This window comes from Falco peregrinus, chromosome 6 (assembly GCF_023634155.1).
Source record: "Falco peregrinus isolate bFalPer1 chromosome 6, bFalPer1.pri, whole genome shotgun sequence".
Taxonomy (NCBI): domain Eukaryota; kingdom Metazoa; phylum Chordata; class Aves; order Falconiformes; family Falconidae; genus Falco; species Falco peregrinus.
Genome location: NC_073726.1, coordinates 49,425,562 through 49,569,740, shown reverse-complemented (window position 1 = coordinate 49,569,740; position 144,179 = coordinate 49,425,562). Strand labels below are relative to the sequence as shown.

Below are 144,179 nucleotides of genomic sequence, written 5' to 3'. Positions count from 1 at the left end.
TCATACAGCACACAGATTGAGCCATCCTCTCCAATACGGTAAGACACTTCATACGGGTCAACCCATAGAGTGAGTTCGCTCGGAAGAAGCTGGAACAGTTCCTGACTGCTCAATCCAATACGCTGTGCTGCCTGTCCAATGAGAGGATCCATTTTATGGTTGATCCGGATACATCGGTAACCTGATCCCTTGCACGGCTTTTCTGGGAACCAGTGGTGTTTATAATGTTCTATAAAACAAAGAAAAAAGATTATCCTCCTTAATTCTGTATTCAAAAAGATGCGCAGTGATCATTGTTCTCTTGCAAATTTCACACCTCAACAATGTTCAAAAGCTTATTACTTTAGCATCCAGTGACCTGAAAAGCCATTAGAGCCTTTATTTTTGCTGACTGCTTGCCGAAGTGCAGTGCCCCTTAGGAACTACTTGCATACAAAGTTACTGTTCAGTGCCACCATATACAGTGAACAGTGTTCGCCACCTGAAAGGAGTGAAACACAACTTCCTGCCACTCACAGAAACGAATATAAAAATACAGAACCGATTATATACATAGCAGAAAAACTCAAGGGTCTCATAACTCCACGAAGCAAAAAAGCAAAAAAAAAAACCCACACCTTTCCAGCACTCTCTTGAGATCACCCCCCCATGCTTAGCTCCTCACACTCTTGAGAGCACACAAAAATAACTAGGGAAGGAGCCGGGCTGTGTTTACACGCAGACTCAAGGCGTATTTCCCCACTGCTCTTCCCAGCCCGATTTCCAGGGCGGAATACAGGCAACTTCACTTACCTTTGGAGTTTTATCCCCCCCCAAAACCCGACCGTTCCGAGGCTACGTGTAGCCACCATCAAGCGCACTGGGACTACAGGGTCGGGGTTAAAAAACCCGCAGGGCAGCGAAGAAACGCTCGGCATTTGATCCTAACTGGGGCTGTCGGGTGGCCATGAGATGCTTCCAGAAGAAAGGGGAACCGAGACTCATCGTCCGTCGCTGAATTTTACTTGACACAAAAAGCAACTTCGGGGGGTTTTCCCCTTCTGGAAACCGGGCGGTCTGAGCCCTTGGAGCGGAGCCCGATGTCGGGCTGCTCCGAAACCTTTATTTGGGGAGCCGGGGGGGCTGCCTGCGCGACGCCCGAGCCCCTTTTGTTCACAGCCCTCTCCAGCCGCCCCCGCCCCGGGCCGGCTCGGCGCGGAGAGTCCCCGGCGGGGCCAGCCCCGGCCGCGGAGCCCCGCTCGCCCCCCGCACCTGCCCTGCGGAGGGGCCGCTCGGCTCCCCTCCTCCCATTCCGCCGCCCCGGCCACGGAGCTGCCGCGGTCGGAGGTGCCGCCCACATCCCGCCGACCCGGGCTGGCGGCCCCGCGGCCGAGGGGCAGCGCGGCTCCCCGGCCGGAGCGGGGGAGCGGCTCCCGCCGCGCCCGCACCGCCCTCACCTGCCAGCAGCTCCTGCAGGCTCTGGCTGAAGGTCTGCAGCTGCCGCTCGTTCATCAGCCCCTTGGTCCGCAAGAACTTGGAGATGAAGGCCACGGCCGCGGCGATCTCGCGCATCATGCTGGCCCGGGTGTACAGGGCGGGATGCATGGAGGCGGCGGCGGGCGGTAGCCAGCTCCCCGGGGCGGCCGGCGCTGGGACGGGACGGGGCGCGGGGCGAGCGGAGCGGGACGGGGCGCGGGGGCGGCGCGTCTCTAACTAGGAGAGGAGCGGGCGGCGGAGCCCAGATCACATCCCGGGGGCGGCAGCCTCCGCCTCCTCTTCCTGCGGCAGGGGGGCGGCGGCAGCAGCAGCGGCGGCCGCGGCAGCGCACACCGCATTTCCTGCTGCGAGGGGCGAAGGGAGCTGCCCGCTGACGGCCGCCTCTTATAGCCCCGGCGGGCGGAACTGGCGTCAGGGCGCAGGGGGCGCGCCGCCGCCAATCGAGCGATCGCACCATGATGACGGCGGGCGGAGGGGCGGGGCCGGGAAACGGGGGGGGTGACGTAATCGATTGTAAACAAATAGAGCCGGGGCGCGCGGCGGGGTGTGGGGGCGCGCGCCGGGCTCGGGGCTGCGCGCCGCGCAAGTGCTTCCGCGCGAGTCGGCCCGCGCTGCGGGGACAGGGGGGTCCCGGCCCGCCCCGCCCCAGGAGCTGGGCGGGAGGCGGCGGCGCGGAGCAGAGCAGGGGGACGCCGGTGCGGTGCGGTGCATCCCCGCGCAGGTCCCGCCTGAAGGACCCCGGCGCGGGCAGGGTGAGGCCGCGCTGGGCGGCGGCACGGCCGGCTGCCCGCCCGCCTGCGCGGAGCCCGTAAACGGCGCGGCTGCCGTGCTCCGCGGCCGTGTGGGCACGGCGGCGCGCTGTCGCTGGGGGGGCGGGCGGCAGCCGTGTGCTGTATCTGGGGAGAGCAGAGCCACGTCAGCGGCGGGGGCGGGGGGACGGCAGAGGCCGCCCGAGCCGGGGGGGGCCGGGGGAGCTGCGCTCCTCGCTGGGCACGGCGGCTGTGAGCGGGGCGTGCTCGGGCATGTCTCCCCGCGCAAGGCCACGCAGGGCTGCGAGAGGTCCCTGTGGCCAGCAGAGGTGACGTGGCTTTTCCCTCTGTCTCTTCTCTCGGAGCCCCGGGGTGCCCTAGCGGGAGCGCTCCCGCACCCGGCGCCCCGGGGGTCCTGAGGGTGGCTCTGTCGTCACGTGTGTCTGCCGTGGCCTTGAGGCATCGGGGTCTCCGGGCAGGGGCCCCCCACACGAAGGGACAGCCCTGTCCCCGTGCAGCTGGGGCCACCAAGCCCCCGGGCACCCACCAAGGACGGGCAGGTCGGCGGGGGCAGTGCGTGCTCGCTCCGTGCGGGCACCCCAGAAATACGACTTGTAGCCCCCCCGTGCACCTCGCGCACGCTGCCCCTGGGGCTGTACAGTTCTCCCAGCTTTTGTATCGCTTGCCTTGAAATAGGAAAAATCCAAAGCGGACAGAAGGACTGATGTGTATTACTCTGTGAGCGATGGCCAAGCAGAGTGTAAAGCCTAAAGCCTCCCAATGCCATATATCTCCCTTTATGGGAAACCAAAGGGGAGATGAAAGAAGCAGCAGAAGGCCTTTTTTGTTTTCCCCTCTTTTTTCTTTTCTTTTTTTTTTTTTTTTAGGAAAAAAAAAAAAACCACCCAAGTGTAGCTGCTTGGATAGAAAACTCATTCTTCTCCTAGGGTATATGCCCTGCCCCTTATGCAAAGCTGCAAATGAAATACAGCCTGGTATTTACGTGTACAGTTCTTCCAGTCAAAGATCAGAAATTGGACCATTAAAGGCACAATAATAACACGCAATTAAATCCTAAGATTTTTTTTCTCAGTAAAAATAATTCAGTAATGGAAGATACAAAAATACACGCGTGAAATAATTTGAATAAGAAATGAAAGTACACCATTTTTGCTTGTCTGGTAGAGATGTAGCTGGATAGTGCATTTGGTCTTTTCTCTGCACTCTGGATCTACTGTCTTAGACTCTCAGCCTCAAGAGACACTCAGATTGACTCTATACACAAGGGAGATCTGCAAACCACCTTCAACAGATAATCCTGAGAGCTCACACTCACAGCTTTGCTGCAAAATGAAAATGTTGGTGTGGGGTTTAGAGCACCCCCCCCACAAACCTCTGAGTATTACGTTAGTGATCATGAGCTGTCCCCTCTGTCCTGTGAGGCAGGAGGAGCTGCCAACTTGGCCCCTCCTCTGTGTTGCTCCATAGGTGCCGGCCTTTCTTCTCCCAGCATATGTGAGGTCTATCCAGAGCTGCCATTTCTGCTTTGTTCATGGGGTGGGATTTGCTGTTCTTCTTCAAACCTTGAAGCAGCAGCTGCTTCTCTTCTTTGCAACAAGAAAAATACCGCTTCTCTAGTGCAAAATCGATGTTGTTCTCAAGAGTATTGCAATTACACCGAAATAACTACTGGAAATACTTCAATAAAAGGGAGTATAATGTTTGCCACCTTTGCTTGGACCTGAGCTTTATCTGGCCCGGTTTCTCATCTCTCCTGCTTAGTGCCAGCCAGAATCAAATACTCAGAAGGAGTTTTAGGAACTGCCAAGTAGATAGGTCGTGTTACATAGTAGCACCCAAAAGCATGAGGTTTAAAAAGCTTTCTTCGGCTTGCTACAGCAGTAGCTGTTATGGACAGCAAGGCTGTTCAGATCTGAATCACCCCCTTTGAACTGTACTGAAGAACATGAAACGTAACAGCATGCACCTCATGCATGCTCTGTGAGAGGGGAAGAAATTTAAAAGTTATTTTTATCTTTTTTGTTAAAAAAAAGCTTCCTAGACCATGGAAGCGTTTCCCTCAAATCTCTTGCAAAGTCAATAAAGTCAGAGCACTTTAGAAACTGAGAAATGGTGATAGTACTTATTGCTTACAAACAGTTACAGCATGTATGAAGAGGGTCTTTATGGAAAGGGTAAATGGCTGTGCGTACAGTTCCAGTCTACTAGTGACTGAATGAACTACCTCAGTGTTTCTTACTGTGCAGCCAGCAAGCAGTTCAAGTGTAGCTTTGAGGCCAAGGCTCTGTGAGATGCCTGCCAGCAGGACCTCATCCCTACCTGTGGGAGGGAACAAGTAGCTGCTGATGCAGAGAACTGTCTTGTTTTCCCAGTCTAGGCAAGTCTGTCTCCGTCTCAGTGCTATGGTGGGAAAGCAAAGGAGCTGCTACCATTTGCTGCCTGTGAAATGCTCCCAAAGATCCTCATCTTTAAAGTATGCAGGCTCTTAGCGATGATGAAGGCTTTGGCATACAGCTCACAGGATCAGGGAAAGTCAGCTTTCCTTGATAGGACTTCAGTGGACAACATCAGAGAAACTGAACGTACCTTGGCCTGTTGCTGGTTTGCACCTTAGGGTCCTGCCAGTATGCCAGCATATTTCACTGATCTGCTGTTTTGCTCTGAACTTCCTCACCACTTGTACATTTTGGCATATGTGAAGTGGCTCTTACTTTCTCTGGCCGGTCCCAACTGTTTACTCCAGCCTCTGCACCTCCAGACACAGAGGAGGCAGTTTGCCCAGTCAATAGCGCAAGATACTCACTGATACCTTAATGGCAGGGTGCTGAGGAAAATAAATGTAAACATTTAACAACTGCCTTTTTTCAGCCCATCTGATACTTTAAAAAGAAGCAGAGGCCCTAGGGAGAGAAAATAAAGAAAAAGAGTATGTGATCATGTAATGAAAGGCTGGATCATAATGAATATGCACAGAAGGGTTGAATTAAGGTTGTACTGGCAACCCAACTTCTGATATTTCCTAACTTTTAAGCAATACAATGCAACCTTTACAACATTTCTTTCATGTTGTTTTGGCAGGAACTGTTTCTCGCCATTGGTCTGGAGAGAGCACTTTGTGAGTTCTGTCATAATGGAAATAAGTAATAGAAATACAACTATTTTTATCTGTGCCACACACACACACATAGACACCCTGCAACTATTGCAACATGCTCTTTTCCCAGCTTTTTCTGAAGGAAGCTACTGAGTGTTCTTTATGGTAACTAGGAAAATTCAAGAGTTCAAAGGAGAAGAATTAGAATTTTTTGTTGCTTTTTTAAAAAAAATGTTCTGGTCTTAAAAGTCTGAATTAGTATATATTTGTTTAGGAAAATAAATATATACAGTGCGGTTTTATTTTTTTTCCTGTTTGGGACACTATTCCTAACAGAATAAGGAAATGCAAGAAAGTGTGAAAGTGTTATTTTACACAGTACCTTGTTAAAGCCTTTGAGTATAGAAAAGCATTAGATCTGTTCTTTTCCTGTTTCTCTGTCAGTTCTAGCTATGGTTTTCTACTGTTTGCTGTTGACCTAATAAAGAAGTAACAGTTGAGAAATAATTGGTATTTGTTTCCAAAAAGCTGTGTATGTGCCTTAGATTGGCATAAGCTTTCTCTCGCCTGTTAACTGAAGAGTATGTTTTTGATCCATAAAATACATCAGCAATCCGTTCTATGTATAGAGATTATTTTTAGTGTAGGTTGATGTTATTGAAGTGCCACATTATTTCTGTGATTTAGCAAGCATTTGAAAGTGTATAGCAGTAGGTTACTACCTTTTCTTGTTGCTTTTGCAGAGGAAAGCATACCATGGGATACATAAAACATTTATTAATGTTTTAGCTCTCTTCAGTCCTTGCTCCAAAGACATGGTTGCAGCTGTAGTGACATTAATTTGCTATTCCAGGAGACAGTTGTAACCCTGGCTGGCCCTGCATGTCCATGCTGTTCCCCACAGGACCCCATGGGGTCTGGTTGTGAGTTCCCACCAGGTTCTGTGAAGTTTTCAAGCAGACATGCCTCAAGCTACAGCACTGATACTGGAATCCTTCTCAGAAAGACTTTGGCCAGGCGAGTTGGATTAAGATGGGGACAGCAGTGGCTGCCCCCCCCCCCCCTTGCTGCAGGGTGAGTGCCCCTAGGTGCCTGCCAAGGGTTATGTTGGGCCTAAGTTCTTTTTCCCTGAAGCCTTGAGGGCAGGCTGTCATTCATATTGTGTTGCCACAAGAAATTTTTGGACTCAAGCTCAGGCTCAGCGATGTCTTACAGATCTAGCCCACTTGCAATGTGGCATGGTGCAGTGGGGCAGGACTCAGGGCTCTCCGGCTCTGATCGTAAGCCTTCCTCTCAACACAGCATTACGACATTGAAAGTAACCACAGCAATGAGTCTTTTATCCTGAAAAAGTGTGGGGGTGAAGAAGTCAGTCGCCTATTCTTCCGAAATGGAGAAGCCTTGCTTTTGAAGGCGTAAGATAGGCTGGTATGAGTCACAGAAAGGGCAAAAGTCCAATTTGTGACCACACTGGGAGCCCCCTTCTCTCTTGAGCATGCTCACGTGCACACACATGCACACAAACACAAGTGCATGCACTACTGTACCTGTAGATTGGTGTATCAGGCAATTAATCCCTCAAACCATTTCTCACGCAAGTACGGTCCTGTTTAAGTAAGCAGGCCAAGTCCCATAAGCCAGTCCCGTTCTGCAGTCCAGTAACTGTCTAACATCTCTGCCAGTGCAAGAAGTTTGAGAGGGGATGGAAAGACTCAGAGGGGCAAGAGGAAGCCGTCAGTGTTGGTTATACCTACCGCATGTTCTGCAAAAGTAATGTCAGGAAAACCAACTCATGACATCCTAAAATGACAAAATACCGCTGTACTTACTCCATACAGAAAAAAGCTTGCTCTGTAGAGGGCTGAGTTTGATTTCAAAGGGACCACTCACAGAGAAGATACTTCTTGTGGCATAAGCCTCAGGTGCCAGAAACCAGAATCTGGCCAGGACAGATTCAACAGAAGGCTTTTCCTCTGGTATTGCTTTGATTTCAGCAAACAACATGTGACAGCATGCACACGGAGCAGATAAAAGGCAAATTCAGAAAATATTATTCTTGTTTTGTGATAAAGATGAATATTTTTTTCCAAGTGGGATAGTGGCAGGTGTGGCAGCACATGGGGCACTTGTTTTTAACAAAGCAATCATAGTTTGGATCCAGTAACAACAAAAATTTAAGAAGACAATAGAAGCAGATAAATTGCAAGCTTGTCAGTAGAGAGCTCCTCACAAAACAGGGTTATACATAGCCATTATTACACATCCATTTTTTCATTTCTATGCACTTATGAATAAAACAGGAGAGACTAATATAGATGAGATAAACAATCAGATATTGTAGTCCTGCATGGGAAAGTTATTAACAACAATATTAAAGTGAAAGGAGCTTTTAAGTGTAAAGAATGATTTAACCGTTTGCTGTCATGCTCTGCAATCAAATGATGTCCCCTCAGATTCCAAATTTTTACCACTCCTGTGTTTTTTCATAGTGCAGCTGGGATGGAAGGGGTGAAAAAGAGGTTTATAGTTCTCTGCTTTCCAGAGTTTTCTGGCCTGCAGTATAGCTTTAGGAAGGTCTGAAATAATTTCAGAACTCCATTGTCCATAGTGGCTATATGTGGGCTCTTGCTCTGACCGGTGACTGCCAGAACAGCCTGTGTCAGTCGGCACAGGGCTGTTGGTCTCCCTGTGGTCAGGCATAGGGAGAACCAACATAGGTAACCTGCTGGAAGAAGAATATCCCAAAACCCACTTAGGCATTTCAGGGATTCTTTGTGGTGCTGAAGTGGCTTAAAGAACATTTAGTCCCGTGTTTAATGCTGTGTTAAATGGTGTTCTTGAAGGGTTGATTTCTGGTTTTGAAGGCAGTGGTTCCCAAAGCAAGGTCATCGCCCTCAGCAGGGGTCATAGCAATGACAAGTAGTGTCCTGAGCTCAGCCAGGAGTGGGTTTCTTCTGGTGTTTGTGCTAGTAGCTGAGGAGGCATGAAATCGGCAGCAGGGAAACAAGATTACAGCTAGAACAAGCTTACCAGATACTGCATTAAGTACAGCAAAAATCATTACATGTGGCCTTCTGCATAATGTTTATGCACAGAATAGGCATCTAAACATCTGATCCATCTAAACACATCTGGGCATATTTTTCACAACATATTGCCAGGGCGGAACTCCATGCAGTGGAGAATCCACTGGCCTAACTGTATTAACCAAAACCCAGGAATTTTAATAATATGTTTAAAAGAGTATTTCCTGTCCGTTAGAATTAAAACTGTGGCTGTCTGCAGATTTTAGGTGATCATTTCATCAAAATAATCAAAAGTTTTAGGAAACCAATATGTTGGTCTGGCAAGTATTCATTTTTCCTTAAATATCTACGGCTTATGTACTTTGATTTATGATGTAGAGAAAAAAAAAACAAACCCACATTCATTTACTTTCTAGTTATGTAAACATTTCTCAAGCAGCTTTATTTAGGCTTGTGATTTGGAAACTAGATGCACTTTCTAAATGGATGGCTCCTTTGGACCAGTTACTGAGTACTAGCTACAAACCTTCAGCAAATCTGCCTGTCTCAAAAAAACTTGGGAACAGCAAAACATGGAGACATTGTAACGGTAACGCTGGAGCTTTTAGGCTAGGCCTGCACAGACTACAAAGGCCATTGCCCACTATTCACTTAATAAGACAGAAGAAACAGTAAAACAGTGACTATAATATGAGCTAGACATGCACACCTGCCTCACAAACTCATCCCTCTGCCGAAGCTGGACATTATGGTTTTGGTTGTAAATCAGGTGCTCCTGCACGTGTTTAATTCAGTGCAGGGTCTGCCTTTGGAGGACAAATGATTTCAGATAAGCAGCTTTTTTATTCTTTCATTGTGGTGTGTCTTATCTAAATCCTGCATATCAATGCAATGAATAGTCTGGTGTAAAAACAGGTACTTAAAAGCATTTCTTTTCTCTTTTTTCTTCTTTTTTTCTTTCTTCTTTTTTTCTTTTTTCTTTTTTCTTTTTTTTTTCCCGTTTTTCTTAGCCAACACTTACCACAACTTACTCTCTTTCCCATTGTCATTCGTAGTCATGGCACTGCTGCTGTTACAGCTTTTCTATTTCCTTGCAATGGTATTAACTCTAGGCATTTTAATCAGTCTTTAACAGAAATTTATCCTGTGAATTCTCAGGACGAAATTAATATAATCAGTTCTCTAGGACAGATTTGGCAGGCTGAAGGAACATCACATTGAGAGTCTGTATATTACCTTCCTTTAAGTACTGATAGGTTTTCTGGATATAATCAGGTGGAAAAAAAATAATTAAAAATCACAGATACACAGTTCTTACTTGTTCTTGGAGCTGTACATATATTGCTGTTCAACTATGTTTATGTGTGAACACTTCAAATATGCTTGTGTAAAAATGTAGTCATCCCTTTAACAGGATTGTATTGCATGTTGCATGCCTAAAATTAATCTTTTTGGCCAGTCCCCATGCAACTCGAACTCTTTCCCCAGAAGCGATGAACAAACCTGAGCACTCAGTTACTTACTTTCCTAAATTCACTCATGTGAGCAATCTCCCTGACTTTGATAAGATTATCCATATAATGGCAAATGAACAGGATCATGATTTTAGGGCACATAACCCAAGACTGCATCTCAGAGCTCCCACTGCATGCTTTTTCTCCTTTCTGCAAGATGTGCCATAAACTGAGGAATCTGCTTTGTCCTATATTGCCTATAAATTGCCAATTCCTACAAAAGAAAGAAAAAAAAAAAAGAAAGGAAAAAGGAGTTCCTGGTTTATAATGGTACTATTTTTACAGAACACAAGAACTGTCTGACTGTTAATACAAGTATCTTACATGAGCATGCTTGATAACACTGGGAAAGGAGGGAGAGGGGCCTGAATACAAGCAGAGGCAATAGTCGACTTTTATCTCACCAAAAAAGAAAGGTTTTATTTCCTCTATTGTTTTTAAAGAACATCAGAAAAGACTAACTAAAACAGGAACAAAAATCTGGTGAGCAGAAACATGCACCTCTTATAAAATTAGGCCATTAGTTCTGATTTAGATTAACCAGATGTCTCAAACAGGCCTGTGATGAAAAACAAGGCGAGCACAGCTATGTAATTAAAAAATTATAAAAAAAAAACAAACCCCCAAACAAAAAAAACCCCAACAACACAGAAAACCCACAAAAACAAAAACAAAAGAAAGAGGTGCATAGCACTTATGAATCTAAAAAAGCACAGCCTTGTGATCTAAGTCTTTTTGCCTTCTGCTTCCAACAACTTCCAACAGTGACCATTTGCCCCTCCCCACGTTTGTCTCTGATGCGTTTCCAGAGCCAGAGGAACAAAACGCTGCCCGATCCCCTCAAAGACAATGGAGAAGAGATGTGCCTGGCTGTGTGGGAGGAGCCGCTCGATTCTGCCATGTAGCACAGAGTACACATGCTTCGAACCGCATTAAGTGTTCCTGGGAGCAGGGAACAGAGTGTTCCAGCAGAATCTAACACACAGGCAAAGATAGAAAGCCATTTTCTTCACAACTACGCAATGCATTAATACAAGATCCTGAGCTTGCAGAGGATGAACCTACTGTTTCAGAACTTTTTCTTTCCTTGTCTTTTTTCATGTTAATTCACTTTTAAATTATTTAAGAGGACTGTTTTTTTCAAACATGATTTTTTAAAAAAATTCACTGCTTCGTGAAAGCCTGCTTATAAAAAATTACATAAGAGATGCAGCAGCCGCATAAAGCATCCCTTAAAGATCTGAATAAAATATCTTTGCAGCAATATTTTCTTCACCTTGGGTTTTTGTGCCACATAACTCAGCTAGTAGTCAGTGGAGAGGAAAAAAGTAGAAAGTAGTATGAGATAACAGGGGAGAAGGGAGAGCTAAAAGCATGTGCATCTGCACTGTGGAACGAGAACATGGTGCTGTGCTCCACCACAAGCAGGTGGAGCCCCACCAGCTGCCTCAGCCCCACTGTAAAGCCATATCATTGCAGCCAGCTCAGGCCCTAAAACTGCACTGCTTCATACTGAGAAACCAACGTGTGCAAGGCCAAGGCAGGGAACGTCTACAGCACATTCCTTTCCTCCGTGTAGACATGCCTTCATTGTTTCCACTCAGTTTTGTTACCCTGGAGCTGCAGGGTATTTCCTGCAGAGTCATCTTCCCCCACCAGCTCAGAGCTTCGGTCTCATCTGCCAGGCAGCATGGTTTCATTAGAGCCGTGCCAGAGCCGGTGCTGCCAGCACCCAAACACTTCTGTTTCACATAAAATAAAACCGAAAACCCAACAACAACAAACTTTGCCAATTCCTCCTGCCCCCCCCCACCCACCCATCCCCCCCCCAGTCCAGATCTGCTCAAAGCTACCTCCAAGTGTGAGTGCATGTGGGTACCCATTGGGGTTTCTACATTGATAACACAGTATAAAGGAATTACTGGGGATGTCCAGGAGTGATCATAAGAGAGCTCCTTCAGTTGCTCAGTCCTAGAGGAAATGATCTGGCCATCAGTTATGCAATATCCTACTTTGTATCAACGGCAAATTCACTGTATAAGGATGGCTTAGTAATAGCTGGTATTTCCTGAAGACTGGTCGTCTCTTTTGTTCTTAAGGAGTAAGAACTTTCGTACAGTAAGAAATAGTGGTTGAAACCTGGACTTCTTATGTAGGTTTTGAATTGCTGCACTACTGCAGTGATTTCAACACAAAACAGTCGTAGAATGATGAACCACATTTTACTTCTCTGCTTTGTTGATTTAACTGCAGTATTTCAGCCAATGGCCAAAAGTATAACAAAGATGAACTTCAGTTGCTCGAGATTTGAAAAGAAGAGTAATTACAATTCTGGGACAAACAGAGCAGCTGTGAGGGCTCAATAGCTCAAGGTGCATTGATGATGTGAAGAATCCCACTTTCGTGAGGTACAAATATATTTTGCGTTTTGCCAGATCACAGTGCAGTTGATAACTGTGGATCTCATTTCATTTTCAATCCAATAATCTCAAATAACTTTGGCCCTGTGTTTGTAAATGCCAGAAACTTGCTCTGCCTTCCCCACTGCAACTATAAAGCAGCTACATTGACCACAGAAATGCTTATGTCATCGTTGGAGGTTTTAGAACAAAGACAATAGCAGTTTTACTATTCCTGATAAAGGTAAACACCCTCCTTTGTGAAGACAGACAAAAAAGATTACCTGTAGTAAATAAAGGTATGGATGGTCACATAAAAATGCAATAGTGTTGCTCATTAACTCCAAAGATTGGAGACCAAGCATATGTTTAATGGAGGGTGGAGGAGAATTTTACATGCGCTCATTTCTGAAGCAAATGAAACAAAGGCAGTGGAATATTTTTGTTTTATAACTTCCATGAGTCATTTCCAACTATTTTTATAGTTATCATTACTAACTTCTTCATTGATTATATATCAATTGCACTAACTCCTTGAAAAGAGGGTGACCAGCTTGCTTATCTGTACCTCCCTGTTCTGGAAGTGTAAGGTGAACACTAATGACAGCTGCTTGCTGGTGCGTACACTTCCCAAGTTCAACAGGCTTTCTTCTGATGTCAGAAGAGTTTTGCCATGCATGTCTGTGGAAAGAGGGTAAGATTTTACATTTTTCACTGTGCTGAATGATTTAGAAACCCTTCCTTTAAAATTCACCAAGCCAGTTTTCTTTTCCTTCTCCTGGCTTTTGGCCTATTGCCTGACATTCACATGTTGTTTTTCTCAGTTTTAACTGACAAAGCATTAAAATGCTGGGAAATAGATAAGGTCCTTCTTGCCAATAGCAGAGTATGAGATCAGTCATTGCGGAAAGGCAGAGTCCAGAGGATGCCTGTTAGGGACAGTGTCTCCTTGGTAGCCCTTTAACAGGTAGCTTTAAGTCCTAGGATTGCAGGACTTTGGTTACCCCATGCACATGTCAAATGGGTTTAAAAGCTATCAAAATTATTGGAATACTGAAGGGCCAGTTCAGAGGGAGTTAGGCATAAACATTATTGTAGAAGCAGTTATATTTATTTCTAGGATGGTTGTATGAACTGTTTTGCCCTTGCAAATCAAGCAACACAAACAGTAATGAATATAATTCCTTTGCTAATTTGAATTATTTTAATCCCTCTATGAATACTAAAAGAACTAAAACATATTTTAAAATTGATGCCAGAATGGTTAATGTTTTGAATGGCATATTTAATTAAAAACCCAAGAAATGATAAATTAAAAAAACCTGGTAGATTACCACATGGATTACAGCACTGATAAAACACAGTTCAACAGACACTTTCCTCAACAAGTCATTCACAATTTAGATGCAAATAGAGAATTAAATTCTAAATAAGTTTGAAAACATTTTCATTTAACAGATTTTGAAGCTTTACTATTAAATTGGGACCATTTTATTAACACCAAATAAAGTCCTACTTCATAAGAGTATGGAATACAAACTGCAAGTAGTGAAGAACTTAAAATTTATTTAGATGTGTCATTTGTACATCCCAGAGCTAATAAAAGATGGGCACTTGGTTTTACCTCCACTTAGCAAAGCCTTTTATGAAAAGAAAAAGGAAAAGGAAAAGGAAAAAGGAAAAAGGAAAAAGGAAAAGGAAAAGGAAAAGGAAAAGGAAAAGGAAAAAGGAAAAGGAAAAAGGAAAAGGAAAAAGGAAACGGAAAAAGGAAAAGAAAAGGAAAAAGGAAAAGAAAAGGAAAAAGGAAAAGGAAAAAGGAAAAGGAAAAAGGAAAAGGAAAAGGAAAAAGGAAAAGGAAAAGGAAAAAGGAAAAGGAAAAAGGAAAAGGAAAAGGGAAAAGGAAAAGGAAAAGGAAAAAGGAAAAAGAAAAGGAAAAAGGAAAAGGAAAAGGAAAAGGAAAAAGGAAAAGGAAAAGGAAAAAGGAAAAGAAAAAGGCAAGGGCAGGGCAGGGAAAGGGAAGGGAAAGGGAAGGGAAAGGGAAGGGAAAGGGAAGGGAAAGGGAAGGGAAAGGGAAGGGAAAGGGAAGTTCTTTCCTCTTCTCAGAGTTGTACAGGCTCTCCCATACCCCTTCTGCTTGTCCCAGCCATAACTGCCTCCCTGAAGACAAGGGGACATTGGGCTAATGGCCAACGCTCGCTCATGCCACCACCTCTGGGAGAGCTGTGGAGGGCTTGGATAACACAAGATGCATCCACAGGCATGCACAGAAGGAAAAGACAGGACAGGAGAGTCTTTTTGTTCCTGTGTGGTTCCTGTTTAACCTCTGATTAACTAACACTCCTGTAGCATATTAATGCATTTCCTCACCCTGAATTGCAACACATGGCCCTGTCCACAGAGCCACAGTAGCTGTGCCTCTGTGCTGTGGCCCAAGAGAAGCGAGTCTACAGAGTGAAACTTTTGGTGCTGAGGACCCAAAACTCACAATATACAGCTTCTGGAGCTTGGTCCTGTGGGCTATATGTGACCACCTCTATCCTGGTCTGATGGGCTGTACGTGCATTAGTGGATGGAGCACTACAGGTGTGTGGACCTTCACATGCATCAGGCTACTTAAGTGTTGTGGGCATTGCTACAATGGTAGGAGTGAACTCCAAGTGTAGGGCATGCCGTGGAGAGCCCCAGGACTGACAGGACAGATGGATGTTGGTCACCTCAGAATATTTTTGCTGCCTGCTTGTGAAAGCTACACCAGGCAGAGCGCTGGTGCAACGGAGGATCTGGGCTCTTAGCAGCCATCAAGTCCATCTTGCAGCTGACAATGTGACTGTCTAAATATATCCATGATTAGGGCTACCCTGCATAGATTAAAGTCACAGCTCTGTATCTCCCATCTGAGGCACAACAGTTGGCCTGATGACAGCACAGACATGAACTTTGTGACCTGTTTTTCCAAACTGTTTTTTAGAGCACGCTTTAAATATACTGGGTCACTGTCTGTAACAGTGGATCACAACAAATGCAATCCCTTCTCCAAGGATGGCTTCCTTAAACTCCACAAATTGCACCATGGTGGAGCAGACTACATGATTAGGAGGTCATATCTTTAATGTTTCAAATGCCTATAAGTGTGCCACCTTGAATTTTTAACAAAAAAAAACAACAAAAAACCAACCCCGCCCCCCACCCCACTAAAATGAGTGTATAAAGCATCAGTAAAAGCTTTAAGCAAAAGCAAAAAGTTCAAATTCAAGTATTTCATTTTATCACCACTATAGCAATGATGCATAAGATACCCTGTTTTCTTATAATGCTACCTCTTCTTATAAAGAGGTCTCTGTTATCTGTCTTACACATTTCAGGGGACAGAAACTGATCCTGTGGTCCTGAACAAGCCGCTCTAATTTCTTGTCTGTCCAGAGCTGAATTTAAGGCATTGCTGCCTCGACAAACAGGAGTTCCTTTGCTCTTCCTCAGAAATCCCCAATATAATTATAGAAGATTCAATTCTTCCTGCATTTTTCCCTAGGCAATGACCTGCTTTGCTGGTATGGCAAAATCAACCCCGATTTTATCATCCAGCGGATGACAAAGTTGCCTTATCTTTTTCAAATAAATACAACTGGGAATTGCAAAAAGAAAAAAAAAAAGACCTTATTCCTTTAATTGTTCACTATTTTAGTATGAAGAAGTTACACACAGGGGAGCCTTGAAACTTCTTTCATGTTCATACCCTTTAATTCAATTACGGCCCTAAGCTAAAGCAAAGAGCTGGAGTCAGATACTATTGCTGCTGATAATGTAACTGCCAAAAAAATTAATGGCATATAAACAATTCAAGTAGCTGTTTTGTTATGAGATTCTCCTTCTGAAGCAGGTTAGTTTGCCTAGTAGATGACAAAATTATGGATGAATTCCTGACTCACTTTCTTCAGTCTTTGATTTAAAGTAGGCCACTGGATTTATGCACTTGAGGTGCAAAGAAATATTTATATTTTCTAAATGGCCTTCTGTGATCTGAAGACATCAATGGCATATATTTTCTTTGTATTGACTGGGTTTGGAGCCTAGGGGGAAAACAAAAGTGCAAATAATGGATTGATTTAGATGGAATTTGTGATTATAATCTAAAGATTTCAGACACATTTTGAGGATGTGTGAGAGGTCATGTAAAGACCCAACCACATGTGGGGTTTTCGTATAGTAAAAGTATTTGCTGCAAAATGTGTGACTTTAAAGAAAATGGATTTTAGGCTCAAAATCATTATTGTAGTCAAAGGGAAGGATTATCAGCCTGATACTGAGCACTAAAGAATGAGTAACAAAAAACAGTCAATAGGAAAGCAGAAAAATATTTAAATGAATTAAAAAATAAATGTGCAGTCATGATGAATACTATTACAGTGAGACATATTCATGTAGTACCAAATAAAGAACTCAGAAATACATATTCTGACCCAGAGAAGAAAAAAAAAGAAAATATGTAAAATGAAAAAATACTCAGAAAAATGTCTAAAAAATCCTGTCTCCTGAAACCCATGAAAATACCTAAATCTGCTGAAAATATGTGAAAAGGTGGATTCCATGATAAAGCAAAGATACTGAAATAAATTACAGTGTGTATTTGAGGAGCTGCATTTTTCTTAGGCATGTTGATTAATTAAATAATGACAAAAAAATGAAGCATGAACAATATTTGCTGTACATATTTGGGATGACTGGACTGAAAAAGGCATCAAATTCTGAACTCCTAACAGGAGAAGTCAGCTGTCAATCAAGTATCTACATACAGATCCTCTCTCACCACAGGGATGTAAAAAAGACAATAGCTTTGTCTGCTCTCACTTTCAGCTTTCAAATACTGCTTTTGATCAAACTGATCAGAAAGTTCTCAGTGAGGAACTCTGAATGCACTTGAAAGTGATGAAACATTGGCAAACTGGTTTGCTTGTCATCTTCTCCCAGAAGCTCTTGAGTCACAGAGTATCTGAAAATAAGGGTGAGGTGGGAGGGAGGAAACTTCTCCCCATGTAATACATGCAAATGCCCAACATCCAAACTGCGTAAGATCTTCTTAGGAAACTGGTGTGGGTCCTATAGCTTATATTATGAGAAATAATTCATCTCTAGTGAAAAAGCTGGTTCCTGGACTTCACTGCACCTCCTCAGGATGTCCACGCTGCCTGACCTCATTAATCTTGTTTTTCATGGTCACTGTACTGTGCAGTTATTCCATTAACATATTGTAGTACTGCCTGAGGCTGCTTTAATGTATGCTCTATTCTATATTTTCCTAATTTATTTAGGCATTTGTAGCGCATTGACCACTGTAGGGTCTCTCTGTCTATAGGCAAATGAGGAGAGCATATGGCGTGAAACTGTGAGCTGTTGACTGTGCTCCTGGGAAGACCTGTAAAAGGGCACAGATAATCTGGCACGGCAGTTCTACACATCAGCTCAATAAAAAAAAATATATTCAAAAATTGCAACAATTTTCCATATAGAGAACACTTTATATACATTTATGCCTATACATACTGTGCACTGAAGGAAGGGAAGGGAGAATGAGCCTACAGCCTGTAATAGGTGTTTAAACCCCTTGTCCAATTTGGAATTCAACTCAGAGTAGATGTTGCAGAGCTCAGAAGCAGACCACGTTATAAGACAGTGCAGGGAACAACACGCAGTTCACTCACTGTACATTCTATTTGCTGTCATTTTTAGAGGGAACAATAGAACTGGTCAGATTCAGCAAACAAAGTAAAAAACTGTGACAAGGCTGTAATAGAAATGGGCCTTCCTTCCATGAGATCATCCTTTCTGCATTTCACATATACACATACATTTCCTTGCTTGGAAATAAAGGTCATAATACTTCTATCCTCTTCGCTCACTGAGAGTATACATGGCTTCTCTCTTTAGGAACACAAAAAAGAACAATATGCCAACTGGCAGATACTAAAAAGCATGAGAATGGTTTGGTTTTGGTTTTTTAATTACTCCTAGGTTTAATATATGTTGGTGCAAGTTGTGAATCAAGTATCAATTATTTTGTTTTGCAAGAATACATAAGTATCATCTACTATTGAAAAACATTTTAAAATGTTTAAATGAATGTTTAAATGTTTAAATGTTTAAATGTTTAAATGAAAAACATTATTAAATTGCTTCACAACCAATCCTTATTAGCATTTTATTTTTATTATTAACTGTATTTAGTTGAACAGAAGTGGAGAGAAAGTCTGATATGTAAATGTTTCAGGTTTTTATCATCATTTTTAAATTGTATGCCATGTTTAATGGATAGTCATCAAATGGTATCTGTAGTACATTATGATATGTATTCCTTGTGTAAAGAAAAATATCATGGATTTCTGATGATATTTATTCAGAAATGGTTGGTGACTTTGGGTGCCAAATTTGAGACCCTTTAACAGATGTACCCATAGTTACTGTGAATACAGTTCACACACTAAAGATCTAGCAGAATAGTAACAGTGAGAAACTAATTCACTCAAAATCTAGGGAATTTAAAGATCAGGCAGTCCGCCTTTGGTTTAAGTGTTAAAACATCCACTCATCCCCAAAGTAAGCTGAGACAGCACTGCTCAAAATAATGAAAAGCCAGTCCAACAATGAACTAAGTGCTTGTCACCCCTCTGTCTCTCATTACATGTGCAGTTGCTGTCAGCACAGAGAAGACACGTTTTTAGGTGAGGGAGCAGTTACCAGCTCACAGCCCTGCCTTGACCATTCATCCCTCCATAATGGCAAGGAATAAGACAACTGGGAGAACAGAGCTGAGACCTGCTGGAATGGTAGGAATACCCTGAAAGGCTCAAAAACTAGTTCAAATTATTTCGTGGCAAAGAAATAGCCTTTGAAATAGTTTGAATTACAAAAAGTGAAAGTTTACTGTTAAAACATTTATTGTTTCTGGGCCACAGGGGGCATCTGAACAGGGAGGGGAGAGCTGGAGCTGGATGGAAGAGGGAGTTTCTTACTGGCGTGTTGCCTGTGCAGCATCTCAGGCAGCACGGAGAGCAGATATTTACTGGGGAAGGGGAGCCCTTACATGTTCAGGACCTATTCAGTTACCATCTGATCAGCCTGGTCCTGGATGCAGGTAGGCTGCGACGGGAAGGTGACCCCATGGAAATATGAGAGGAGGGAAGCAGAAATATTTATGTTCCTCCCCAGATCCATTTTCATCTACAGTATCACATATAACTTTATCTTTCCATGTGATCCTGACTTCAGTTCTAGGTGGAGCTTCTGGAGGTGAGGAAATACTGAGAAAGTGTTGGAAGTCAGAAAGTGGTGTTTACACCTTGCATGTCCTGAGAGAACTGAGTTCATCTTCTCATAAAACCTGGAAGAAGAGTCCACAAGCAGATATGTGCACACCACAGTATTTTGTGGCCCCTACACCACAGGGTCATATGGAGATAGTTTTGCTGGAGAACTGACCCTTCCCACTGATTCAGGTCAAGAAAGCAACCGTCCTCTTGGGGAGAAAGTCCAGATTCCAGAAATAATGCAAAAAAATAAGCTCTTGCCATTATACTGTACTGAGAAAAGAAGTTTAAAAACTACTGAACATTATAGCTCCTCTAACATGATCGACCAGATCTCCAAAGCAAATTAGCCAGCACATCATCCTATTTGCAGTCCCAGCCTAAGAAAGATTTTGGATCATCAGAGAACCTAAATACAGCCAGTTGTCCTGCCAGTAGGAACATATCAGCCTTAAATCCCTGATTTTAACCATACCAGTGCATTCTTGGAACAGGAAAATATATTTACTCAGAAACTGATTGTCCAGAAGTGTCATGAATACCAGCTGATCCAAGCCTGGATAACTTCTGGGTGCTTCTGATGAGGGGACACACCATGAATAAAATTATGTCTTATTTCAGCAAGACCTTTTGCCTCCGAACAGCTAAAAGCACATTATCAGGGCAAGAGGTGACAACTTCAGCTCCAGATAGGATGGATTCTATAAAGAAACCAGCTCCGGGATGAAACACGGGAAAACCTGTATAACTGCATACTTTGCACAAAGTAAATGAACAATTTATAACTCATTCACATAATGCAGTTGCTCACAGTAGGAAGCAGACAGCACCACCATATTCACTGAAGCTTTAGGAAGACACGATTTTCACTCTGCTTACAAAAAAAGGCTGCTATCAAAGGCCTAAAGGAAACTGTAGGTGTTAGCTAGCCTAACCGTTGTGGATTTGGCTGCCAGTTTTGTATCATATTGAGATTGTGCATGCTTGTATGCACATCTAAATGTCAGCTCCTTACATGCCTTGCAATCAGCTGGGTCATGTTAACGAGATCTTCCTAAGTGTGTCTTCAGGTGTCCTCCCAGCTAAACCAGGTTTAATCAGTCTTTCCTCAGCCTCATTCTCAGTAACAAATTACACCAGTACTTTCCTCTTACCCTCAGTGCTGTTAGAGCTCTGACTTGATGAACTGAGATAAAATGCATATGCACATGTTTACATGCAAAACAATACCGGTTCTTGCTTTATGAATGTCAGAGTGTTTGTCGTTGGAAATTGGTTTGAGTTGCTTGTTTCCAGTCTGGGCTTTGTGGAGGTGGCTCAGTGTGTTTTGGGGTGAGTGAGTGATACTGCGTGCAAGAAATATATGCCCAAAATAATTGAAACATTTGCAGACATGAGCATGCCTGCCCAAAATGTAAGAACTTAGAACAAATTCTCTGTTTGCATGGACTTTTTTTTTTTTTTTCCTTATCTTTCACCTGAAGTTAAGTGGTACCAAAGTAAAAGAGCTGTTTGCACAGTGCAACTTCATTCAGAAGTAAAGCATTTGACTAGTTCCATGATGTAATTATTTTGCAGGGTATTTAAGCTACTGAATGATTATACTAGAATTCAGACATTCTTACACTATTTTCCAAAATGAATTTCTTATTATTTTCTCTCTTACATTCAGTACATAAAGAAAATAATTTCTGACCTACATAGATGGCATACGAGAACGCTCTCCCCCGTGTTTTCCAAAGTTTAATTCAACAATCAAAAATGACAACAGCCTAGATAAGCACAAATGTTAGCCAGCTGCACACTAGCACAGACATGTTTCACGGAGGAGGTGGTAACAGCTCGCACTTTTTACAGATACAAGGCTGGTGTAGAGTCATGTTTGCTTTCCATTAGATATGTTCTTAATAAATGTGCATTGCCTCATTGGAAACAAAATAAAACAACTGCTGCTAACCTGAAGACAAACTTCAAGACACCCTTCAGTTTTCTAGATCATAGTTTGTTATCTTGAAATAACACATGCGTTCTCATAAGCAGAGGTAAATTTTCTAAATACTAACAGATTTCCTAGTGCTCAAATGCTTCTGTTACAAAGCATGTCCTCTAAGACAGAATGAATATTTCAAGTCAAATGTAGTGATTTTCCGTCAACGAGATTGAAAATTTTCCCTTAGAGCCCAAGCACAGGGAAAGCATGGAAAGCCAAAAACTAAGGACTGCTCTTTGGGGAGGGGTGGCTGGCTTCCAAGGGTACAAAGTACATGTCAGAGCAGCTGCAAATGCTTGAACTGGGATTCAAGCACACAACCGCAGCCCTCATGGTGATTAAGCAGTAAGTTAACTCTCTGTAGAAAGATCTGTTATTTACAACATGCAGTGCTCAGCACTCTATAACCAAGGAGGGAAGCACCAACTTGGCTTCTTTTCTCCAGTCTTAAATTTATCAGCAGCTTTCAGATCGTTCCCAACACACACTGCACTTGAAGCTCAGACACCTGGTTATACCAGCTTTCTTAAACATGCATTTTAAATGTATTCCTCCTCTGATTTTATACTTTCAAACCAGTTCAGCTATCACCTGATTGCAGTTTACACACAACCCTAATCAACATATTACAGCTTGGGAACTGCTGTGCCATGTCATTCCATTAAAAGGAAACGAGCTGTTCCTGTGATGCATTTGATTGCGTGTTCACATGACAAAGTTAAACCCTTTCAAAAAAGAAAGAAGAAAAAAAGCAAGTACTAAACACTTTTTGAACTGTGCAGCCATATGAGGTTAAGCATTTCCCATATCCTGCATAATGCTGCTTACATTATGCCTCTGGAAACCTGTCCCGGTATGCTTCTCACTGCCTGGAATCACAGGGTTGGTGGAGGCAGGATCTTGAAACCACTGGCACTGGCTTTCAATACACTCCTTATTTCCAAGTAAATATTCTGCAAGCGTGTGATTTTTTGGCACTACCCTAACTATTGTGGCATTGCCCTGAAGGACAGACTAACCCAGTTTAAAGTAAGTGTATTTAATGGTGCAGAGTTCTATAGCCTGTCTAGCAGGACTTTAGCCATGGCATTGTAAATTATTTCAAAACCAAGTTACAAACCAAAGTGAATTTTTTGATTGACTTTTTTTTAATAATAATTTGAAGGTTGTTTTGCAGATTTTTCTTTCTGCAAGGTGTACTGGTTTACCTAATTGTAAGCACATTTATGAAGGCATCAAGTTTAATTTTTGGCTTTTGAATCAGAAGATAAATTAGTGTTTTAAGAAAGATGTATATATTGAGCTTGCTCAAAATATATGCAGCCAAGAGGAAGACAAACTGACTGACTGACCCTCCATCCCTCCTACCCACAGACAGAAACCCATATACTATGGCCAGACCTAGTAAATGCTGATTCAGGGGGAGTTCATTTCAACTTCTTTAGTTTATGTCCAGCACATTTGTTGTATTTTATGTCAATGGCCATGCACTACTGACAGGAGATTCAAATTTTTAATGGAAAATACTTGGTTGTGTTGTTAATAAAGTGCCTGGCTGTTAATATATGTATCAATAATAAAACATGCTTTAAGTATGATCATTACTCTGTCAATGTTTTAACACAGTAAGAAAATTATCTTCAGGAAGAAAATAGTCCTGAAATTATTCAACATGGACACAAGTTACCCAGAGTTCTAAGATTGTTCAAAGGGTTTCATAATGAAACTAAAATCATGCTCAGTTTGGAGTTTCTTCCATGATCAACATTTGGACTGGGCATGCTCCAAGGTCTATATGCTTCTTTCAAAGATTCTGCACTGGATTTTAGCTATGCTCCTTGTGAGCTATTTCATAACCAAATGATGGGGAAAGTGTGGTCCTACAGTCTAAGCAAAATCTAGTGAACTTGAAAAATTATGAAACAAAAAATTCACCCAAGGTCAGTGTCCAAGTACAGAGTATTAAGACCTAGCATACTCTTTCTTGGTGGACCCAGATTCCCCTTCCTTCCTGTTCCTGGTGAAGGATAGATAGAAAGTAATTCTGGCAGCTAAGTTAGAGACATTAAATTATTGTTTGTCACAGTAATCTTTTTTCCATCCATTTTGTTCTGATGGTAATGTTGCTCTGATTGCCACAGTAATCCAGCATTTTTGTTCCACATTTGATGAGGGAACGATCAGGTAAGCCTGAATAACATGCAAATATGAGTTTGTATTTGCATACCACTGTCTTTTTTTGCCCATCAATGTTCTTTAAAACAGGAAAGGATTTTTCTTGGTTAGCACATTGGTCTACAGAAACACAAGAATGGAACAATATCACCATTATAGGGATTACATAAAGAGTTCAGAAAAATGTATGAAATTGTCCTGTTTTCCTGAGTATGCAAATATACAAACTAAATTTTGTTCTTCTTAACTGACTGGCATTCTATGTCTTCTTTGAATAGGACTTCTAAGGACTACTCAAAGCCATTACAAATGCAGAATGGACTAGGCCAGTAAATCAAGGGAAAATACAGTTTTTCTCCTTGCAGACTCACATTTGATCTAACTATATTGGTCTAAGTATGGCCCTGACAATTTAAAGTGTTTCTCTTGCTAGTTGTGCTTGAAGCCTTTGCCTCTGTCTACAAAAACAAAGTGGCAATTGTGCTATCAGAGCTCTGGTGTTTGAGAGACTCTCAAATCCTTGCTGATGGCTATGGAGACAATAAATAAGATAAGAATTTGTTTCCCCAGTATATCTGGATATTTAAGGGTGAACCAGTCCTCAGGAGACAGGTGTCTAGACCAGCGAAACAGCATTAAGTAGCCTACCATCTGACAAAGCGGATAGCATAAGCATGGCCCCACTCAGGTCAGTTAGACAAAGCTTTACAAATCCCAATTTTGCCCCATCAGCAAGATATTATGTCAGGAGACTGGCAGCAGAAAGGTGGTACATGAATGAAAAGTGGGTCAATCAAAGGTGAAGAGGCACAAGAGAAAGTGTTTAGCTGGTATTGCTTCTTGAAGATAAGATTATCTGAAGTCTTGCATTTTCAGTTGTAAGATGCATCTTACTATTTGGTTCAAATATTTACTAGACCCCATCAAATAATCAAGCGAGATTTATTATTGTTGTTTCCAAAGCTGATTAAGGAGAACAGATATTGCTTGTTAATCTTTTCCTGTTATACATTTAGAATATATGCTCCTGCATCTCTTTTCAGGGCACAGATGCTAAAACCACAGGACATCATTTTAATCCTCAGGTACAGTCACAGCTATGGATCCAACTGGTTTTAGTCCAGGTAAAGTAAAGCCAACTGCAATATGCCTACTTGCAAAACCATAATTGGGGTAACCATCATCTAAGCAAATAATGTTTTAGCTGACGCATACACAAAATAAATCTCTCTCCTTTAGATATTAAGTTTATAGTCTCTTATTGCTTTACATGGTGGGAGGTAAGGGCAGTTCAGGAGTTTATCCAGTTTTTGGTAGCAGGGCACAAAATGCAGAGCTTATTTCACTTGAATGCAGCCAGCCTTTGACCCTGGCTAGCAGGGAAACAGCTATTGCCAGAGTTGCAGATGACTCTCTCACTTTAGCTGTGAACCTTGTAGAGGAAAAATTAATAAATAAAAAGCTCCTGAATTAGATAGAACTTTTCAGCCCCCAAGCTGCAGTAAGACTCAAGTGTGCTGAAGCAGCCAGCTTTATCTAGCGATAGTGAGCAACTCGTAAGATAGCAAATGAAGAATGCAAGCATATTTAAAGCATCTGCTTCAGGTTGGAAAGGAAACCTAAAGTACATACTTCTCTAGTTCAAGACTTTGAAGGAAATATTTATGGCTCATGGCTGCAAATAGGTAGCACATTTAAAAGTATTTCTTAAAATAACAAGGAGGAAGCGGTTGTTAAATTGATTGTTCATTAATTAACAGGGCCCTGGAAATAAATGTATTTGCCAAACAAATAATTAAAAAATATAAGCTAAACCATTTTTGGAATACAAATTATATCTTGTTTAAAATTAGCTGATTAAAGAGATGACAAGGTGTGTTAGAGCATCCCAGCTACAACAGTACAGAATTCATGGGGAAGAAAAATCTTTACTGCGCTGAGCACTGGAGGATGCACAACAACCAGCAGCACGTGTGAGCACTCTTCATTTACTTTCTGCTCCCACAGGTGTTCACGGAGTATTGTTCCTACATCAGCTGGCAGAAAGGGCTGAAAGCTCCCTAACCACTGCTGTGAGCATGCATTTATGCATAAACACAAGCCACACACACGTGCACACCAGGCAGGTGCATGCCTGCCTGTGCACACAGCAGTGTTTGCACTGGTTTGGTTTATCATCACTAACTGGCTTGTGATAGCATAGGGTGATATGGATACAGTACCTCAGGTACCCAAGCAAGGGCTCCTTCCTGTGCAGTCTTTCAGGCAGCAGAGCCATCCAGCTGCCACTTCAAGGGCAGCAGCCCTTGCCCTGTGCAAACACCCGGGTATGAACATCACATAACTTGGGCATTAGTTACGGCATGTTGCAGGCTATCCTGTGTTCATGCAAATAGCATAAAAGTGCACAAATATATAAATACCCTGTCAGCTCGTCTCAATTGAAAGTATCCCAACAGGAAGATGTATTTACCATGGGAGAGGAAGGGCTGCAGGGGCAGCTGCCAAGCTTCATGCAGCCTCCTGAGGCAGTGCTACCTGCCATTGCCCAATCATCCCTGCTGAGCAGACCTATGGAAAGGCTGGTCCTCAAGCTGCCCATGCCCTCCAGCTCCAAACTAGCCCTGAGTCCACTGGGGTAGAGTTATGGGCCACACACAGGGCATTGCCTCAAGAAAATCCCACAGGGCCAGATCAGAGAAGGGGATGTTTCGACTCAGTTTTCCCCATGTTGTTCATTGTGCAGAGGCAGCATCGTGTGCTTGCTCCATGCAATCATCACCTGCACATAGAACAGTTTTTTCCTGGTTTCTGCTCAGTCCTATCAGCATTGCTCTATGTCCTTTCCAACTTGGGCCATTTAATCTTCCATGGACATTTCTACAGCAAAAAAGAAACTTGGATTTCTTATAGGGCTGATGAAGTCCCCCAGCTTTACTTCTTTCTCTGGTGTAAACCAACCATCCCTATAGACGCTGGAGCAAACAGCACATACTCGAGATATACGATGCAACCTTTTATTGATGCAGGGTGTCTGCTAGCTAAGATTTCTCCTGAAGAGGTACAAGCCAGGTACATAAATTAGATTTAAAAAGGCAATTTAGTAAAGCAACAAGCCATTGGAACCCTTTCACTAACCTCCATGACTCAGTCTAAACAGGCTGATAAAGTGATTTGTCCTGCAGGAAAGTCATGTTTAAATACACTACCAGTATCACACTTCCAGCCCCAGAGCAGCCAGTCCAATGGCTTTTCTCATCCCAAGAGGCACCACCCATCCAGACAAGGAACAATACAAGTTTCTTCACACTTGCAGACTTGACAGTAAGTAGGCTGACACTACACAGCAGGCAGATAAAAATGAATCAAAAGAATGCCTTTTACAGCTGCTCTAGGTGATGGGGGGGCGGGGGTGGGGGTGTGGGGGTGTGGGGGGTGGGAGGGGAGGAAGAGAGGAAAGGTAACTGGACTCAGTCCTGTGTTTCCATGAGGGTGAGCCTTTTGTCTTTACACTTCACAGCTCACTGGGAGACGATTCCTCTTAAATTTAGAAGGGCATCATCTAACAGATTTTAATCAGTAATGGAGTCATTTAATCATTAGTACCAATACCACAGCTGGGAGATCTATGGCCAAAGGGGCAATGTTTTAGCCATATGTCTGATTTTCATAAGATGCAGAGATACTGCCTATTTTATCTCTTCTGTTAAAAAAAAAACCAAAAAAACAAACCAAACAAAAAACCCCAACAAAACAAACAAAACCCCCCCCCCCACACACAAAAAAAGCAAAGAAAAATCTTTATCTTCAGAAACAAAGCTAAAAAGATTTAAAGTTGTTCCAGCACTGATTTTATATAGTTTTTAAATATTCCCATGTTTTATTCAGGATCAGTAGAGAGACATATTTCATATAACTTTTCTGGTTATATCACTTCAAAGCAGGATCAGTGAAGAATGATTGCATGCTCAACAGCACCAAAATCATGTCGTTTCAGCAGAACATTAATTAATTTTTTGACCCTTCAGTCTCTCTGACCCAGTTCTGAGAAGCTTATTGCTGTTGTCAGGTCAGAACTTGTTTCAAAGAGCCAAGTGTTAACTTTCCGCTTACATATTATGCTGGCAGGAGTCTGTCTGCTTGCATAGGATATGTCTTTGTCCTTGACCTGCATTATTTCTATCGTTCCTAGTGCAGAAACAAAGAATTAGCCTTCTAACACAATTTAGAGATGACATTGATCCGTGGGATAAAAATCCACAGCTGATTAGTTCTGCCTTCTTTAGGAGTTAATGAGAAAATAAACCTCCCCTTTAATGAGATGGGCAACATAAAAATTATTTTCTGGGAAATAGATAAGATGCCCTATTGCAAAAATGATACGTGAAAGTAAAGTACCCAAAACCCCACAGAAATTATAAGGCTCAATAAATAGGATTGATAATCGGAGGCCCCTGGAATTCTCCTGCATGCTGGGTTAAGCTTGTTTTCCCTCCTATAACAGACCTACACCCAAGCCCATTTTGTTAGAGAATGATAAAACAGCACTGAGGATGGTCAAGAAAACCACTCAATCTTGTGGTGTGTTGTGGTAATTTAACCTTTAGCCTGTGTGGAATATTATACAGGAAAACGACTTTTGTTTGTAGAGCTTACCTCTTAAATGGGAGCATCAATTGTAGATACGTGAAACTTATCTTGAATGGCAAGAGAGATAGAGATGTAGACACAGGTATGACAAGTACCTATATTTTTACAGAGCACAAATGCAGTTATATGTTACAAAGAGCACAACACCAACACAAACACACCCCCCATCCAAAAAAAAAACCCCACCAAAATTAAGAAGTTTAGTGCCATTTAAGTCATTGCATTCTGGAGGAAGCTTTCTGTGTTTTCAGAAACATCAAGCTCTTTTGAGAAATGCCTCAATTTGGAGCCCAGAAACTGAGGCACTTCTCAAGTTACAGATGTTATTGAAACACAGACCATGTGTAACTCCATGTATTGTATATGCTTTTTTCCCCCTCAAGCCAAATACATTTCTGTAGATGTGTTGTCATTAACTAAAATAATTACAATGTGATATGTGGATTGGGAAAGTAAATTGTTTCATACAAAACCGATTTCCTGTTAGAGATGTATTGGTCAAAGTTACAAATGCTATTAAGTAGTTGACGTCACCTGAATACATACATTGGTAAGGTATGGCAAAAATACATCATTGGTCAGTTTTACTTGTGCTTCTATGTTTTGTTTACCGATATAATTTTTCTGCATCTATTCAAATAAAACAGTGTTTTCTTTAGGAATTTGTACTTTCTTCAAACCTGGAAGTGGAGGAACGGGTTTCTTTTTTTTCTTTTCTTTTTTTTTTTTTTTTTTTTTTAACTTTTGGGGAGAATCTAAGAATGCAAAGAAAAAGTTGTTATTCTCTTCCAAAATAGCAATCTGTCCTGTCGGTACTTTGTTTTCAGCTTCCTTCAGCCCATTCTTCCTTGCACATACATTTTTTCATTAGGTTTAAGTGCAGATTCTGCTTAACCTGAGTTCACTGAGAAAGTTGTGCCAAGTCAGCTCTTTCAGTTTTCATGTCTTTGTCCAAAGAGATCAGCAGATCAGTTTGCTTGCATCTCCCCCCCAGGGATCTTACTCACAGCAGAGGCCTAAAGATCTAATTTCTGGGGGACATCCTTGCAAAGCCAGTTGCTGCCTGACACAGCTGTTACAGAACACAGAGGAAATCACACCATGAAAATAATACTGCCACCTCTGGGTATACAACATATATATCATTCACACAGTGTTACAGGGGTGATGGAATGGCACGTGGGGGTAATTTTAAAGTCCATCTAGACTGTAAAAGTGTGCCTTCGCTAGAACATAGGGCACGTCTGCATCTGTGAGCCTCGTGGCCGGATAGGATGGGAGAGGAAGCACTGACAACAGTAAAAGAGAAAATAATAGCCCTCTTTATAAAAAAGACTTTACACCCCATATGGCAGTGGATTATTACACTGCCATCGCTGGAGCCCCTCTCTGCTCTGTTTGTTCTGAAGTCATCTACGGAGAGCAGGGGAAAGGACTGGATTAGCTAAGAGTGGCATGCTCCATGTTGTCCTGGGAGCATTACTAATCTCGTAATAATATCAACTGCAAGGCAGCCCTCAGTGGTAAGAGGGTGTGGAGCTAAAACAAAGGGAAGAAGGATCACCAATACAAGACTGAGACAGCAAAACAAGAAATTAAACAGGATCAAGAAGCAGGAAAACCAGAGAAGGAGAGAAATATTAGAAGATGAGAAGGTAGAGAGGGTGAAAAAATAGGCACAAGAAAACAAACACAACTTTACACCAGAGTAGAGGGCTCATGACATGCCAAAGGGCCCCAGTTCTTTTGGCACCTTTTCAATGACAGTAGGACTAACTACTGCGTCACATCAGTGCTGAGCTGCAAATAGTCATCTCACACTGACTTGTAATCGCTGACACCTTAAATTCAGAATAGCACAGCAAGAGAGCACTAAGAGGTCTGCATATCCTACAGTGGCCATACGAGGACTTAATCACCTTCCTCTGGTGAATTTACGGAGCAGCTGCTCTATAAGGCCCTAGTGCTTAAGTATGAATAATGTGTTTTTAGGAATACTGCTCAGTATTGAGGAAGATTACCATGCATGTCCTTGGCCATGAACACCAAGAGATGAAACAGCTGTTCTGCTTGACCTCTATTGTAGAGAAGAGAGGATTTTGGAAAGAAAAATGTGATTCTTTGTATGTCCCATTTTATAGCCTACACAGTGCTTTTCCAGCTCGTGCAGCTGTGTTTGACTGTAGGAGAGACGAGTTTTCAGACTTTATTCTAGCACTTTTCACACCTAAGTAAATGCGATGTTGGCCTCCCTGGTGCAAATACACATCTAAAAAAGAAATTACCAAACATAGCTTTCTCTTCCTTTTTTTCCTCCTAAGTAACATTTAACAAAAGTGTTAGGCAGTATGTTGATATACACTTTTTCCCTGTTCTGGTTATCATCACTTATGATCCTGCAGAAGTAGGTATTTCTTTTGGCAATTTAGGGGAGGGTAAGTCTTACACGTAAAAACCAATCTGGAGAGAAAGGAACTTTTCCCCACATATTCACATTTACCCTGAAGGATGTCTGCACACCCTTAGGGCAGCAAGAAGCCAGCCTCAGGGCCTGGAGGTAATTCCTCTATATGTCAAGAAATAAGAAAGGTTTACCTAAATGTTTATGAGAACTGGATCACTGTTTAATTGCAAGACAGAAATAAGTTGAGGATTTTTCTCTCTATTTGTTTTACTGTGTGTTTTACTATGCTAACAAATACTGTGTAGGAAAACAAATTGGGAACTTTTTATTTTTGTGCATAGCAAAAGTCCTCCTGTAGCCTCCAGAAAAACAGGCAAACAGACAAAGGAAGTCCAGAATGTAGCATCCATCAAGAATATATCTTGCCGTGATTTGAGATTCGTAAGGATCAGTACCATCCCAAACTCAAAACCCAGAGATACCGTTCCCAAAATACTCTAACAACGCCAGTTGTTACTAGTTGATAAAGCATGGCCCTGAGAAACAAGGTCAGTTGGCCGTTTAGAACAGCAGAATAGAAAGCGTGTAGACCATTGGGAACACCATATCTGGAATTTCAATAAACCACAGATTTGGTTTTAGCCTGAGACATCTTAATTGAGCCTGATTTTTGGAAAATCTTGGTCCCTGAAAGCAAGTCCTTTTGAATGATTTGTAATGCAGCACTGAAAGTTAGTCACCCTTTCTGTAATCACTGTGTCTAAACTCTGTAATATCATAAAGACCTTCATATTTTAGTTGCAAAATAAGCACTGAATCAAGCTTTGCAGTCTCTTAGTCACAAGTTGTCTCCAATTTCCAAAAGAAATTGAAGGTAATGAAACTATTTGCAGGAGGACGAGTTGCAGGAAAAGGTTTTAAATTAAAAGAGTCAGTAACATCTTAACAATTTTTATGCTACTTTAAGCCAGGAAATTATTTCTGTGCTTGTCATACTTAGCTTCAATGCATATCTAACATAACATTAGTTTTCAAAAAGCTTTTAAAATATGGGTAAAATGAAAGAGTTAATAATCAACTATTATTAATAATTTTCCTAAATAATAAATATAAACATATTTTCACTTAAAAACCGGTATTTTCCAAACTGATCTCCAGCACAAGTTGACAAATACATGACAGAGAAAAGACTTTGGAAACTGGAAAAAGTTAATGTAGCTGCATTTTCTACCTATGGGTGTTGCTAAGGAGAGTCAAGTTTTCATACCCATTTGTGCATGAAGAAATTAAGGAGTTATATCCACAAACAGGCTTGCCTGTATCTTATGAATAAATACTGGCAATTGAATAGATTTATGCTCATGACTAACAATTTCTGGTTTGAGCTTCCTGAGCTATACCTGAAACACAACACAACGCTACCATAAACAGAATAAGAACTGTTTGCCCTAGAGAGTAGGTAAAATGAAGATGAGGTGCCAGGCACTGATCATATATTTTAACCTCAAAAGATATTTAGCACCTCAGACTTCACTTTAGCCAGAATATCAGAGCTAACACCTCTGCTCTAAATGAAGATGTCTTGGTCTTTCTAACATCTCCCCTTGACGGGTCATCCAAATTACTCTGCCCATAGTACCATGCTGTTTGCTGAAAAGGAAAAGTGATATTTTAATAACTTAGTTATCTACATGATGTGTCAGTTCCATGTAGCAACTTCCCTGAAAAATTTCCCTGACTAAGTATTAGTCAGAGCCAAACAAAACATTTTGTAAACAACTATGGTCCAAGCTAAAACCTTGTTCTATTGTCAACCATCTGGATGAAGTGAGGACCCTAATATTTTCTGTCCTTGCTTGCCTGCCTGCAAAAACCAAAGGGATAGTACAACATGTGGGCTGGCTTATGTCAGTGCAGCTGTGTATAAGAGTGTCATGGCAAATATCACCTACATCCTGTTGAAAACATGGTCACTTTACATTATGGATTGCATCTATGACTGGTGGTGTCTTGCCATAACTTCACTGATTTCAACACAGCTATGATGATCTATGCCACAGGAAATCTAATTTGTTAGATTGCATAGCCAAAATAGTGTTTCCTGTCCATTATCCACATATGTACACAGGCAAAATAAAGAAGGGGATGGGGAAGGGAAGGGAAGGGAAGGGAAGGGAAGGGAAGGGAAGGGAAGGGAAGGGAAGGGAAGGGAAGGGAAGGGAAAAAGAACATATGAAATTTCACATGATCTAATTTGGTTTCAATTTAGAAACACTTTTCTCCTTTTCGAGGTACATATGGAAGATATTTTCCCTGCCTCCGAGCCTTCTCCAAACATACAGGATCTGCGTCATACCCTCAAACTTGCATGGGTGACAGTCTTACCCTGATTGATTGTCCTAGGGTCACACTTGAAACAAAAACTGTAGAAGCATTTGTTCAGGCAATGACACAAATCCACATTCTTTTGTATCTTCCTGCCCTTTAAGTGTTCTCGTATCCTTCATCAGGAACCTTTATCTTTCACTTTACAAAGTCTGAGAAGCATTTTCCCCTTCTATTATGTTAGTTATCCTTTTTGCTCTACTATTACTCAGAAAATATATAAAAATAAAAATCACACTTCCCAAATAATATACAACAAAGAAAAATAACAGACTTCTCACTTAGTCATCAAATTATTTGCCTTCTTCAAACTGTCAACAACTTCTTGATGGAATTATTTGATGATTAATTTCTTCCTTGTGATCCCAGGGAATAATTTCCCTGCTGTCTTTCACCTTAAGATACAAAGCTCCCTTGTTTGTTTAGAAGGTCTGATTGGCTGGTTTGGTTTCAGATACTGTACCACTGAAATACACTTATAAGTAGATGATGTGATCAATTCATACAGCAAAGAAGCATGAAGTCCAGTGATTTAAAATACTCCACTTGAGGTCAACCAGGGCTTACAGAGTGTCACAGATGGTTTCAGTGTACACCCCTGACTTGAGCCTTGGTACAGATACTAACTTTCAGTAATTATGCCAAGGATCCAAGCTCAAAAATCCCTCCTTTTGCAAATATGGGTGTGTAACTTAATCCATTTCAGTGGAGCAATATCCTCATTTAATGAGTTTTTAAAGATCTGAATTTTGAAATGCTTTACATGCTTCATTTCAAGAACCATCCACTTGGATTAACTAATTAGCACTAAGTATTTGGTGATGACTAATCTTCACAGATTTTCACATACTGCCATTTGTCTGCAGTTGGCTAGTCTCAATAACATTCCAGATAAATCATTTCCCTATAAATATTTTTATGCCTGCTTATATCTAGCTCCTGTAGATCCGTCATTATGGGCACATTACAGATCTTTGCTTTGGACTGTAGAAGTCTATGTCTGCCCCAGACAGTTCTTCATGAGTACCAATCCAGAAATCTCCCTTGGGTACAACCAGACAACTATTTCCCTGAAAACTGTGTGAGAAAGACTCATTGGAGACTTGTTTTATGAAAGAAGAGGTGCACAAACCCCCTTAATAACAAATATATTTTTCTGTTATTTTCTACCCAACAAAACCCACACATTTCCTATAATAAGGGCAAAATGCAATCTAATTTTCCTAAGTACTACTTAGTTCCTTGTTGATTTTTTCAATAGGAATGAGGAGTACAGCAGCATACAGCAGCACACACCTAACAAAGACTGCTGTAGTGCTAGGATGTCTCTCCAGCTGCTGCTTTATTGAAGCCTCTCTTTACAAGGTCTATTGTCCATGCATCATACTTCTTGTTCCCTCTTCTTCACCAGCATCTTCACTACCACAGATGGCCACTGCTGGCTGTGAATTGAAATTTTCTTGTGCAATAGACCCTATAAGCTCTCCTTTAAACTGCTCAACCTCTATTCAGTTTGCAATATTTGAAGAAATACTGCTCTTCCTTTCAATTACTGTGCCTTCAGCATTATATCTGGTCATCCTTTTTCTCCTTTTTTCTCTTTGTTACCTCTTTAAAATCAGAAAACGGTGTCTCTGATCACTGCAGACATGTAATCAGGATAATCAAAGGTAATTCCCATAGGCTGCAAAGATAAATTTTAGAAAATCAGAGCATCTAAATGTACAAGTCTCGGGTTAGATAGCTTTAGACAGGTTTGGGTAGATGCTTCTAAGCATGTGTCTTCAAATGATATAAATACAGATCTCAACAGAGCCTTCAGGCCTCATGTTTTTAACAGTAGTTCAGAACCTGGTAAAAAACTATAATATATCCTTGTAATGTTAAGCATGGCAGTAGCTAAGCTTTTTAGATTGAAAACCAGAAAAAGTAATGCACATTCGAGGACAGCCGTTGTTACTTATTTGTTTCACAAGAACTTAGTGTGTTAAAGATACTACGTCTAGTCCACAGGTAGAGAAAGTGTGATCTGGCAGATGGACAACATTTGGCTTCAGAGGAAAACTGGTTTTTTTACAGATTTTTCTGAAACAAATCCCATTGCCTTATTAATGAGTACAACTAAATAACATTTTTGCCTTTTGCAGTTTTCTTAATTTAAATATCTGTTCTATTTTGAAAGGATATAAGCTACAGTTACTAATTTTCTAGATACCTAAGGAAAAATATTCAGAACAGATGTAACATTGACTTTTTGATTTAGTTTGAAATATAACTAATCCACTTTGTGAACTATCCATTCTTACAAAAAAAAAAAGAATAGTAATAAAAAATAGGGATAGCCTCCAAGTCATTCTTCATATGTGACCTATAAAATTCCATTAAATCAAAAGTCTGAAATGATGACATTTTGATTAATGCAGACACAAATAAGAGAAAACTTTTTAATTTGGGACTTCCATTTGCTAAATTCAGATATGAACAGAACAGAGCCCTGGAATGAGTACTCCAGCTGTGGTCCATGGATCCAATGCTAAACTGATTGCTTTGCAGCAGTTCAGCTGTAAGGCTTGCAGAGCTCTCTACTTGTATTGACCAGCCACAAGAATATTTGGATGATGCAACATCTCTGTGACAGCTTCTTTTTTCCACCCTAACCATCACAAGAAAAAGCAGTATGATGGAGATGTCATCTTCCTCCAGCAGACTCTAATGGTTAACCAATATCTTTGGGTCAGCAGATACACTTCTGTCTTTTCCCTCTAGTTTTAAGAGAAACAGCATGACTGTATGTCCACCTTCGGCAGTGGTTCTCGCAAAGCCCAGATAAGACTGAGTGGATACAAATGTGAATACACGCAAGCTTGGCCCTCCTGACTGGAGGTAACTGCTGACAAACCACTTTTTGCTGTCATCTGCATAAATTCCATGCTGAAAGAATCTGAGCCCAGAAGAATCTATTTCCCTGTCCTTGTTCTTCCCCATCATCTTGCAGTTCAAGATAAGCTAATGTATTTTCCTCAGAATTGCCAAAATAAAAGAGTAACATCTAAGCTAAGACCAATACTTTCAAATCAGAAAAAGACAACCTGAGAAGTCCAAGTGCAAAACCAAGAATATATTCACATACATTGCTTCAGTATCACGGCTACTTTGCCAACAACACTGTTTATTTAATAGAGACATTTTGACAGAATCTAGGATACCCTGTTATGGCTGAGATCTCATTGTGCTAGGTTTTGTATGTGCAGAGAAAAAGATAATTATTTTATTCAGATGTTGCAAATCCCATACTTACACATAATCCAGATATGAAATATAGTACAAGAAATGCTATATAAGAAGACAGATTTTGTGAAACTACTGCTTTCCAAGATACATGTTAGATTAATATGTTAGACTGTCATTTTAGTATACTGAAGATCATAAGACATGTTTTATGGTGCATTAAAATCTCATAATAACAATTTCAGAGAGTTAGCATAATATATTATCCAGAGTTAAATATTGCCTTGAATGATAAGGGCTAACATGCCATCAGGCTATAATAAACTACAGCTCTGAAATATCAATTTTCATTTATCAGTAAGGTCATTTACATAGCTAAAGCAAGAAGATAATGATGTATTTTTCACAATCTAGGAGAAAAAAAAAAAGAAAAAGAAAAAAGCATGTCTTTTTCAACATCCAGAAAATATGACAACATTCTGAGAAAGCTATTATTAAGTCATTTAACCTTTTGTACAAAATAAATTGTCATGGATTTAGTTATAAAACTGCAAGTAAATACATTCTGGTTTCTTATGTTGAATGTAAACAAATTTATTTAAACTCTAGGAGAAATATTGTATTCTGGCACAAATGTACTACTTTAACCAGGGTTTTGACAAATTGCATGTATTTATCTGATATTTCTGTAAGTGACACAGAAAAGCCATGCAACCTTGCAGCACTCTGCTACAACTTCATCCCAAAGGGGAATTCATCAGCAGGAGTTACTCAGAGCTGCACATTGCCCTTAATCCACGTACGAGATACTGTATTTTAAGGTCTTTAAGCTGATAAAAGGTATGCTCATACAGTTAATGGGGTGGAAAAGAGGGCAGCTGATATATAAGGGATGGTGAAAGGGGCACTAGATTAAAATGTACCTTTATCCTCAAATCTCACTTTAACCTCCTCCATCCTCGTGCATGGAGAGCCACTGGTCTCACCACTGTTGTGTCCACAACTCAGTAGAGCTTCAGGCTATCTTCACCTGATTTGATGGCTGAATTTTCAGTGTGCAGTAGCCATTCCTCCAAACGACACATGGCCAGGCAAGGCAGCAGGCCACCAGGAATGTGTCCAGGCTACCATGTGCATGTGTGCCATAGGCATCCCAGAGCTCCAGTCACCCTATATCCCATGCTGTCAATGTCTTTTTGTTTGGCAGTGAAGTTTTGGCATTTAACAGCTTTATGCAAATGCAATTCCTCCTTCCTCAGCACAGATACATGGTGAGGACATGGCAGCCTCTGGATGTGAGCCACAGCCCAGAACCAGAACATGGTTAGCACATTTGTGCTAATGTGTGCTGACTAATAAAGTGCTAAAGCCATTGCTATGGCTGAGGATAAGTCTGGTACGAGGAGGTTTAGCTTCACCTCCCACATGCTGAGAGAGACACAGACCACTAGTCCAGGAACATATATCATTATATTGCCAAGAAAATGTCAGAGACTCTCCACCTGGCTGTTCAGTGCTTATGTGGTCATAGGAGACAGTCAGTACAGAGGTGCTCATGAAAACTCTGCTATAGAAGATATGGAGAAACACCTCCTGGGCACAACGGGTCTGCACCCTTAGAGAAAGAGAGTGATGTGGCTTCCTATCCACCATAGCACTTGACCCACATCAAACCAGTGATTCTAAGCCACTTGTGCCTGGATATGAACTAGTGCAAACAGTCCTTTATCCACTGTCCAGGACTAAACTGTTATTTACACTATAACCATTAATCATAACAGCAGGCAGATCAGGTCTAAAGCTGCCATTTAAATGGGTTCCAGGTCTTAGTGCTTTCGAGTTTGCTGTAAAAATTCACCCATTTTGTTGATCTCTCTGAAGTGTGCACTTGAAAGAGAACATCATGCTATCATGTTCAGCTCCATGTATGAGGAATTCAATGTGTGTCACAGTCAGTGCTGATTTAGTAATGTAATTTTACAAGGCTCTCAACTCACAGGAAGCAGTCTACTGTGTGCACACAAAGTTCAGTCATGTAAATAAATAGGCCACTCGAGTCACAGTGGCAGCCCAGAATGCAGCAGAGCCTCTACCCTGAGTTTTGATAGCCTGCTAGCTTTAAGCTGGACTGCAAAGATAGGTATATTTCGCGCTAAGTCTAACTTAATTCTGCAGTCAAGGTGATCTCTTGCCAGCCACTGTTCTTTACCCATGACATTCATTGTTATCACCAAAGCTTCCTCTGCACTGAGGTTTCCTTGAAAATCCCCCTTTCAGTCATGAACAAGAGCAGTCCTCCTTTCCTTTTTCCTTCCTTCCCCTTCCCCTTCCTTTCCTTCCCTTTCCCTTTCCTTTCCCCTTCCTTTCCTTTCCTTTCCTTTCCTTTCCTTTCCTTTCCTTTCCTTTCCTTTCCTTTCCTTTCCTTTCCTTTCCTTTCCTTTCCTTTCCTTTCCTTTCCTTTCCTTTCCTTTCCTTTCCTTCTTCCTTTCCTTTCCTTTCCTTTCCTTTCCTTTCCTTTCCTTTCCTTTCCTTTCCTTTCTTTTCTTTTCTGGCACCTGTGATATAAAAGAAAGAGGAAGGGCAGATTTAACATTTCAAATAAAAGATAATGCCAGGGTTTTCTTATGCATTTTATCTCAAAGTGTAATTGCATGTGCCAGTCGCTGTTCACATGCCTCTGTGGAGGTGACAAACAGACCTGCCACAGTAGAGCAAGTTTAAATTAGTATTTAAAAGATATTTTCTTTCTGTACCTTTAAACCTTTAACCTTTTCTATTTTCCCCTTCCCTCAGTCCTCTCATACAGCTAACATTGCTGACATTGCTGGGGTTTTTTTGGTTTGGTTTTTTTTTTTTTATTTTTTTATTGCTGGCCCTATTAGCAATGTAGTAGAATGAAACAGTGATGGGGCCTGTATAGCATAAAAGGATGTTGTCAGGCTAGTGTCAGGTCAGATTGGACTTTGAGGGAAGAATTGAATGGTCTCCTTTCAAAATGATTGATGCCTTCTCCAGCTTTAGCTTAATAATTTTGTGCATCCTTATCAACAGCTTTGGGTCTGCTGCACTGAAATTTCTAGCACTGCTCCTGTCATCCCAGCTGAAGTGGATTGTCAAGATTTTTACTTGGCTTGGGCTAGTGCAGGGAACAGAGATTAAAACCCCTATAATCAGCTCCTGCAAATTCCCTTCAGTGTTGCCAGCCTACGGGTGAAATATGCTGGGAATGGGCAAAGGTAACATCACTACTCTGAATATAGCTCTGGGTAAAAATTAATATTGATGCTTTTAAAATATAAGAGTGAAATCTTCCTTTAGTTAAGTGATTGTCCCCATTTTCAATAATGCTAAGAATTACTAGGTGTGCAGTATGCTGAGGGAGAAAAGGGAAGAATAGACACTGAAGTGCAGAATTAGGAGCCAAATTTTTGCCAGCATGGTCAGGTTGGAGCTGCACCCCAGCTCTGGGGCAGCCCTTGATATGAGCACCAGAAAAGTGACATCACACTGCAGGTTTTGGTTCCACCACATTTATTTTCAGACTCGTTTGTCAATAACAAAAGAACAAAGTTCAAGCAAAATGCTAGGGTGTCATTTCTTACCAATAATGAACAAGACTAAAGACACCTCCTGCAGATTAATGACTGGTTGGAACCAGTTAATCACCTCAAGCCATTAACCCTAACTGTTATTAAGCTCTAGGATCTAAACCAAGTCCTCAATCATTGTGGCTGCTATTCACCCCTCCGATTCACAGACCCATCCCCCAGTCTCTCCCCTGACTCTCGCTCCAAAAAAAATCAGCTAAAAATTGCATGTGGGAATTTGTATTACATGTGTGCAGAGAGATAGAAGCCAGCTACACAGATAATGAACTGGTCCATTTCTCACCTATTTCAGAGCAATACTCGTTTCACATCACGTACATGTCAGCACAAGGTATTTGTGGGCATTGAAAACTTGACACATTAGTTAATCAGGGCTCACTGATCTTTCCACAGGGTAATTTAGTTTATAATGTAGCAGGAAACAAGAGGAAAAGAGCAGGGAGAAAGGAGCCAGGGGGAACGGTGGCAGAAAAGGAGGAAAAAAACCCCTTCAGGAGATAAATCTGACCATTCAGCACTCTGAAGAGGAACCTATTCATAAAGTTCATTCTTGATGTATTCTGATAGGCTTTTGTTTCAGCTTATTTTATAACCCTATTGTACAGTAGGCAGCCTGTTGTTTGCTTTAATCATCTGTTTCCATGACCTTCACCTTTATTGATTCAGGTTCTTTCTAAGTTTAATGCAGTCTTTGAGATTAAAGCCATTTTTCTCCAGGATGAGTTGGTTAACAGTAGATTTGCTTTAAGAAGTAGAAGTCATTTTGATTAGTAATTTTTTTTTTTTTTTATCACAGAAAGTATAGTTCAAGTAAATAAAACGTCTTTACAGAGATAAGCAATGGAAGGGGGATTCTAGGTCATAAAAAAAGTCAGCAATTTTTAACAGTATGGAAAAGTGAGTGAAATAAATAGAAGCCGCACTGCTTATAGTATATTTATGAGTGCTATCTAATACTGCAGATTTGAAGATTTAAGGTACACAGGATTTTTTTCTCCCCTCCCAGGTGTTATTTTAATCAGGCTTATAGTTTCAATAGGTAGAGAATCATACAATATGAAGTAATTTTCCCCAACAGATATAGTAATATAACTCTGTATTTCAAAAGTGTAGCAATTGAGATTATAAATCAAAGACAGAATTTACTGCAAGAATATAATAAGCTGAATCCTATTTTCCTCAGCAATTTATAGTTCTGATTTGATTACACAGCTTGTTTGCTTGGCTTTATTACTGCGTTAAACTCCCTCCTGCTTGGCAATACTTTGTTGTCTAATGTCTACCATCAACCTTCAGTCACATGTTTTGATAAGAAAAGCGACCAGCTGCTTCTTGCACACAGTGTATTAAACACTGCAGACTGCCTTTCCATAGTCACACATACATGGATTTGATTCTGCAACCCCGTTACCTCACTGGAAACCGTAATGAATTACCAGAGATAAACAGATTATACCAAACCCACTGCAGTAAACGGAAAATCATCTGTTGACCTCACGGAGCTTTGAACCATTCCTCCCCTGACAGCAGACATTCATTTCCTGTTCCCAGCCTCTGCCAGGGTAATAATAAATGTATTACCCTACTCAGCTCTAGCACTTGGTAGCAAAATGAAACAGAGAGAACATGCAGTACAAATTAATATGCCTAATTTTTTCTGTGGCCTACATAAAATCCAGAAGGAAAAAAATGTGTAGAAGTATCCTAATCTGAAAAAAGAATTGAAAAATAAACTTCAGATAAATCTTCACTAGCAATTTTTCTCAAATACATTCTTGCCGTTATTTTTCCATTATACAGCATAATTTCTGTTAAAAAAAGAGACTTTTGTGAATTAATTATACATTTACTTATAAATATTTGAACCACATATTGCTTTCTGTTAAAATGGTACAGATTTACGGGAACTGAAGCCAAAAAGCAGCTACAGAACCACCGCTTCCTGTTGATAACAAAACCTGAGCTCTACACCTCACAAATTAGCATCTGTTGTCTGGAGTTTCCTCTACAGTGCTTCAGCTGTGTCTTCACTAGCTATTGTTTTGTTTTCATCTCTGGTTGTTTTCTAAACTTCCTCTGAAATTGAACAATTGGGGAAAAAAAATATTGAATGTTACTATGGTAACAAAAAAAAAAAAAAAAAAAGAAAAGCACTTTACGCAGACTGATGACTCAGGGCCCAGCTTCTCAATGGAGACCAATGCACTGGCGCTTTGTCCACAAATAGAGCACTCTGGGGGCCTATTTAAAGGTGTTGAACTCAAGGAATATATTAATTATGTACCTTTTTTATTTAGAATAGAGTATTTTTCTCTACTGAGCAGCTATATTGCATTATGTGCGGCATTAATTAACACATGTATCTTTATATAATATATATCCTCCACAGAAATATTCTAAGATAACATTAAGGTCAAACCATTACATGCTCAATAATTAAAACCAAAACTAAAAAAAAAAACCAACTAAAAAAACCCAAAAAAAACCCCAACCCAAAAAAACCAAACAGAAAATCAATTACACCTATCTATAGGCTTTTTGACTCCCTCACACATAAAAATAAAAGACTCTTTAATTACTGACTCAAATGCCATTTCTTGTGCTCCACAGCAGAAGGGAACTTCCGGGTTAATGAGACCAATCCTCAGCTCTTTCAGGCAACCACACAGCAGATGTGAAAATACAAGACTCCTTAAAACAGCCATGACTTTTGCAATTATGCCTCCTGTCAAGAAGCTGTCCCAGAGCTTTAGTCCTGCGATGTCTCAAAACCATCCTCCCATTTTAATTCAAGTTTATTTGTTGCCAGATCATATCTATTCTTTTTCCAGAGCAAACCCTGTTCTTTAACTTAACTCCTCTCCCTCTTTGATATCTAAAATACCCTCACATACTCATACAGCACAATATTTTCCCTACCAGCTTTTATTCCATGAATCTAAACAGTTTTGTTTGCTGATCTTTATTTCTAAGGGGTACTGTCATTTATAGTCCTGTAGACTACAATCCTGTAGTCATCTTCAGTTGTCCCCATGTAATTTCATTCTCACTGAGCAGCAACGAACTCCAGATGTGGTTTTACCTGGACTTTGTTTGATGAGATTAATGCTTCTTTGCCATCATTTGGAATCAATCCTCTGATACATCATGGAAAACAGCATCATACGGTCCTTCTCTTAGGCTGTGTATCAGTTCATGTGTGTTTGAAAATACTACGCTAAACTATGCTGGAAAAGAATATTACAGTATTTCATCTTTTCATGGAAATTAGGACTAAGACAAACTTCTAAATTATCTGGGTTTCATCTCTTTCCTTTACTAGGCAGTATATTTCATCAAAATGTCTCTACCAACTCCAATGACTTTTGTGAAATCCAGTATTTATCAGTCATCAAAAGTCCTCATTTAACCTAAAGTAAGGAACACAGAAGAGAAGGTATTTCTTTATTTAAAGTGAAGGTCACATTGTGGAGCCCTTTGAAATACAAAACAACAAATCTAAGAAACAAATCAAAGGAAAATGTTTGATTCTAATTTTTAGATGTTTGTTTCACTATATATTCCCTATGTGATACACATGTCCATAAGCGATGGATGAGGCAATTATTTACAATCCCTCCAGTTCATAGGAAAATGCCTGATAAATATAGGGACTGAGGCAGAAGACAAAAGGAGGGTCTTCTGATGGTAACAACTTGGTAGAAGGGATGGGGGCAGATTTCTTAATCTTAATAGTTGAATTGTCTCCATCATCTTACTTGCGAAGAAGGCAAGCAAATAAAGCCTTGCGAATAATGATCTATAAACAGCTTACTTTAAAAGTAATTGACACCTTCAATTGCTGTGATACTTCAGACTCAGGGGGGGAAACCTGCAATACTTGCAGCATAGTGTTGAAAGCCCTTTTTCCTTGTTGACTGGCAAGGGAGAGATTCAAAAGTGGTTTATCCTAGCGTTGCATATAAATATATGTAAGTATTAAGCAGGAGCAGAAAACCAAACCAAAACAGTGGCTTTTAGAAACCAAGAGCAGATTTGATAATGTTTTCATCACAAAAGCAAATTCTTTAAATCAAATGCACATTTACATTCCTGTAAACACAGACACTTTGATATGGAGTTAATATGGAGTTAGTCTATGAATGTGATCAGCATTTTTGCTGATAAATTGCTCTTCCAGTGCTGCAATTTCATAGTTGCACAAAAGCTATAGGATAAAGTACAGTTGTTGACCACCGTTCAGTATAAAAACACAGATCAGTAGTTCAATGTCACCTTGAAATAACACAGGGCTATGTGGGATAATGGATCCTTGTATTTGCAGTTTAGAGTTCATCTAACTGTGAAACTAATGGCATTAACGAAAGCCAGGCAAAGCATCAGCAAGCAAGTTGTAAGCTTTCCTTGCCTCGGTTGGGGTCTATTTCACCCCTATTACCACGGACCGGGGCATAGAGTGCCAGATGTGTCACCACTGTGACGAGAGTTTCTGATGCTCAACAAAGGGCCAAAGATGAGACCAAACTCATTGTCTCTTCTTGTCTCAACTAGGATTTGGGTACAGGCATCTAGAGAGGAAACAAAAATTAATAATGGCAAAGCCTTTCTTGACTACAGGAAGTGAAAGGATTGGTCCAGAGTTCAAAAAATATGAACAACTACTGGACCTTTACAGCTCACCACTATGACATGATTAAACAAATACTATAATATTTTTTAAAAAATTGGTGTCCTGACTATAAAACACAACATTACAAATGAATGAGAAATGCAAATAGCAGTTCAAAGATGCAGAATAGAATCATAGAATTACAGAATGGTTTGGGCTGGAAGGGATCTTAAAGGTCACCTAGCTCCAACCCCCCTACTATGGGCAGGGACATCTTCCACCGGACCAGGTTGCTCAAAGCCACATCCAACCTGGCCTTGAACACTTCCAGGGATGGAGCATCCACAGCTTCTCTGGGCAACCTATTCCAGTGCCTCACCACACTCACAGTGAAGAATTTCTTCTTAATATCTAATCTAAATCTACCCTCTTTCAGATTAAAGCCATTCCCCTTTGGCCTATCACCACGTGCCCTTGTAAAAAGACCCTCTCCAGCTTTCCTGCAGGCCCCCTTTAGGTACTGAAAGGCTGCTATAATATGTTCCCAGAGCCTTCTCTTCTCCAGGCTGAAAAGCTCCAACTCTCTCAGCCTGTCCTAATAGGAGAGGTGCTCCAGCCCACTGATCATTTCTGTGGCCTTCACCTGCACTCACACAAACAGGTCCATGTCCTTCTTATGTTGGGGGCTCCAGAGCTGAACTCCAAGGTGGGGTCCCATGAGAGCAAAGTAGAGGCACAGAATCACCATCCTCGACATGCTGGTCATGCTTCTTTGATGCAGCCCAGGATACAGTTGGCTTTCTGGGCTGCAAGGGCACTTTTCTGGGCCATGTTGAGCTTCTTGTCCACCAACACCCCCAAGTCCTTCTCCTCAGGGCTGCTCTCAATCCATTTTCCACCTGGCCTGCATTTGTGCTTGGGACTGCTCAACCCACGTGCAGGACCTTGCACTTGGACTTGCTGAACTTCATGAGGTTCACACGGGCCCATCTCTCAAGCCTGTCAAGGTCCCTCTGAATGGTGGTAATAATACTAATACGAATAATACTAATTATAATAATACTAATGATGATGATAATACAGATTATGATAATAATAATAATAATGTGCGTCCAGTACCAGAACAAATGACACACTGACATAAAGAGATGTGAACAGAGCTGAATGCATTTAACCCCAGCAAAAGAGTTAACATATGAATACCACAGTAAGACTCAACTCACAACAGATGGTTGTAAAAGCCAAGGAGCCCCTGTGCCAGCCTCACCTGTGAAAGCCATTGCGACAACCAACAAAGAGATGATGACAACTTTATGAAGAATGAAGTCCACGTCCATGAGCACCAGCTTACAGCAGTTCCCCTGGGCAGTGCACGCTCCTGCCAGCAGATTGCTCTGAGCACAGAGCAGAGGTGTTGATACTCTGTACAGACACCCATCATGCTGACTAAACAATAAGGCCCTAAAGATGTACTTTAAAAGACACCTCAGTGACTTTGCCACATGTTTCTGAATTTTAGAGCTTTTAGAGCACCTAACTCTATTAGGCTTCTACTCCAGTCTACAAGTAAGAATTAAAAAAAGACCTATTGCAATGATTTGCGTTGACTTTAATGTGCTTTTAAGAAGAGATGACTTTCTAAGGCTGAGCTACAGTACTTTTTAAAAAATTCAAGTCCTTCAATTTGCCACCCAAAACCCACCTAAAACTGTGAAGAATTTCTGGTTATTTGGGTAATTGCTGTTTTGAATATGCAAAGTTATAAAATTATTCCAGTCTACCTAGGGAGACAATTAAAGGAAAGCTAATTTGATTGTTTTGGTTTTTGTCATCTGTTAATAAGCCTGGAACCAATTCATGTCACATACAGAATAGTCCTGGGGTTGCATCAATATTACCCTGAAATTTAATGCAGTCTTGGTTACATTTGCCATATACTTATTTGTATTACAGTATTTATCACAAGAATAGGATTTTAATGTCAAATCAGACCTGCTTAATCTGTGCCTAGCTTATCCATATGTCTGGCTATTTGAGAGATTTAAGTGGTAACTAATCTAAACAACATATGTACCACTGATTTACTCATCTAATTTTTTGTTAATTCAAGTGAAAAATGACCTTAGTAAGTGTGTCAGATGGAGCAGATCTGATTAGTATTCTGTAAAACCTGGAAATAAATTGTCTTAATTTAAATGCTGATCTAATTTCTTGGTTCTTCCTATTGTTTTATACTTACAGACTCCATCCAAGGTATCATAAAAGGAACATATAGAAAATCACAGCACAGAGAAAATCACAGCACAGAAAGCAGAAAAAGCCTGGGTTTGTATATGTGTGCATACACATAGATATTTTTTTTATTTTTTTCTCTTACTGGGAGATGCAAAAAGCACAAATTAAATTACATAAGTGATACAATTATGCAACTTTATAATTTGTTTATAATAATGCAGAAGGCTTTGCTGCACATGAAAAAAGAAACCCTAAGTCAATCACAGAAGTGTACTAAGCAAGAAAATGCTCTTGATCAGAGGAATGGCACACACTGAGACTGTTTCCTGCTGCAGCGTGTGCTGCTAAGCACTAATCTATTCCCATGGAGATGAAAAGTGAGGATGAAGGGCAAAGCCAATCCTGCCTAGATTTTGACCTATGGCTCTGGGGAGATTAGTCACTTTATACAGGAAAACCATCCAAACAATACTACTGTTCAGTTATCTTTTTTGTGTGTGTTTATATGTAAAACCTTCCCCCCCACCCCCCAGAATAAAATGGTCATTCATTGCTTTACTCCTGAAGTTTTCTCTCTTTCCCTGTTCCTATTCTTCGTACATACTTCAGTTTTCTGATCCGCAAGCTCATCCAGCCTAGGTATAAATCAGCTTTCTGAGGGTGATATGTCTGGTCTCCATGGGGAAGCATTCTTGTCTTCCAAAATTCAAAGAGTTTCTTGCTAGAAAGTGCAGTATTTGGAGTGTGTAGTTAAAATTATATTTAATCTGTTTACACCCACAGCATGAGACAGTTAACTTTTATTCTTACTGATCAGTTTTCTTATACTTACCCTGTGCTATGTCAATCCTATTGTTTAAGACCAAGGTGGGAACAGAGAGGAGGACTCAAGTGTTTGTGGTATCTTTCAGGTTATACAGATCTATATCTGACTTTTGTGATGCACAGACAGGCCTGTCCTTTCTACTGTTTCACATACAGTTCTCTCCCTCTCCATCCAGTCTTTCTTGACAAAAAAAACTGGCTCCAGCAACTGAGCTAGGGAGGAATATGGGAATGTTGCTTTAATAAAGCAGTGGACCTACTTAGATGTGATGAACCTCAGTTTACCCGGATGCAGAAACATACACTGGAGTGCTAGCCTTAAGTGCCACCCAAAACTCATCACTGCCAAGGTCCTTTATCAGCAGAGGTAGAACCAACCAAGCACTTCCTCTGCATCTTCTGGATTGTTACTGACTCTGGAAACATGGGTTAGCTGGATGTTTCAGTGCCCTGCAAATGTCATACAGGGCAGCTGCTCCAGTTCAGGCTTTCTGCAGCCTGTGCCCAAACCAGTGATGCTATTCATCATTCTGAAGGCTCATAGGAATGTTTTGGGGAGCTTGTAGCTACCTGGCAGAAAGTACCACACGACACAGCACAACCCTATTTCAAGTTGCCCACAGTCCTACCACTCAAATTATTGTGGCCTGACAAACATACAGGCTGCTGCTAAGGACAGGGGCAGAGAACAAATAGAAAGCTATTCCAGGCAAAGCCACAACAGATTAGAGTGAGCTATGGAAGAGTGTTTTGTAATGGCAATCCTTCATATTTTTAACCCTCATTTTTGAAAATGCCTTCTTCATTTTGCCTTAATCTTTCTGGAAAAAAATACGATAATATCTGTGAAATTCAGACAGATTTTGTTGGTTAACTAGAAGTGAAGGATGAGCCAAAATCAGGCATGAAATTGAAAACTGTTCTCTCAGTGATAAGGAAATAAGCTGTCAGAGGCCTTGGATGGAATACTTGACCTAGCAGCCTTTCCATCTCTAATTTCATTGATTAAAGTTATCATTAGCAATTTTCTTAATTATGCATAATATTTCTGGTTTTTTGCAATCCTTGCTTTGTCTCCATCAAGTTCCTGCAGATCAATATCATCTTTCCTTAGTTTATTGCTAGGTTTAAATATACGAGATTAAAGAGATAATTAACTTCATTGCATGTCTGTAGAGCACCAGCCTCCAAATTTGCCTTCAATCCACATGAAACTAACTAAATTTTTGTGATATCTCCAACTTCACCTCCACCAATTATTTCATTCAACAATACACCATTTGAAAAAACACATTAATATAAGTAACATTATTGGCAAATGCAGAGGATGAGTGAACTGACACTGCTAGATTTTTCTGACCTCAGTAGCCCAAAAGGATTTGACAGATGTACAGCTCATAAATGTCCTTTTTACAATTACTGGTCAGGGAAGACAAGGACTGAACAACCATGGCTATCAAGACCAGGGAAAACAGAGACCTCCAAGCCAACACTGACCTGAGCCCCTAGGCTCATGCACAATGGCCACTGATATTCAAAGTTATCATTCTTCCTACAGGCTACAAGCCTCAAACTGATGCAGCACTGCCTCAGTTGCAGGGGTCTCTCCAGCCTCTGCCTCTGTGGCATGGCTTCTTCAAAAGCTGCAAGGACAAGTAGGACAGAGGGCAGGAAGGAAGAGCAATTAAATTTACCTGAAAAATGGGTCCAAGCATTAAGAAGCAGTCTTTCTTGGAGAACAGATAAAATAAACAGCATTATTTTTCATAAATAAATAAATAAAATTAATACATTAACACACAGTGTGGGGAAGTTTGCTAAACCCAAGTTATAAATATCCATGGGCTTTGCAGACTTTTGCACCAAGACCATCCTTTCTTAGCATTTGTATTTGCCTAGATAAGGTAGGACTTCTTCTGTCCCACCTATTAAATTAAACTTAATTTTAGATATGTTTTAGAACCGAATGCATTTCAGTCCTCAAAATTCCCACAGTTGGTATGTAGCCGGGATCCCATGTGCCATGCTTGTTTTACCTAGAGCAGCTGGTCTGCTATATAGGGATATTTTCTCTAAGGTGGATGCTAGGGTTGAACCACATTGCCTTTATAATCAACCAAGGTATAAATTAAATCACTGTGTGGTCATCTCCGCATGAGATAAAATCCATTAACAGCCCTTTACCCACAGTTTAGATGACTGTGAACTGGCATGTGAAATCAATGCATGTATCCTGGCACAAAGATCATTCTTCTACCTACATTTCTCCATTCTGCCCACAGATTTACCTCTGCTTTCAGGTGGAATTCCATCTTATTATGTCTTACTTTTCATAGCACAACAATAAGCGTCAGTGTTAAGATATGAGAATTTTCCACGTACAAATCAAAAGCAACATTAATATCCCTAGGGAATTTCAGGGTCAATGCCATTTTGTCACCTTTGAGGCTAAAAATTTCCTTGGACTAGAGATTTTGGAAAATATAAATTTAGGACTAAATCTGAGATTGTGACCGCCGCATAGGCTGTAAATGATTTACAACGCAGGCTAAAATGTGGTCAGCATTTGGATTTGCATGATCTCCAAGGCCAGGCCATTCCATAGCAAACCATTTTTCTCTGCTCCCTTCCTTTCCCAAAGTCTTTATATTTGGGATTTGTAATCTCCTCAGCTGTCACAGAAATATGGTTTTTTTATGTAGGTGAGACTCGATCCATTAATTGCTTTGTAAGCTAGGACAAGAGCTGTACGGTGGCATCAGAGCCGACCTGAGAAGCTGGAAGACTCTTCTAAAGATCTGTTATGTTCACACTGGGCCGAGCCATCAGATGCATGGTGTCAGCCTTCTGCCAAACATTTTTACTCAGCTTTGGTGATTCCTTTGGAGAAGGTCATATTAATGAATGGATACAACAATGCCTTAAATGGATGTTTCCTGGACTTCTGTTCACTCTTACCTTGCTATGCTGTTCATCCCAATGTCATCAGCAGATAAACACAACTTCCTCACCTTCCCAAGACTTTGTCACATGTTGGCAAATAGGTATATACCTTCAGTGGGGAGGCTGAGATGATATTCAACCAACCTTTTATTTCAGTTCACTGACTAGCATCATTTCGGTTCTGCCCAGCTATTTTTCATCCAAAACCTGCAGTAACATGTTTGTCCTGCCATTTTCCCAATGTGGAGACATAGGTTTTAGCAAAATACCTTCCCCATATTCTTGGCAGCTAAGTCTACAACATGACATCATTTACTCCTGGATCATAAATAAAGACCATATTTTATCCTGTGACCACCTCTTTGATCCTATGACATACTCATATCCTATGACCTTCTCATTTTGATCTGAACATTTGGTTCATACTTTGAACAATATTACTAAACTGTAAAACACCACAATGAAGGGTGTGACTTTCCTTTTCATGGTATTGCTCCCCTCTGAATACTGCTACTGTACCTGCAGTGGAAAAGAATTATTTGTTCTTGGAGCACCTTAAGGTACAGTGTTAGTAAGCAAATAAGTGACATGAAATTTAATACAAATATTTGAAAGTGTTACTGGGTAAATATTTTGCTTTTAGAAGCCAGATTGCACCAGTTGTCAGGAATTTCAAATCACTTTCTAAGGTAGGATCTCCTAGCATCTCCAGTTCTTCACAGACCATCTGACATAGAAAAACTTGACACTGTACTGTTCCACCAGTACAGTAGGTTTAATTTGTAGGAGAAAAGCATATGTCTTCCCAGAAAAATCTAGATTTTGAAAAGTCTGTTTGCACAGTGGCATAACCTGGTAGAGCAGATGTGAAAATGAGAAAGATTTTGCTTAGTGAAGATTCCTTTCCCTCCTCTTTTTGCAAATGTAAGGCCTCTGGGCTACAGAACATATTAAGGACCTTAAACTGCAGAAAGGTAAAGGTCCTAAGGACCTTAAGACTGGGATCGCAGAAAACAACCTTTAGGGGATTCCCTTAACTTAGTACGGCAGTGTTTTCTGTTTGATCTGCAGTTCTTTGTACTTCCCCTACCCCCCATCCCCCGCCCCCCTTTATCTGTTGGTAATAATGAAGAGAAATATAGCTGATAATAATGAGAATGGATGCTGGTACTGTAATAAAGACAAAACTAGAAATGCTGCAAGAATGGCAGCTATAGCAAGGATTTTTTTAATGTAATTGCCATGCTATAATTGCCTATTCACCTTTTTTTAAACCTGATCTTAAAAAGTACTAAAAAATTCCATCCATTTCATCATAAAGCAGAAATTGGATATGAGAAAGTAAGTGAAAATGAAAAAGTAGCTTGCCACTCTTGAGTTAACCTCTCAAAGAAATAAATAGGTGTATTCTCAGGTTCAACAAAGAGGAAGATAATGGGAAAGGGGAAAGCATTCTTTTTCATTGTGCTTCTTGGCATCAAAGCTTAAGTTTCTTGTCAAAGAAGAATAAAGATAAAGACTACCTAAGGAGAAAAATGGTAATCTCCCAGCATACTCAATACTTCTAAAATAAGACCCTCCCTACAAGCCACTCTGCATTGGCACATCACTTTGCTCACAAATGGCCTGGGAGACATCAATTATGCAGAATTCTAACATGGTGGAGGTGAAGCATACAGTTCGCCTTGTCCTGGCTCACTGAATCCCAGATGAGGTTAATCCATGGCAAAGGACGTTTTTCTCCACTTTTCAGAGAAAAAAGCCCCAGTAACATTGTTATCACTAGCCTACTTTATAAGGCATCCCTGAAATCCATGATCTCTCACATTCATTTGTTTACTTGGACCAGAGCCACATCAGTTATCTGTATATAAACCTTTTTGTGGTTATTTGCCACTGAATCAAACACATTTATCAACATGGCTGATCAACTCCAGTTTCAAATGGTAATGTCTTTCTGAAAGTGTCAGTCATAGATACAGTTTAAGAGCCCAGCTTAATACTGCTCACCTCAGTAACCGTGGAAGTCAAACCCCATAGTTTAGTCTCATCTCAATTATTTACCCACTGAGTGGCCTTGGCAACTGATTAACTCCTTTTCTTATGGTGTCCAGCCTTGAAGGAAATAACAAACAGCCAAACTTCAAAGTAAACTGTTCAGCTCTGTAAAACAAGAAAAAAAATAAGCCAAGTATTAAATGCTACCATGCTCTACTGCAGTGTTGCTAAACCTCCTTCTCAATCTGTTGTGATACATGCTAAGCAATACTTACCTTCACTATCTACCATGTACTTGCTTAGTGATACTGCATCTTTGTTACCATTTATGACCATAACCTGTAGAGATGTTACTGAGAACAAACTTAATCACTTATTAATAGTAACAGAAAAAGGCAATTTAATTTTTGAGGTTTTATTTATGCTATTTTGGCATTTACTGAGTCTTAAATGCATGTCTTCATCTAAGTTTAACACTCCAATTTCTACATACAAACCACTGTGCAGTAGAAGAGGGAAGCTAGGACACTGCATCAGCTTGTTTGCTAAGAAGCAAAAATTTCCAAGGACTTCAATTGGGAAAAGAGCTATAAATGACAGCCATGAAAGACAGCTAGAGCAATAGCTCCCTGCCTCCTTCATTTCAGCAGCACTGGTGCAGCCGAGATTGAACTGCCCTTGGAGAAACCTGTGTGAGCATGTGCTGTAAAACTAAGATTATCAGGAGAAAAGCAGAAACTGAATGCACTCAGCACTAAAAGAAATTCAGAGACCACTTGTGAAATGGCTACTTCAGAGTGGCACGTGCTGGTCTCTGCTGAATTTAATGGAGCCGCCATACAAAAAGGCAGGCTGGGAAATCTGCCAAGTGAGGTTTAAAGAAGACTAAACTACTATTATGAAAGAAACTAAGAAAAGGACAATTATAAAGGGATCCAAATTTTACTTATAGTTAGTTTACAACTCGCATGTTGCAAGAAGATAGTTGCAAATTATCCTACAGAGGGAATAATCAAAGTCAGTAGGATTTTTTTCTCAGCTTTTCAAACTGAAAGTTTTATACATTAGGAAAGCATAATGTCAGATAAATCAGTGCTTTTATTTCTTTCATCAGCTATTTTTCTCTTGATGCTTTGTTCCTCAAGCACATGTAGCCTAATGTGGGCTTTTCCTGCGAGGATGCATCCCATGTGAACCGGTCAAATCTGTTATGGAAGAGACAATTCTCCACAAACCTCTCAAAATTTATCAATCTCTTCCCCTGAACACAGGAAAGCATAATTTAAATGGATTATGATCCAGAATTTAAATGGGTAAAAAAATAGAGACAGAGCCTCACTGATAGTGGATATTGAAGAAACTTAGATGTTTACAATGAGACATATGCTGAAGAGAGTGTCTGAATGAAAGAGGTGCCTGGGAGTGGGCTCAAGAGTAAGTGAAATTACTCTGTCTTTTCTAAACCAGGGAAAAAACCAAGATGAACAGCTGCCAAATCCAGGCTTTATTGGAGGCAAGGCTATTTACATCTGATTAATAAACACTTCATAGTTCACTAAGGAGCATTTGTCTACCTTTGGCTGCAGTCTATTGTCCTTCATCAATTGTTTTACATTTATTTTTGGATTTGGTTGAAGAAATTTCTAATTTCCTGTAATCTGGGAAAAAGCACATCTTGCAAAGGATCATAAGCTTGGTGGGAAGGACAGGATGCATTCTTTATTTTCTTTCTCCCTCCCTCTCACTGTGATCTCAGGTCACATCCGTAAGTGTCTAAGAGGATAATTGGCTTGGATACAGACTTCCCTGTATCCAAGCCTTCCAACCACTGGGCTGTTGGCCGCACTGTCTCCCAACAGCCAGGGTAACTGCTGTCACTTTTACATCCATATCATCTCACAAACGTCTCTACTTTTGTCACACTATTCTCCATGCTTTCGTAACCTTCCTCCTATTTCATTAGCAATTTCATACCTCCTGACCTGCCTTCCTTGTCAGTGTAGCCAACATGTTGCCTTGACCCTGCTTGGCTTCTTTTTCCAATCTACCCATGTGGCTCACATAGATCCACAATCTTTTCCTTGGGAATCAGCATAATGGAATCACTCCTATTGCATCACACGCAAATCTCTTTCTTTTAAATCTCCACAGAATTTATATTACCTCCTGCCATTCCTGTGTTGAGACCCTTAACTTGCTCATTCCTTTCATATGCCCTTCAGACCTTTCTTCCACAAATCCTGGTGGGACCAAGGTGTGCTTGAAATAAGACCCCAGTTCTGCGACCATGGCAGCTTCCCTGTCCATGTGTCACCAAGGTACACATTCCTTTAAACTCTCTCCTTATTCCTTCACCTCCATTCCTGTGCTATTTCATATTTATCTCATGAGATATTTAGTAGGTAAATTCATTAAAGAAAAGAAAGCATGAAAATAGTTCTTTGGTAGAATTCATCCAAAAATCCTGTAGAAGTTCCACAAGTGTGATAACATCTTCAGCACAAGGGTTGGTTCTTTTACATTATTATTACATACCACAAAATCCTCAGCCTCTTTCTACATATAAATCAACGGCATTTAAAACCATAAATTATAGGTATTAGAGGAAGGAAAAGATGCAGCCTAAGTAATGGTCTGAGATTCAGGGGGTTTCAAATCAGTTCAGGTTTTACCTGGATCTAAATCCCTCTATGTGCCTGGATAAGTTATTTCATGTGTCCATGGCTCTCTGTAGAATAACATAGTTTCCCTGGGACCACAGTTCTGCCATCTCTACCGTTAGCATTATAAACTCCTCAGGGCAGAGTCCCCCTCGCTACACATATAAATGATGCCTGCAGCAAAGAAACCCTGAACTCATCTGGGGTCCAAGGATTTAACATATTATAAACACTTCATTAAGAGTTTAGTATTAATATAGCAGTTACTGGTAATGCTGAAAAATGCTTTTCTTTTCTTTTTTTTTCCTCTCTCTCTCACAAAGACACAGGCACACACACACTGTTCACACAGGCTTTCTTTGGCTGCTATTGCCACCACACACTGACCTTTGAAATATGGAAATAAAAGTGCTCAGAAATAAAGCTGGCAGCAACAGCAGCCCAACTGTCATCATTTAGAATCTGAAACAAGTGGGGCCATAGTTTGCAAGCTGTCTTCATAATTACTTGAAGCAGTTGTCACTCTGGCTCTGGTTTGTTCATTACACCCCAAACAAACAGCTGATATTTGTTAAAGCACATAAGCCACTTTGTTGAGGCAGGGTTCTTTATTGTGAGGAACTCTGCAGCTGTAAGTCACATGCAGTTCATAGTATTTCCTGATTTCCTTTGCTTTATTTGCTTCCCTGCATTCCCTTTACAGCAATAGCTTTTTTTTACCAGAGAGAGAGATAGAGTAAAAGAAAAAAACAACAGTTATATATATATATACAAGAAGGTAAACATTAGCTAACATAAAGCTTGATAGGCTTAAGGTTTATGACCCAAATCTGTTTCCCATTAAACAAATACTTTTGCTGTGGTAAAGAATGCTTAGCAATAAGAAAGTCATGGATGGAATTTGAGACTGCTGCACTCCAGTGAAATGACTGCCACTCACAGTTCAGCGCCCTCCCTCTGCAGTAGCCCGAGGGGGAAGTAAATGGATGGCATTGATCTGAGCTGAGTCCAGAGCCTTCTGGGAAGGTCCTTTCTTTGCTTCCTTACATCCTGAAAACTGAGGCTCTGGCAAGCGTTCTGCAATATTCCATGTAAGACTGGTCAACTGGCTGATGGTTGTGGTCTTCTCTGATGAACCACTGGATGACTGAATGGGGAAAAGGTCCCCTTTCAGTCCACAGCTGGCAGGTTTCCATGACTGCTGGTGGAGATGAAGGAATGGAGAAAGTGTGCAGAAAGCAGAGTTGCTTTCACCTGGCCTGTACAAAGGGAAGAAAATCCTGTCCAACGAGGCTTTTTTCAAGCCTATTCTGGCAACATGAGTTTGAAAGAATAAAGATGATAAACGAGCTCAGTTGGCCAAAGAAGTTGACACAGTCTTCTGCAAGACCAAACTGTTACATAAGCTCTCAATATGTGAACAGAGATCTCAGCCTGATCAGCTGCACAGCAACAGTAACTGGGAGAAATAATTTCCTTTAAAGTAAAAACACAGGGAAAAAAAAACACAATGAAAGCATTTCAAATGTAGTGTATTTCATTTTGATAACATCCTTTATTACCTTTCCCATTACTTGCAGGGAATTTCTGTATGTGAAAAACTCTGGCAATCTTTCAGAATATATGGAAGATGTTATTGGTTTTCCTTTTTGGAGGGGAAGAATCAACTGAGGTGTTGTTGCTGCAACTCTTTAAAATATGCATAAAGTAAACAGCAAAGGTGAAAAAAGACTGGTAAAGGGAGAAAATGTGATTTATTTCTATCCTTTTGAGTTGTAGCTCCAAGCTCATTGCTGTGGAAACATAAGCCCAGCACATTGTCTTGCCTGACATCTGCACATCCAGAAAACTTGTACCAGTGCTGAGCTATTTGAGATAATGCTTTTATCTACGCAGCAACTGGCAAAAGATATGCTCCCAGACCACTAATCAATCTTCCCGTTAAACATGAGACAATGAGAAAGAAAGGAGGAAAGTGAGATGTAGTGCAGGGAGCTACCGGGCAGTCTCACAGGTGGTAATGGTAAGGTCATGTATTATTTAAGAACTCCAGGAAAGCCAGGAAAGGAGGTAGTGACTCATGAGTTGTTCTCTCACAAAGGGGTCAAAAAAGGAAAGCTCAATGGGGTGGAAGTGGGTAGGAGGTGAAATCCATTACAAGAAGATTACTCTTTTCCATTCAGTCACTTCCAGACTTCTGCTGAAAATCTATAAAAATTCAGTATGTAGAGCAAGTTACCTTTTCATTATTCGTAATTTAGGCCTTTAATTTCTCATTCTCCTTCCTAATGATAACATCTATAGCTTGCTCTTGATAGAACTGACCTTGTCTTTCTGCTCTTGTCTGTGTCTGATTTTTATACTTCACATATAAGAAGCAGAGTTAGACCTCTGCTATTTTGCCAAGCACAGGAGAAACTGAGGACAGAGAGAAGAAGGGAATGGGAAATCTCAACACAGAGTATTTGCCACATCATTCTCAGTTGAGGTATGCCTATAATCCTTATAGGGCGAGCTAGGAGAACTTCCCAGGTGACAACTCTCACTCCATACTGAGATGAGCGCCAAGATGTGAAATCCCATCCTTCCATGCCTTGCACTTTCAGGGGAAGAAAAGTGAAGAGTGAGGCAAGAAGGGGAGCTGCAAGGGATACAACCGATTCCCAGTCTAAACGGTCAGCAATAGGACTGCAGGGAGTGTCCTTGTGTGCACCTGCTCCACAGGCTGGATGGACATAGTCACTGTGACCTTGTCTCTCTGACAGCACCAAGCCAGCGCTGCTGTGGGTTATCTGCCAGTACAGTGAGAGACAAATTGCTTTTGTCCTGATGGCAGTTTTCTGTGATTCTGCCTTGCCTGAAAGAGTTTTTTCCATTTTTATGTGTTGAACCATACTCAATACTAACCACACTGTAAGAATGCAGAACTAGCAATATCATGGGGCAAACTTGCAAAGCTATTTAATTTGTTTACTGATTCCCTCCCAAATAGAAGTGAATTGTTTGTGTGAAGGATGAGACAGAAACATGATGCTTCAATATATAACTCAAGTTAGGTTATTTATACAGGGCATATCCCTCCACCTGCATCCAACCTGTGCTTCCTGGTTTACCTATGTGCCTAGGCAAAGCAAGTTTCATTGGAGCTTTGGCAAGCCTGGCTTTCCCAGGCGTTACATATCATTTTCCCTGGTACCCCTGCCAGTAAGGGCACCCACTGAGAAGGTAATGGAATGTTTATTAGGGAGGGGGTGACAGCGCAGTAGCAGCCTCTTAAAATACTTCTTCAAACATGCCCATCAATGAATGACCAGAAAACTTTTTATGCTGGGAAATGTTAAAAGAAGAGGATGTGGCTGACAAAGATCAGAGAGGACGTGGCAGTGTAAAGGACTGCCAGAGCAGAAAAGTACGGGACATTGAACTGATGACCAAGCTGATTCTTCTATAGAAATTTCAAGACTTATTGATTTAAAAACTCTGAGACAGTACTATGATGATACAGAAATACGTATTAAAAGGTAATGTTGAGCATTGTAAAAGGCTACATATCTCAGCTGGGAAGTAATCTTTCTAGTAACGGCTGTTAAATTTCTTTCCATTCAGCAGGCATTTCTTTTGTCTGACTTACTAAACAGAAATGTCTGCCCATCCTAGGACAAGCACCATCAAGCCTGTTGCTACTACTAGGTGGACGGACTAGTCAAAACCCAAAGTAGAAAGCATCTTAATAAAATAATGATGCAACCAGTATTTATTGAACTCTTAGTATCTGGTTTGTTGTATCACAAAATACATTTTAGGTGGCCCAGCCTGTAAGGCAAGTATCTAAGAAAGGATTTTTTGTTTCCCTCCTTTTCTCGTTTTCTTTCTGTTTCCTCAATGCATTCCATTATTCAAATATTTTACAAGATAGTCAGTGTTCTCCCTCAATTTAAACCTTGGTGAAAGAGCATTAGAAAAAGTGACAAGACTATCATTCAAAGGAGAGGGTCACACTAGTGGCTTGTTACTTCATTTTCATGACAAAGATTGCATCTGACATTTAATACCCAACATCTTTCAAGAAATATAGTGAAGTGCTCCACCATTTTGACCTTTTCTTGGGTCTTTATTTCTGATTGGCCCATCCATTCCACTCTTTCCTAGGCATTATAGCCCTATCAATCAAGGAAATAGAGATTACAGTCCACTGTGAAACCATACACATTTAAAGGAGGCACCACAAAGGTTTTTAGGCCCCACATCTTCTGAAGCTTAGGATTGTTACAAATGGATCACTAGAAAATATTTCCCTTTTTTTAGTCTTCTCCAGCCTCTTGCAACAAATTAAGAAAACAATAAAGTCTTCAGCATTGGCAAAGATACTGTGGCCACAGCACCTAACAACATCTCTAGGCAACCATTTTACATGAAGAATGGATTTGACATGACTGACCAAGGATGATCATTGAGAGGCAGAGGTTTTTGCTCATTTCCAGATCAATCCTTGTGCTACAGCAGCTTTGTTTCTCTCTCTTGTTCTCACTCTCTTTCTGTCCCCTCTGCGTGTATTTTGGGAGAGGGCAGGTGACATTTAAATAAGACTTCAGAAATGTCCACCTGCAAAAAACATTAATCAGTAACACCTAGTTCTTCAGTGACACTTTTCAACTGCAGATCTCAAAGCACATCCCAGAAGTGGGAAGGAGTATTTTGGGGAATGCCTTGTGTTTGATCCAGAGGCCACTATGGAACCAGGAGTGGAATCCAGTGTTCCCCATTCCCCATGCTGAGTGCTCCCTAGGAACCAAAATTATTACTGAAGACGCACAGGTAAAGACACACTTTTGAGCTTGTAGGAAGGTAACAGCAAAATATGGGGAACACTATAGAGCACCATCTGCATCTCCTTTATTCGCTGTTGCTGTATTTTCTCCCAAAAGAAACAGTGATTTGTATACTGTGATTCATGGCAATGACAAATAGATCAAGGAGTTTATGGCCACCAGTGACTGACATCAACTCTGAATTATGTCCTGCAGTGACCAGACTCTTAGCCACATTACTGAATATATACTGAAATACCACTGAAGTTGCCATATAGTTAATACAACAACAGACTGCGCTGTCCAAGAAGCTGAGCAAACCAAATGGATTACATTCACACAAAGGTGCAGAGTAAAGAAGATATAAAACGGACAAATAAGAACTTTGGGGAAGGTATTTTCAAAAATGCACAGGCACCTATAAAGAGAGCCTGATCGAAAAACTTCATTCTGAAAAGCAATAAATAAAAGAAGCCCCCTGCTTTTCATTGTTGCTAATGCAGTCAGTAGTATATATATGTCATAGATACAGTTTTGCAGCAAAGGCTTTAATTGCTTTTAAGTGTAATCATCTATTAGACTCAGGCAACTTGTGAGGTTTAAGGAAGCAGAGTAAATTGTATGAGCAGACTGCAACATTGCATGAAAACTGGATGCAGCTATGATGAGGGGGGGACCAAGCAAGTGGAGTCATTTCTCCTCAGCACTCCCCATGTCAGTAAGTCATTGCTAGTCTGGTAACACAATAATAATAAGCTCTTCCAGAAAATGCCAATATTGCTTATTGTATCCATTTTCCTTTTGAGCTAGGGTGAAGGTTCATAAAGAATTCTTTTCAAAACTTGATTATTATTAGAAATCTAGTGCTTCAAAACTCATGTTTACGGAAACTTACTGATTTGGATGAAATTTTTGACAGAAAAAAAATGTAGGGGTCAAGTTTTTGAGATTTCAGGAGTTTCAAGAGTTCAATCACCACAATATTCTGTGTAGGGCACTCAATGAAGATTTTGGTCAAGGGTGCTAGCCCTGCTCCAAAAATAGTCTTTAACTTAAATTATGGAGTACAGGCTAATCCTTGGTGATGTGTTTGCCTCCCTTTATGCTTCTCTGCCAAAAAGATAAACAACCAAGCCCCAAGAAATCAAACCCCCAAATAATTGTACAAAATACCTGATTTCATCCCTGTGAGGAATGGAAGAAAAAACAAATGTGCAAAAAATGTTATGGGATGAGAATTCCCAGCCCCATTTTGTCAAGGAGGAAATTGAAGCAGGTGAGAAAAGCAGCTTTCCCAGAGCTGCAGTGCAAACTCCTGACAGATGGAGGGTTAAAAAACTAGGAGGTTTTACTAATACAGCACAGGGCTCGTTTTTCTGGAGAATGTATTTACTGTCAGTCAGCCCAGGGTTTGCACCACAGCTTTCCTCACAGAACATTTATACAGATAAACCTCCCATTTCCCCGAGGCTCCCTCTGACCTCTCTGCCTGTGGTGGGAGTCCCTTTGGGAATGGGATGTCAGACTTGACTCACAGCTCTGAGCGATGAGGACAGGGAGCAGGCACAGTACTGGTGTACCATCTTGAAGCTGTGCATGTTGTCAGGAACAAATGGAGTGGCACTCTGGCCGGGATGTGACAGGACCTCAACACATGCTCTGGATGGGCCCCACTGGTGAGGTTTGTGTAGGCTGATGGAGTCCCTTCCCACAGTGCTTTCTGCTGCTGTTCTGACATTTCACAGGACTTTTTTTAATCAATTGCTTTGCATTTCATTATTCCAGAAACACATATTCCTGGAAATTTGGCTTGCCATCTAACTGGAGAACTGCTTATATGCTAGTACTGGCTCTTGCTCATGTCTTCAGTTTGTAATTGGAGCTAGCAGTCTCCAATCTTCATGTCAGATTTATGTTGATTTTCTCTGGCTCTGTGAGTCCCACCTTCTTTCTCCCTCTTTGGCATCTGTGTTTTCCCTCCCCTTCCAGCTTGAACATGTGGTACTAGTGGCTTACACCTGAAGGGAACTTGTTCTGACCAAAAGGCACCCCTTTGAAATTCATCTGAATCAGGAAGAACTGAGACATTTCAAAAAGTGTATTCATTGAGCAACACTCTTCCTCTGATCTGGACTAAATTTTGAAGCTTTAAGAGGTATTGGTAATTAGATAGGAAAATGTGCCTGAAAGGCTCATCTTATGGACTAGCTTTCTCTTAAGTTGGTGGTGTCAGGAAAACCTCTGTAGGTTCTAGGCTTTGTTAAAAGCTGTAGGTTATTCACATTAACTTTGTTTGAGCTATATATATTGGCAAATGTGGCCAGTTTGGAGAGTGCTTGCTTTGTTTCTAGATTCTTTTGCCTCAGCATTAGAAAGAAAAAAACCCCACTTAATCTGCATTTGACAAGAATTTTAAATGTTGTTTGCAAAGGCCATTTGATTAAGGTAAGATTCTGATACATACAGTGCAGCTGAATGGCACCTTATTCTCCATTTGTTTCAGTGCTACCATGTGGCCACTGTTCCTCTCTGATTTTCATGCCCACTGAGGGAACCTTTTTGTGCATTATTCTGTGCAGAGAACAAATGTTCTTGTTGCTTACTCACTCCTCAAGGTGAGGGCAAGCATCTTCTGAAGTTTCAAAAAACATCACAGCCTGTGGTTCCCAACTCTTTCTGTCTTCTCTCTCTCTTCTGCTGCTTTACCTCCAAGGGTTATCTTTTTATTATTAAATTTCTTACTGTTCCCCAGGGTAATAATACCTTAGTCCCTTCCATGTAAAATCAGAAAAGATATTAAAACTCTTGACCTATAGAACTGTTCTGCCTTTTTCAATTAAAATTGTGCCCAAGTGATGCTTTAACTTTGCTTTCTGAGGAATATTTGTTCATTGCTGCTTTTATATTTTCTGTGCTTCTCTGTTTGGTTGAGTTGTTTGCTGTAGATGGTTTTCAGAGAGTTTTTTTTCAGAGTGGGAAAACAAAGTAATCAGTGTTGTGAGTGACATTTTTATCATGAAAAGTTTTTTTCTCAGGGGAAGGTTTACGTGGCCTTCACTAGAGATGGGACGTAGTCTCACAGTGAGATGCAAGTTAGTCAGAAATTATGGTTAGAAATTCAGGTAATCTGTATGGGAATTTATTCAGCAAGTGGATCCCCTCAGCCAGGTGTGTTTGTTACCAGCTCTCATCTATTTTGCTCTGTGCTTTTTGAACCACAGCTATAGCGAGCTCAGATATCCCAGCATTCACCACGCAGCTGAGGTCAAGTCCATGATTCAGCCTTTTTAGGCCTTACGCTCCCTGCATCTTGGGTACCATAGCTCATGGAGAAGTGTCCTGGGCAAGGGAAAGGCTTGGCATGTGGGGCCGGCAGCATGCCTACCCACCCCCGGGGCAGGGATGGGGGGAGCCTTCCCCAAAGCACCACACAGAGATGCTGAAGGTCCCCTGAGGACTCCAAGAGCCACTACTAACCCAACATGTCCCAAAGAGGAGGCTGCCTGAACTTTCAGGTGATGGCCTCTGTAGAGCACAGACCCTTGTAACCTATATAATTATATTTCTTTCCCCTAGTTAGGGTTTTGGTTTTTTCTTTTTCATTTTAAACGACAGTATAATTTATGTGAAACACTCTGGGACTTGATAACACTTAGCCTTCAGGCTTATGCCTGAGAATGCACCTAAGCATAAATTATTGCACAATAATTCAAGCCCTGTCTGGTCTTATTGCTTAATAAAATTAACATTGTGATATGAACCAAAATGTCTTGAAGTAAAATTGCACTTTTTCAGGAGTTCAATTGAAAGGAAAAAACCCACCACCACCCAGCAAAAAAAATAAACAGGTTTTTATGAGTGAGGTAAAATATAACTCTCTTTCGTCTTAAGACTTACTTTTTCTTTTTTACAAGCCAGCAACTTAGTTGCTTTTTATTCTGTAAGTAATGTGAGATGCTTTTTTATACATACTCTGAGTCGTTTCATCATTCAGGAGCAAAGCAAAACCAGAAAGTTGCATGTGTTCCTGGATTTTATCTTGAATGAAAAATACCTTTTCTCCAGCTTTTTGTAATGCCGGCAGTAAAAGGAATGGTACAGTGTTCTGAAGAAAATACTTAGGAGACAGGAACTTCCCTGCCACTCTTGTCTTTAAAAGTTCCCAAAGTATAAGTGATGTAGGAGTTCCTCAGAGCTGTCTTGGTGACAAGCCAGAGTGTCCCTGCTCATTTTACCTTAAAATGTGTGCAAATACGCACCAACACATAAGGAAACTCTAAGCCTAGGGATCTTAGTGACAAGGAACATGAAGAAGACTGACCGAAGATGCAGAGCCTTGCAGTATCAGTTAGACTGACAGGAAGGCTTGAAAATTAAAGGTGGTAAAGCACTTGTGGCAGGCAGCTTATTTGCTATCATATGTCTGTAGGAATGTGGAAAAGCTGGCCTTTTACTGGAGAAGTCAGCCTATCACAGAGTGCAAGGATACAGCCTTCTGCAGCTCAAGAAATTACACAGAGACCAGCCACAGATCAACCAAACACTTTTCCATATGTGTAACTTGAAACTGAAGCTACAGAACTCAATTTCTGTATTACTTAGTTTTAGGTCTTTGCCTATGCTATGGAAAAGATGCAATTTATTGCTAGGTTAAAGCTCAAAATGCATAATCATAGTTTTGTGTGGTTTTATCTCTTGAATAGAACGATCCCCTCTCTCCCCCCGATAAAAAGTGATTACACTGCTCATACCAATTCTTGTCAAGACAGGAAGATTGTTTAAAACAGTCTATGTGATGGTTAATACACTAAGCCCATGAGTGGTGCCATGGAGACTATTTTGCAAATGCACAAAATCTCCTTACAACAAAAAATCTGAGTCTGAAAGCAGGTATTTATTAAGGTAGCCCCAAGGAACCACAATCTAGTAACTGCTGGGAAACACAGAACAAAAAAGAAACAGAGGTCTAGAAGTGCAACTGAACGAAACAAAAAAGCAAGGGTAGCCTTTTGTCAACCTCTTATATGTGCTGGAATGAAAAAAGTGAATTTGAATCAAAATCAAAGACAGAGAAACTGCTGGGTCTGCTCTCTACATGCCTTTGAACTGGCCTAAGCATGCCTCAGTCTAGGCTGGGAAACGTGCATGCACTAGTTTGAGGATTTCACAATTATGAAAACTAAAGAGCTTTTTGTTTGTATATTTTGTTTAGTTAAATGTAGCACCATACACATCTTGTCAAAAAGGGGTTTGAACAAGTCTTTATGTACTTTTAAAAGCCAAGTAAACAGAGAGACACTGACTGGTTTATCTCTCCAACCAGCACACTAGGAAAGCAAACTTACTTTCTTCTAGGTACTACTTTTTAATTGGGTTCTTTCCAGCATAAACTCTACAAGAAGATCTTCATTTAGGCTTGCAGGAACTCCCTTAGGTGGGTCTAGCAGAAGGTCTTGGTCACCTTTCATGGGAGATGCCATGCTATGGAAGTAATCTTCTATACGTTATCCTTTCTGCATTGTCACTACCTACCCTCAGGCTTGGGGACAGAGGAGCAACAGGGCAGTAAATGCAACTACCCCAGAGTCCTAATACAGAGCGGAAATAAAAGGCACAATTTCCACAATGGGGAAGAGTCCAACATGAATAGCTTGGAAAAAAGCAAAAACCTTGGACGGAATGAAGAAAAGAATTAGGTCACTGACTCTGAGCCAGGAAAAAATACACACGAGGAAATTAGAACAGCAGAAGTATTTCGTATTAGCTCATCCGAAGATTTTAACGTGCATGGGCAGAAGTATGATCTGTCTTCTGGAAAACTACTATGGGCAGGAAAGATTGTTAGGAATTACTATGCCATCTCCACAATGTAACCAGTCCTACACAAGAAATTACATATGTGGCAGTATACACATGATACGAGATATCCTTTAAGCTTGAAAGCCAAAAGTTGAACTCACACTAAAGAGAAACAGCACAAGGCCTGCTTGTTAACCCTTTTATACTGTATATTACACACACATTGCCAGAATATCATTAGGGTTGCAAAGAAGCACCCAGCACTGTTATTCTCCTCACTGCACGTGTGGATATACAATTAAATATTAAACATATTAAAATGATAACATTTTTTCACATTAAAATCACTGCCTCAGAAGCTGGAAGGAAGCTACTCTTGTTTCCAAGGCTTCATTTTTCGCAGAAGGTGGATGCAATGTAAGACATGGTAAGTAACAACTTGTAGAAGCCATTCCCTAGTCCATGAAGGGTAATAAATTAATGGAAAAAATCTGCACAGAATTACCAAAGGAAAATTGTGTTTGTCCAACCTGGTTACTGCCTGTGATGAAAGACTGTGGATAAAGAAGGAGCAGTAAAGATTGTTTGATTTGATTTCAGTAAGGCTTTTGACATGCTCTTCCACAGTGCCCTCTTAGCTGAGGAGATGTGAACTAGATGGATGGACACAAGATTGGTGGGAAAAACTGCTGGACTGTTGGGCTTGAAGGGTTGTGCTCAATGGTCTGAGGTGTTGCTGGTGGCCAGTTATGAGTGTGTTCTTTGGGTCAGTACTGGGGGTAATATGTCCAACATCTTTACCAGCAACCCAAGCAATGTGAGGAAAGGCCCCCTTAGCAACTTCGTGGATAACACCAGAATGGAGGAAGCAGCTGACACACTGGAGGGCAGTCCTGTCATTCAGAGGGACCCAGACTCTGGAGAAATGAGACAGTCGGAAAATCATGAAGCTGAATAAAGTCAAATACAACCTGCACCTGGCATGGAATAACCTCATGCAACAGCAGAGGTTGGGAACTGTCTGGTTAAACAGCAGCTCTGCACAAAAAATGCTGGTCATGGTGGACAAGCTGAACATGAATGAGCAGATTATTATTGCAGCAATTAAGGTTAGTCGTACATAGCAAGAAGATAACCAGCAAACCAAAGACAGTGTTTATTTCTCTGTACTTATCATTCATGAGCTCTTATCTAGAATATTCTGTATGGTTTGGGATCCTTCCATACAAGGCAAACTAGAGAGGGTCCTCTGCAGGAGGGTGAAAGGATAACAGTTCTAAAGCATAGAAAAGGAGAGGCTAAAGGAGCTGGATTTATTTAGCTGGAGAAAAGAGGCATAAAGGGGAGCATCCTCCACTGCCTAAAGAGGATCACAGAGGTATGCTGTAAAAGGACAAAATGCAGTGAGTGATCACACACTTTAGAAAGGGACACTTCAATAAGGGGAGTGACACACTGGAAGAGAGGCCCTGAGAAACAGTGGGATCTCCTTACTTTGAGATCCAAAGAACCCACCCGTACAAGGCCCTGAGTAACCTGACCTAGCTTGGGAAGTTGGCCCTGCGCTGGGTGGGGAGATGGAGTAGGTGATTCCCTTCCTCCCTAATTTTTTCTACAGTTTTATGGCTCGAAATACCATGTGCCTAAAGAGCCTAAAGCCCATATCATACATGAACTCAGCTTCTTTGCCCTGATTGGTGTAAGACTCAGTAGATAAACTCTGCCCACAGCTAGTATCCAGTGATCATGGGAATGTCCATGCTTTTCAAAAAAGCAACACCTATGAAGTGGTTGCAGCACTTCAAAGGCACTTTGAATTCACAAATTTTATCTTGTAGGAAATAGTCTAACCCCTGAGCAACTCACCTCAGTTCAAAAGAGAGTTTATCTGCAATTCATTTTCTGAAGCCTTTGTTGGAACAAGCCAACATACAGGAAAAAAAAAAAGGATCGTGTGGCCAAGAGAAAAGCAAGCAGAGACTGACTCTATAGTCAATTGATTAAGGCATTGAAATAAGTGAGAAAGAACTGGTGACAATTAGAAGAGGGGAAGATCAGAAGGTCTCTGGTCCTCAGCATATTCACATTTTTCATGTGAGAATTATCAACCACGTTATCCAAGGAGAACAGCAAAACACCTAGGTCTTCCCTTCTAGTTAAGATAATTTTTGTATCTGCTCCCCAATTAATAATAAGGCAAAGGAATAATAAGGGAAAGAAATGTTAAGAGGAGGAAAGTGAGAATTTACATTGAAGAGACTGGAGAATTGAATTCTGTCCCTTTTTTAGCCATGTACTGTCTACGTGATACAAAACTGTCCCTCAAACCAACATTTCACAGGCACTGAGCCGTAACAGGATTCATTTGCTTTAAACCCCAAGTTCTAATGCAGAGAGAACTGGTCCACTTCTAAGTGTAACTGGAGCCAGTGTGAGCTGTGTTGTGAATATACAGGGTACAGCTATTTAATGTTCCTAGGACCACTCACTGCTCCCAAGATCAACTATATGGAGTGCCCCATCCATATTGTTCAGCTCAGCTTCCAGAACAGCATGGACTTCTCCATAGTGTCTACTGGGATTGGTTCCTGGCTTGGCGCAACTCCTGTGCTCAGGAATTGTCAAGGAGGAATTTTCATGAGCCAAAACCACGTCAAGAACTGTTCTAACAATTTGGAAGAGGGTTTGAGTGATCACCAGAGCATAAAGGTTACGGCTACATGTGGAACAATGAGAAAAAGTAAGATATTGAATAAATGGTTGTGACGCAAATGCTGTCCTCCTCATTTAGTAAACATAGTTTTCCTGTGCTACCCGTCCAAATTAGCCCTTCAAATTATCCCTCTTTCCTTTCTTTTCTGAGCTGTTTAGTAGGTATGTGAGATAAGATCTCAGTGTGCTACTGATCAAAATCAGTAAGATCCCCCATCAATCCTCCTGCCTGTCTTTTTTTATCTGTTGCGGCATTTTAAACTTCTATTCCAAACCCTTTGTGTAAAGGCTCACTTAATCTCATGTTTTATAGTACAAAATCCAGTCAGGACACAGCCCAGGCTAGAACTGCTTTGTAATAAATAATAGATTGTCAGAAATGATAACAATGTTTTTGAACAACTGTGTGTGTTTTTAAGACAGGTGTGTTGCTTTAAATTATTCAGTTCTTTAATTTGCACTTGGCTTTGTCTCTCAGTTCAGGAAGTCTGACTTAAAGATTTTTAATGCTGATTTAGATCATCAAATAGGAAGAAATCTTGCAGTTCAGGGGATGTAGGTGTGAGTAGTGATTGAGGTATCTCTAAGATGTGTCTAATTTGTAGCATTTTAGAAATAATTCCTTGAGGCAAAAGAAGAGGTCCAGAAACACTAGCTTCTGAGTATCAGGCTAACAGACCTTAAGTCTTTACACTGCCTCCAGTTTTTTCCAGAACATATTCTTGCAGCTGGCACAGGCTCTGGTGCAATGGATTACTTTATGGCTGTGTTACATCGCCTTTGTGCTAACCTGCAATGAGTAAGCTGATAGGTCAAACATATGTTGAATAAAGGAGTGTCATTTCTCTGCAAAAGCCATGTTTACACTGTAACTGTAGACCTGTTAAAACTTGGACATTGAGCATCCTCGCTCCTGCCCCACAATTTCACATACCAACTAGGAGACCCGGGAGACCAAGCACACAGTTCCTCAGCGCCTGGTACACCACAATGGAAGTGCATTCTTCACTCGGTCAGAAATGCCCCATTCTGAAAGAAGAATCTTGCATGTGGACGGCATAATGTAAAATCCTTTTGTCATGAAAAAATGCAAACGTTTTGCTGAAAAGAATTTTTAAAAAATGTTTTTAGGAAAGGGGAAGTAAATATTTAAAAATTCTTAATCATCCAGGCTGCCAGCTGCTGCGGAGCCAAAGGCATTGTAAGCCAAGTAGCTGGGGAGACATCAATTCAGAGGCATCAGGAATGTGTCACGTTCAGAAGCCGGGCAATACCAGGGAGCCCTCGAGCAGGAGAAGCCAGGCAACTCAGCAGGCCTAGCTGGCAGAAAGCATTGGCTTCTTTATCATCAACATTCTTTTTTAGCAGAAAATACCTTTTCAGCATATTTTCAACAGGATCTAACTCTCAGAAACGCCAACAGTGACACTGCTAAGCCACCCTATCCCTGCTGTATGCAAACATCAGTCGGAGGATGGTGTTCAGCTTCACAAAGGAAGCGGGGGGCAGAAGGCTGGGGGAGGTCCCATGTCTCTAAGAAAGCAAGGTGCTGCCTCTAGGTCTAAATGACCTTTGCTACTTATACTATAGCAGAGAAATCACTTCTCAGTAGCAGATAATATTTTCACAGGGACTAGAAGGACCACAGTAGAATAAGGGATGACCTACCCTTTTCTGTCTGGCAGCCCAGGCCAGCATGGTCCCCTCCAGCAGGGGTGAAGCCAGCACCTCCTGCTAGGTCAAAGGCACTTAGCTGATCCTGCTGCACTGATCTGTGAGGCAGCCTCAGTGCCGAAGTTTAGGGCTTTCACAACTTAGGGCAGAACCAAACAAGCTGATGCAGAACAGCTGAGTAATTGTAACTTTATTCAGATTACATCCTGGTGCCTAGCTTGTGAGTTTCAATGTCATTCTTTCTGTAACACAAGTTCCCTTGCTTTACGTGTTGGCTTGGAGCTGTTACAGGGTCACAGCACCCTTTAGGCCCATGGACAGACAGTGCCTGATAAGACAGACTGCAGGAGGATTTTTTTCTCAACCCAAAGAGGCCAAACCAGTTTTTCTGGAATTCTGAGCAGAAAAGCTCAGAAAACTGAGCCCAAACTTTGCTGTTATCCTAAATTGCCAGAAGACAGATTACTCGTGGCATTGTTTCAGTGGGATAGGACAGATTTCTCATGTGTGACCACAACATGAGCAATTCCTTAAAGGTTTGACCTCACATTCCTTCTTTTTATTTGAGCCTTCATCCTGCTTTCTCCTTTCTCCCTGGCCCCTGATTCTCTCTAAATATCCTCTTCTACCCCAAGAATGGAACTTTATCTCCATGTCACACTTTCTCTTTTCCTTCCATGGTTGCGATCTGTCTGAATTCACATTATCCCCCATTTTAGGCTAGGGGAAGGCCTGAAGCTCAAAAATCAATAGGGAAGTGCAAGAAAAGTAGCACAATCCAGACCTAGCCACAGGCAGCTCCTTTTATCTTCCTGAGATGAAATGTCATTTCTGTAACAAGTGCCTTTTCATTTGGAATCCATCTTTTCAATGATGAAATAACACTTCTGAAAGCACCACATCAGAGAGAATGGCTCTTTGGGGATACAGTGATAATAAGTATAGCGAGTGACAGGGGATAATCTCAGCAAGCATTTAGCAAGGTAGGAAGCACAATACCTATTCAACCTTTGATTAGGTAGAAAACTTCAAACTGGGATTAAGCCAAATCTCTAGCATCCATGACATCTCTAAAAAATGCGACTAGCTGCTGGGGCACGTGAAGAACTACCATCAGAAATTCAGAGACTCCAAAAGGCTCTGGATGTTTTTGCTACAAAAAGACTTATCCTGGACAAAATATTAATATGAAATTAATTTTAATTATTTTCCTCAGAGTTAGTATCTTCCCATTTCCAAATCCAAGGCAACAAGATCTCTATTCTTTGAATCGGTAAGATCTCACTCTTAATCTCATCTTTCTGAAGGTTCCCAGGACAGTGCTGCCATCCACAGATTAAATTTTTTAAATTCAAGTGGCTTCACCCTGAAGTGCATATAATCCTGCAGTTGTCATTAACATGATGAGTCATAATAAGGAACTAAAATTTTGGAAAACTGAAATTCCACATTTTTCCCCTTTCTTAAATAAATAGAAGCACTGCTAAAAATAAAAGGAATAAAAACAGTTTTTCTGTAAATAAGCAGTTCTGCCTCAGCTCCCATCAAGCATTACCTTTCATTGCCAGAGTCATGTAGCACACCTGGGTGACTTATGTTTCCTTTTAATTTGTGCAGCTCCTTGAAAATAAAATGCCTCATTTTGTTCTGCAATACAGTAGCATTTCTGTAAGGTGCCCCAAAGTATCTAATCATTATAATACTTTCATTTTATTTCACTGAAATGAAGAGACAGTCACAGAAGATACTTAACTTTTGGCTTTTAAAAGAACAGTTAGCATTCACAATTGAAAGTATTTCTATTATGTCAGCTAAGATGATTAATAGAAAACAACTACTGTCTGGCAGATTACATTTAAAACTGTACTATTGAACACATCCCCAGTTACTATGAAACAAGCAATGTACAAGGAACGTATCATTAAATACATTTCAGGCAGGGAAACAGCTGCTAAAATTTGAGACAGGTAATTGTGTAAAGTTCAAATAATACTGGCAGAAAACCCACCCATTTTGTTAAATCCACCACTTTGAAAATAGAAATGCTTTTCTCTCACAGCAGAATAGATTTGAAAGTAAAATAAAAAAATGCACTTAGCCTTTCTTGGTGTGCTGTGGAAAAAAGATGCTTTGAGATCAAGTTTGGAAACCAACAGGAAAACTGTTTAAATACTGGTTTAACCATCAGAAGGACAGTTTAAAGATATAAATATGAATATGATTGTATCCATTGGTCTTGACTCTTGAGTTTAGTTTCATTTACCATGAACATGACTTGCACTGAAACAGGATGCAAACAGAATTTAAGCCTTTATTAAAAACCAGGCCTGGAGTGCTGCAGACTTGTCAGCTGCCCTAGCATGGGAAGAGAGAGGTCCTGTGCATGGGGAACCCAACCAGGAGATGTGCAAAGCAGAGGTGCTCAGAGCTGCCTTAAGTTCTCTGTGTCCAGTGCCACATGTCTTAATTTTATCATTAGCACCTCCCTTGCCCCCACGACCTCCTACTCTCAGCACATAAAAGCAAGTGAGAATGTAAAGAACAGGTGTAGCCTGCTGCTCCCTGCAGGTCTGTGGAAAGCTGGCTCTGGGCAGTCATTGCACCCTGTGTATTTTAGCTGCACCTAGGGACAGCCAGCACGTTGTGGGGCTGTGCTATACATTATTATGTAAGAGAGGCCTTCAGCTTCAAATGCACAGCAATTGGCATGAATTCAAATAAGACAATAAAGGGAATTAGCTGTAGAAAATTAATGCCAGGCAAGCCTGTTCTAAACACAACATGCTCAAACACCTTGTCTGAAAAACAATAAAGCTGAAAGTACATATTTGCAATGTTAAACTGCATGCTTATATGCATGGGCTCTGCATACAGCACATGCAAGCTGTCGCCATCCATCATACACAGGTGTGCATACACTTACATGCACACATACGCACACACAGAGTCATGAAATTCCAATCCACATTTAAAAGCATTCTGCTCGCTTTCCCCTCATCACACATTAAATAGGTCAAAATAATGAAAGCACATACATGAACAGCTGTGTGTGCCAGATATAGAACAAGCATATGATTGTGAAGATTAAACAAAACATTAAACAAGATTTCTAAGTAAAATGTTGCTGTTGTATGCTAGTAAGGTGAAGAATAATGCACTGCCATTGGTATAAGAGGCGTAACCAGAACCATCAGGTATGGATATTGATTGACAAGTTATGGTTAGAAAAGTTGTGCTTTGCATAGGTTTTTAAGGAATTTAAGAACTGGAATTTCAGTTTAGAAAATGGGAATACCTAATTGTGATTACTTGTGACAATTTTATAGCCCCAGATAGCTAGAACATTAGAACTGATGGAAGAATAATCACCATATTAAAAATTAGTTGAATTTTCTTAGTTTGTTCCTACTTACTGCTTGTGAGCCCATCTTCCTGGCTACTCAGCATCCAAACATATTGGAAGAATGCCATAGGAGCACAAAGGGCAGATGCTATGATTTATTAACAAAGTATTAAAGATAAGCATGTAGACTAGAAGTTTGAAGATGCATCACTGAGGAATTTTTGTGGGTAGAATTCATGTATACCTCTTAAAGTTAAAGCTCAGTACCTGCCATTAGCCATTGTGTGCTAAATACATGATGAGATCAAATTGTGCAGACAAATCCATGTTTTTTAATTCACGATATTAAAAGGCATGTGTAGGTACAAATAAAATAATTTTCTAGAATTTAAAAATAGTAATTTAATTTCAGGGGTTTTATCATTTTGGTAGAGGACAGAAGAAGTGGGTGAGATAGCATTTGATGACAGAATTATTACCCAGATGTACAGTTAAGCTATGTACACAATTCATCTTCACACTAGATGTCTTTCTGAAAATCTACTGCACGTCTTCCCTCTGTGACAAACGTGCTACACATCATTATTTCAATGTTAATTGCAGTGAAGACCAGATAGAGGAGCTCAGAGTGCCTACTGTGCAAGTGAAAATTGTTTGCCCTATTCAAAATCGGTAGTGCTTGACATGGCAAAGGCAAATGCCACAAAGAACAGTGAATGGCTTTCAGTCTTTAGTGCTGATAAACAAGTTTATTGTTTCGATTGTTTATTTTCGGAATTAAAGCTAACCTATTCCTGTTAAACCCAGATATACGTCAATCAGTTGCTATATGTAAAGGAAGAAACTATGTCAGTCAGACCCACAGGAGAAAAAGGCCAAAGAGTATTTAATTCATTTGGCCCTGATCAGTTGTTCATTGGACAGGAAAATTATTGAGCAGCATAAAGAGCATAGCTGAGTATTGTTCGTGATTTTTCCTCTGAGGCAGACAAAGAAGAGATTTTGAAATTATTTATTACATTAGAGGTTTATTTGGGGTTACTGAAAGTGAAGTGCTAAGTAAGTAGTGAAGAGACAGACCTCCTTTCATCTAGGTAGAGACCACAACTGGAAAGCAGCACTTTGTGCTTGCTGTCAGCTGTATAAGGACAACAAACCAGATCTGCAGGCAGGCTGAAATGAAAAAGCTGCAGTCTCTGGTTTGCCACAACCCAAGGCTGGAGACCCAAATGTAACACAGCAGCCGCAATGGATGAGAGTGATGGTCAGATGCTTCTGCTTCTCTGAAGGAAACACATTACTGTATCACTTAAGAACTAAGCAAGGAAAAAAAACATTTTTATGGTCTTTGTCTATCTGTTGTAGTCCAGTCACAAAATTGGATGGGTACAAAATTTATCGGTAACTTTGGTAAGACACAAGACAATTTGAGAGGTATAAAGCTAAATAAATTCAACATTTGAAGATCAGGACTGCTGTTTAGCAAAACCACTCATTTTTAATCAACCCTTGAATACTTCTACACCAGTGTCCCTGCTCCAACTTCACCATTTCTCGAAGGAGTCCTGGAGTCTTTCTCTGCCCTTGCCCCTCTGCTCCTGATTTCTGCTCCAGAACACACAGGTGAATGAATACACATACACAGACATGTTCCTTTTCCAAATACTATTCAATTAAATTTATTTCTTTCTTGTCACCCTAATAGACTACTAAATACCTTCCCCCCCCTCCTCAAAACTTCCCATCTTTTTTCTGTGGGACACTCTAAGCAGCATCGTCACATGATCAAAGTCTTTTGTCCCCAGCCAATTGTTGCTGGGGATGCTGGTTTGGGTGCTGGTTTGTCATCCAGGTTGCCATCTCTTTGTACACATGGGCTGCCGCATGAGTTGGATGATCATCCCCCACTTTGAATTTCTGTCCCCTCTTAATGTGAAAGGCAGAGAAGGTGCACGATACTGAGAGCTGAAAAGGAGGCTGCAACTTGCAGCAGCTGCACACAATGAGATCCTAATAGCAAATAGAAATCATAGAAGTAACTATCATATCATCAGTGCTACAGTACAACAGGGAGTGGTTCAGTTTAGCATACACTGACAGAATGTGAATAACACTGTTAAAGCAGTGATACACATGCATGGTTCCTGCCTCAGCTACGTTATGAAAATATTGTCACGCTTGTGAAGCCCCTCTGAGGCATTAGCTGATTTTCACAGTGCAAAGGAAGAACCAACTGATCTCCAGAGGTATTTGCCAGGGTTATCCTCGCCACAAAAATGTATTAGAGGAGGCAGGTTATTTTTCAGCTTATGCATCAGACACAACAAACCCAAAGACAAAACCAACCTGCCTAACTCGGGCCAGAACACAGAATCTGGATTTCAGGGAATTTGAAACTTGAAATTCTAAACCCTCAGGAAATTCTGAATTCTGGGCAAGTCCCTTTTCAGTTCTTAGACATGGGGATTTCACAGCAGTGGCAAGAAATTACCAGTCCCATTATTTATGTGTACAGTTCCCTCCAAGCTAGGATGTATGCTTTTGGACTGAGCTTGCATCCATCAGTTTCATATTAAAACTGAGGGATTTTCCTGAATTACCACCAGTACGTTATGTTTATTCATAGATGACTCCCATAAAGTCATTGCTTACTTTTAAACTACATACTGTATTCAAGATTGTAATCTGAGCCTCATCCTCCTGACATTCCTGCCTTACAGGTCATTAGGAAGGTCTTTCACTCAGCCCCATACATTAGCTTCTGTTATGAGTCTTATGTTTCCTTGCCACTTACATACTTTATTTCAAATTCTACAGGGACCTTTTGTATTCCATAACATGACAGGACATTTCTTTTCAACTTTTGTTTTCCAGCTGAAGAGCATTTTCAATAGGATTGTTTGTAATTTTGTTTTTGGTTTACACATATCAAGACATGACACATACGTACTTCAGACTTCTCAGCAAGTGTTTTAATGGAAATAAACATAATATCCTACAAGTGAAAGTCCTAGGGAAATGAGACAACAAAGGACAGATGTGTCCTGGATGAAAAACTTCTTGTGAGGGAAGTCTTTCTGCAGCCTTCTGTCTCCCTTAACAGTCTTTGGGCAATTCCATTCAACGGGACCCCTAGGCTTTGTCTCTGTAATGCCTCAGCTCTAAGCCTAGGTGTGAGTTTGTCTTGGAAAATTTTTTTCATTGCCCAAACCTTCCTTCTACAGGCCCTTTACAACCCCACCACAACCGGACCCCTTGGCTTTACATTTCTAGTAACTCTAATGGTAAACATATCCCAAAGAGCAATCAGACTTATCAGGGGACAATACCTTTGGTTGCCTACACTTTCTCTTGGCAGTCCCTTTGCAGCACTTCTGAACTGAATTCATAGGCTTTGTCATTCTCCTGACCCTAAAAGTGGCCAAAGCTTTAAGCCCAGACAGCCCTTGCCTAGGACAAAATGAAAAATTCTTAGGGGACATGAATTTCTGTTGCTCAAACCTTCTGTGGGTAGCCCTTTGGCAGTCCATCTCCAACCAGATCCATAGGGTCTGTCTTCCTCCTAATCATCATAACCCAACCCTAAACCTAGACTTTTGCTAAGCCTTAGACTAAGATCCCAAGCCACAAAACCCATTAATTGGTTTGGAGCCTAATTGCTACTGTCCTTCAGTGGCAGATCTAGGTATTTTCTCTCTCGTAACTTCAGCCCCAACCGTAACCATAACCCACGCAAAGGCTAAACTGCAAATTCAAATGGTCTTTGATTGTTAAAAACGTAAGGTATGAAATGTTAAAAAAAGAAAAAAAAAAGAAAAAAAAAAAAGGGGAAGTGTAGAGGAATGAAGCTGGTTAATTATCATTGATAATATACAGCTGTGGGCTGGCTTCAGGGGTGTCGGCTTGGCTGATGTGGATAAGGTGCAGCTGTGGCTGGTTCTGTGAAGGGGTTGAGAGCCAATGAGGAGAGAGTGGTTGAGGAAGAGGCAGAGGGAAGAGAGAATGAGTGCCTGGAGTGAGGAGAGACCAGGAGAAGGCAGCAGAGGCACTGTATGAAGAGTATGCTGGTATGAGATGGTAAAAGACCTTGTTGCAGCTTGATAGTTTGGAGAGTGCTGCAACAGGTCTTCACCTGGGCTACCTGGTGGGTTTATTTCCTAATACACAGAACACACCTATCATAGGCTTGAGATTAAAAGAAAGGTAAAGCCCAGGGCTTCAGCTGTGTTGGCACTGCAGAGAGGCTACCAAGGAAAGATTTGGACAACAAAAATAAGTCTCTTCTGAGAAATTTTCTGTCTGGGCTGAAGTCTCAGACTAATGCTCATCCCATGTTAAGGGTTAGGGTAAGAAGAGGGACAAAGCCTAGGGGTCCAGTTGGAGTATGGCTGCAAAGTGGCTGCCTAGGGGAAATTTGGGTAACAAAAGAATTCTTTCATTATTTTGTTTATTTGTTTGTTTTGGCCACAGCTAGGTTTGTCTGGGGTTAGCTCTGTGGCTGTTTCTAGGGAAAAGAATTAGGGAAGACACAAACCCCTGTGATACAGTTGGGATGAGGTTGCAAAGAGGCTGCCAGGGGAAAGTTTTAGCAACAAAAAGAATTTTCCCCTTTTTGTTTTGTCAGTAGGAAGGGTTGTCTGGGGTAGAGGCTTCAGTTACTTTAAAGGTTACAGCTAACGCAAGGTGTGAGACAAAGCTTAAGGGTCCAGTTGGAGCAGGGGGCTGCAAAGGGGCTGCCTACAGAAGGTTTGGGCAACGAAAAGGCCAAGGCTGGAGGTCCTTATGTAAAGCTCAGCCCCTGGCTATAGTTAGGGTTAAGGTTACAGTTAGGAGAAATGACAATGACTCAGGTTCTGTTGTCATTGGGTCACAAAGAGGTTGCCAAGAGGAGAGCTGAGCAACATGAAAACTTCTCCCCGAGAGCTTTTTCCACCAGGGCCATTGCCTGGGGTCTTGTGCTAAATCTCAACCAATGGCAAGGTTTAGTTTTTATATTATATGTTTAAAAGTGTGAAGATTAAAAAGAAAGATTACAAAGTGACATAAAGACTTAACACAAACACATCAAATTAACTACCGACTTCAAGAGAAATATAAACCTTGTAGTAACTTTCTGGTAGTTGTAAACAAAATGTTACTTCCAAGATACCCATATTATAGCTAGAGCTGGTAGTGCACTTCAAGGTAGTTTCACTGACTTAGGAAGCATAAGGACCATTCTTGCAAGGGTTTGTTTGAGGCCCTCTGTTATAGGCAGCTGTCACTGAGGAAATTAACTTACGGAAAACTTCAGCCTCAAACAATTTTAAACCACAGGGGTTAAAAGTCATCATTTTTACACTCCGGATGCTACCAGATGAAACAGACCTCAGTGCTCAATAGAGTTTGCTGCCACTGAGTGAAGGTGGCCCCAGCCCTTCACTCTCCATATCTGCTGGCAGCACCCACCTATCTATCACTCTCCAGTACTCCTGCTGCTGCCTTTCCAGTCCTCCCTGAGTTGGAGCAACTCAAAGACCTAGCCGAAATTCAGCTCAGCAAAAAAAGTGTAGAACTTTCTGCTGGATTAGTGACTTGAACTGGCTCACATAGGGTGAAACAAGAGATGAAGCTGAGGAGCAGAAGGGAGGTTTGGTGTTGCAGCCATGACAACAGGGAGGGAAGAAAGAGAAGCACAGAGGCAAGGGCATTATGGAGGAGTGGAACCCTCACTTTAGGATACAGCAAACAATTTCAGCCTCCTCATCCAACTACACGTTAGGGATGGCCTGTGCCAGTCCAAAAACAGCCCTGCTCTTCTCCTAGCTTTGGATGCCCCTTTCCCATGCTTCCATCACTTCTGGCCATTGCAGCCTCCTAACCCAAGAAACGAGAGAGTTTTCTACAGGTTAGAGAGTGAGACATTGCAGCGCAAGGCCGGAGTAAAACCAGTGTGTCCCATGGAAGAGGGCAGCACAGCAAGACCCAGGATGAAGGACGCTGGCTGTTTTCAGTCAGTTCAGCGCGGTGCTACGTGAGCCCAGAGATCCTGACCCAGGGACTCCCACAGAAGTCTGCAAGCTACTTACACCATTTCCCTCTCACTTCTCAACCTGTCATCTGGAGAGGTTGCTAACTGCTGGGTCATTTTGGAGTCCTCTAGCAGAGCTGAGCTCTGCTTGGGCTGCACAGTGACTTCGTAAGCCTCCACCTGATATGAAACCCCAGAGCCTCATCCAGAAGCAGTTATAGCTGGGACTGGAAAGAAAACTGGAAAATATGATTCTATCTCCTGAAAATGTCATGTTCAAAGAAGAAGGATCATCTCAGCAAGGCCTGCAAGACAAAACCGAAATTATGTCATGGGGAAAGAATTTGGAAAAAAAATATCTATTTGGGGAAGACCTTCACCTTGCTGAGAAGGGTATTTGTGTGTTTGCTTTCCCCTTCTTGGCAACATCTTTTCAGACCAGCTAGAGGGATCTATCTGTCTGTCATCTACATTTTTCAGGAGGAAAATAGGGTTTGCTTTTCCCTTGGAAAAACTCCCACTTTCACCATTGCACAAAGGACAGTTTCTGCTGAAGGACCACTGCTGTGAGGGGCCATGTGTCTCTGCCCTTAGAGGGGGCTGCCCGTACTGTCTCTGGCCATGACACTGCTGTTCTGCACCCCCGGCTCAGCCCAGGATTCCTTGCTACAGGGAACAGATTATATAGGGGAAAAATGTGAGAAGAGGGGGATAAGGAGAAGGAGGAATAACTAAGCCTGCCTAAGTTTTAACCTGGTACAAAGTTGCTACCACGGGGCTAGAAACTGTTCTTGGATCCAGCAATACAGACCTAGACAAAAAGTATTAACAACTGTGATAGTGAGGGTCCCACGTTAACAGACTGGCTGCCTCCTAAACTGCACTCTGCCTCTCTCCGCAGCTCTCATCACCTGATGATGACAGCCTTGGCCCCTCTCATTTGAAGTTGTTTACAAGCAGCAATGATATTTAGAGAGTATTTATATACTTCTTGTAGAGTATCTCAGCAGCTGGCAATAAGGGGCCACAACATGTGACCAATAACTCCATAATTAATATTCCCTTGGACAACTGTTAAAAATCTCTGGTTTATGGCATTTTGGAAGCAACCTTATCTAATAGGAAAAACATTAAAGGTGACTTAAATAGCACACAGTTTTCTGGAACATCTGGGCCTGTAGTCATTTATCACATAAACTATGAATAGGGCCAAACGAACTAAAAGTCATTCTGTTTTCCTTTTCCTTTATATATAGCTTTTTCCACTGGAAGAATACACTGCTGGCCCTTAATCACTTCTGCAATATCACAGACTGTCAACTTTATTTAGCAAAGCAATACATATTTCAGCAACAAGTCCATGTGGACACATTTACATTTTATTTTTCTGATTAACTAGGTGGGTTTATTTAATCCTGAGGGTTTCTTGATGGATGAAGATTTTTTATTTGGAAGCTAATACCGATTTTTTGGGTAACGACAAGCTAGCTCTGCTGGAATGCATTTTTAAACATATCTTTTTATAGAAGTTTTTTGTTTGTTTGTTTGTTAACAGCTGTTTATGCATTGTAGTGATTATCCTGTGCACTGAATCCTACAGACAATGACCACACAGCTACATACCTAAAAAACTGTTATGTGTAAAACACATATATACAAGGGATTGATTACATCTTGAATCTTGAATAACATCTCTGTTAACAGAGGGGTTTTTAATATAATTTCCTAAATTTGCCTTTTCTGTTCAATTAGAAGGTAGGACAAACAGCACTGAATGCAGTGATTTGTTCTTCCCAATGTATATTGCCATCAGAGATGCAACCCCATTTTTCAGCCCTGCAATAAGAGACCTCTGTCACTCGATCTATAGGACTAAGTATATCACTGGGTATCCTGGCCTCAGGGTGAACTGTGCCCTTCCCTTCCTTTTGTGCACATCCTTGAGAGACGACAGGCTGAGTTTCTGTTACATCTTGAACTGTGCCAATAAGCACTTTAGACTGGATCTCTGGATGCATATTACAATCTCTGATGAAACCTTCCTTTTTTTCCAGCTGACTAACATGGCAGGGCCAGCTGTGTTTGCCACACAGAAGAAATTTTCCTTTTGCCATCCCAGACCAGCAGCAGCCTACCATATGGAGAAAATCAAGGAATTAGAGCCACTCCTTTGCTGCACCAAAAGCTCACCAGACTCTCAAGTGCTGCTCCCAGGTCTCCACATGTACCAGTGACCTGCTGAGACCTACACAGCCCCTCACCCTGCTCAGAAGCCGGTTTGGATTGCACTCTCTCTCCAGAAGTGAACTGAGATTCCCACCAACTAAACAAACTCCCCTTCCACCAGTGATCTGGGAATTTATTGTGTCTCCTCACACCACAGACACCTTGCTTGTTTCAGAAAACCCTGCCTATAGGTATGGCCACAAGCTGCTGATTTAAACAACTCAGCTTCTTACAGAGAAACTCATTAGTAATTCTGCTGCAGGCACATGGAGAGCAGGAACAAAAAAGGCCATGCAAGTTTAGTACTTTTGTTCAGTTTACTATTCCTTGAACTCCTCAGAGCAGCCTAGCCACTGATGCACTGTGCAAGACCCATGTTTTGATCACCTCTACTACATGCAGCTGCTGCCTTCCAAGCTCTCCCTCACTTTTCTGCAGATGTTCTAAAGTGAAAGTTTTAACTGGTAAATATTTGGTTTTGAACCTTCGCCTTAGCAAGTAACCTATGCAATTCTACTTGGCACCTAGAATTAGCATTTCCCCAGTCAATTGCTTGACCATTGTTTAACTTTTTGACGTTATACCCAAAGATGCCTTATCTCTTTGCCATTGTTTCACTTCCTCCTTGACAGTACTCACAGTTCCTTTTGATTCAAGTCCATTTTGGCAGGCAGAATTACATCCCAAAAGTGAAATGAGGCATGCAATCCAGCTCACCTAACCAAACTGTTTAAGTTTTGTATTCAAAGAGAGCGAGATGCCTTCGGAGTCCTGCCGAAGGGTAGCCAGTCCACCTTATTCAGGCACATCTAAAGGGCAGTATAGTTCACCAAATCATACACAGACTGGTAGGAAAGTGGCAAGTGCCTCTTAGCTAGCTGCCTAGTCCGCTTCTGAAGTGGGACACTGAGAGGTACAGATAAGGAGGTGCTACTTACCGCTTGCAAGACAGGGCAACGTAAGGGCAGTCACTTAGGAAGCAGGAGGCTTCTGCCCTAGCTTCTGCTTTGCTTGCACATCATCTCCTGTGCCTGACGGCAGTTTTTTGGGTTTTTTTTTTTAACTTTACTGATAGGCTGTTGCATGGACACCATTTAAAGGCAATTTTTTTATGGTCCTGCCTAAAGAGATTTTCATCTCTTCCTAACAAGTTGAGCCACTATGAAGCCGGGCACATAGGAGTCCTGCATCCAGCTGGAAAACATGCAAAAGTGATCTTAGTTTTATGCTAGTGGGACACTCTTTGGGCTGATATGGGTAACATTGCACCTTGACAGAAAAGCAACTAAATCCTTTAACCTCAGATTGCCTTTCTAAATGTTAAAACTGTAACTGTTACACAAAAAAATGGACTGTCACTGCTTCCTACAGTGGGGTTTGCTATACTGCTGACTACACCTTGTGTCCTTCAGGCTCCCTCTGGGATCTTACAAAGACTTTGTGTGCCCATCTATACTTACACCTGGATAAGAGCAGGGCATACACAGCTACCAGTGAGGCTGCATCTAGAATACTGTGTTCAGTTTTGGGTCCCTCACCACAAGAAAGACACTGAGGTACTGGAGTGTGTCCAAGGGATGGGCAATGAAGCTGGTGAAGGGTCTAGAGCACAAGTCTGATGAGGAGCAGCTGAGGGAACTGGGGTTGTTTAGTCTGGAGAAAAGAAGGCTCAGGGGGGACCTTATTGCTTTTGACAGCTACCTGGAAGGAGGTTGTAGCCAAATGGGGGCTGGCCTCTTCTCCCAGATAACAAGGGATAGAACAAAAGGAAATGGCTTCAAGTTGTGCCAGGGGAGGTTTAGAATGGAGATGGGGAAAAATTTCTTCACAGAAAGGGCGGTCAACCATTGGAACAGGCTGCCCTTGGAGGTGGTGGAATCACCATCCCTGAAAGTGTTTTAAAAATGCATAGACATGGTGCTTAGGGATATAGTTTAATGGTGGACTAGTTGCAGTGGTAGGTTAATGGTTGGAGATGATGATCTTAAAGGTCTTTTCCAACCTAAATGATTCAATGATTCTATGCTTCTGTGAATGTGCACTGCACAGCTCATAGGGACAGGCACAATGAAGTGCTGAGGGAAAAAGGCAGGCACCTGGAGAATTTAGGTGCCTACAGGTGTGAGCAATCCATTGAAGCAGGCAGGCTGGATCACTGTCTAGACTTTGGCTGAGCTTCAGGTCACCATGAATACAAGATTCAGGCAAAGAGAACCACACTTATGTAATTAATAAAATATTGCAGATACCTTCTTTGTCCTATGCATTTGGCAACAAAGGACAATTATTGTCTCAAAGTATGGGAATGGACTGCTATAAGCAACACTGAATATTTTCAGCTGGGCTCCTGAGGGGCAGAAAAATGATTTTCATAAGCTGACCTGTTCCTAGTTATCTTCCTGAGGCTGCCAACCTATGGTTTCAAGGCAGCAGCTGCTGCTGCTTTTCCTTTGGTGGTTTTTTTAACCCAGCTATTTAAAATGTTTATGTGCATTTATTTTGTGCATGCTCTTAACATTCCTCTGAATGACACAAGTATGAGGCAAGAATTGGTGATTTCTAGCAGTTTATATTTCTACTAAACTTCTCTGGAATTGCATGGGAGCAAGAAAAGACACATCTCTAGCCCAAGGCTCTCTCCCTTCTGAACTTCAAAGCCTGTCATAAACAGTAAAAGCTTTAAGACTTTTTTAATGAAAAGATGAGTGAATGCTTTGTAATTGAGAGTATAGGGCAATACATGTATATATACTACTACTACATACACACGTATCAGTATCCCCTGTAAAGCTTCAGATGTCTTAACTTTATCAAGTGAACTTGACAAAACTTTAGCAGGAAAGCAGTGAGTTATTAGCTATCAGTTACCTTTTAAGAGCTAAATAGACTCCAAGAAAAGCCAGAGATCACTATAGTAGTGCAAGCAGAACTAAAAATAAACTGCTGGGTCACAAACACAAAACTGCTGAGAATCAGTAGCCTGAGGTAGGCAGGGGGATGCAGAACACCAACCACTGTACATGAAACACACTAATAGCTGCAGAGAAGCTGTCCGATAAAATACAGCAGTGGCTCACGGTCCAGGAGATTCAATCTGACACCATTCCAGGGATATCAACATATGACTTCAAACACTGCATTAAGAGATAGAAAGCTTAATAGCTGCTTTCTGGTTTAGTACAATGCCTAGTGATAATATTCCTGAATTTAGAACTCATAGAATATCCGTCGCCTCCAGCAGCAATATCTCAGTACTTTACTGAGATCAAATCCTTTAGTGAAGTGTGTCAAATAGGTCAGAGGCAGATGACAGTACATGAGAAGGGGCAATGCCTCCATAAAAGCATTTAATAGAAAAACAATGTATAAGGCTAAAAGAGATACGTGAGAACACGGATATTCCTGACTTTCAAAGACATTTGCAAGCCTTCTAATTCTCCAGTCATATATTCTGTCCAATACTTTCAGAAATTGAAGTAAACACTAGACTGACAAACAGGCAGATGATGAAAGATCAATAAACCTGCCAAGGATATAAGAAACAGTGGATTGCCACTGGTTTGGATCTGCTACCTTGGCTTGGTGAAATGATCAGGCAGGAAAGAGAGGCTCAATGGCTAGCTCCTGAAGACTGGCTTTTTTGACCAGGGCAATTTTCTAGTAGAGCAAGCGAACTGATTTCACTTCCAGATCTCTTTTTCCTTTAGGTGATGGTCCTATGCAGTAGCAAACAAACAATTCAAGTAACTATATTCCTTTAGCTTGCACACCAAACCTTCATTTAAAAAAATTTTTGAGACTAATTAACCTTTGGAGCCTGAGCGCCAGGCAGAAAGTGGTTTTTTGATTCATTTTGCTTTACTGCCCATCTTTATATGAAAATTACTTAGAAGCTGAATATGTACAGTAGCAATGGCCTTTGAAGTTCAGTCCTTAAAGGCATTAAGTTACGAAAATGGTTACCCTGAAAAAGGGAGAACAGTGGACCTTACTTATTCATTCTTATGTTCTGTCTAATAACTCAGGGATAAACCTCACCCAGCTGTGTTTGACTGAGGTCAAATGCAATAAAAGACTGATAATAAATACTGAATTGCTATAGCAGTATCCTAGCTGATGGCGTTCTTGCATGAATAAACTGAAATCAAGACTGCACTTTGCGCTGAGATGTTGAGAGGTCTGCGGAGTTTAATCTGTTATAATTCAACAACCTTTTATATTTTTAAACAAGACTCTACAAAACAAGGTCACAAAGGATGTTCCTCATTGTTCTTAAAGCTACTATTTCCTTGTATATGGTACTGCAGGGTGGAGTACAACTATTTTCTGAAAATCAACTGAGAAAGCTATTAGAACATAATAAAATTCAAATGCGTAGCCTTCTCAGATCCTTTCCTAAGAGGTAAATATTTGCATTATAACTGCATTATGTAGGGTAATTTAATTCTAATGACAAAATTCTACTTCTCGGTATTCACTATGGATCTTAGTAGTCTGCTCTTCTGCCATGCTTATATCGTGTTCAGTACTGAAACTCTAGGATATGCTACCAGTTTTTTGTTACTTCTAAAACTACACATGAGATGATAGCTCGCCACTAGGTTAGCTGACTATGCTAGGTTTCAGGCTATGTTAGGTTTATAGTTTTGCTTTGCCAGAATAGACCACAGCAGCAAAAGGTGAGAATAGCTTTAGGCCAAAGTGTAGCAATCTTCCTACTTTTGCTTTTCAAGCCAGAAGAGTGACTGCCTGGAACCACAAGCTCTAACAGCCAGTTTCTGACTCTCACCTGCAACCTACAACCTGCTGCTCTTGAGGGACAGGCAGAAGCAGTCACCATTTACACTAAACCACTGGTTTCCTTTTCCTCCCTTCACACATCCCAAACGCAGACTCCCAGAAAACTCGTAGACCCTTTCTTTCCATTTTCACATCTCTTTCTTTGCTACTTGCTCACTCCCCTAGACCCGCTCCCTTGACCACTGCTGATTTTCCCAACCCTTGCTCCACTGACTTCCCTCTAAGCCTGAGCTGGTCACCCCAGATATAACAAGGAGAGCAAAATTCATTCTAAAATGCTGAGATTTAAGATAGCCTTGACTAGACTGACCCCAGGCGATATGGTCTGTAAATGCAATCTTGCCATTTTCTACCCCAACCATCACATGAATTCTGTGGAAAAGAATGCACAGATACTTCTGAAAGTGACTATTCAAACTTAAACCTCTTTCTTTTTTTTTTTTTTTTTTTAACTGAATCTGTTTAATTATCATGCTATTAATTACAGAGCTGCCTCGACATATATTTCCCAAGTTGCCACATTGTGAGTGATGGCAGCAATGAAAAAGCAGTTAGTGGGTTATGACCATAATCATTATGAGATGTGCGGGCCAGGGCAGGTGACTTCAGCCAGACATGGAGGGAGGTGTGATTTACTTGAAAGAAGGCATTGAAAATAATGGTATGGGGTCATGAAATTTCCAAGCCAGTTCAATCCTTTTTCTAAATTATTTTTATGAAAATGTTAGCGATAGAAAGGTTTTAAAGGTTATTCTGTTCCTTTGTCTAATTTTTTTCCTATAGTTTATTATTTAGTAACTTGTCTTGTTTCATTGCACACATCTTAAGCAATACAGTTGCTACCACTTCCCTTAGAGAAATATTCCATAACTTGCAATTTCTCACTTGTCAGGAAATTTTCTCACACCAGCTTGCATATTTCCTGTACTAATTTTTTCCAGTTGTGCTAGCAGTATCTTCATCTACTACTTTTAGCAAGAGCATCAATGAATATTGTTGTTACTATTCTTATACTATTCCAGCAGCTGTGGGACAGCCCTGTGTAGCCGGTGCTATATAACAAAGGTTCCTGCTCCAAAGCAGTAGAACTCCAAGCATTTCTTTCACAAGCAAATTAACATTTTGGCATCTCATAAGAATTCATTTCACATGAAACTTTTCCTCTGTTTTTCAGTGACACATAGACGCAGCCAACGTCTGTATTTTGAAATGCAGAAGTAGTGTATCTTTTGGTTTTAAGCCACTGGTGGATTTAGGCTTCGATATTTCAGAAAGCTGTTGGAGTGAGCTTTCCTGGGTATGCTCTGTTTATCTGCAAGGCAAAAGCATTCAGAGTTAATTTATTCCCCCTTATGAAGTCCTGGTACTTTTTCTTCAGCCTATAACGGAGGTTTCACTTTCTGGGTCAGGAATGAAGACCAGCTTCCCCATCTGACTAGTCCTTGGGCAATCTGGTGAGTCTAGCACTTTATGTAAAGTGTGGAAACCCAACTAAGAAAATCGGAGTTTACCAAGCCACAACATAGCTGTGAGTGGTAAGGCTGACAGTTGCAGCTGAACTTTGGTGAATACGGTATCAGTCATGAAAAGCAAGATATTGCAAATGGTCAAAACTGAGCAATATAGTTCCACCGGGATTTCTATTATCTTAGCAACAAGTTTCAGCTCTGAATTTTAAAATATGAAAATCCTAAATTTTCCTTAAAACAAATGTTATGGAAAACTCATCAAATTGAATTGGAACATTCTTGTTTGCTAAAGCCAAAAACTTTGGTTCTGAGTTAGTGTCATTTTTATTTTCATGCTGAAATGTTGTGATTTATAATTCTGTGAGGAGATTTTAAAGTTTTATTTTAATTTCAAAACAAAACAAAAAAAGGAAATTACTCCATTTTTTAAATCTATTTTATTTAAGTATGGACATACCTCAATCCAATATTTCATTTTCAGTATAACAGCATTTCCCTACCTGAGCATACCCTGTTGGAAAAGTTTCAGCTAGTTCTTTTTAATGCATAAGCCATTCTCCTTTATAAACTTAACATTTCAAGATTAACAGAAACAGAGCATGTTTGTTTTCCTGAAGTAGAAATTTTGCTTAAGTTGTCCATTGCTCAAGTGTGTGATTCAGTGCCTAGAACTACAAATAACCCAGGTGATTTTTTTGCATAATTTGAATAGTTTGCCAATAACTTGGGTGTGAACTATTAAAGAAATCCATTCAGTCCCTACGTGCTGGAGTCATCCAATCCTGATGGGTGTGTACTGTGCATTCTTCTCAAATATATGGGATGAAAAATCATGAATGCTTGAGTAATATTCTTCAGGTAGCTTGTTTTGACCACATTCTCTGTTGTGTAATTTGATCTTAAAAGTCTGTACCATGTGATGTGATTCAGAATTTAGCCAATAACTCTTAAGCAAAACATTTAAAGGTGCTTCTTTATCTGCTGTTGATAGTTGTTCAGAGCATAGCAACTCTAAATAGTGTGCGACAGAATCCAGAAACTAACCACAGAAAGGTAGTGGCCAGTTGCTATGTATGGAGATGTTCAATCTGGCTTGACTAAGCTGTATATGGTGTTTCAGATGTATATGGTGTTTTGAAAGAGGGCTGTGGAATTACACCAAAAGAGTAACTACTTTAATCTGCATCTAGACGGAGTGGCAGAGACTGCAAATTTTGAAGTGGAACCATTAAAGCTGAAAAAAAAAAAAAGAAAAAAGGAAGTGATTGTCAGAACGATGTGATACTATCTTAACATTAAATACTACCAGTCATGGGAAAAAATCATTTCAGTCTGACTTTTATCACTGCATTTATACAGAGGGCCTTCCCCAGCACCGCATGCAGAGTACAAGCCTGACTAGACTCCTTCAAAGAGATCCTTACATAGGTTGGGGCTTCCACTGCTGGGTCACAATCACCTTTTGAATTACCTCATCCTAAAAGCTTTCATTTGAAATAGTATGATTACAAGAAAAGTTGCACCAGGAATACTGCGTTTCCTGGATTTTCCTAAGGGCAGATTTTTAAGATGAAACTGTAAAACAGTAAAAGGATATCAAGTAGTAAATGATTCTGGAAAACTACACTGTAAAAATAAACTAGTTTCAAAATACCTTAGCGCTTTTACTCAAAGACACAATGAATCCTTTCCTAGATCTCTTTGTCTGGGTAGCACACGCTTTGTAAACTTTCAGCTGGACTAGATTAATGTGAATGGAAATGGAGGGCAAATTCTTGTCTCTGATTCAGCAGAACGCTTGCGTATGTTTAATTCCAAACACCTGATTCCCTCTAATTCAAACCTTAAAGAAGGAAGGATCAACTAGTCCCTTCATGACTGATTGTTACTAGTACTACTGCAAAACAGGCAGCTTTCATGTTATGTAAGTAGCACATATCCCTGAGATACACCAATGACTTTTAAGTGAAGATCTTGGGGATTTGGATGTCCTGCTATCTCATGAAACTAAAATGTGAGAGTATGGTGCATGGTGACACTGAGCATCCACCTGGTATGGCACTGCAATATCAAATAGATGTCAGGATGTTTACAGCCAATGATGACAGTGAAAAGAGAAAGAGATTAAATTTACAAATAGTGTGGAAAGCACAAATCAGTAACTTTAATGTAAGAAAAAAACAGGGAAGATACAGTGAAATCCAGAGAAAACTAAAACCACGAGCAAGAAGATCAGAGGAAATAATTAAATTGTGTATGTGTGACCTTTTTTCCAGCATGTGTTGGAAATAGTAAACTGTGAGTACCGGAGAAAATGTTGAGCCAGGTATTAATTGAACAAGCCAGACAGAAATTTGGAAAATTCATGGGAGACGAAATGTATCATCGGCTTGAAAAGGAAACTGTCAACACATCTAAGAAACCAATAAGAGAGATCAGAAGTCTCACAGAGAAATGTGGAAGAAAGAACACTTCAGGGTAGGAAAAGGTGACATGCTACAAAGATGACCTGAGAGGAGGAAAATAATAGAAAACCCACAGAAGGAAAATAATAGAAAACCCAAAGAAGTCACATATTATCCCAAAACCACCGAGGCTCTACCGCACTGTCCTGAGTCCAAGTCCTCTCTAGGTATATGACACATAGTCAGGGAGGATTGCTGACATACACCTCAAAAAGCTGAGGAAAACTTCATCCCAGAGCAGAAGTCTGTCTTTCACGCTAAATTTCTTTGTAGCTCTGTCTCCAGAAAAAGACAAGAGTGTTCCAGTTTTAGTCTTTCCTTCGCTATGTGGATGTCCAGAATAGTATCAGAACTGGTGGCTGCACCAGAGGACCTCTCAGTTGGGTGTACTATGTTAAATTTAAACAGTTCATTATTCATTCTGTGATCCCATCATGAGTAGGCGAAATCTTGTTTATTACAATTTTACTACAGTGTGAATTTTGGATGTGTGATTTCATAGGATGAAGTTCATCTATCTGTATTAGGATGCCTAAAATACAGATGCCTGTCTCTAGCTGGTAACATAGACTTGCCTAAAATACACATGCCTGTCTCTAGCTGGTAACATAGACTCCTTTTTGACCAGGGACAGAAATAAGCAATTCTAAAGAACCATGTATCTAATCTACATCAGACATCTCTAGAAGAGACAAAACATAGTCCATATGTCTCAGTGATGCTCCATTAACTACAAACAGGGCTGTAGGTGACTGCTTCAGGTGGAGCTCGCTGTGCCACAGGTGTTTTTCACTTTGGAATGGAAGTAGTTTAGATCTTAGAGCAGTGCCAGCACTGTGATTTCAGTGAATTTTCTAACAAACACGACTCCTTTACAAGAAAATTAAATGTGAATTGCCTGCAAGTAACCTTGGGGGCAATCAGATTTCATCCCAAGTACTGAACAGTTTGAAGGGGAGCTCAATTTAACTGAATTATTGACTAACTGAGAGCTGCAAAGGCTGTTTGTAAATCTGTGTTGAAGGTTGCTTATCAAATTAATATCAAGAAATGAAATTTCATTCTTCAGATCACTGTTTTTCACAAAGAAACAGGGATCAGAAATTATTTTAATTGAAAAAAGGATGTAAAACTGCTAGGACAGAAATCCTGGCCCAAACAGTGCACCACTGACATGTGAGGGTATGCAGCCCAAGCTAGGTGAGTGATAAGGGACCTCCCTTAGCCAAAATCTACCCAGGCTTCATCCTGAGTATTGTAATATTTCCAATGCAATTTTGAGTTTGCGTTGACCTGTGTGTCATCCTGAAGAAGTTATTTCACTGCCCTGAATGCCTTCCCTCCACTTGCCAGTCACACAGGTCAGACTAGGAGCTTTGCAAGACTGAACCTGACCCTGTCCAAACTAGAGTAACTATCAGAGACCTCCTCCAGTTACTGCTGCTGCAGCTACTACTGTATTTGCCAAAATTAATAAAACTAGTAGTCTGGGTGTCTAACAAATGGTATATTGTATTTTGGTACAATGGTACATCATAATGGAAGTTTCAGAGCCCTGCAGAAGGTGGTGGTACCTCACAAGACAATTTCTAACCCAAATGCCATGGATTGTGTGATGAACTTCATCAGGAGCAAAAAAAGTTTAGAGGCATGCTTCAAAAGATGTTGGGAAGCAGTACACTATTCTGTATGATCATGTATTGTGACAAACAAGGTCCATGTTTTAATCCTTTCCTCCCTCCTTCCACTCTCCTGTTAAAAGGAAAAAAAAAAAAAAAAAAAGGGGGGGGGGGGGGGGGAGAACAAGGGAGGGAGTAAGACTTGATGCCAGAAAGTCTTTTTGAAGTATCTGTTCTCTTGATTAAGAGTTTGGCAAGACCTAAATCAAGATACATCAAAGAGGGTTCAAAATAAAGAGCAGCTGAATGAAAATGTATGAGATAACAGAAGGAATAAACAATAATAACTGTGCATATGTTTAAGTCATCTGAAAGTGATTGCAACAATGTGTAAAATATCTGGAAATAGACATTAAAATGGCATCATAATTCCCCAAGAGAAAAAAAATCTGCTTAAATCTTAAATAAACCATGTTTAAATTAAACTGCATCCATTGTCCCCTTTGTGTTACAACTTCAGGAGCTTTCCCATCCTCTTTCTTTGATTACGTGTAATGTGGAAACCACTACTGTTCCTGCTCAGATTGTCTGCCACAGTAGTGGGTTTCTGGAGGTAAATATACTGGCAACATAGCCAAAACGAGAACCTCCCCACCAGTTATAACTCATATGGAAGGGTTGAAGAAACAAGGGCTTTTATGTGCCTTCTCCTTGCTGGCATTTATCTCCCCCAAGCTGAAAAGTCTTTATTTTTCAATAGTAGGTTGTGTGGGGAGTGTGATTAAAGGTATGAGGGAAATGATTCACACTTCACTGCATGATGGCTTGAGGGCTGAAGAAAAGGCCAATAGAAGCAGATGAGAAGGCAAATACAGAACAAAACTCAGGAAGATAGTAGGCAGCAGAAGGCAATACTAGATTAATAACGTGATGGCATCAGGGTTTTTTTCCATTTTTCAAATTCTCCACTTTCTATTACCTATGGAAATAATCTAAACCAATCCAACAATGAGGCGTCTCTAACAAAGTTACCACGGATTTTAACACAGAATCATATCTCAGCATTAAAATAGCCCTGTATCTTACACTCCATTTATTTTCTTTGTTGAATACATTGAAAACTAATTTGAAAGAGTACAACTCTTACAAAACTATTCCCAATAGATGTTATTAAAACTGATCTAGTTCCCTGCAGTACTGTGACTTTGCACTGCCTGTGTTTCCATTGTGATGTTGTAAACACTTTTGAACCACACCACCATAGTTGTATTTTAACAAGGTGACAGAATAATGTCCTTTTCTCTGTTGAATTTTTTCAAGCATTCAGACTTTAGAAATCCTTGCAGAAAATGGCTTATAACTAACAAGAGGAGACTAATTTTTGGCTCCAGTATTATCTGACAGGCTATCATTATCTGTCACTAATGTATTTCATGAAATGGATAAAAGGTCCAGGATATCACTCATGTAGCTGTTTTAAAATGCCCTGAGGTTTTCTGTTTTGTTGTTTTGTTTTGTTTTGTTTTATCTCCATCTGAGTGTGACAAAATGTGGCAGACAGAAGGGCACTGCAGAATACTTCTGAATCATTTCACATATGTTGAACACAAGGTGTTTGAAGATAAGGCTGTGGAAACCAATGCATATATAGATGCTTTTGCCTTACCCTATGCCAGATAGCATAGCACACTTACTAATGCTGCAATTCTACACAGGCAGCCAAGTGCAGACTATTTGATCCTGTATTTACATTGCTATTGTTTATAAGGAAACATACTGGATGTATTTGAAAACATGAGATGACAATTTTTGGTATGAGGGCCAGTTTTGCTTTCTGCACCCAAACAAGCAAGAGGAGTTATAAGTAAGTGTGGAATATAGCACTGTCTGTCTTGGTGTATGATGTTTGATAAAGTACCATGCACCTCTAAGCTAAAATATACCCTCCTTACCTACTCATTTAGTCTCAAAGAATGAGAAGCTCCTGAAGTAATGGGTGGGGTTCTATTGGCTGGCTAAAATTCAGTCGTATCTCATGTTCTCTCTCTTGGTAGTCTCTTGTACTTCTAACCTAGCAATTTTTACAAAATGGAGGTGGGATCTGGCATCTATTGCCTCCAATTACAAACCACCTTTTTTTGCTTACCCTTACAGCTATATGACCTGCTGTCATCTCCAGTCCAAGGCAAAAGAATTGATGTCCTGAGACTGGCTGAAGAAGATTCCTAACCAAGTAGCCAGCTACTCCCTTTTTTCATCTTTCTGTATATCCTCTAGAGACAAAGCTAATGATCACTTTTAGGATAATGGGGTCTACTTTTACTTGTTCCCTATTGCTAATAGATTAGACTGACTACTATAATATGAAGGTGCTCCTGATGACTAGCCCTGTAGATGCTCAAGAACATGTACCCCAGCAGACGAGGAATGCAGCCAAACAAAGAAGTATCTTCCCATAGCTGCCAAATAACCTAGTGGCCAAAGCAACTGCAACTCAATTAAAGCAGTACTGGCTCCTGTTTGTGAGTCTACCCAGACATGATCACTAACTGGAACGTTGGTACTAATTTTCTACTTATTCTGCCATTCCTCTGAAAGTTCTGTGAAGTTCTGCAAAGTCCTGCTTCTACCTGCCCAGCCCACAGGTATGCTCTTGACCCTTCTGAGCTTTGCAAAGATCCTTTTCTAGTTTCTCCTCCATTCAGCCTTCCCTTTCTCCCTGCTGTGCAATGTAGTCAGAGCTTCCCAGGAGTGTCCTGACACCTCTTGGATCAGTGTTTTTTCAGAGAATTTTTCCCCCACCTTGACCTACCAAGAGTGAGGATGTGTGTCTCAGCTTGCTCTGCCAGGTCAAAGCTTATCTGGGACAAGATAGTTGGATAAAGAAGTTTCTTGTTTAGACAACCCATTACAATACTTTGGAAAATAGACTCATTCCTCTCATTTCCAAAGCTGATGACAGAGCTCCTACCACCTTGAAACTGCAACAGTCTGGTGTTTACCAGTTACCTGTTTGCTCTAAACACATTTCACTCATGGCTGCAGTCTCTTCACCTCAACTCCATCTTTCCCTTCCGTTCTCACTACATTCTCCCCACTCAGTGCTGCCTCCTGTCCTCAGTGCTCTCAGGGTTTCCTTCTCACTAGTTTATCTCCCTCCCTAAACAAACCTCAGCCTCTCTGACAGAACAAAACCAAACCTAAAAAGTCTCTCCAATCCCATTGCAGCACAGGGATCCCATCCTCCATTCATGGCCATTCTGGTGTTATACCCCTTCTTGCTCCATCTGCCAACTCTGTGTACATGAGGGGCACAGCTGCAGAGGAACATTCCTCTGGGAGAGGGTTGTCATGTGCCTGATTAAGCCACTAAAACTTCAGCAGCACAATCAACCTACTGTAGCTGTGCTGGGAATTTCACCAGTTTTTCAACGACCTCGGAGCATTTAAGATCTTCAGGGCATGGACTGTCTGCTCTGTACAGTATCTAGCACAGAGGAGCCTTCAGGCACTCTAGGACCAAAAGTAATTGGTATGGGTAATTCCTTTAGATTTATCAGCATAGGGCATTACAAACACCTTTCTAGGTTTCTGAAAGTCTAAAGGGAGACAATTGTTTAACAAAAGGACTTTCCCTCTGGCTCAGCCTGTAAATGCAATAATTTCCATTTTATTCTGTTAAAGAAAAAGACCTCTTCTTGCAAGATGTGTGCATATGTTTATGAGTAGTTTCCTTCCTTCTGTGGAACTAGCTACATTCATAAATCTAAAAACGGGTAAATGTCTCTTCAGCATCAGTGTCCATGACTTCTGGTACATGAACAATTAAAAACTGTATTAATGTTCTCAGTATTGCAGTCAAACGTTAAGTCCTAGATGTTTATGTTAAATATTTGGTTTTATTGGGTGAGTTTTAAGGAATAAATTCAAATAGAATAGGAGAGAAATACATACTTTTTTGGAAACTGGAAATTTTGTATTTTGGAATGTATTTTGGAAATGTTCTCATGCCATTATAGTAATTCCAAAATGGATCTGGTAGGATGCCAAAGTATGAACAGTGCTACTGAATATAAAGCAAACATGAAGAAGGTTAGGCTTGTATAGCTAAGAATAGTTTTGGAATAAAAAAGAACTTTTCAAGTTTGTGTTCTGTTGGAAAGCATTTTTTTCCAAAAAAAAATATGATTCTGAGTGTCAAAAGACCAGCTTTATGTGTAAAGAGGAATCCATCATGTAAGCACATACAGCTTTGAATACTAATGCTGGATGAATGACCACACACATAGCTATCTCACTGGACTCATCACGATGTTCCCTATTTGTAATAGCAAATCAAATTCTTTGTCCAAAAAGAGTCACCACTTACTGCTAAATGCAGTCATGTGATTGTTCCTTAGCCACATGGTACGATTTCTGTTCACTAAATGGCTGACCCACATTTGGGAACATGCCTGAGAAAATCACTGCATTTCAAATTCCACAATGAAAATCAACAAGAAAGCATTTTAAGAAGAGTGTGAAAGAGCAAGCTTATTCAAGACACTTGAGATATTTTTTGCCAAGTTCTACGTCAAAAGTGCCACATATTTGATTAAATTATTGTAGATGTCAGATTTTTAACCTGTTGGCTTCTCCTTCTCCTTGTTTACAGAATCAGAGGAATAGATCTGTCAGTTCTTCAGTATTTTAAATTCCATTTTCTCTTCTTAAATAAGCAACTCACCCACCCTCTTTCTCTGTGACTTTATGGCCTCCTTCCCTCCTGTTTCCAACAAATAACCCATGGTAGAAGTACTTAACATTCCTAGGATTTGCTCCATGACATTACACTTACATACCTCAAGATTGTCTTCACATCACCAGCTCTGTGCAGAGAACTTGCTGGAGTGTAGTGATGATCTTGGATCTGAAATAGATTTAAAACATCTCCAGGTAAAAAGAAATCTTATCAGTGATACATGGGGGTTTTTTTGTGTGCAATGCTTTCTATAAGGTTAACCAAAAGCATACCAAAATGCTATGCAGCCATATATTATTGCAGACATACTTCACCTGACACAGATTTTCAGCTGTTGTACTCCTCACGATCTACAAATTAATATTTTCATACCCCTTTTCCAGTTCTCTGAATCAGTCCGTCCCCCAGCATCACAGGTCCTCCACAAGCCTATTCAGACTCCCTCTTCAGTAGTGGCTTTAGTTGGTCAGCCAGAATCTCTTCCTGCTGACTTATCAGATGTTCTTTTCTGAAGTTTTAGCCTACCATACCAGGAATTAAAAAAAATGTAAGTAGAATGTACACCTTCAAAACAGACCAAACCCACCATTTTTCTACAGGATTAACAATGAAGAGTAAAATAACTTGTAATCTCTCATTTTTGAGAACTGCCAGCTGTAACAAGTCTCATGGGCTAACTAGATTAGTATTAAAAATGTCATTTTGCTTTAAAATAATTGTTAATATATGATTATGACAGATGTGCTCATTTAATGTTCTGTGAAACAAAGGGCATTTTAAGAAGTTGCAATACCAATGCAAAACAGAACTATAACCTGGAATACCAGTTAAAGTGCAATTCAAAGCATGTAGCTGTTATACAATAGAAAATGAGGAGTCAGGGAATGTCAGGATGGAAACCTGTCCACTAAATACACCAATTAGTTAAATATGTCTTTGGAAGGGCAATAAATTGAAAGTGGAATGTCTATGTTTAATAAACACAGCATAGAGCTAGAATTTGAATTTTTAATTCTCAAATTATTGTTGTAGAATGCACAAAAAAATAACAACCGGTGTGCTAACCCATGTATGAGAAACAATTTGGGTAATCTGAGACCAATAGTTTTCTCCCTAACTGCTAAAGATCACTGGACTTGGGGAAAAAAAAAAGAAACCCTGCTTGTAGGTAGGTCTACAGAAGGAATAAAATAGGGACTGGTAGATGATACATAAATAATAGTGCTAAATTTGAAAACCCTTTAGGTGTTTACTGATGGCTGATGTACAGACAGACTTGTAGAAAAGACAGAACTGAGGCACCAGGCAGATGAAACACATTGTGCTACCTTCCTGCAGAATACTGTAAACCACAAGTTTATTCTGATGTTCCCAGATACTGAGGCTGCTATGATGTATCTTTACTGAAATAACTGAAATAATTAGTAAGATACATACCAGAGCATCTTTGAAATCAAGTAGAACTATAGCAGCTGGGAACATGCAGCACTCTTAAAAACATTTCATTTTTTTGCTATCGCATGCAATAGCTTCCCATTGCTATCTATTATTGTAGCATTCGCTCTATTATTGACTCCCACCGTTTCAAAATCATACAGCATTTTATTTCTTGGAAGATACCTCTTTATTTGCTTTCTGAACGTCTTTTTCAGTCTGACTACGTTCTGCATGAGCTCCCCATCTCTGGCATCATATAGGTGTTCCCTTGAAAGGCTCTGTTTACTTCAATAACCTATTCCTTCCTCCACCAAGGTGCTTCCACCCTTCCTATTTTGAAATATCCACCAAAATGGCGTGCTGCAAAATGAAACCTTCCCAATGAGATCTCAAAGCCATTGTAAATATATCCAAATATAATGCCTTTTTTGTTGTTGTTTTAAAGTCTGTATTCAAACTAAGAAAAGCAGATAAAAAAAGTTAAAAAACCTCTCCTTTCAGGTTTCTGTAAATACATTTTTTTCCTAAGAAGTGTGTAACTGTGAATCTGCATGCTGTTCTACATCTGTTCTCTTATCCCAGGCTATGTCCCAGTTGTGTCAACCACTTAAGACAGGAAAATTTGCTTGAGTTGAAATTCAAATTGCTCACTTGCATACATATGTGTAGATTTATTCCTATGTATTACAGGTAGAATGAGAAGAAACTTTAAGAAGTGTAAATAAAGCTGCTTCTGCGTTGTTTCCAGTAGTCCTAGAGAGTGCTGCTGGTAGGATTTTAAATGACATCTATACTGAGCTCTCAAGCCTTTCTCCGCTATTTCCATTCTCATTTCCACATTTTGAAGGACTCTGTAATCTTGTGCTATCACTTTCAAAAGCTTTCTTCTGCTAGGGGATTTCCCTGTTTGCACGGTGAATTTCACTGAAGTCCTGTAAAAAATATCTCTGGGTATTTCTTAAGGGTAAATAAATTTCAGGGAACTAAGTGGAGAGTGTTTCAGCTTGACGTCTTGAGGATCACTTATACTGAACCGTGTAAGTCTGTAAGTGATTCATCTTCTTGTGTATGCTAATTTGCATTATGTTTAAGACAAATTTAAAAATCACCCTATTATACATACACAGTAGATACTTGCTGTACACTTTAAACTTGGATATAGTATCAAGTGAAGCTGTAGTACTCCTGGTAGTCAGGACTTGGTACTCCATTGAATTCTGTGGAAGTTTTGCAGTTTGTCTCATTACCTTCCCCAAAGTGTCAAACGTGTATATACGTATTATATGTACACATAGAAACATGGTATATTGAATCGTGCATTTTATTCAAAACAGCTTCATACGGATTACAGGCCAGAAGTATGCGACTCTCGACATAATCTCAGAAGCAGAATTCTTCTTGCTGTTCAGTTTTCTTGAATTCTATTGGCAGAAACCCCAGCAAAGAATGTGATAATGGAAAATGAAAGTTAGATTGGTTTTCACTGTAAGATAGCTCCTATCATAAATACCTTTGATAACCACCTTAAACTCTACTGAAAATTTTAAATAACCTATAATGAACACCATACACTTAAAAAGACTATATGCATATAAGCAATTGACTTCTTAACTGCATATAACACTAATGAAAGCCAATCAGGCACTCACCCATTTTCTGATAATTAGCAGCTGTTATCTGGCAGATGCCATTTCCTACACATGCTTTTGCTCAGGGTTAGTATGAGAAAAGTTTGCTGAAGGCAGGACTATTTTTGGCCCAGCAACACTTATGTTGCTATGTGCTCTCAGATTACTGGGCAGATAGGCGCACAATGAAGTCAAACAGCTGATCTGCAAAACTGAGAACACAGTGCGGTTTCCTCCACTGGTGCTTGTTTGTGTATAAATATGCACATGTGCACAGGCTATGGGTAATGAAAGGTTATTTTTCTCTAGATACAAGCACTTCTAGATGCTTGTCAAAGAAAAAGGCCACATCCTGCGTCCTGTTACAACCCTCTGTTAAAAAGCAGTGAGAAACCCTTAGCAAGCTCTGTGAAATCACTCTGTAAAGTCGTGCCTGTTTGTACCTTCTGTTTCCTGAGTAATTTAAAGTCGATCTTAGTTAAGATAGAAGGAGTGTGTACCAGTGCTGCTGCAAACATAGCTTCTTTCAGTCGGTTGATAATGGCAACGTTGAGAGCCTTTGATCATCACCATCACAGAAAAGCTTGTGATGGTTACAAATACAGTATCACTTTCAGTTCAGGTTAGATGGGGGATTCTTCCAAGGTCATTGGTAAAATCTAGCCACTACTTTTTCTATAAGGCCTGACTCAGTACCTTTCACCTCTCCACTCTTTCTATTCAGCCATTGTACTGGGTGTCTGGTGAGATACAAGCCAAGCTGTCTCTGCAGGTTAGTTAGAAGAAGCACCCAAGCTTGAGCCCATGTACTTTATTCATGAATGTAGCACCCCCTCAGGCAATGAAACTCACCAATAACCATGGTGGGCCCTGGAAAGGAGACTGTGATACAAAGGTGCATTGGCCTGTTCCATGGATATGTAGATCTGCAGCTTTTACCACAGTAGGCAGTACAAGAATCTCCATAAACAGTACACACAGAAATAATAAAATACCCTGTATTAGATGTTGATATTTAGGTTAGTTTTCTCAACCACATGCCTACTTTATGATTAATTTGCTGCTTTAGTTATATACCACTGATGTGGATAAAAGTTCTACATCCTGTCTCAGTTACAGCCACAGTTACAGAAACAAATGTCTTTCCCTGTGTTTTCACCTAACACAAGGATCCTGTGGGAGCAGGTGCTTCTGGTCAACATGCTACCCTCCCCAAAGCTGCTTCTGCAGAGACAGCAGGAACACCATGCAAATCGCTGTGTGTCAGGAGCACAGCCTGCAGTGCTCTCTCACAAGCGGGGCTGATGGAGACCACCAGTTCTGGCTTTCCCTCTTTGCCCTTTCCTCTTCTGTTAAGATATTTGGGACAGCACAGGGCACCGCCAAGCTTGTTTTGCATTCTACTAGAGGTAGCTTTTCATAATGTGTGGGTGAAGGTAAGTTGTGTGAAGACATGTCAGGAGGGCATCTGGGGTACAAAAGACTCCAAACCCAGACAAGGTCTGTCCCACTGCATGTAAGGGGATGATGACATTGTGTCCATCTTTCTCCTGTAGGCACTTTCCCAGTAGGAGCCTACTGGGCACTAGCAATCAGACACAGTGAGCAATATCTATGCTGTCAAGTATCTGGCGCCCCATCCACTATGCCCTAGCCTCACATGACTATATATAATAGAGATGTCCCTCTCCAAACACAGAGATGGGGAAGGGTGGTAACCTGCTCCACTTCCCTAGTGATGACTATCTCCCTAGTGAGACATTCTTCAGTCTGGTACTTTGTGCCTTTTTCAAAACCCTGTTAGAGGAATGAATACAGCTATGATCCCACTTTCTCCGTAACTCCTTTGGGATGTATAGTTTGTCCATGTAAGCATTCCTGCTCTGGATTAGACCATCCTATGTCGTAAGTGTTCTAATTTGCTTTGAGCTTTGTGATGGATTTTTAAGACATCTTTTTGAAAGTTCATTCTTCAGAATGGGCATGCAATGACAAACTTTGGTCCTGCTGCAACACAGTGTTCCACTTTTTTATCTTGCAGATTAATAAGGTCAAATAAAATCAGGGAAAGAACACAAGTTTCAGATTCTTTCTTCCAATGAATCTAATTAAAGCAATGACATATGACTTAATTCAGTGAAGCCCTTCACGTTATCACTGGAATTACCCTGGCAGGAGAGTCCCCTGAAGAGATCCTTTAGTGAAGATGAGTGGTTGCCTCTGAGAGAAGACACTAGTCTTAATTTTAGAGGCAGGTACCTTGGGTTTTGGTAGTGTTGGGATGTATTAGTTCTCTGAATGGGATGTATCTCGTATATCAGTTAAGACTGGAAATGCTCTGATTTTGTTGAGGGTAGGAAAAGGAAAATCCCAGCTTTGAAAATCTTCATAACTTAAAATTTCTCTTGGACATATTAAAAAAAGAAGACTAAGTTCAGACTTGAAACTGGAAGGGAAATCCCTGACAAGACAGAAAAGGAGAACCTGACATTTACTTAGGACTCTACAACTGAGCTAATTCTCAGTAAAATGCTGTTCCAAGTTGGACAGCCATAGGTTTCAGCACCAGTTGCAGAAGATTACCGAGGGCAGTTACATGGCTTATATCTGTCTGCAAGTCCCTAACTTAAGGCATCTTTTGGAAATTTACTAGTAAACCCTTGCAGAATTTTTTTTCTACACACACACCCCTCCCCACCACCACCACTCTAGATTTCTAAATACTCTTCAGTGCCATTCATAGAAGTCAACAACTGAAGACTACAATTCCACCCGACAAAAACCACCTTTCCTTTCTGCAATGTTAAACAAGTCTAGTGGGAGAAAACAATTACCAGGGACTTGCTACTGCAGTAAGCAAATGTCAGTCTGTAGAAAAAACCAAAAATATTATAGAGTAGAAAACAGATTACCAAAAGCAGATGAGCCTAAGGGAGAAAAATACCACTTTGATCTACCGTACTCTTTAATGTCAGCCATATACAAGTGGGAAGAAAGACCTTGGTCTCTGACCATCTTTTTAGTACATTTCAGTTAAAGACATGGGAATACAAGTCTACACAGGTATGTGCTAAATGAAGAAAACACTTAGGTTTAAAACTGAAAAATCCCAAATGGAAGAGATATGTACATTTTATTTTAATAATTACTCTTTGTACAAATTTTTTCATTGGTTGGTGTCAGGGAAACTAGTGATGGGCTAGAAAACTTCCCTGATAACATGAATCTCAGAGGTGATGGAAACATAGGAAGAATGCTGATACTATGTAAGAATTTCTGTATGACTTTGAGCAATGAAGTAGTACAAATGGTAAGAAATTTGGCAGTAGAAGCTGTGTCTTTGCTGTACAGAGCAATCACCAGCTACCCAAATACCAGCACTGTTCTTTGACCATGATGAGGCAAATGAAGCTGTAGGAAGCATTAGGCAAACTGATTTTAGTTGGAACCACAGTGCGGAAAAACAATCCACCTGGCTTTGAGAAGAGTTAGGTCATTGTATGAAAGGGATTACATGATATGGTTGCCTGCAGTAGCAGGGGCCTGTGTTTCAGGAAGCCTGGATCTGTTTGTGGAAATCAAAGCAAAAACAAGATCAAGATGACAAGTGCTACTTAAGTTGCTGAAAATACACCTTGCAGCAGTATGTGAATTATAACGTCTGCAGTAGCCTGAAAACTATCATTTGTTCAGATTTTTCATTAAATCGGGAAGCAAGGACTCAGAGAGTCTTCTTTTTTATCTATACACAGCAGCTTTGCCTCATTTTCTGTAACCATTGAGAAGCTTTGCCAGCAACGAATTAAAAGGTTTAGAAACAGGGAGGAAAAAAGATATTTCCTTGCTTTGTTGATAACTGGATAAAGCAAAAAAGGATACTTGTGAGATAGGTTGGTAAAAGGATCACTGACAGGCCTGAAATGATCTAGAAGCAGTGGGCGCTGGCAAGGCAAACATAATTCATTTATTGCAAAGCTGTGCACTTCCAAGCATGATCCAGTGGATAGATCAACATTATCACAGTAGGTTCCCATGGCATCTGCTGCAGAGGGGTGTACCACTCTTCCGAGTAAGTGCTGTCTGGCAATATACAGTCAAGTCTTGTGAGATATCCTCAAAAGGGATATACCAATTACTTTAATGGAAAGAAAACAGTTTGCATACATGATTGAACTTTCATGTTATCTGTATAAAGGGCCTGGGGAGTGTGAAATGACTCATGGGTGGCTTCTTTTTTAGAATATTGCTGAATAAGTTATTAGACAGGCAGCTACCCTCAGGCCAGTATATTGGGCTGAGGGAATAGGTAAATACAGAAAGAAAGAATGAAGGGATAAAGCATGTGAGAGAAAGCAGTTGCTCGTACAATACTGTCCTGCTTCCAGGCAAATACACTTTCTAGTGTCTTAAATTTCTTCCTGTAGTAACAGACTGAGTACTGTACTGAACTTTAAAGACCTTCATTAGTTGCTAAGTTGTGCTGAGACCAACCACAGTGCAACTATTCAATAAAGATATTTCATAAATATGTTACTAGACTGCTTAGCATCTCAGTACCAGAAAGAAACAAAAAGCCCCAAAGACCAAGCACAAATTAGAGCTGTTAATCTTTAAAGACAGCTGATCTTTCTGAATATTCTGGGACTGACTTCTTTCTCCCTGATACTAACAGAGATTGGTACATACAAGAATCACTCCTGTTATAAATGAGAACTGTTTGCTTGTTTTCTTTAGATGAGCATCTTTTTCATAGCCATACCATGGAATTAGCTTGCATTTGTTCATTCCTGAGGATCTGCCTCCCCAATTTACTGACATAGCTAGCTATGCTGTCATTCAAAAGCACTCAAGTTTGTGTAGGGAAAGGGGAGAAGCTGGTGTACTGAAGTGGCTGTGGGCAGTTGGGAGGTTACATCCATTGAAAAAGACTATGACTGCAGCAAAGAGATCTTTCCTTCAGCAGTTTTGTTCAAGCTGTGAAACAGAATGGGGTACTCAATTATTTATTTTAAGTTAAATAGTATGATTCACGCTTGCACCATATCAGAACTGGTTTGATTTAAATGTAGTCTCTCTCCCAGTCTATGTATGTCTACCCCAGGAAAAGCAGCAACAGCATAAGGAAAATTATTATTTCACTGTTCCACCATTTCCTGCCAGACTCCATCAACATGAGAACAAAACTGTCATGCAACATAAATAAGGTAATATGAAAAAATGGTCGCTGAAACTAGACTAAGCGGTGCTTTCAACATGCAGGAAGATTCTGCTTTGATTATATTTGCAGTTGTCAGTTAATATCTACCTGACAAAGAGAAACAGATTTCTTTCTCCCTCCCTTCAAAGCTCTTCCCTCCAATATTTATTTTACTGAAGTCTCATCAAGTTATAAACACCAGCTCAGAGCTCTTCTTAATTACTGCCTAAGAACATGACTGCAGTGGATCAGCAAAAGTTAGGCTAATTTTAAAGTTTTTGTTTTCCAGCTTATTTGTGGTATGAGAGGGAGATAGGCTATGAAATTGCTATCTGATTGAATTTCACCATAAGAAAGTTTTCAGGGCTATCCAAATAATAAAAAAATGCCTCATTCAATTCCCTACACACAGTGTGAGTCTCATCACTATAACATGGGTTATAGCCATGCAACTATTTCTCTGGGCAGATATAAGCTAAATGTATTTATCTAGCAACCTCATAATCAGAGCTGCCAGGTCCACAGCTGAATGCTCTGGTCTTCACCTCACTTTTCGGAATGAAACAAGAATCAGGTTACCATAAAAGGAAAGTAAAAGAGACTGGAAAACAATATGAAGTAATGAAATGGAATGTATCTCAGTGATAAAAATCTGTTCATAATAATTATATTGAGTAGTAATTTCTATCTTCCCTCAAGGGTCTGTACTGGGACCAACACTATTTAATATCTTCATCAACAACATAGTGGGACTGAGTACACCTTCAGCAAGTTTGGAGATGACACCAGGCTGAGTGGTGCAGTTGATTCACTGGAGGAAAGCAAGGCCATCCATAAAAGACCTTAAGAGGTTTGAGGAATGGGCCTGTGAGAACTTCAACAAGGCCAAGTGCGAGGTCCTGCACCTGGGTCAGGGCAGTCCTCAGCATCAATACAGACTGGGGGATTAATAGATTGAGAGCATCCCAGTGGTGAAGGACTTGGGATAATGGTGGACGAAATATTTGACATGAGCCAGCAATGTGCACTTGCATCCCAGAAAGGCAATCATATCCTGGGTTGCCTAAAAAGAAACATGGTCAGCAAGTTGAGGGAGGTGATTCTGCCCCTCTCCTCTGCTCTCGTGAAACTCCCCCAGTTGCCATACTGCATCCAACTCTGGAGTCCCCTGTACAAGAAAGATATGGACCTGTTGGAGCAGATCTAGAGGAGGGCCATGAAAATGATCATTTTCATTGGATTGAACATCTCTCCTATGAAGAGAAGCTGAAGAGAAGCTGATGAACAGAAGGATGGAACATCTCTCCTATGGAGAGAAGCTGAGACAGTTGGGGGTTCTCATCCTAAAGAGAAGGCTCCAGGGAGATCTTCTTGCAGTCTTTCAATATATAATGTCTTATAAGAAAGAGAGACTTTTTACCAAGGCCTGTAGTGACAGGACAAGGGGCAACAGTTTATAAGCTGAAAGAGGGTAGGTTTGCATTGAGCATAAGAAAGACGTTTATTTATTATAAGAGTGGTGAGACACTGGAACAGGTTGCCCAGAGCCACTGTGGATGTCCCATCACTGGAAGCATTCAAGGCCAGGCTGGATGGGGCTTTTAGCAACCTGATCCAATGAAAGATGTCCCTGCCCATGGAATGGGGGTTGGACTAGATGATCTTCAAAAGTCCCTTCCAACCGAAACCATCCTGTGATTCTGTGATTCTATTAGTACAAATCTTTTCAGGATCTTGGTCCCTGGTGTTGACACCTGATAGATGGGCTGTTGTATCTGATTGAGTATCTTGCAAGAAGGAATTCCTCACCAAGTAACAAACTAGAAATTTGCCATAGATTCTATTGAAATTCAGTTCATCTGTGTACCTAGCCATGCCTGAACAAGACTTCTATTCATTACATTTAATTTATTATATTTATTTATATTCTATAGATATGCTAGAAATTAAAATAATGTCAGCATGAGCTGAAGAGGTTTGATTAAAACCTAGAAACTTTATTCAGTATCTTAGTCTACTCCATACTCCTATTGAAACATTTTTGTCTTCAAATATCATAATTTTTTTTATTCTTTCAGCACCTCCATTTTTTATCAATAATCTCACTAGACGGGTTATTGCTGCAGAACTTCCTGCTGAGATCATATTAGGAAGCAATGGGAGTGTCACAGAGGAATATGCTCTTATATTTTCAGTATCACCTTTCTCCTTTTAATTTCCTGTCTATTTGTGTGGGAGGAAGGGGAGAGCCCAGAATCCAGACTTAGTAGATTATCTTCCTGTCATTCTCTGCTAATACAAGATGCTTCCCTGCATGGCATTAACTACTGTTTTGCCAAGTCATCAAAGTCCCAAACATTCTTCCCAGGAAGACTCATATCTCACTGTTGCAAGTCTTGTTTCATGCTTAGCCAAAACAGTCCTTCTAAAGGCCTTCCATACAAATCTATCAACCCAACAAATCTAACACCCAAATTATCTTCCTTCCTTGGAATTTAACAGCCTTCAGTTATACAAAGATTTTTGTGAGAAAGCAGTTCGCTCTGTGAGCATCACAAGTAATTGTTACATCATACAGTTAATCCAAAAACCCAGTAAATTTCAGCCCCAAAATTTCACAATCCTCCTTTAGATAACTAAAAAAGCCATAATGAGCAGAAATGTGCAAGCAACATCAGCTATTGGTTTTGTTATAAACTTCAGTACAGCTTCACAGGAGTGAAGGATTATGAAAATTTGTATTTGTGCAGATGTTTGAAGATAAAAGGATAGAAAGTTACTTTCTATATATATATATGATGGCTAAGTAGACAACAGTGGACAAGAGCCTCTAGGGCTGAGAATTCTCTGTCTGAACATAGAATGCAATAGCTGTTCATTACACAAGACACAATTTCAACTATATCCATTGGGGAGTCTTTTTTTGTACAGGTTCCAGTTTGAGTGCCTGTATGACATGTACAGAGGCATGTATATCACATGTATAAAGGCACACATACACACATGCATACACTGTATGGGCATTTCCTACTACTTAATTTCCAAACCTGTCTTCCCAAATAAAAGCAGTACTAATATAGAGCTAATGTGGGGAGCCTGTGTAGTTCAGTAATTTAGAATTAATTGCTATTAACAGCAGTTAATATTATTAACTTTTAATGAAATTGTTAGTTGTATTAATATTCTACAAATTTTAATCTTTAATTACATTCAAACATTTTTTAAAAAATAATAAATTAAAAATTAAATTCAACAGAAAACATGATGAGGCATATAAATATGCAATTACAAACAGCGTATGTTTTTTAAATATTCTTTCTCATACAACTAGAAGGAAGATTAAAATATTTTAAAATCAGTATAGCAAAATTTAGTACTAGTACTACTAATTCTATATTCCTTTATCACTACCATAATGACAATAATAATCTAGTCCTGGGAGTGTTGCCTTCCTGCTTGTTTCTAGCAATTTTCTAGAAAACTTGATAAATATTTTGTACAAAAAATCTGTCCAGGTTTTTCTTTCAAAGTGCTGTAATTTTAATTCCTGTGAATATCACATTTAGAAGATAAGCGTCAGTTCCTCATTGGAAGAGTCAGTGTTTCATAAGTTAACATTCAGCAAGGCTACATCCCTTGTCTTCAGCTACTACATGCCCAACAATTCCTTAATACATTTATTATTGTTTTTTCAAATCAAATCAAGTAAGTTTAATGTGGTCATTCCTGTAAAAGGAATGCATTTCTAATATTTTGCAATCATGACTCGTACATAGTTCAACATAAGCAATCAGCCCATGTGATCACTGTGAATATTGACTTGCAGGAACCAAGGAAGTATGGGGCTTTCCAGGTCACTGCTGCAGTGTAAGCAACTTTTTAGAGAGATGAACTATTATTTCTGTCAATTCACTTGCATCAAATCACAGAAAACACAGAGACCACAGACAGAAACCCTAAGGAACAGGAGTTTCTGGTGACTGACACAAAACCATGCAACATGTGGTCAGTGTGGGTGAATAGGGAAGTTGTAAATACATTAGAAAAAGGATAGGATAGGCTTTAGCCAGTGAGTTTAGGGCTGCTTCAATCCTCTGGCACAAACGACTGATGTATCAGAAACTATTACAGCTAGGTTCGGGCCCTCTTAAAAATTCCCCATTGTGACTTTCTTTCCCTTGGAACTGGCCTCATCCCTGTCAGGGTGTATATTTACCCGCATTGACTTGTGCAAGTTAGAACAGATTTTCAGTGAAATACCATTTGAGGTAGGCAGGGTACCCTCTGAAGATCATAGAGCCGGCTGAAAATTTTATGGTGGAATAATTTCATGAGAAAATGCCAATCCATCAAAATCAAAAGGTGTCGTGCAAGGCTGTAGGCTTCACAGCCTTCTGGCAAGTGTTGTGTCATGATGGCACTAGCCAGGCCATTGAGCACCTGTGAGCCTCATGACATGCCTCAGGGACCTTAGGGCTTTTGCAGGTTGTGCAGCTTTCCACACTTCTGTACCCCTTCCAACGGTGACAAAGCCCTGGGATTGCAATCCTTCCTGAAGGCTTGGCTTCCCCTGCTGGTGCAGGGAGCCTGGCAGCCCTGAAACCCTGACTTACAGCCAAGGCTCAGAGGCCTGCCTCTCATGCTCATTGATCTTGGCTCCTACATGACACAGGGGCTTCTAACCCTTTGGCTGTCTCATTGACTTTGGTTTTACAGCCAAGCCAAGAGCTGTACTGCCTGGCTTTCCACTCTCACTTTCACTATGAGTTTGCTAAGCCAGCTGATATGATACATTTCTAGTTTTCCACATGTAGGCATCTTCATTTTTCATTTCAAAATAGAGCATTCTTGGTCAGCAAGTCTGCACTATTGAGGTGATGCCAGTTTATCTTTACACGTATTCTGTAAAGCCACAAGTCTCTAAAGGCAAAACCAGCTGCTCTGCTCATCTAATCAAACCACCCCCTTCTATGTTAAAGGGTCTACTAGTAAAAAGATGCTTCTGACAGAAAACATTACATCTATATGTTTTTTGCTAAGAAAGGTTGGACCAGGTGATCCTTGAGGTCCCTTCCAACCTGCTATTTTATGATTCTATGATTCTATAATGTTTTATCTTTGTACTGATATTTTAGGGATAGGGATTTTTTTAGGTCATACTGTTGCTGTGGCAGGTAATCTCAGCATGTCAGCTAAAGTCAATAGACACGTGCCTTCTGCACACTGGCAAGACTTGAGTTAGGGGTTATCCCTATATTCTATTTCCATTTGATGGAAAGAAAAGCCCTCAGTATATGACAAGTGACACTTAAACGACCAAATATAACATTTGTTTTAGGCTTCACCAGCAAGAAGCTCAGGTGACACTTCCGCATGGTCTCACACCCTTTCTTTCTCCCTGGCACAAAGCTAACCTGCATCTGCAGTGAAGACTGGGTCAGGGAAGCAAGGGAACAGCTGTTCCCCAATGGTGTGACGAGGAGCCAATGTTGCAGTGGTCAGCCATAACAGCAAAACTTCCCTAAACCCAGTAAATTCACCTGTGAATGGAGTACCAGAGACATTTTCCATCTTCCCTGCTGGAGCTAAGGGAGCAGACTGTGAGAAAGAAAGAAAGAACTATTCATTTGTTAAGATTAAACCCATCTAATCTCCCCCACCCCCACCCCCACCCCCTTCCATTTAAAAGCAAACTAGAAAGATTTCTGAAAAGTTCAGGAGCCTGCTTAACTCCAGTAGCCTCATCTAGCATAAGCCTCAGAGCTCTGCTGCAAGGTAGCTGTGATAACTTATCATTACCACCCTACTGCAGATCACTAAACAAAACCAGTTAGCTTCATATTTCCTTTTTGAGTGATTTTCTTTCAATGCTTAAATGGCCTGGTCAGACATCCGATGGTAGTAACAGAATCCAAAATAACTTGAAGAGAAGTCAAATAGAAAATTGTTAACATTGGTTGCAGGTGCTAGTTCTGCACCAGCTCCTCTAGTTATTGTGTTTATTAACTTTAAAATCACATTTCCTATTTTTTATTTATTTGTGTCTTCCTTTTGACTTCAATGAACAACACAAAGAAAGCAGAAACCTTCACAGGAACAGACAGACTTTGTGTTGTGTGGCTTTTCACACAAAGGTGCTAGGAGGCACCCAGATCACTCTAATTTAAAACAGTAGCTACCAATTTTCATGCAGATTGAAGTAAAATATTTTGTACAAATTATATATTAAATTAAACTGATTGTGTTTTTCCTAATACTATGTATATAGATCATAAGCTGAAATGTGACATTGACATATGTACCTGCCTTCCTCATTGTTTCATACAACACTTTCACTGGTTGGATTTCCTTGTAAAGGCATTTCAGTGTCCCATCGAGGCTAAAGAGAAAAGTTACAATGAGAAGTTCACAGGAATTGAGCTACCTTATGTGATTTTTCTCCCCCTGTTCTAAGTTCTTCACTTCCTCTTCTATATAGTTTCTTTGGAGTTCATTTAATCAGATATATTTTCATCCAGGGAGGATGTAATACCAAATATTTAATACCTGTGAAAAATAAAACCAGCACTGATACTTCACAAGTAAGGCGGTCTGCTGTTCCTAGATAATAATAGATTGATGACCATTAAATACATTTTCAAGAACAGATTTTGTAGAATACTTTGCAGGTCCCTGAGGTTTCCCTGTTTTCCTCATACCCATTGAAATGGCTGAAATTTCACACGTGACCTGCCTCTTTGAAAGCGGGATTCCAAATGAAAAACAGACTTTGTTTCCATGTGAAAATCCTTCAGGGTCAGTCAGAGGTTCCCTGGGTCTAAGTGCACACACACAGCTCTCAGGAGATCTTCACTCTGGCAAGCTACTCTTGGTTCCACTTTGCTCTTCTGCAAGAGACGCGGGGTTTAGAGCCTCTGGAGGGACAATGGGGTTACAGTTCTCTGAGCTGGCCGGCTGTCTCACCAAGGCACACTGAAGTTTTTGCAGAACTAATGTGGGGGTTGGTCTCTCGCCAAAAGAGCTAGAATTTGAGGTGTCCTCTACAGTATTCCTCCTAGTATGATACTTTCTTCGTTTTTTGGAACTACTGCCTCTTTGTTTAATACCTTATTATTGCTAAAGACTTAACAGCAGGGAGTTTGGGCCCTTTATATTTCTAAGAAAGACAGAAGGGAGCTATAGGAAACCTAAGCTTTCCTTCCTTGCTCCTTGTCCCCAGAGTACTTTTTTGAACATATGGCACGTGAGATGAAGCGCTCATCCTGCAGTCAACGAGCAGCACCAGGGGACGGATAAAGCAAAGATGCAGTAGAGGGCAGGTTTATACTAACACAGCATCATTGTCCTGTGGTCTCCTCCACTTGCTGCCTTGTGGCCAATGGCCAATGCACCCCATCTGGGGTAGTGCTTACACACCCACAGCAAGGTTGTTTTGATAGCTGAGTACCTACTATGTCTAAAGTGATACAGTGCAGTTATTTGAATGAGCACATTTTCCTCTGACAGAGGGATCTTCTCAAGGCAGCATTCCCTGACTTCTGATAGTTTTCTTACACCTTTTTTTGGTGTTAGTGTTGCAGAGAAAGCTCATGTATACTCTAACACTATATCCAACACAAGTTCAGTTCTTTCCAGGACTGCAGCTTGCCTGGTCAGGACTAGATACCTGTCCTTAATGAATTCAATCAGAGCTTTGCCCAGACCTTGGCTGAAACAAAAACATCAGGGAAGGGACCACCAGTGGCCTGTCATACATATAAAATAATGTCATCATAATTTTTTTAGACAAATAAGAAGGTCTAGATTAGACTAGTTTCATGGCCAGACTCTCCAGTGTGAACACCACTGTTAGCATTAGTGGTGGTCAGCAGCAGACAGGCCACACAAAGGGGCAGAGAACCAAGGCAGGTCAACACAGAAGTGCAGATCCCCAATATCACCATCCAGTAGTCAGAGGCTGACTAACTCTCACAGCATGAGAAGTAAAATAGCTCTGGGTTTTTGTCTGATAATTGTAACAATTCTGGAAATTCTTGCTGCTAATATTTTTTTCTTTCTTAATTCTTGCTAAACTCCTCTGTGACGTCCTCTACCAGCTAATATTCACTTATATATTTTGGAAAAAGCATATCCTTTTGATTTACTGTCTTTCTGTCTCACTTAAGGTCTCTCTGGTTTTGTGGTGCTGGGCTCGGAGACACAAGGCTTCAGTCCTGACTTCCCACATGCCCATCTGGAAGTTGGTGTGGTCCAGCTTGCAGCTAAGAGCCTGGACCATGGTCCACAGGGCACTTCCATCCAACCTACTTCTTAATCCCAGGGAGCAAGGAACAACGTGCACAGGCAGCACACACAGTTGTATGTCTCCCCCTGTGTCTGTGACACCCCAGCACAAACCACCAAATTCTTACTTCCAGCCTGTTAGAAAGGGTGAAGGGCAGTGTTTGTTGCTGAGTGGGAAGGGGGGGGAGAAGATGAAGGAAACACTGATCTAACCTAAAGGTAGAATTTAATCCATGCTACATAGTGTGAAGTATGGAAAGTATGCTTCAACAGAGCACCAAGACAGAACACACAGTAATTAGTTCATCTGAACTCATGGAAAATTCCCCATCTTTTCAGAAAGACCTAACAAAAACAATTGGCATTTGTGAGACATACTCCTTGTGCAATAAAAATTTCAAGGCTCCTTGTGCTGTCCAAGCATGATCAAAATAGATCAATATTGCAAATACTACCTCCCAAATTTCCATCATTGTTTACATCTGACTCTGAAATACCCTCAGGAATATGCCAAGCTGTAATAACCATCTTTGTGATGTCAATGACTTCCTAATCTGATGTGAGATATTATGCTGATGCATGTATCTGTCTCCCTGTAACATACTAGGCAGAGTATTTGGTAAGAAAGGACACTGCAGCAATAACAGTAGTCAGTAATTCTCTTGGCCTACCAAACTCTACTAATTTTAAATTTCTGTCATATAACCAATTGCTTTGCACTTATGCTGGCTTTCAATAAGTCAGTTCAGCTAACTTAGAGGATCCTATAGATTTTAAAGATGCTGTGAAATTCCTGCTGAATACACATAGCCATTTTATAACTATCAAGCAAAATTGTTATAGATGGTTACCCACAATATACTATGCTCTTTCAAAACTAGTCATTTAATGACTGCTCTGCTACTAAATTCCTTAACTTGTCCCACTAGAGCAGATCATTTTGCATTAGTTTTTGATGTGCTTAGAATTACCTTGGTATTATTTTTCCTCATTTCTTATTTATGGAAATAAAAATTTATTGTCTGCAATTTTCTTAAATGCAAAGAATCTGATACAATAAAATGCTCTTGTATTGAATCTAATATAAGAATAAGTTTGTTATTGAAGAAACATAAGGTCTGCCTTTAATTTTAACTATATTACTGTTACTAAATTATGCTCCTGACTGAGATGCATGTGATCTTATGTGTCTTTCTCCTTTGGTTCCTTTGATGAAGGCCAGTCTATAACTTTATTTGAATTCACTGCAACTACTACTGTACTTAGTCTTAAGTACATAGTTACATGCTTGACAGGAGCGAGGTTTTTCCTACTAGTATCTCTTACAATTAGGACAAGAAAAGAATGGGTAATACTCTCTGTGGAACTCCAGAGTCTAATGAAGGACATGGCTGAACTAGTTACGTGATTAGATACAGAAAGACCACCCATATTTGGAGCTATTGACTAGATCCCAGCAGCAGATGCCTTTGCAAGGCAAGGGTAGGCTTCAGAAAATTACAAATATATGTAGCAAGGCATCTAAAATCAGTTTTTATTATGAAGTAGCTCTGTGCATACTGAAGACAAAGAAAGACAAAAAAGCTGTTCAGTGATATGAGTTAAAGGCAAAGGTTTTCCACAGCAAGTGGGCAGATGTAGAAACCATTGCTTGAAATCTGCTGACACTACTCCTTCCACAGCATGAGCCCTAAGTGAAGTAAACGCAGGCAGGGGAAGGGTTACTGTTTTCCCAGCTGTTCACACAAAAGGACACTTTGCACCTGTTCCCAGTGAATGAAAGTTTGCTTTGTGTAAAAGCAGTTCATCACCCCAGCCTTGGCGTCAGGGTGGTGGAGCAGGCAAAGCCCAGGCCCGTTCTGGCTGGAACCAGCGTGCTACGAAGGAGGAGGGAGGCTGAAGGGCAGGTCCATTGCAATCAAGCTTCATTAGCTTTAATGTGTAAACATGCCCTCACCTGAAGGTTGATGTCACAGTAAATGCAAGCAGCAGAGATGGTCAGCTAAGCGTAAGCAAAAGATGTGTATTTTTCACTTTAATCCCAGCTCTATTTAGTTTACTGTATTTGCTCAAGGCTGGCTCACTTTTCCTATCTACCAGTGAGCTATTATTCAGAAAAGTCTGAGCTACGCTGCCCTGTATAATTATAAACAATGTACTCCGCGCTTCTTTTGATGTACTCTTAGATCTACATCTCCTAAATTCTGATTTGTCTCAGACATTGCCATTAGGTTTGTGCCAGGCCCTCAGCTGGGGGAAATGAGCATAGGTCTGTGGAATCTTAGGGGAGCCCCAGAAGGTCACACCAATGGAGAGCATTTCGGCTGTCTTGAAGAAGTTTGTTCTCAGGTGATGCAGTCATGGCAAGCACATGGACTATGGTCAGAGCTAGGACCTAGACAAGTATTTCTATATTAAAACATAAAAAGAAAAAAAGGATTTAAAACAGAATCCCATAACTAAAATAGAAGCTTCTCCTTTTCTCATATCTAAGTGGTGAGCCAGCAGTTTAAAAGCTTCTCCTCAGCACAGGGGTCAAGAACAGGGCACATGGGCCACCCGTCTGGGCCAGTGGCAGATCCAGACTTCCTCTACATCTTCACCCCTCTGACCTTCAGAATATATCACCTCCCACCCCCACTTTAATCCCGGGGTCTTTACTTTGGAGCTTATAATAAATCAATAGACATTAAAAGAAAATCCCTGTGGGAGCAGCAATTGTGGCCCTGTTATAAAAGCTTAAATTCTTCACCTGTCACTTGAACAGCAAAAAAAGCTTGGATTCCCCACTCCAGCCCAGATTATGTAAAACTATTCAAATCCTGAGCGACAGTATTTATGAAGACAGCTGTTGGGCTCTCTAACTGAGGGAGGCAGGGGCAAATGCTGTGGAGTCCAGTAAGAGCTGTCCTGCTATTCACCCTCCCAGGGATCCTTTACAATGCCTTTTTTCTCTCTCTTTTTTTTTTTTTTTTTGGGGGGGGGTGGGGGGGGGGGTGGGGGATTTTTTTGTGTGGTTAGGGTTTTCTTTTTTGTTTTGCTGTTGTTTTTTGTGGGGTTTTTTTTGTCCAGGTGGAGGGAAATGATAAATCAGTCAAAGAAATGAAAAATTCCCAAACCAAAAGTTCTCAGAAATGCCCTTTAAACTGAGCCTGATTCAGAGGCGGTTCTCACTCACTTCTCCCCACCATTTTGGGGTTTCATTACTCGTCATAGAAAGTGGCAGAAGGTGGTGGGGTGAGATGCCTTGTGAGCTGGTCATTTGTCAGCACCATGTAACTTGATACATTTCTGGGAAGAAGATTACGCTAGAAAGATGCTATCATGTTTTCAGTCAATCAAATGTTTAACCACTCCCCTTCATCTCACTGAAGCTCTGCCATTGCCCAGTATTGCCGTTCTTGGTGGCATTTCAAACTACTTTTACCAGCAGGGGTTTGGAATTCAGTAAAACCAAGTGGTTTCCCGTGGCAGTGGTTACCATGCATTGGGGAAGGCTAGAGCAAGAATCCCAGCCACTCACCATTACAGTCAATTGCGACGGCCCTGTTGACTTCCCTGTGTTCACTGGGTTCTGAATACCCATGCTTTAATTACAGGAGTAATTGGAGAAGCCCCTGTTTACACCTCTCTTTCTTCAAAGACTGGGCTTCCACAGAAGTCAATAAGGAATGTGTTTTTACTGGGAGGTGGATCAGGCCAGTGAAGTTTTACTGAATGTGCAGTGTTCATTTGACCTGTTCACAGAGTGGTGAGGCACTGGAACAGGTTGCCCAGACAGGCTGTGGATGCCCCATGCCTGGAAGTGTTCAAGGACAGGTTGGATGGCAGGGGCACTGGAACTAGATGATCTTTAAGGTCTCTTCCAACCCAAACTATTGTATGATTCTACAATTCTATGATTCTATGACCTACATCATACCTGACATCAGCTCTAACAATATGATGATAAATCTCCAAGATGCATAACAAAAACACACGCATAACATGCCTATTGCACTATGACAATAGTCTTTTCAACCTTGTCTTTAGTTCTGACCAGGAACTTATTTCTTATTTTTGTGGCATTTGTACAGTTACATTTTACATGGACAGACCCTGGCCTTTAATTTGTTTGATTTGGCAACACAGAGATGCCATAAAACAGTACCAAGAGGAAATTTGGAGATTTCCCTGCACAGAAGCTGTCCTGTTGCAGCCAGGTCAAACTCAGCCCCTCCTCCTGGCACCTTCCAGGCTGACTGGCAGTGCAAGGCATGGCCACAGCCCTTGCACTCCCACTGCTCCTAAACCAGAATCACGTTTGCCTCATGTAATATCAGCCATCAGAAAGGTAGGTGCTTAAACCCTTCCCAGCCTAGCTTTCTCAAAGAGGTTGGATGAATTGTCCGCTGGGGCTGCCTTATCTACACAGACTACAGAAGGCAGCTGAGCCCAAATTACTTTTATGTGGCTAAGAGTAAGTAAAGCCAGTCTAGACCTAAGGGGTCATTACACAGGATTTCAAGCTGCCACAGAACTGAAAAAAAGGGAGAATTAGTTTTCTTTAGTGTCCTTTATTCTGTTGGCCTACAAAACACAAGCCAGTGCATTCAGAGTTGCAAATCTACCTATCAAAAAGTTACACTTGTGAATGAAACTTCCACAGATGAGAAGGCAACAAAATAAAAGCAATAGCAAACATGAATTCTGCTATAAAAAGAAATGCTGTACAGTCTTTCATATAATGTAATAAAGTTATATGATTAATTTTAAACACCAGAATTCATGTCACTGTATTAGCGTTTACTTAATAATGAATACTTTCTGACTGGTCTGGTTATTGTCTATGAATTTTGAGACAGTGGATGGGCAAGCAGAACACATATACCCCCTAAAATAAACTGAACACTCCTAATCCAGAGACGCTGTCAGCTTCCTTTGCAGAAGTGAGGAGCATTCAGTGCAAAATAAGTTGAAATGAGAATGGAAGGCACACAATCCTTCACAGAAAAATTCTCACATATGCTGCTATATTGCATTTATAGCTAATTATTTTTTCCATGTGAACAGCTCATAGATGCAAGTTTCAATTATAAATATTTGTGCATATGGCAAAAAATAGCAGTTAGAAAATGTTTATCCTTCCCTGATTTGCCTTGTCAAAACATACACATTCATTCCTTTGTTTGTCTTGTCTTCCTGAGAAACGCCACTGTAATGCGTTAAGAAGCTTCACAGCAGAAAGGGAATGGGAGTCACCACCAGGTTCCAGTTCTGCACCATTTGCCACCAAATGACATACTCTAACAAGGCTGGGACAAGAGGAGGGAAAAAATGACATCTAATTTGAGAAAGGGTAAGTCCCTCCCTGGAGTTCAAAGTACTTGGGGTTTTCTCTGCCCCAGAGAGGCTCAGCAGCAGTTTCTCAGTGGTGCTGCCCATTGGCGTGTTCTGGATAAACACTGCAGTTATTCTTCCCCATCACATTCAGGTTACAGACACCTCTCCCCTGTCCACTGATGTCAAGACACTGTCCCAGACACCTGGCACATCCTGGGATCATGCTCAAACTGCTTGTTAACACAGCAGATATGTTAAATGGAATCAGCTTGGCAGTTTAAGGTCAGTCCCCAGAGATAACATTATCAGAAGAGCCATTTGACTCCAGCGGGAGCAAACACAGGCATCTATCAGACTCCTTTCCACATCCCTTGCTAGAATCTGATAGGAAAAAAAATCCCACAACACCAGAATTCATGAATCAAGGTTCTTGCTACCTTTATTTATTGACAGTGGTTTGTTTGATTTTATATGTCCAGCTGTCTGGCTTGCAGCACTAGCAAGGTAGCAACAGCTTTAACCAGAGGAGTCTCAGGAAAAACCCAAATCATTTATGTAATGTTTCCCTTTTGTGCTGCAACAGCATTCAGATCTGGCTGTGCCAGCACAGCAATGCAGGCATCATTACCCAGAACATGAAGCTACACAGTTTTCGTCTTTATCAAGTCCTTCATTCTTTCCTTTTGAACTATCCCAGACTTCAACACACACAGAGTTCAGAGAGAGTTCAAGCTCACTGCTTACACCAGGAGGGCTGAAATCTTTGCTTTCCATTTCACAGGGATTGTTGCAGGTTCACAGACCGGGTAAAAGACGACACCTAATATTTGTGCCAGCCTGGCACTCACTCCATGCTGCTCAGCCTCCTAGCTCTGCTCCTCACAGAGCTGGGATGGAAATCCTTTTGCAGCTAGAAAAGCTTGGCACATCAAAGGGATGCTGTCAAAGTGGTAGGCCTGAAATGCTATCTGTCCTTTCTTGTCTACGTTTGTTTGCAAAATCCACGTTAACTTTTCAATATAGAAGTGTTTTATATCCAGGCATAGCATGGGATGAATACTTTTCTAGGTCAGTATTAATGTCAGAATCAATAATAGTCCTAGTCTGGTGAGTACACAAGGGAAAAAAAAAAAACCAGCACCAAATTACCCACACGCGAAAAAGGGGGAGAGGGTGAAGACATCTTAGGAAAGGAAGAACTTCCTTTGGACTTGCAGAACAGCATCAGAAATGAGTATGAGAAAAAGCACTTTTTTGGAAGTTAGGGAAATGATATACCATGCACCTTCTCCAATGTAAGCTTCAGACCTCATCTTTAAAAGAAGGCATAATATATTTTAGCTTATTGACTTATTTGTGGTCTGTGATAAACAATGTATCATATAACAGTCATCATCCATTAGACTACAGTGCACCCTAAGGGGGGTGGAGGGGTGGGGTGGAGAAGGAAATACTGCGATCCCACAAATGGAAATGTTTGTGACAAATGGAAGATGAGAGAATTATCCCTGAACAATGTGTTCCTAATATTAAAAAGTGCAACATTTTTTTAAATCTTCTGTTGAGTCCTACTGAGACATTTACTTCAAGAAGTAACAGGTGGTAGTAAAAATAACAAAGTACTGCTGCTGAATTAACACACTGTTTCATTTGCTGCTTTAAAATATGTAGTACCATTTAATTTAACTCTTTGGTTTTAACAGATTCGGTAGCTGATCTTTTTCACACCAGTGTAAGTAGGAGCATGCCCCTTTCAATTTGCTCCGAGAGCAGGTTCCAGCACTAGGCATGCAAGCCATGGCAGATGGCCTGTTCGTGGGAGGGCTGGGGTGGCTTTCACCCTACAGAGGGTACAGCACTTGCTTCTGGACTTGCAGATGCTCCCAGCCTGACAATGTGAAGGTTCTGCCCTTTGCCAGGTGCAGCCTGTGCTACAGGTAAGCAGCCAGCAGTTTGACTGGACCTTTTGCTCACTCTCATTGGCTCTGACCAGTGCAACGTGGTCACTTGCACCTCGTCATGCTACAAATAGTAAACAAAATCTGCCTTTGCATTCCTTCATCCCATGCCTTCCCTCCAAATCAAATGGGTCTTGTAAGTGCATTTGGGCAGCAGGTTTGCAGAACTGTAGGCTCCCTAAGGCAGAATCAGCATCATCTGATTTGCCTGCACAGGACCCAGCAGAATGGGGCCCTAAACCTAATTTGCTGTCTCTAGGCACTACAGTAATATCACTAATTTAATACAAATAACAATGAGAAGAAGGGACACACTATTTACCATACTGACTTCTTCCCATCCACAGATGCTCGGCAGGACTTCAGATCTGCATTTAGGGAGTGTGTAGGCTTTGCTGAAATGGCCATTCTTTGTACAAATATGCCTCCAAGCAGCAATAAAAAGAAACAGATGCAGATCAACACTAACTAATCACATACCCACTGCACTATATATGTAACTTCAGGCATCTGAATAGTCCTACTGGCTTTACATCTGTTACAGAAGCACAGCCTTATTGAGGGCACTGTCCTCTCTCCTGGCATCAGCTCTCCCCAAAAGCAAAGTCTGAAGGCAAAGGGAACAACACCTACATAGGAACTGGGGGACACCAGAGAAGGGCAAAGTGGAGTAAAGCCGCCTTCACTTTGCCTAACAAGCTCTCAGGTTTTGAGACATCCTGTGAAAACTTGCTATCTCAGCTCCCTCTGCTCCCCATGGAGAGACAGAGGGGGTGGGCTGATTCATCCATCCCAAGACCTAAGGGGTCTGTTATGAATCAAGGTGGCTGGAGCAGAGGGGGAGCCTGGATGACCTGCTTACACTGATATCCCGATTTTTAGATGACTAACATTGGGTGAAATAAATCTCATTCTGATGGCTGGCTGAGTTCTCCTGCCTACCACAGCATCAAAAGTGAAGTGAGAGAAGAGTAAGTACATGCCCTTCTGCCTGGTGCAGCCAGAGTTCAATCAGAGCGGAAAAGGCAGTTGTGACCTGTAGGCAAGCAGTAGGTGCCTAACTTTGGTATCATGTCTCCTTCCCTCCACTAACTGCACAGAGACAGAGCCTGGCAGCCCCAGCTAGGAAAGGCTCAAAGTACTTATTGTACTCTTTATCTTAGACACTGTCATAGGTGTGACAACAAAATCATTCATGTGGATGAGATGACCCAGAACCTCCAACAGTTCTCGGGAGAGTTATGGATTACAATGACGCTACACATTTTGGAGAAGGGTACAGAGAGGGCCAGTCAAAGTGACTGACAAAATAGAGTCCATAAATCTATTTTAGCTGCAAATGGATCATATTTGATTGCAAACTTCTGTAAATAAAGCCTTCTATTAAAAAAAAAAAAAAAGAAAAAGAAAACTGTGGTAGGTGGGGTATGTGCTTGTTTATATGCCTATGGCTTTCTGTAGGAAGCCCCAGAACATTGGTGCTTCTTCCTGTTTTTGAGCTGCCCTCTTGTGTCTTGTGATCAGGTGGTTTCGACTTGTATGAATTCACACCACCATTCGTCTGCATCCTCTTGGCATGTACAGAGACTGAGAGTCAATGACCTTCCACACTACCTCCACTGCTCCTCTCAAAGGATCTATTATGTGGCTCACTGGAAGAGTACAAGCCTGGTTCTGTTTGAGTCAGCATGACTCTTACAGTATAAACACTGAAAAAAACCTCTCCATGTAGCTAGTCTCATTTTGCATTAGTCAGGAAAGGTCAAGGCAAAACTGGAGTCAGGATAAAATTGGTCAGTTTGGAATCAGTCCCACTTGAGCCCAATTTCATTTTTCCGGGGGGGAGGCGGTGGGGGGGGGGAAGAAAAAAAAAAACAAAAACCAAAAACCCCCTCACTGCATCGCCTCCTGTTATCTAAATACAAAGTTTAGTGAATGTTGCTATACATGCCACACAGATGCATTTACATACAGTAATTCCTTGAGTGCCTTAAGAAACTACCAGCATGAGTAAGGAGACTCTGCAGCTACCAGAACAAATTCAAAGGCTGAAGTTTGTATTCTTTCCATTTCTATTTATATTATAGGGTTGGTTTATTCAGTGACTTGCCTCTAAAATTAGTGGCAGTCCCTTCTAGAAATACACCCAGGCCAACAGAAGATTCCAAACTGGCAGCTTCCCACTTAGTACCCAGACCCACTGTTGTGGATTCAAGAATAATCAAAACAGCCTGAATTTCAAACTGGGAACAGGCAGACAAAGCTGGCTTGGTGTGTTGTTGTTTTGCTAATTGAGGCAGAAAAAAGAAAGTACAGTGTACCTGCTTTATCTGAACTAAAATAATTAAAATACCAGTTTGTAGAAAGAGTAATTAGATGCATTACTGATGAAACAGCAGAAGAAAATGGCAGGTTGTTAGCTGTCTGTTCTTCATGGGATATCTGTCAGTTAGAAATTTGATGTCCCCATTCGCTTCAGCCCCATCCTTCCATCTGGCAACAAACCCTCATGGAAGAACCAAAAACCAGCATGAGACAGGCAATGAAATAACCTCCAAGCTTTGTGAGTTTGAGGGTCCAGGAGGCGTAAGAAAGCACTTTACATTACTGTTCCAGAATTGTAGGTGCCCAATAGATAGCCAGTAATATATCAGAGAAGAAATGTTATTCAGTAACACTAACTGGCAATGATTTTCTTGCTCTATGTTATTCTAGCCTCAGTACTTTCCGTTAGCTGTCTGCATCCCCATCTCAACCATCAAAAGTATAGTGTTTTCTGAAAGATTAGAGAGAGAAAGATTTAGGGTTTGGGGGGGGGGGGGGGGGGTGTTTTCATTTTTTGTGGGGTTTTTTCCTTCCCACAGCAACTCACTGTCCTCTCCTTTCTGCTGGACTATTTCTGGAGTGGAAAAAAAATCTCCCTGCTCACCATACATAGATATGACTTTATCATTTTTCTCTGAATATAAATTCTCTAGTACACATTAAAGTGGAGATTTTTGCAAGACTAGCCTGCTTTTCTTTGACTGAAATGAAGGGTCATTATGGCTCACATCTTTCCATTGATGGTGATCGTGTGAAATCTTTCAGAAATACAATGCATTATAAGTTCCATGAGTCAGCCATGGACCTCTTTGTCAATGCTTCATAAGAAATGCTGTGTTTGTCTTCACAGGGACACAGGTGATACAGGCAGCAATAAGGCTTAAATCTAAACCATTTTATTTCAGAAATGGTTGCTCCTTTGATGCTCCCTGATTCACAGCCATGTAACCTTTTATCTTCATCTCCCACAGTTCCCCACTGCCATCCTTTGATTTCCTATATCCAAATGCCCAAATGATGACTCCAGCTTTGTTTCCCCCAACAACTCTGAATGTGTTAGTATAAATAGTGTTTTCTCCTCCTTATTTTTTATTGTCTTATCTTTCTAGTCCTTATTGCCAGCCTCCTAAAGCTGTTCATCTTGTCTTCTCACCAGCATTTACTCTTTCACAGTTCAGTCACTGCACAGAGCCCTGCAGTACCCAACAAGGCAGACACAATTTCTGCAGTAACACATTCCTGCACATGAGTTTGTCACTGCCCCTGAATAAACTGTTACTCTAGAGCAACTGGGAAGATGTAACTTGGTGTGAAAAGAGCTAAAAAGTCCAGAAGCCAAGGTCCCTGTCTCAGGAGGAAAAATTTTGCCTGTCCAGACTCATCCCATCCCACCTCTTTCCTCCCAGTCTGAGCTGTTCTGCCCCTCCATGACTAGGCATGGCCACCTCACAGCCTGGCTTGGCCCCAGGAATCACAGAATCAGCATGACAGTGGCCATGAGGGACAGAGGAGGGAACACGTCTGAAAAGTCTTTCTGCTGCCTTGCTCAACCTTAATCTCCAGTGTATTGAGCCATAGACTGAATGAAAGAACAAGCTCTGAGACTTCCAGGTAGAACTGCTGCTTCAGCTCCTGCATCGTACCCACTTTCAACACCAAGCACAAGCTGATTACACTTAGCAAAGGATAAAGAGATCATGCAAAGGAAGAGCAGCAAACAGAGTGGGGCCAGCAAAAGTCTTACAACTGGTTTATTTGCTCTGTGCATTGTATATACAATGACGAATGTTATGTTGCTCCTATGCTGAAGTAATAGGGATGTGAAGACACCAGCTAGACAACCAAGGGTGATGATCCGCTCCTCCTAGGTACTGGCAGTAGTTCCCAGCTGTTTTGAGACCTCAGGGAAACTAATGTTGATCTCTGTGTTGATTGCCCTGTGGTGTGAGAACAAGAAAGCAAAGGATGCTCATTGTAGTCTTTTACTATTGACCTGGAATCAATTTGCCAGCCATTAGTTACATAGTCACCTTACACAGAGTAATATATAGAGATATGCTTCTCATTGTTCACCTGCTGGAAGACCGATCTCATTGTTGGCAGATGCGACACAACGCTAGGAAGTGACATGGCCAAGCCAAGCAACGGGGACACACCTCAGCCAGGGCAGCATGCAGTCACCCCAGAGAAGTCTGAGAAGTTGCTCCAGAGCTTGCAAATAACACTTCAGAACAGAGTGTTGCTTGAACATAAATGTCCTTAGTCTAAAATAATAGACCGAACTAAATAAATAGACTTTGCAGTGAATGCAGCAGAAGGTGTAGGAATGTATGCATTTTCCCTTCAGACATGGGCACATTTGCCTTCAGACAAACTTTGTTTGAAGTTTCAGACACAAGTGTCATTTCTTCTAAGCCCAGGCATAAAAGAACCATTATTGGCATCATCACTGTGAAACAACAAGGAGACCCAGGAAGGACACAGCCAAAAGAAGAAAGGAAAAGGGAAATGACATATAATGATACAGTGATTCAAAATCTCTGCAGAGGCTAGCAACCAGAGCTTGAAAAACTGTAAAACAAAGATAAGACTTTGAAGTGGTGAATGTGATCTGAAAAGGTGGATTGTTAATACACAGCAGTATGATGTGGATAGAGTGAATGTCAAAGGACAGCTTGGCATCATGTATAACATGGAGCATAGCTCATTTCTCTGTTTCCTTGGTCTGCCTGCTCACAAATAAATTCTAGAAACTTATGCGGAGGCAAATAACTCCAGCTCCAGGGGAATAATTTCCTGACTTCTGCACAGAGTTCATTACTCAATAGGTAAGATAAAATGGGGGAAAAAACAACTACAAAACCCTCTCAGCAATAGAACACTACTTATAAGAAGCGTGATATCATTTTTAGAAATTAAAAATAAGTAGGACAAAACAAATATTTCTGCATATTTTGTAAGGGATTTTTGAAGATGTATCTTAGAGCACTCTAAAAAACCCTCCTATACACATGCCAACATGATGGCTTTTAATAAGGAAAAGAAAAGCCAATTCAACTTATTTCTTACAGTACAAAACAGAAAACTTGTTACCAATTTACTATCAGGAGCTTTACTTCTGTCACTTCTTTTAAAGTAAGTTGCTGAGCTATTTAAACAGTCTACCTCACAACTCTTTAAGTGGTTCACAAACTCGTATATAATTGTCCTAGTAATTTAACATCTGACTTCAGAACACAACCTAAAATCATTAACACTTTGCTTCCTCTTTTTATTCTGTCTCTTTCTAAAGCAATAGATTCATACAGGCAGTTCTGTGTCTACCTGCCTAACAACCATATTTAAAATCTTTCGTTGTGTTGTTCATCTTAGCATATTATCATTACTTTGGAAGTATGCACAGTTTGACAACACAGGGTACCATACTGTAAAGTATTCCCAATAAACACATATATAAAAGCAATTTCATTGACCAGGAGATATATTTTTTTTTAAATGTTAATTCTTTCTCAGTACAGAGGAAGGAACATGATAAAATGACTTAGCAGACAGAATTTGGATCAGGGAATCTGGATTTACCCTTCCACCATTTTCCTATATATAGCAATAGAGCCTAGTGGACAAATAAGACAGTCAAGTAATACTTCCTTTTAAAGGCTACTGTAAAGCATAAATCTGTGTGCTTTAAAACACACGTGATCTTATATGTGTGTTATATGTATAAAGTATAAATCTTTGTGCTTTAAAACACAATGATAGCATATTTAAAAGAAGATTTAAGAGATTCTCTGTCATGTCCCCTAAACTTTTGGTGCAGAACTACATTCACACAATTCTGCTTTCAAAAAGCAGAGAGAAATGTCATACAAAGAAATATTATACAAACTTAAATAGAATAAACTAAAGCCAAGGTGCTGTACCTAAGTTTGTTATAAGTAGGGTAGAGAAACTGTCTTTGGCATTCAATTAGGTTCAAAGATAGCAAACCTCTTGTTTATGATGCAAAGTAGTAGGCTCATATATCCAGCAAAAATAAAAACTGCAAGTTCAGCAAAGTTCTTCAGCAAAGAGGAAGGAACATGATAAATAAAGAACAAGAGAAGAAAGCACCCCAACCATACATAAGGGAGTCTGTGCTCAACCCTCTGCAATTCTCCTGTGCATAGACAGTATTTGCAGTTTCAGCCATATTCAGTAGTAAACTCCACCTATTCTGTATATCAATGACATTCTCGTGGCAGCTGAGAATTTGGCTAAACTAATAAGTCTGGTCTCCATCAAAACGGATTATTTCAAATGTAATGAGATAGGGCTCTGAAAGTACAGTCTGACATTTAGACCCCAATATTTAATTCTGCAGATGTCTGCTAATCCTCTAAGCAATGGAAAATCATAATAGTCAAGGCAGGTGCTCATTTCTGTTGCTCACACATGTCTTAGGACATCCAAGACATCCACACAGGCTGGCAGATGTGACACAGAGCCTGTAGAAGATCCGTCTCTTTCTGAAGCCCCAGCAGGTTATCCCAGGGCACCTCCAATGTACCAGATGCTTGTGTGTGCAGGCAACTTGATCATGTCTGTAGACAATAGAACCAGTAAAGCTAAAGAGCTTAGTCAGCTCACAAACCAGAAAAGCTCAGTTCAGCTGTGTGAGACCCATGTCTTTCTAGGTCAGCAACTGAAGATTGAGTGGGATTCCCTGCTACATCGCCAAAAACTCCAAAACTACGGCTAGGCATCCCAATTGAGCCTTAGTACTATCTTAGGCTGGGAAGAATCACTTTCTAGGCCCTTCTGGCTTCACTGAGCTAATTTCTGTTGACTGTAGAGGGAGCCTATACACCTGCCATGCAAGCACTTTCCTGTAGACAGCAAATTTAGTTTTGATCCTGAGTTGAAATCCGTCCTTTAAAAGTGGCAAGGAACAAACACAACCGTCAAGTTTTTCCATTGTCATCAACTCACTGTTAATACCTGAGAAAAAAGAAGCAATGAACAGATCATCCAGAGATTCAATTTGAGAGAGAAAGCAAATGTTAGTGTAAGGTATGAAGCTGGAACCAATGCATCTCAGGGTTTTGGATTAGGTATAAGTCTGGGACACAGTTACGTAGTTGAGGAGTAGAACATTTCCCCATACCCAGGCAAAACATTTATATTCCATCCTCTCCTTTGTGGGAAAGAATTTGAACCTATGTTTTTTACTAGTGGAATATTGTCCAAAGAATCAAGCCATCACATGCTGTTCTTCCTCTTTCCTCGCAGACTCACTGCTCTTTGTATGGATGCATTAAATGTTTACTGATCCTAAGAGTAGAAGGATTACATTTCACAGTGCTTGGGGCACTTAGTTAGCAAATGAAAGACCTCCGATCCAGTTCCTGTGCTGTATCAAGTGGAAAACAGCTTTGAACTTAACTCAGTAGACAAGAGAGCAGAAACTTCTCGTTTGATTTGATTATTTTTTTAATGGATACCAGATTTATAGATAACACAAATCAATTTGATTGAAACTGCAGATAACACATGAATATGACCTATTCATCCTCACCTCGACCTGCTGTTTTTTCAAATGCATTTGGCTTAGCTCAGTTACCACGAGAAAACAGTGGAAGCAAAATTAGGTGAAAACTTAAATAAAATTCTCTACTGGCTGCTGACAGCTGTGTGGTCAACAAGGAGTACTATATGTTAGTGAAATCTCCCATATAAAGGCTCAATTCACACGTGAAGTATAAAACATATTTTTAAAGGTTCTTTTTAAGCCAGCAAGAAGGTAGTCTCATTGGTCTGGGATAAAAGATTTTTGAGAAAAAAAGAAAACAGTAGAAGCATCTACTTTCCAGGATACCCACAAGATTTGTTTATGATACATATGGCAACTATATATCTTGTAAAGGTAGGATCCTACTCAAATTAGTGGGAATGTTTATCTACTCAACATATCGATACAATACCTAAAAACTGTAGGGAGCTCTTTTTACATATGTATACAGTGCAGCAAAACCATGGTAAGTAATTTGTAAAGTAAATTAAAAGAGACCTGGCTTTTCTGTGCAAGACTAGCATCTTAAATTAAGACATCACACACTAAATGATATGTTGCCCATAAACATGAGTTATTCTCTCACAAGTGAGAGCTTTCAACCAGAAAATTGTCCTTACAATTTCTATATTCAGCAGATGCCAAGAGTAGCTCCTCCAGAAGGAACAACTGAAAACTATTGAGAAGCTATTGAAAAGCTTTAGAAGGAACTCTTGAAAAGCACTGCAAGCAGGATGTTTTCAGTGTCACCAAAACCTAACTTAGTTCTTGTCTCTTTGTTCAACTGGTTGAACAATGAATATTCAGCATAGACAAGCAGCGTGTAGGGAAAGAGACTAAAGAGGCAGATCAAGTGCTGGGTGGAAATCCCACCAAGATCTCAGATTAATAGCTCCTGAAGTTATAGTAGCATTGACAAAGTTGCTCTCAACTGTATTTTTAATAAACATTTCCATCATTTACTTTTTCAGATAGGAAATGAAAAAGCAAGTACGTGTGGCTTGCAGACTACTTGACAGCAGGTCAGAATTCTATATTTTTGGTTGATGATCGGTGGATCTTTAGAAAGTATGACTGTTCATGGTTCCCAAAAATGAACAAGACATATTTACTAAAATGCAGGGTTCTACGCTACAAAACTCCTGGGTCTCTGAGTCCCATTAGGATTTAGGAGCAATTTCCCCAGACAGTATCGGATTGTTCTTGGACTTTATTAGTTCCTGACAAACTTTTTACGTACTGATGTATGATGCATTAAAGATATAAAGTGTCATTGCAAAGCATTCTTGCAAAGGAGATTGCTCATTATCCTGGCTTGATGATGAAGACTTGCAGCACAGTTTTTAAGGGCTTTCTTCCCAGTTTTACCTTATTACAGTACTAGTGATTTTTCTAATTGGAATCCTCTTTCTTTAATTTAACTTAATTCTGACAATAATTGTCGTGATGATCTAGAGAGTTCTGCAAAGTTTAGGATACTGATTATGCTTCTGGCCTTTCAGAAGAGTCCAGATAAAGTTGTTTTTTACTGCAGAAAGGGAAGAAAAATAAAGAAATTCAGCCTTTGAAATAAGAAAGAAACATTCAGCATTTCAAGGTCAAGTGCATGTGTGGGAAGCCACTGAAGGTTCTGCTTTTCATGCCTGTTGGCCCCTTTTATGAAAGTACTGCTTTGCATTTGCCCTCTCCTTTTTCTGTCTTCCCCTTGATGCTTTGGCTGAGAGCAGGAAGTAGAGCAGTTGGTGAAAGCTCACACACACAGGGGAAAAAAAAGTTAAAACATTTTCTGTGGTCAGAGGGGGTTGGGGTTTGCACAGAGGACAGAAAAATGTTTAATTTAAAATGTGGTGAATCCAAAACTGGTTGTGCCCACCTCTAGGCGTAACCAAAACAGAGCAGGCACATTAAGCTCAGTTCCACTGAAAACACAGACCAAGCACAAAATGGAAAAGGGCAACACAGGATGGTGAGGGCTTCAAGTAGTGCAGAGAGAAAATACCACAGGAAAGTATTAGCGTGAACATAAGCCAGCTGTGTTATTTAATGATGGGAGGCAGGTCCTCTGTGTGCTCAACTTTTTATATGTTTTCTTGTAACAGCCAAGCATTCCATTTGGGTAGTATTCATGGTTTGCAGAGCCACTCGTAAGGCTGTAGATTTACAGTAAAAGGCCATTAAAGTGAGCAGTTCTCGCTTTGCAATAAGCACAGCTGTTCTTTGTTTCTCATTTGCTTGCGCTGTATGTTGCTGTTGCCGTTTCATATTCTTTTAATTGTGATAGATTCTGATTAATCATGAAACTTAAGAAATATGTTTGAAACTGAGATTCAACTCATTTTGATATCTCATATCCCCTTGACACTCAACAGGCTTGCAGAAACTCCTACAAGTCATCTGCTGAGTAAAAATACTGCCCAGCAATCCACAAATACTGTCCAGACTCCATCCTCCTCTCTCTTCCATATACAAAACCTAGTCTGTACAAAGACCAGAAACCAGACACATCTCTTAGCTAGGACTGCCTTCTCCAAAGATAAATGGCTGGCTCTGATAGCATTGCCTTCAGTTTCCCTACCACCTTCCCTCCGCTGCCTGATAAAGAGGAAAGTTTAGATGCAGGCTGATAAACACATGAGAACACAGAGAAATCTCATCATCTGGGGATGCTGGGCCTTCAGCTGTGATGAGTTAGTGCACACACTTGCTTCAGTCATGATCTGTCTGCTCAACAGCTGTGAGCCTGGGATGCTACGGCTCATTTTGTGTGTTTAAGCAGGCAGAAAAGGTATGACCTGTCCTAGTTTAAGCTCACCTATAAACATGGCACTGTATGTTTCCACACCAGGTGGATATCATGGTAATCATAGCCTGAGTAGAAAAAAAAAAAAAAAAAACCAACTAAAAAAAACAACCAAAAACCACCATGTGGCTGCAAACCTGCTTTCTGTTACAATCTCTTGCTTTCAGGTGCTTGTATCTATGACAAACAGCTGCCCACGGGGTTGAGTTCTTTTCCAGACAAAGTCATTGTTCAAAAGGTAAGCAGTTATTTTCAAAACTAGACACAAAAGCATCACGGAATGATTTTCTGAGAGGTGAAAGGAGCTGTAAATACCATTTTCTCACAACAAAAAATTATCTGGTCTCCCTTTGGTTAATTCTGTAGCTGAGCTGGCTGATGTTTGGCACTCAGTGTGTTTAGCTTGTACATTCTTAAACCCCTAAACTGTACCTCAGGAAGGCTAAGGTGCACTTTGAAAAGAAATATTTATGGACTGTATACTGGCAACAGCAAGAACATAGATACCAAGAGAAGAACTCCTCTGATAAAGCAGCAGGCATGGTACTCTAGTAAGTCTGCTTCTGGTATAATATACTGAGTCTGGCTGAGATGGAGTTAATTTTCCCCATAGCAGCCCTCATAGAGCTGTGCTTTGTCTCAGTGGCTAGAAGAGTATTGATAACACACCATTGCTGTTGCTAGGGCTGAGCACATCTGGCACAGCATCAGGGCTGTCTCTCCAACATTCCCCCCTCACCAGTAGTCTGGGGGTGGGCAACATCTTGGGAGGGGACATAGCCAGGACAGCTGACCCAAACTGACCGAAGAGATATTCCACACCATATGACTTCTGTCCAGCAATAAAAGCTAAAAGGAGCAGGGAGAGCATTTATTATTACGACATTTGTCTTGCAGAGCAGCTGCTACACGTACTGAAACCCTACTTCAATGGAAGTCGCTGGACATCGCCTGCTGATGGGAAGTAGAGAATAAATCTCTTGTTTTCCTTCGCTTCTGCCTGTGGCCTTTGCTTTTGCTCTATTAAACTGCCTTTATTTTAACTCACAAGCATTTCCCATCTTTCTTTCTTTCTCCTCTGAGGGAGGGGAGTGATAGAGTGGCTTGGTGGGCACCTGGTGTCCAGCTGAGGTCAATGCATCACAGTCCTTTTTGGCACCCAGTGTGGGGCACGAAGAATAAGAATAGTAACTGGGAAAGGTAATGGGCAAAACATGGACTGCAACACAGCTAGAGAGTGAAAAGGTCATGGTGAATTTCTGTTATTATAATTGAGGTGAAGGGATGAAGGGTGTATTGTGTGTAAATTGTCCACTTTTATTTAATGTTGTGATGAAGTTACTTTGGTGTGTGGAATTATTTTTTGTTCATGTGAGTAAAGGTTGTGCAGGTTATGAAGATTGTGGGATGAATGTGGATTTTAATGATAATTCTTAAATATGTGATTCACAGAGGCAAGGGGTGAAATGTGTTCAGTTTGCATGGCAAGGTTTTGTAGCTGAGAGGCTACAGGGATGGTTTCTGTAGAGAAGCTGCTAGAAACTTCCCTTTTGTCCTACAGAGCCAATGCCAGCTGGCTTCAGGATGGGCCTTTTACTGGCCACAGCTGAGCCCACCAACAACAGTGCTATTACCTCTATAACAACATATTTAAGAAGTGGGCAGCAGCAGCCAGAGAAAGGAGTGAGAATACATAAGAGAAACAACTCTGCAGACACCAAGGTCAGTGAAGAAGGAGGGGGAGCAGGTGCTCCAGGCACCAGAACAGAGATTCTTCACCCCTGCACCCTGCGGTGAAGACCATAGTGAGGCAGGCTGACCCCCTGCAGCCCATGGAGCTCCACAGCAGAGCAGAAATCCACCTGCAGCCCGTGGAGGACCCCACGCTGGAGCAGGTAGATGTGCCCAAAGGAGGCTGTGACCCCATGGGGACCCTATGCTGGAGTAGGCTCCTGGCAGGACCCTGTGGACCCATAGAGAGAGAGAAGCCCACACTGGAGCACCTTTGCTGGCAGGGCTTGTGACCCCCCATGACGGAGCAGTCTGTTCCTGAAGGACTGCACCCTGTGGAAGGGACCCATGCTGGAGCAGGTTGTGAAGGACTGCAGCCTGTGGGAAGGGCTCCCCTTGGAGAAGTTTGTGGAGGCCTGCCTCCCTTGGGAGGGACCCCACAACGGAGCAAGGAAAGAGTGTGAGGAGTCCTCCCCCCGAGGAGGGAGTGGCAGAGACATGTCATGAACTGAGCACAACCCCCATTCCCTGCGCCCCTGCCCCTCAGTGGGGGAGGATGTAGAGAATTTGGGAGTAAAGTTAAGCCCAGGAAGAAGGGAGAGGTGGAGGGAAAGTGTGTTAAGATTTAATTTTTATTTTCTCATTAGCCTACTCTGTTTTGATTGGTAACAGATTAAACTTATTTCCCCAGGTTGGGTCTGTTTTGCCCATGATGGTAATGTAATGGGTGAGCACTCACTCCCTGTCCTTTTGTTGCCTTTTCTCTCCCCTGTCCAGCTGAGAAGGGGAGTGGTAAAGCGGCTTTGGTGGGCACTTGGCATCCAGACAGGGTCCATCCACCACGTCTAACTACCCAGTCCATACTGGAACACAAACCAGTTACCACCAGTGAGCATTTGGCAGTGCCTAGCAACACCAAAGTCCAAGTCTGTGCACATATTGGACTGGGACTGCAGCAAAACTAGTAGAAATGAATACGTATATGGAGCTGTGATGCTGATTAAAGCCTGCAGAGTGCTTCTAATTTCTTGTGTATGTGATACTACAGATGCCACGATCCTTACACGAGTCCTCAGGCACAAGTGGCCATGCCGTAAGACTCACACAGCTGGTTTAAGTTAGAAGGTCAGTCTGTAACTGGCAGAGGTTTAAGGAAGAGGCACCCCTCGCTGGGGCACCCCCTGCCACAGAGATGGTGACCCCCCAGCAAGACAGTGGGCAGGCACTCCTGAGAGTGGAGACTCAAGCACTCCAGCAGGGTTTGCACTGGTTGTTTTAAGGTACCCCACAAGTACGGTACACAGTATTTCTCCACTTACTTGTAAACGAATTGTCAAAATACCTTTGACAACACAGTGGTGGGGATGAAAAAAGCAACAGAAAATAAATATGGGCCCTGATGAGCTTTTGGTAGCTGGGAGACACATGGAAGGTGGCTCATTCAGCTCCCCAGTTTGAGAGGAATAGTTCAACCAGCATTCAGGAACAACTTTATGTGTGTGTGCGTGTGACATAACCTGACACATGAAACCTGCACTTTTCTCTTTAATATCACGTAATCAGCTTTCCACTCTAAAAGATGCAGGATGTTGTGTGTGCATGCCAGTGAAAAAGCATAACTGTGCATGTAGGCTGGAGTGCATGTGTGCTGGGAACACTGAAGATTGCTGAGGATCTGACAAGTTTAGGGAACTTTAACTGACCTAATTAGGTACAATACCACCCCCTTTTCCCCACTCCTGCTTTATTTCTTTCCCAAGGAGACATGACCTCAGGGAAAGTGCTCTGATTAGTAAGTTCTCCCAACTTCAGAGATACAGAGACTGTATTTCCAGCTGAAAGCCTGAATTACTAGGGAGGCTGGAACTGAAACTTGTTTCAGCCTGTAAATCACAGGACTCTGTGCCATGGGCCAAGCTCTGTTTTGATTTGGTACAGCATAAAGAGATTCCTATCAGAGTGCCCCATATAAACATTGAAAAAAGATTACGTTTCTAACCCCACAGCAATGAGCAGATGTAATTTTCCATGATTCATTTACGGGTTAAAAAAGTCAATAGAAGTGTTACAAAATGTTCAGTTCAGTTCAAAAATAACTACTAGCTATACATTAAGCAACCCTCCAAATACATGATAACTTCTGGGAATGTCAACCAAAGAGTGTACAGACTGGTTGGTAAATTGCCTCTGTGTCAAAAATAACGAGTGTGTTTGTTGAGCAAGGTCATTACAGTAGTTCAAAACTGTGGTCGGCAGCAGCATGCTGGATGTTGCTGAGTCTGCAATTTTGTGGCAATACAAATATCAACAGACAGGCCAACCAGTGCAGAGTCAGTTTTTGTAACAGCACTGCGGGATATGTTCAAGACTGATTTATTAGAAACTTCATCAACAGTCGAGTTAGGATTTCCCCATTAGAGACTTCTGAAGTGCAAATGTGAACAAAATTACACCACATTGCAAACCCAATATGTTTTATCCAAAGCTTTGCATGCGATTTTGATTTTAAAATGCACAAGTCTGAACGCATTCTTTGGAATGTTTGTTTGTTTTTTCCAGCTGGAGTATCCAGCTCAGATCCACGTACATCAAAAGATAAAGTAGCTTCACTAAAGTTTCTCCAGGGAAAAGACTTAGTAATTCAACTATTGAGAGAAACTAGTAATTAACATGAGATGAGGTGTATCTGGCAGCAGCAAATTACATTTCTGGCCCTCTGTCATACCTGTATATCTCATAGTTGTTGTTGAACTTTATTATTACAACAATCTTATGAAGAACGGCCTTATTCTTCTAGCACAGTGTGTATTTTATGTGTATAGGAACTGATAAAAACATGTCAAAAATTAGTTTTGGGGGTGCTGAAGGAAATCAGCATCTTCCCATGGTCAATTCCACATGCAGAAAAGAACAGAATCTGCTCAATTACTTCATGTGAACTATTCGTCCAGTTGCAGCTAAATAGCAGTAGAAATTTCAAAAGTCTTGCATCTGGCCGGAAATCATCACAGGACCATCTTTCTAACATCTCCACCCTTTGCTTCCTTGTTTTTCTGGAAATATCCAGAAGACATTTTTAACAAGATATAGAATTAAACAGTGTTTTCTCGATAATCTAGCTGTAACTCTATGTATAATTATTTTAAATGAAACAATATACTTTAGGCTAAAGTCATTTATATTGTAATCTTTTGAAGTTTCAGTAGAATCCTATTAGCTTCTATTCTATTTTGATTTTTCCGCAGAAGCATGCCCAGCCCCAAACACCCCTATTTCCATAAAATGTACATTCCTGACATTCATTACCACAACATTTCTGTCTTGCCTAAGCAGCAGTCAAGTGACTAATATCCTTCCTTTCAGTTCCTCACTCCACTGGCTGCCTGCTCCAGATTTCTTAACCACCTAAGCTTATATTATTAGGTTGTCAAATGAACAGATACCCTGACAAACGCTTTGTGCAAGTGAAAATCTAAGTGCAGTATGCCTTCCCGTGTGCTCTTAAAACATGAACTTTTCAAGGCTTGAGGAGTGGCAGGAAGGGATGAAGGGCAGGTGAGAGACAGGAGGGAGTCTCCGCGTGTTGGTGATAGAGCTGGTAGGGATGTCAGTCCTGCTCATGAGACCTACGCTCACAGCAGCAATATACCACCGTCTATTCAACTGGGATCATTTAGCTTACAAAGTAAAACTGCCAGACAAGATTTGCTGGGTTTTTTCTGCCAGCACGTAGAGGATAGCTCTGTCCTCACTGAACCACAAATAGTACCACCCAAGGACAATGCCAAGGAAACATGATATATAGGAAGAGAAAAAGAGAATGCTTCAAGGATTTTAATTTGGGGCTGAGACAAGTTTCAGGAGTATGAATTACCACTTAGTTAAGAAGGGAGCTGGAAACAAAAAGAGAGCAATAGTTGAAACAAAAATGTCATTCTAACATTGCTATTAGTTTACAGGTTTGAGGTGGGGTGGGGTTTGGTGGTTTTGGTTGGGTTTTTTTCCTTCTTAAAAGCTAAACATGAAAGTTGTTCTTCAAACAGTCAGCCATCTGGCCCTTACTGGATGTTAATGCAGCTCCTGAAATCTGATCTGAATTCATATAGGCAATGATGTCCTTTGAAGTTAGCAAGCACATAAACACAAAAGCTTTATCAGTAGGACCGTTCATACAGCAGTAAGTGATTGTAGAGCAAATTCATCCAGCCGCAGCCTGTCCCAGCACAAAACTCATTCCCAACAAAGCATCTAATTTTAAGGATGGGATCCCACTCCCTGAGCACACAGAGTCTCCAGTTACTCATGTGATGTGTCGGGTACTAAATAGGGATGAGTGGGATTGACCCCATGACCTCTAGGACAAGCTGCAGGGCTGTTACACAGGGGACTGTGGCCTGAGTCACTCGCTGATTGTGTACCAACAGTGCACTGCAGCTTTGAAAAGATCTAAAAACAAGCAACTTGTTGTGTCATTCAACAGCTACCCAGTGCAAAAGAGCCTGGCAGGGTCTGCTTCACAGGATGGCACAGGTCACACTGATCTGTGGTCTGTAATGTTAGCCCTCTACCCAGCAAAAGCCTCTTGTAGCTGGCTCTTTTAAGAGACCTCCTACCCACAGCTTCCTTCCTACAGCCCAAATTAACACAACAATTTCTATTAACATAGTTCAGAATCTCTAAATAATAAAAATACAGAGTAATACAGAGCACTATAGAACGATATAGAATATCAGAAAGTATCCAATTAATCTCTGGGGGGTACTACACCATCAGGAGCACCTGCAGGTTTCTCCTAAGTCATCAGAACATTGTTAGGCAGCTGGACATCCCTCAGCTCCGCTTGTCTTATCTCCCAGCTCCCATTTAGCCTGTCAGGATTGTTCTCTGCCAGAGACATTCTCAGATGAAGCAGTTAGCTCAACATCCTTATTTCCACCCCGATCTCCATTTTTCCACTGATACCTCCACCTCTGGAAATGCCACCATGTAAAGAACAGTCACAACTTCATTAAACCACAAAGCTAGATACTTGTGGCCTGAAAACAGTATTTCCTATCATGGTCAGACATGACACAATTTACATGAACTGTGGCAGCTCCAGGATCATATCATGTTGGGGTTTCATACAGCTTTGTTTGTCTTTCTGTGTCATTGCAATTCTCCAACAACCACAATGTAAGTTTCTAATATGGCAGGCATTCTTATCTTTACATTTCTCCTGAAAAATTGTCAGCAGCTGATAACTCATGATTCATTAGTGCTGTTCTGCTGTTTCTCTGTTCCCAACTCAGATCACAGTCTGATTCAGCAATCTTCTTCTATGAGGCATTGTATTATTTTGATAATATTTTCCAACTGCTTGATGGAAAATAATAGGAACTAGTAGTTACTCATTTAAAGCTGTATTTCCTTCCAAATTGCTTGAACTCAATCTCATGTCAGACATGAACTTTTCCTGAAAACTCTGTCTAGCTGCCTGAAACTGGATATGCATGGCAATACCTCCTCTTAAGAATATCTCCAGAAGCTGGGAACAATTTAGGACACTCCAGCATTCATTTTATCTCTAGCTAACAAACAAATTGGTAATTATTTTTTTTTCAATAGAGCAACAGTTCCTTTGCCAACAAAAAGTTCCCTTTGCTTTATTTGGACAATTTTGCTGTTGTAGAGAACATATAAATAGTTTCCAGGCTCTCACAATAATTTTGAAACCAATATAAAATATATTCAGCCCTGCACATGGCTTTTTCCTATTATTAAATTATTTTCATATGGCATGTTAACATATTTTCCTGTCACACACATTGGTAATTACAAGACACACAAAAAGAAAGTCATGTCTAGGATTAACATGCAAGTGACTAAAAGATCTGGGAATAAAGTGACCTGGGTAGTTTTTTCAGGAAGAACTTTATCTCAGTGGCATTTCATGTAATTGTTTGTCTGAGACTTGAAGGGGAATTTATAAACGGTCAAAATGTAACTCAGGAGTTTCCCCAAAGCACTTCAATACTATTTATCTGCTGAAATAAAGTCTCCCTCCAGTTTGTGTTCAGTTCATAATCAAAAAAACCCGTAACCTCTGTATCCATGGAAGAGGCCTACCAGACCATTTTGACAAAGACTAGAGTAGACTTCTTACCAAAACAAGTAAACAAAAAGTCGACATCTGTGGATTCAGGCTCCAAGTAAAAGCTTGCCTTTTTTTTTGTTGGAGCTTTGGTGGTGGAGGAGGTTTTAGCATTAGCTCTTTCAGAGCAATGTACCCACATTCTCCCTCAATATCTTCCTTTCAGTTGTCCAGGGACAAGCTCTTCTTTTTATTGTCTTTCCTCATTTCCCCTTTCTGTAAAGTCTTGAACACACTCCTTCAGTTTCTCAAAACCTACCCAATGAAGAGCTACATCACACATTGATCAGATACTTTTGCACAATAGTGCTTTCAGGTCACTGATATGGGCAACTGGATTAGGCATAAATGTTCCTATATTCTGCTCCAAAGAGCTGTTGTATCTCTGCATGTATGCTGGGGCAAGTATGAGGTGCTAGCTTCAGCTTCACAGTGATCTGCTTGTACTCTGTGGTATGTTAATTTTTCTTCTAGATATCTTATTTTTTCTACAGATAATGTACATTTTTGTTTGTCTAGGTTTAGTCCAGCCAAGCTGGTTCTTTCCAGAGCTGCCCAGAGCCTCTGGTATAAAAATAGACCTTCTGCTATTTTTTCAATCAGTCAAAATCTCTCTTTAGACCATCAAGACTAGTTGCATTTTCTACTGAAATGACTCAAGTGCCTAAGCCAACCCAAACAGGAGCTTGAGGAACCCGTGCCTGCCAAAAAAGGGTACTGAATGTGAAAACCCCCTGTTCTGTTTCTGTCATAGCATCTGCCAGCACCCTCCTGATGCATCAAGCATATGAAAATGTTTAGCGTCAGCCATTTAAAAAAAAATCTTTTCAGTTGTAGGTAGAGCTAAAACATCCTCTTTCTTGTGTATTTTGTTAAGTATTTAATTCCATAAATAAGCAGCTGTTTCCATCTTCCCTTCCCCCAGCTATCTCTTCATTGAAGATAAAACCAGAATTTTCAGACACTGGTGAAGTACATACCACATAGATAAAAGTTTCTCATTTCTCTTTCTACTCTCTATTCCCTCAGAAGTGCTTGATTGTACAAAGAATTGCTTTTAAGGACTGGAGCTTATGGAGCCAAGTGACCCTGCTCTTACCTACCAGGTGTTTTTCATTAGTTGATACTCTTAAAATATTGGAATATACCTATGCTACTTTGCAAATCTGCTTCCTCGAAAAGCCAACCCACACACATACTCCTCACAAGATCTTGACCTTGCTATTGATCATCATTGAATAAAGTCTGCTCTGTCTGGAAGGAGTAATGTCAAGTATTACAGTTAGCTTCTCCACACCCCAAAGACTGGTTTGACCAAGGTGAAGTCCAGACTGAGGGACCCACAGATGCTTCTGAGCCGTGGGCTGCAGCCAAGATCAACTTTGTTTTAGGTGAAGTCCAAATGTGCACCAGCTGTCCCTACCACATTGCCAGCAGTCTGGTTTCACAGTAAGGCACCCTGGACATGTGCTGAGCCAGTGTATCTGTATGGTATTGCCTTCAGGGATACAGGCGCTCTTGAATTAGGGCTGCAAGTGCACTGAGATGTCGTCTGTCCAGCTCTCCGTCTCCCAAAGGACATGTCTTCCCCCAGCAACATGACTGCACAGCCACTCATGTGAGGTCCTGCGGGCCAGAGCTGGCCTTGAGGTGCACTGAGCGAGGCAGCGGGAGAGCTGTCTGCCAGCCCTGCAGCTCGTGGCCTGGTGGCAGCTGACTTTTGCCCATCTTTTCCACAAGGGACATAAGATACTTCTGCTCAGGAGGTGGGTCCTGGCTCTCTTTTTACAATCACTGACATTATAGGGAGCCAAAGCCCAAGCTGTGGATTTGCACCAAGTGAGCCAGGGCCTTCTATATGGGGATGGAAGACAGTTTATGGTATTCCTGGATTTTGATAGAAAGCTCAGCTGTTATACAAATGCAGCCAACATTTCTCAGATGTTGGCCCTCCAGGCCATGGAATATATTCTGACCTGTGTTTGCAGGGTGTTCAGCATGAGAAGGGTCTCTGTGAGCCAAGGCTTCAGGACAGTACCTAACAAACACAGAAACAGATAGTGATCATAGTGTGTTAAGGCATTTTCCTCTCCGCTGCAAGAAACAGAGATAGTAAAAATTAATTGTTACAAGATTAAAAACAGGAGAGTTGCCTGTGGAGCTGGCTGAGCTGTCATCGTGCAAGGGGTGGGGAGGAAGAAGCAGTCGCCACTCCTTTTTCCAGTTAGGCAGAGGACTGCATTCAGTGTGCCTCCCTGGTCACTTATAAAAGCTTTGTGTAAACAGAAACAACAGATTTTCTTATAACCTCCACTAAAAATCATTTCTCCCTTTTATGCATTTGTTATGAGGAGGTATGTGCTTCCCTGAGCAATTCATGTTACCAAGAAATAAAATCTCTTTATTGGATATGTAAAACTTTCCAAAGAAGAAATACTGATCAAGCCCAGCCACAGCCCTGGCCACTGGTATATGACAAATTCTTCTCTTCTGCCTTGAAAGTCCTTTATATTTGTGTGATTTTCCAAAGGCAGGCCATGAATAAATGATAGTGAAGCCAGGTACAGTGTTTTCTCCTCAGAGGTAATTTAGAGTGAGTCTTACACTTGCAAGTGTATTTTTGCCAATTACTGTGTTTCAATCTCCAGGCAAGGGCATGGCCAAAGCTCAGCCACTCCAGGATCTCCCCAGAGAACACCATAAACAAAGCACTTGCTGGAGATGGCCCATAATGTTGACAGAAGCAGAAACAAAAGCAGACAACTACCACTACTTCATCTGCTTTGCCTTTCCCTCTGATAAGTGTTTGAAGGGGGTATACATATATATATGCATGCATATATACATGTACGTTTGCATGTGTGGGCATTGAGAGACCATGGTAGAGAGCAGGGCAACACAACCACCTGCTTTCACCTGAGCAACTGAGGTGTCCACACCAGGAGAAGCTCCCCAGAGCACGGGGGTAGGAAAAGTCAACAAGCCCCTGACTTGGGCACTCCCACCCTGGGGCCACAGCCTGCATACAAATGGGGCCAGAATCATAGGAAGGTTTCCTATCCCGTAAATTCTAGGTTTTGTTTCCTCTGTTTCCATCAGCCAGCAGTGCCCAGGACCAGGACAGCCTCGCAGAAGGCAAGCTCACATGTCAACTTTCACCAGCAATTAGGTCAGAGGTGGATTGACATCAAATAACACCTTGATTCTTTACTACGTATTATTATGGACTTAACACCGTCAGTTGTTATTGATGCATGTGGCCAAAGTAGGACTCAACAGTCTAGGTCTGAAACTGCCTACTAAGGAGACAACCTCAGTTTTGCACTTGGGAGATGTTTATTTGCAGATTCCTGGGATTGCAGGAACAATGGTCCTTGCTCTGGCACCAGACCCACTCACGCAGAGCACTCAGGCTATGCAGAAGGGTTTGAGGGTAGCACTGTAACACAACAGAATGTAGCACTTGTTTTTTCCCTAGCAGAGATCGATGTTATGCCCATGCCAAAACAGCTGGTTGACTCATTGGATCATGTCAATCATGCTCCTCCTGTAAGCACTCTTTTCTAGTAGGGGTACTAGTTGACTCATATGACAACACCTAATTGCAGAATCCTGTCATCATCTTTTCCTGAATAACTGATCAGAAGGTATTTGTCATGACCGCTTTCACCAGGATTTAGAGGTGAGGGCTAAGGAAGACTGAAGTCAGTTATGCCATAAACTAATGCAAATCTGTAGAGGAACGAAGGCAGTGAGTTGATTAGCATTGATAACGTGCAGCTGTGGCCTTGATGCAAAGGCAGTGGGTTGATTGACATGGATGATGTGCAGGTGTAGCTCGTTCCTGCTAAGTGGTTAAATAGCACTGAGGGTTAGATGAAGGAGGAGTGATGTGGTCTGAACTTGGAGGAAGAAGATACAGCACAGACAGTAGAATCTGACCTAATGGTAAAGCCTTGTTGTAGTCTACTGGTTTGTTTATGCTGCATCAATTGGTGCTCTGTGTGAGGCTGACTGAGTTGCACCCTGACTACAACTGGTGCCCAACATAGCTGAGACAAGTGAGAGAGCCTGCCACCCATAACAGACACTGCGAGAGGTGAGCCGTTGCAACTAATCCATATGGGTATGTTGCATTATTTGTTGTCCATCTTAACTCAAATTGCAACTTCTGGTACCCAGTGTAGATGGGGACTAGTTGATATGGCTACAAAAGAAGAAAATTCCACTTTAACAATGCTTATAGATATATTTGAGGGGAAAAAAAGTGTAAAGTATAACAAGAAGGCAATAAGAACTTTGCTAGGATGGTGCAAAGTAAATGATGTGCTAGTTATGCTGAAAAACTTCTCCAGCGTTTAGACATGGCAAAATTCTGGAAAATTTCTTTTTGAGGCTGCCTCGAGGGGTGATAAAATTGCAACAACATTGCTAACAATATGAAGATTAGTCTTAGACTTACTGGAACAATTAAATGTGGACAGGGAGAAAAATTCTATATTTGCAATGCTTATGGATATATTTGAAAAAAGAGGTGTAAAATGTGACAAAATGGCAATAAGAATTCTGCTAGTGTGGTGTAAAAACTATGATTTGCCAGTTACAGTGAAAAAGGTTTTCAGCGTTCAGACATGGCAAAGTGTTGGAAAGGTACTTTTTGAAGGCTGCCTTGAGGGGAGACAAAATTGCCACAGCTTCGTTAACAGCATGGAGCTTGATCATAGATTCACTGGAACAATCAGATGTGGACAGAGAAATAAACCTATATTGACAGTGGTAACCAACCCACTGCCTTCATTCCTCTACACAAATCTATTGGGTGGTAGAGAAGACTGGGAAGAAAAATTGGCAAGAGCAACCAGGC

At 40.9% G+C, this 144,179-nt stretch overlaps 1 protein-coding gene and 1 long non-coding RNA gene across 2 annotated transcripts in view; both read right to left on the bottom strand.

Moving 5' to 3' along the window:
* Positions 1–1,842, bottom strand: part of BTG1 (BTG anti-proliferation factor 1) — a 2,897-nt gene extending 1,055 nt beyond the window's left edge. Inside the window, exons 1-2 of the mRNA XM_055808073.1 lie at positions 1,437–1,842; positions 1–229 (exon numbers count right to left, since the gene is read on the bottom strand). The exon at positions 1–229 is cut by the window's left edge and continues 1,055 nt beyond it. Of these exons, the coding sequence (XP_055664048.1) occupies positions 1–229; positions 1,437–1,584 (377 nt within the window). The 5' untranslated portion in view covers positions 1,585–1,842. The remainder of the gene's footprint in view (positions 230–1,436) is intronic.
* Positions 1,843–46,917: 45,075 nt separating this feature from the next.
* LOC129784820 (uncharacterized) lies at positions 46,918–97,641 on the bottom strand. Its single transcript, XR_008747938.1, has 3 exons — positions 97,326–97,641; positions 97,054–97,121; positions 46,918–52,792 (listed from the first exon to the last, which is right to left on the bottom strand). It is a non-coding gene; the product is annotated as an uncharacterized LOC129784820 (long non-coding RNA).
* Between the last annotated feature and the right edge of the window lie 46,538 nt (positions 97,642–144,179).